This window comes from Neltuma alba, unplaced genomic scaffold (genome assembly GCF_004799145.2).
Source record: "Neltuma alba isolate B1F8T4 unplaced genomic scaffold, ASM479914v2 tig00011778_pilon, whole genome shotgun sequence".
Taxonomy (NCBI): domain Eukaryota; kingdom Viridiplantae; phylum Streptophyta; class Magnoliopsida; order Fabales; family Fabaceae; genus Neltuma; species Neltuma alba.
The window spans coordinates 5307-149485 of record NW_021636401.1 but is presented as its reverse complement, the minus strand read 5'-3'; the positions used below and the strand labels follow the sequence as shown (position 1 = coordinate 149485).

The 144179-nt window shown below is 32.9% G+C and overlaps 6 protein-coding genes, 1 long non-coding RNA gene and 1 pseudogene across 7 annotated transcripts; 3 read left to right on the top strand and 5 right to left on the bottom strand.

Moving 5' to 3' along the window:
• Window positions 1–17771: 17771 nt before the first annotated feature.
• On the top strand, window positions 17772–23881 carry LOC114717859 (TMV resistance protein N-like). Its single transcript, XM_028903085.1, has 2 exons — window positions 17772–18175; window positions 23134–23881. Exons 1-2 carry the CDS (start codon window positions 17772–17774, stop codon window positions 23879–23881), a joined length of 1152 nt encoding a protein of 383 aa, XP_028758918.1.
• Window positions 23882–24951: 1070 nt separating this feature from the next.
• On the top strand, window positions 24952–25848 carry LOC114717852 (uncharacterized). The gene is made up of 3 exons (XR_003737760.1): window positions 24952–25044; window positions 25586–25639; window positions 25834–25848. It is a non-coding gene; the product is annotated as an uncharacterized LOC114717852 (long non-coding RNA).
• Window positions 25849–28331: 2483 nt separating this feature from the next.
• On the top strand, window positions 28332–29000 carry LOC114717858 (TMV resistance protein N-like). Its single transcript, XM_028903084.1, has one exon. The coding sequence runs from the start codon at window positions 28332–28334 to the stop codon at window positions 28998–29000; it is 669 nt and encodes a 222-aa protein (XP_028758917.1).
• Window positions 29001–45057: 16057 nt separating this feature from the next.
• On the bottom strand, window positions 45058–49067 carry LOC114717857 (replication protein A 32 kDa subunit B-like). The gene is made up of 6 exons (XM_028903082.1): window positions 48951–49067; window positions 48006–48103; window positions 47854–47895; window positions 46161–46239; window positions 45755–45831; window positions 45058–45121 (listed from the first exon to the last, which is right to left on the bottom strand). The coding sequence occupies exons 1-6, from the start codon at window positions 49065–49067 to the stop codon at window positions 45058–45060; spliced, it is 477 nt and encodes a 158-aa protein (XP_028758915.1).
• A 9318-nt stretch (window positions 49068–58385) lies between these two features.
• LOC114717855 (TMV resistance protein N-like) lies at window positions 58386–68840 on the bottom strand. Its single transcript, XM_028903081.1, has 7 exons — window positions 68765–68840; window positions 68509–68575; window positions 67735–68373; window positions 60315–61419; window positions 59785–60060; window positions 58465–59118; window positions 58386–58397 (listed from the first exon to the last, which is right to left on the bottom strand). Exons 1-7 carry the CDS (start codon window positions 68838–68840, stop codon window positions 58386–58388), a joined length of 2829 nt encoding a protein of 942 aa, XP_028758914.1.
• Window positions 68841–69397: 557 nt separating this feature from the next.
• Window positions 69398–91799, bottom strand: LOC114717854 (TMV resistance protein N-like). Its single transcript, XM_028903080.1, has 6 exons — window positions 91698–91799; window positions 90939–91612; window positions 78632–79742; window positions 78060–78332; window positions 77100–77455; window positions 69398–69851 (listed from the first exon to the last, which is right to left on the bottom strand). Exons 1-6 carry the CDS (start codon window positions 91797–91799, stop codon window positions 69398–69400), a joined length of 2970 nt encoding a protein of 989 aa, XP_028758913.1.
• Window positions 91800–93320: 1521 nt separating this feature from the next.
• On the bottom strand, window positions 93321–95945 carry LOC114717853 (uncharacterized). The gene is made up of 2 exons (XM_028903079.1): window positions 94229–95945; window positions 93321–94147 (listed from the first exon to the last, which is right to left on the bottom strand). Exons 1-2 carry the CDS (start codon window positions 95943–95945, stop codon window positions 93321–93323), a joined length of 2544 nt encoding a protein of 847 aa, XP_028758912.1.
• A 10097-nt stretch (window positions 95946–106042) lies between these two features.
• On the bottom strand, window positions 106043–130878 carry LOC114717848 (uncharacterized; annotated as a pseudogene).
• Between the last annotated feature and the right edge of the window lie 13301 nt (window positions 130879–144179).

Genomic DNA, 144179 nt, shown 5'->3' with positions numbered 1-144179 from the left:
AACATCCTCCCAAATCAGAGTCTGAGTAACCAGTCACTTCTAGATTCTCTGTCCTCTTATATGTAAGCATGTAGTGTTTAGTCCCTTGTAGGTATCTAAACACTTTCTTTGCAGCTGTCCAATGCGCCTCACCAGGATTACTTTGGTACCTTCCCAGCATGCCCACAGCAAAGGCTATATCAGGTCTAGTGCAAACCTGTGCATACATTAAACTTCCTACTGCTGAGGCATATGGGATCCTTTCCATTTGCTTTTTCTTGAGCTCGGTTTTAGGACACTGATCTAGACTGAATTTGTCTCCTTTCTCTAAAGGAGTCACGTTGGTTGAACAGTTCTTCATCCGGAATCGTTCAAGAACTTTGTTTATATAGGTTTCTTGAGACAGGCCTAAAAGACCTTGAGTCCTATCCCTATGGATCTTAATGCCAATGACATAAGATGCCTCACCCATATCTTTCATATCAAAGTTCTTAAACAGGAACTGTTTCACCTCGTGCAATAGTCCTAGATCATTGGTTGCAAGTAATATGTCATCGACATATAAAATCAAAAATATGATATTGCTCCCACTAACCTTGTGGTATATGCATTCATCCATGATGTTCTCATCGAAACCAAATGATGTGATCACCTCATGGAACTTCAAGTACCACTGTCGTGAGGCTTGCTTTAAACCATATATTGATTTCGTTAGCTTGCATACCAAGTTTTCTTTGCCTTTCGCAATGAATCCCTCAGGCTGCTTCATATAGACCTCTTCGTCAAGATCACCATTGAGAAATGCAGTTTTAACATCCATTTGATGCAATTCCATATCAAAATGTGCAACTAATGCCATGATAATGCGGAATGAATCCTTCTTTGATACAGGAGAAAATGTTTCTCTGTAGTCGATTCCTTCCACTTGCGTAAAACCCTTGGCAACCAACCTTGCTTTGTAACGATCAATGTTACCTCGTGAGTCTCTTTTGGTTTTGTAAACCCACTTACAGCCAATGGCTTTAGACCCACTAGGTAACTCTACAAGCTCCCATACATGGTTGTTTGCCATAGAGTTCATTTCATCGACCATGGCATCATGCCACAACTTGCAATTCTCATTCTTCATGGCTTGAGTAAAGGTCAAAGGATCATTTTCAATATTAACATCACAGTCAATTTCAGTGAAGTACACAACGTAGTCACTAGGCAATGCCGGCTTTCTCTCTCTAGTTGATCTCCTCAATTCAACTTCTTGAGTTGGCTGAGGTTGCTCATCAGGAACATCCTCTATCACATTCTGTGGTGGTTCCACTTCTGTGACAGGTTGGTCAGCTTGCATATGTTCCTGATGTCTAGCATCATCAACTTGAGTTATGGGATCCACATCATGTTGTATGATAGCTCTAAAAGAAGAGTCATTGACAATTGATGTTCCCTCACCATTTGTGCTAGTGGTCTCTTCTATGTGATCAATTCCTATCTGATCACTCCCACTAATCACATCATTCTCAAGAAACTTAGCATTCCTAGATTCCACAAATCGTTTTGAAGGAGGCGGACAGTAAAACTTATAACCCTTGGACTTTTCTGCATAGCCTACAAAGTAGGCCCTAATAGTCTTAGGGTCCAATTTCTTTTCCTGTGGGTTGTACACTCTTACTTCTGCAGGACAGCCCCATACCCTTAAATGATTCAAACTGGGTTTCCAACCTTTCCAGATTTCAAAGGGTGTTTTAGGCACTGCCTTTGTTGGAACCCTGTTTAGAATGTATACAGCTGTCTTGAGTGCTTCTTTCCATAGAGAAATTGGAAGTTTGGAGCCACTCATCATGCTCCTAACCATGTCCAGCAAGGTCCTATTTCTTCTTTCAGCTACACCATTCATGTCTGGTGAGCCAGGCATGGTATATTGAGCAACTATACCTTGCTCTCGAAGAAATTCTGCAAAAGGACCAGGTGCTTGTCCTTCATTGGTGTACCTACCATAGTATTCACCACCTCTATCAGATCTTACAATCTTAATTGGTTTCCCAATTTGTTTTTCTACCTCTGCTTTATATTCCTTAAAGGCATCTAGTGCCTCGCTCTTATTATAAAGCAAATAGATATACGTGTAGCGCGAGTAATCATCGATAAAGGTGATAAAATACTTTTGACCGTGTGCGGTTAAATCAGGGCAGCAAATATCGGTATGTATAATCTCAAGCAATTCAGAACTTCTTTTAGCTCCCTTTTGTGACTTAGTGGTCTGCTTTCCCCTTATGCAGTCCACGCAAGAATCAAATTCTGAATGGTCTAAGGGTGGAAGTATTTCCTCCTTAGTTAACCTTTTGATTCTATCAATGGAGATATGTCCCAATCTCCTATGCCACAAGCTAATAGAATTCTCATTGATGACACTTCGTTTAATACCACGCGAAATATTAAAAGATTGAACAGGATCACGAATAATTTTAAATAAATTATCAATCATTGCAACGTCTGCAATCTTAACATGATGTCTGCTCAAAAACATAGAGCCCTTCTCAAGACATAAACCATAGTCCAACGGAATTAATTTTGAAATGGAAATTAAGTTCCTCATGTATGTCGGAATATAAAAAGTCTCAAAAAGGTCTACATGAGTATTATTCAAAAAAATGCGATAAGTCCCAACCAACTCCACACGGTCTGGGTTCCTGCTGCCTGATAGAACCCATTCCTCACTCGGATGTGGTGGCCTGCTTGTTAAGAAGCCCTGCATGGTTGTGGAAATGTGGATCATTGAACCAGTATCAATCCACCAAGTGTCATCATCAACATTAATAGCATGAGATTCTAAGGTAACATGAGAAGTAAACATACCTTTACGTTCAAGCCATGCCTTCCTCTTGGAGCACTCATTCTTCATGTGCCCTTTCTTCTTGCAGAAGAAGCATTTGGCATCCTTCTTATTTAAGGCGGTGGCAGGAGGGATTCTTCTCTTTCTTTTCTTCTTGTCATCCTTATTTCCCTTCTTACTGCCACCCCTATTGGAGCTTTCTCCCAGATGAGCTTCCTTAGGTGCACCCTTTCCACTCATCAACAGCCTAGTTTCTTCTTGCACACACATGGACAGCAATTCATCAACTGACCATTTCTCCCTATGTGTGTTGTAAGATACTTTAAAGGCATCAAACTGAGGAGGAAGGGAGTTCAGGATTAACTGCACCAGGAATTGCTCAGTAGGCTCCATATCGAAGGATTTCAACTGAGAGGATAGATCTCTCATCTTCATTATATGCTGCCTAGTACCGCCTATACCTGTAAGCCTCATGGCACATAATTCCGACATAATGGTGCCCCCCATTGCTTGTCTGTCGGTTTGAACTGTTTGTCCACAGCTTCCAGGTATTCTTTAGCAGTTTCGCATTTAGGGATTGCTCCCCGAATGCTCCTAGCAATCCTTGTTTTGATCAGCAGGAGAGTAAGGCGATTGTTTTTCTCCCAGGATTCATAATACTCTTTGGCCTCTTTGTCAGTGAGCCATCAGCTGGTTTGGGAGGCCTTTCAGTTTCCAGGACATAGTCCATGTTCAGACAACCGAGATGTAAAGCAATGTCTTCCCTCCAATCAGGGTAGTTAGTACCATCAAGTATAATTTTGTTACTAGCATCAGCAACAATGTTAGGGACAGTAAATGCAGCTGCAATATTAGAGAATCAGTCAAACTTCCAAATAAATAGAGACAATTCACAATAACTGTGCCATGTATGCTTAAAACATTAATAAAGCATACAATTATAAGTACGTATCACTAAGTTCTCCCTGTGGGCAAAGAAATAGCATAGCATGTATTTATCTCATATTGATGGAACTAGAACGCATTTATATTTCCTAATACCTGTGGGCTACTTAGAAAATACAAGGCAATTCTATCCCACCCTAATTAAATATACATTGATAATTATCTACCTGTGGGCAAAGATGAATTATGAATGCATATTTAATTACAATTGATATTTTATAAGTCCATTATGTGATTTATATCGCATGCAATAGATAAAGGATGCTGTGGCTACTCCTTAAAGAAGCATGCTAATCACAAATATCATACAAGTGCATTTAAGTCCAGTATATGCACATCCCAATGGAGAATTTAAGCAATTAATTTAATTAACAAGTAAATAACCAAACTAAATTCTCCCACTATTTTATGCATCCAAACAATTGTTTAAACATAAACCTCAGCATATTTCTACTTAAAATAAACATTGCAAAATTTAAGTAATTAAATAAACTGCCCAAATTTATTATCCAGATATTTAGGCAAATAAATAATACAACAAACAATTTTGCAAATTTACACAAGATGTGAAATAGCTAAGATTAACTTTTATCTTTATTTAAACAATTCAAATATTTGCATAAAATAAATTACATGTGAAAACTATTTTCAAATAAATAAATAACTTGCAATTAATTATTTATTTAACATGAACTTATTCTGGAAAATAAAAATTAAATGGGCTAAATAGAATCTAAACAAAATAGGCCCAAAAGGAACATTCTAAAATAACAAAATAGTTGTTCTGGCCCAAAACAGAAGCCCAGTAACCAAACAGTGACCAAAAACTTATTTCTGTGCAAAAACAGTAAGCCCAGAAAAACATTCGGCCCAAAACAGAATCACACAACTTTTTTTTTTTTTTGGATTAGAACCCAAAAGCACGGCCCACAACGCGTCTGGCCCAGAAGGACTTAAGTGAAACGGTGCGTTTCACGAGGGGAGGGGAAGTGACGCAAAACGACGTCGTACCGGGTTGCTTTCCAACTATTCGGATCCCTATAACCCGACACGCGACCCGTCTTCTTCCCCTTCCCAGCCTTCGGCCAGAGCAGCCTTCACGCCATTTTTTTTTCGGCGGTCCTCGGTCAGTTGCAGTGATTTTATCATCACTGCACTTCAGTTTTAAAGGCAGAATCTTTGATGTTTTAAGAAATCCCAACACGGTTTTCTAATTAACAAATAAAAGGGACAAAAAATTGAAATCAGAAGAGAGTTTCGAACATGTGCTTCGGCCTTCAATTTTTCCGATGAAGGAGGCGACGAGTAGTCATCGGAGAACAAAAATCGTTCTCCTTTCGTCCCAATATTCCGAAACAGTCCCATTATTCAGATCAAGCAGCACGCAGAACAAAATAAATAAAAAAATGATTTCTTTATGGAAGCAAGCATATAGGTGAATATCCGGACATGAACGCCGGTCTTATTTGGGCTTGAAAACATCCAAGATATGCTCACTGGACGAGATGGAGTTAGTTATAATTGATTTAAAAAAAAGGAACAAGATTTATTCGGATCCTCCAATATAACTAAAGAGGATGATGATTCATGGGAGATCAAAATTAATCTCCTCACATCCCTTTAATCCGAAAACATGAAAAATATAAAACATATAGAACTGAATTTAATTTTCAATAAAATAAATTGCAGTATAAAATAATTATCTCTGATCTTGCTAATGGAACCGATGTGAGTCACAATAGTAAATCATTGTATTCCATTTTATGCTCAGATCATCCCAGATAAAGAAAATAAAGAGGCAGAGAATAATCAAACCAGGCTCTGATGCCACGTGTAAGACAGATTCACAATACAAATAAATTAAACAATAAAGAGATGTGAATCTTCTCATAAAATAATACAGCGGAAGAATCTTTGTGTACCTCTTGCCATTTGTCTTATCTTGAATTATCTCGGGATCTGAGATAGGGGAATAGAGCTGCAAAAGAGAACAACAGTTAGAAGAAAAGAGTTGTTCAGGTCTCTTCTGACTGGAATAGGGCACAGTGATGGCAACTGGATTAGCCGTCACCAGTCAGGGAACCTCAAGGGAGCAGATAGGTATTTCACTCGCTCTCAGAATATTCAGCCGTCAACTCAATTGTTGTATATCTCACCATCAGAGAGTTATCAACACATATATAGACTGAAAAGCTTAACCCTACTGGGCTTGGGCCTTGTTTGACTGAAAGGGCCACACTCAGAGTATTTTATTAATTTCCTAATATATATCTAAATAATAATTATAATAAAATATCTAACATGACAGCCTTTAATCATTAAGCTTAGAATAAAGAGTGGATGAGTATTTCCTAGGAAAGATCATTCAATATATGATTTTTTCTTTTTCTAAAGTTAACTAATTTTGAAAAATTAAAAAAATAGTTTACGTTGGCTGTTTTTCATTATTTGGAATTTTGGAGGGAATAGAGGAAAATGAGTGAGTTTTTGTATGGTTGGAAAAATTGGAGGGAAAAGAACGAAGACAAAGTTTTTCTTTCCATCCCCTCCTTTAAGATTGAGAATTTTTGCACAGAAGAGTACAATTTTTTGAATTAAATGGACAAATATTAACCACTTGAGATTGCAAATGAAATTTATAAGTGGAACTAAAGCCGCACCCTTCTACTAATAAGGAAGTATTCATGTCGCTAGCTTCAAGAACTAGACTTTGGCAAGAGGGATATGATTTTGACATAAATGGACCAAAAAAAAACTTTCATTTTCTTCGTTTTTTTCCCTAAATAATATTTCTGAAGTCCAGAACTGCAGCTCACTGAAATTAATCCCTCACGGCCTCACCTCCCCCTATTAACCTAATTACGTTGTGACATTATAATAATGAGTATAAGCATTTATAGAATTGAACGAAAGAATTATAGTAGCCAGCTAAAGTTCCCAGGCAAGGTTTCAAGTTCAAAGTTCAAAAGTAAGTGGCCCTCTTTTTCTTGCCATGGTCCCCTGCAAAAAGACTTGCGCGTTGACGGGGAAGGAGGAAAGAAATTTCACACATAATTTCTACCTCAGACATAAAGTTAGTTTCAATGGAATTCCAAGGAAATTACGCAGATATCAGAAAGTGTGATTTCCTCTACTTAAAATATGACACATTTTTTTTTTTAACTAACCTAATAGCATGAAACCTGCCCAATCATAAATAAGAGGTTGCGAATCAATCTTATTTCAGCATGTTTGGATTACCGTTTCAACATGAAAAAACATGAGTGGAAAGTGCAAAAGGTGAGTTGGTGGTGTGGTTAGAGATTGAGCTTTGTTTGGATCAACTTTTTTCTCAACTGGAAGCTCGGTAAAGCAAAAGTCATTTTTTCTAGCTTTTGCAGTTACCAACGTTTCCAACGTGGAGAGAGAAGATAAAATGAAGATGAAAAGAAAGATATGGGTATTTAAATGGGTCCTATCTTGACACAATAATTTGATTTTTTTTTCTAAGAAAAAAATTAACTAATAAAATTTAATTAATTTACTTTATCATTTTTTTTAAAATTTATCAAATTGTATATGTATGATATATTACTTTTGTTTCTTAACATAAGACTATAATAGTAAATTACTTAATTATATTACATGTTTCATGATCTCTCTAAAATATTTATGTATATTATTAAATTAGATATTAATTTATAAGTCAAGCCAAATAATTTTAAAAAAATAAATATAAATACTTTATAGTAATTTATTTAACTATTTTAATCTTTTCAAATTAGTTAACTAAATCTCATATAAAAACTTATGCCTTTTTCAGTCATTTTACATCTGAACTTACTTTTTCATTATTCATTCTAGGACTGTTCACGGGATGGATCGGGACTAAGACAGGCCTGTCCCCGTTCCGTCCTGATGAACAATAATAGGATAGATTTTCTGTCCTATGTCCTGTCTCGTCCCGGTATTGTCCCAGTCTCGGTCGAGAAGGGATGGGATGGAACTAGGACGGGACCGGAACATCCCGATTTATTTTTAATTTTTTTAATAAAATCTGATTTTTTTTCTAATTGTAGTTTTTTGGACTTAGGCCTTGTAAAAACATCTCTTTGTTTTCTTTTTTATTTCTTTGAACACCCTTAAACAAAAGCCCAAAATATTACATATCATATTCATTAAAAACTCTAAATAAAAGCTTTTAACACAATAAAAACTTGCTAGAAATTCTAATAATCAATAGTCTCAAATCATCAACAAATATAAAAGCTCTAAATAAATATATCCATAGTTCCATACAATAGTCTCAAATCTTAAAAAAATATGAAAAAAATGATATTATATAAATATGATAAAAAAAAAACCGAGATGGGACAATCCCGTCTCGTCCCAGTTCCTTTTTTGGTCCCGTCCCAATAAGACAAGGACTGGAACAGGCCAATCGGGATGGGCCGGCCTTGAACATCTCCAATACATTCAAATAAGTTTCAACTTTTCAAATTGACTTTTTAGAAACGTTAATTCAAACATAAATCATATTACATTAATTGATTTTTGTAAAAATTAGATGAAATAAAAGCCAGTTTTGTAACTGCTAATCCAAACACATTTTTTATAATTTCAAACCTTCAAACTATCTGTGAACATTTAAACAAACGACTGAATTTCAAGGAACCAAATGGTGCAGTTTGCTGTGGTCAGCAACGATCATTGAAAAATTGGACATATATTTAAGTTGGACCGCATCGAGCCATTTGGAATTGGCTTTTGAGTTGGAGTTAGAGCGAGTTTACAACAATTGGGCGAGTTTACAACAACGGGATAGGTCAAACTCATCCTCAAAATAATTTTCATTTTCTTCCCTTTATGGACTCTGCCAATTCATCATTTAGTGAGTTCGATTATCAGTTCAGATATCATGTTTTCGCATGGCGAAGGGAGTAGGCCCTTCTGCCTTGACCGTAGGCTTCAGCCGAAACACATTAGCTGAGGTTTTTAGAGAAATGGATGAACGGATAAAATTGCAATCTCACGGATGGCCAATTAGGTGTGTTTTTTCAAAAAAAATAGTCTCACATAAATGAAGACAACCTATATTACATATTTATTTTATATATCATAAAATTACTTTTAAAATATACTTACATTGTATACCATATAATTATAGTTTAGTTTCATCCAAACACCTTATTAGTTATTAAACGATTTGTAGTCTTCGGTTTGTTGGATCAGTACTTTCAATAATTGCAAATAAACAAACGATACTGTGGCTTTCATAAAAACCGTGTGCGACTACTCAACTCCAATTAATATCTAAAGGTGGATCATTCCAATTTTGGCTGAGTAGCAGCATCACCAAATTCTTCGGTCTCAACTTCCAGGTAAGCACCTCCTTCTTTGCATTAAGTATTTTTTATTGCCTTGTGTTTTCTTTTTGGGTTGATATAATCTTTTCATCGCTCAAATTTGTTCTTATTTTAATGTTAATCCTTCAAATTTTAAAACATAAATTTTGATGCCACAAGGGGTAAAATAATTTAAATTTTGGTTAAATTATAGAAACCGATATTTTAAATGAAAAAAAACTTAAAAGGTCAAAGTCAAAATAAGAGCAAAAAGAACAAAAATTGTATTAATCTTTTCTTTTTTAAAAAAATTGTCTTCCATTTAAGTATTTTTGAAAAGATTGTATTGCTTCAAATAATGTATTGGTGCTAAATGTGTTGCTATAATTTAAATATTGTATTTCTGTTATGAAATTAACCAACAATGAAAGTAGATTGGAGAAGAGAAGTAAATAAGAAAATGAGAGAATGATATTATATTCCTTCACTTGCTTCACTTGCACTACAACACAAATGACATGCCCTATTTATAGGCATAGTCTTATACATAGGTTACAATTGTCCTTAAATGACAAGTAGTGGATAATCAATCCCATGAATGTGAATGGAGGTGAGTTACAAGAGTGAATGGATAGTGGAGGAGTAATGGATAGTGGAGAAGTAATGGATGGTAGAAGTAGTGGAAGTTACTTGGAGAAGATGAAGAGAAAGGGGTAAATGGACATCCACATAATATTCATAACACTCCCCCTTGGATGTCTATTATACAAATATGTGCCTCGTCAAAAAATTTCAACTAGGAAAAACCCTGTGGGACAAAAACCTAACAGAAGGAAAATAGTACACATTTATCAATATACTATCTAATGCTGCCTCATTAAAAACCTTACTAGGAAAAACCCAGTGGGATAAAAACCATAGTCAAGGAAAAAAGAGTACAGCATGTGTTAACTCTCCCTTTTAGTAATATCAGTTGATATATCTGAATCTATGATATCCGATACCATGAACGAGTTTTTCAAATATCATACAAGGAAGTGACTTGGTGAACAAATCTGCCAGATTTTCATTAGAATGGATTTGCTAGATATATATATATTTCACCATCTTTTGAATATTATGAAATACTTCATCTGGAATTACCAACATGTAGATCAAAAAGAAATCTAGAACTCTATTCCAATATCTTTCGTGAAGAACCATATCTTAGTAATAAGTTAACAACAAATGATATGTCAAGTCATGAGTGACTAATGAGATATGATATGGTACTTCTGGACTTATGATTTGGTACTTCTAGACCAAATAGTTCTTCATCAAATCCTCAAAATCTAAAGAGTTCTTTATTCACCTCCATAAATCTCACAACCATCAAAGTATATAATGGATATGATTTATCCATATAAAAACACTTTAAGGCCTTTTTTGTATCAATTATTTGATACACAAAAATCTTCATTTCTCAAGTATTCAATTTGCAATCCGAAGCAAAACTTTGTTCTTCCCAAGTCCTTCATGTCAAATTCTTTCTTTAAGTAATCCATAGCTTTTGTAAGCTCTTCAGGAGTTCCAATAATATTTATGTCATCAACATAAACAATTATAGCAAACTTACTTTCAGATCTTTTCATAAAAATGCATGGGCAAATTGGATCATTTTTATATTATTTCTTCAACCGATATTTACTTAGTCGGTTATACCACTTACGCCTTGATTGCTTCTGGCAACTTATTTAACTTAATCATTGTTATCAAGAACTAAATTGTATGGTTCTGGCAAGTGAAATTCTTTAGGGAATTTCATATATTTTGATTCAAAACTATAAAATGGATCATACATACTAAAATTATTTTAGTCTTCATAATATTTTATATACTGAAAGATTTTCTTATATATGCTCCTGGCATATTTTTGATCCTTCAAAGATTATCATGTAAATTTCACTATTAATGATCCTCATCCATGGGTCATAATAATATCTAACAAGTACATTTCATAACTGTCAAACTATTCTAATATGTAAAATTATATTTGCCACAAAGCAATATGTCTCATCATAATTATATGTGAAAATCTATATTTTCACATAAACGTCTATATATTCTATAGAAACTTTATATGTGTTGGGACTACGGGCTCATTTTCACATATCAAAATAATATTTTCATCACGTCTTTTCCCTTTTCCTTTTCTTTTTGGCCAAATTTATATCTACTTTGTATGATAGATCTATACGTAAGATCATCTTTTTATCATGTGATAGTCTTATGAAAATCATTGTCGACAACTTTATCTTTTCGGTTCCATTTTTTCTTTTGTGACATAACTTGTTGAGATTTCTTTCTTTCTTTTCAGGTACCTGAACCTCTTCTGGGGTTTTATAATTAGTTATGTCTTGACACTCTTCTAGAGTACATGCCTCCTCAATACAACTTCTAAGTTGTATGCTCCTCTTTATTCAAGATATTTATATTGGAACCGATTAACCTCTTATGCTTCTAGCATGTCTTAATATTTAAAATAATTGGAGCATTTTCAGCTGGAATAAGAGATTTAAAAATTTTCATTCAGGTTAGTAAAATATTTTGTAGCATTTCATGAATGCAATTTTGATGAACTTCTGGTCCATACTGATATATATGAGGATCTGTATTTGATAGTAATAATGCGTTCCATGCATTATCTTTTCCAACTACTCAATTTATCCCCCTCATGTTAGGAAACTAATTATGCAGTATAAGTCTCCTAAATCCATTTGCTTCTTTTAGGAACACTGTTTGGTTCCATTTAGAGAAGCAAACAAAAAGAAGGAAGTTCTTACCCAACATATGTCCCAACTTTCTTTTAATATCCATCTATGTGCATTATGATGGATTGGTAGGAATAAATATTGGGCATTTCAATTTTTCAGATGAAAAATATCTAGCTTCTGACCAAAAGCCAATTTTATTGGGAGAATTATGTTGCCTTGATATCTATAAGTGCTGCAATATATTAAATCAAATATGCTAACACTAAAATGAAAGAAATTGGTTCTCATAAATATTGATCAAGCTATTCACGGAGGCATTAACAAATGATTTTGCTAGATCAATTTGTTAAGCAGGCTTTTCAACATTAAAAGCATGATATATAAATTCACTAGCATCTTTAAAATCAAGTTTTGGGAATCACATAGTCTGGAAATATTTATCTAAATAATCTTGCAAACTTCAGGTTGCAAATTAATGTCAATCATACTTCTTACCATTTTATATAGATGCATCTATCAAATACTGAATACTTGTATGGTTTATGTGCTTCTAAATGGGCCCATGTATATTTCCAGAAATGTAGTGATCCATTCGAAAACAAAACATAACTAGTGATATTTTATAATCAATTTTCTTTGAGAACAAACAGCACATATGAATTCTTAAAAATGTTGGCTGTTCGGAAGAATCTTCTGGTTCTTCAATGGATATCAATACATAATCTTCAATAACTTGTCGCATCATATAGTTTAAGATAATCAAACAAGTCATGCCAACAATAAATCTAATTATATTAGTAAACTTCTAGTTTACTGTACTATGTTTCTTTACCAATAATAAACTTTTCAATATAATATATGATTGATGATATCCATTTATGAAATTGATATGAAAAATATATCCAATATCAACTCATACTTGTATTCCAACAAATTTTCCCCTCAAGATTGAGTCATTCAAATATGATTCCTTTATTCATATATTTCATAAACAGTTATGAGCATATGATGGGTCAAGGTCAACAACCTATCTTTTGCTTAGAAGCCCAAGTACTTCATAATTCATATATAGTTTGTCTACTCTTTAAAAAAAACAGCGTTAGTTTTTCTAGAACTATATTAATACTATTGCATCTAGTTCTTCAAGAACTATACAATTTAAGAGGAATATGGAAGATAACTCTATTTCAATATATCATTAACATAATAACAAATAATTATGAGTATCACAGATTTAACTTGCAATACACATAGAGGACACACAAAAATGATGAAGAATATTTAAAATGAACTTTTAAAAATAAAATACAAATAAGACTCAATGTTCAAAAATTCTCAATATTGATCAAGGTACTATAGACATTTAAAATATTCAAAACTAATATTGAATCAGATCATATAAATAAGATATAAATAAACAAAATATAACTAGTAACTTTTGGGTCTATTTGATCTATTTAGTTTTATATCACACCCTTATCAATATCACAATATCAAATTCTTATAACAATTTGTTTCTTACAAATCACAATAAATTTAAAGACCGATAAAAATTAAACATTATACGTATAACTTTCTAGGCATATACTTATATATCTTCTATTTTTATATATGCTTTGGGCATCTATCTTTCTTCACAACTTATTGCCTTCAGGCATTAGAATCACCTTTGATATTTTCATAATATCACATGGTCCTTTTATTTCACAACTAATTTTTTTTAACATTTGCTTTTCAATGAATTGATACTTATTTGTCTATATGACTCTGGTCATATTATAACAGTTGTTCATAATTTTATTATATTGATCATAGGGCTATTACTAATTCTGTTGTTATGATTCAATAGTCAAGCCTCGATCAGTTCCATTGATATAATGTGATCATACTCTTTATCACTCTTATAGATATATTCTTTGCTTTTAATAGCACACCATCAATTTTCTCAAATATTAGTCTTCCAGACTATAACAAAATTTTCAGAACTATGAAGTTCTTTTGTATCGTTTCATTTTTAACTATCAATCTTCAAAACTTTGATATAGATCATCAAATTGTGACAATTTTGTCATGCCATCTGTTACTGCCACAAAATGATCTTTTATCAAATAATCATCAAAACGTGATGTGGCTTCTGGCCATCTAATCACAAAATCAAGAGTACAATGACTATTAGCCATTTGTTTATATATTTAACATTTTACTTTCTAAGACAATAATTAACTAATGTCAGAGATGATAATCATATATAATGATGTTATAGATGAACATAAACTTCATAGCAAATCAAGAAGTATAAGGATAGTAAGATTATAAAAATATAAGAAAAATAAGAAATAAAAATAAAAATTTTCATATCTCAATATGATGAATAAAATATTCGGTTGCCAATGAATCAATATGGTTAATATACAAAACCATCATTTCCTCTAAATAAATTTGAGAAATCTTACCAAACTGTTCGGATCAAACTATCTTTATTCAACGAACAAAATATCAACGTGTATCAATTAGAAGCCATGAACTCAAATAGTAGAGTCTCGTGCTGATAACGTGTTATGAAATTAACCAACAATGAAAGTAGATTGGAGAAGAGAAGTAGACAAGAAAATGAGAGAATGATATTATATTCCTTCACTTGCTTCACTTGCACTACAACACAAATGACATGCCCTATTTATAGGCATAGTCTTATACATAGGTTACAATTGTCCTTAAATGACAAGTAGTGGATAATCAATCCCATGAATGTGAATGGAGGTGAGTTACAAGAGTGAATGGATAGTGGAGGAGTAATGGATAGTGGAGAAGTAATGGATGGTAGAAGTAGTGGAGGAAGTTACTTGGAGAAGATGAAGAGAAAGGGGTAAATGAACATCCACATAATATTCATAACAGTTTCAACAATTTTCAATCTTAAATCAGCATCTTTTATTAGGTTTTAAAATTATATTTTTTTGAATTCTTTAAGTGAAAAATAAAAGTCAAAATGTGCGCTCTGCTGGTTGTTGGGGCCTTTTTCCATCCATTTGTATTGACACCGGCAATCAGGCCAGTTTTCTTGGGCCTAATTAAAAATGAATTCACATTTCCTACTGATTGCGTCGATGAGCATTTGGGAATGAGGTATCACTTTTTCCTCCTTTTTTTCATTAATTTTATTTTTTATTCACTTGGGTTAATTTATATTTAGTACCCTAAAATATTTTTTTAATAATACTCAGTATCTTACATTAATTATTTTTTAATATATCTAGAGTATTTTTCAGTTAGTTAGTATTGCTAAAAAATACTCTAAAATACTGGATGCACTAATTTTGTATTATAGAAAAATAGTTCAAGACACTTAATACAGTAGAAGTTAATTACTTCGTGATACTATATGTTATTAAAAAAATATTTCAGGATACTTAATGCACTAAGAAAATAATTAATTTATGATATTGGATGCAACTAAAAAAATAATTGAAGGTGTTGAATGCATTAAAAATTAATTAATTAGGATACTGAATGTTATTGAAAAATATTTTAGAATGTGCTATATCTACTAAATATTAATATAAATAAAACCAAAAAAATATTTTTTTTTTAATAAAAAAGGGGCCTCGTCTACTAAACGCCATGCCGTGCCAGAGATGTTTGAGCAGGGCATGTGACCCATTTGAAAATAGGGTAACTTGTAAGAATCACATAGAAATTACTTTCCAAGCACTAAATCAATAATTTAGTTGCAATTTTATATTATCTTCGCTCTTAAATATAAGAGCTAGTTTACAGTAAAAATTGTGTTACAAACTAGCTTTTATACTACTTTGTTTCTATTTATAAATCACTTGTATCCTAAATCCACCAACTAAGAAATACATTAAATTTATAATTTTTTTACACATTTGCCCTTATTAAAGAAAACGTATTAAAAATATGTTTTGTAGTTTCTCTCACCTATTTACCTGTCCTCTCTCGGCATTTATTAAGTCAACAGGGGTAAAATTGAAAAAAGGCTCATTAATTTCATCAAACGACTTATATTTAAGAATAAATTTTTTTCTCTACAAGTGACCTATAAATAAGAATAGAGAGATATTTAGGATTAGAGGCAGTAATTTTTATTATATTGGATCTGATTAAAAGAATATAATCTGAATAATTAAAGAATCTTGACTAAAGTGACACTTTTGTAATTTCCTTCTTTTTCTACTCCCATGGCTATCCAGAGAAAACATTTATTAACAGAAAACAAGATTTTGACATGTATTTAAAATTAGTTTGTTGAGCTGTGACGTCAACATGATAAGAAAAATCATCCAACACATTAAGAAGGAATTAGACAAGACCTACTGAGACATCCCGCAAGGTCTACCTGGTATACAACTTCGTGTGTATTTAGTGCTTCATTTGACCAGCTACTATTCAAAAGATATTGTTCCTTTAAAAAACAAAGTGGTCATAGTAGGCATATGGGGAATTGGAGGAATTGATAAAACAAATCTTGCTAGAGCTATTTATGATACAATTGGGGGCAGTTTTGAGAGTAAGAATTTCCTTGAAACTAAACAAAGTGTATACGGGAAAGCTAATGGTTTTTTTTGTTTGCAAGAACAGCTTCTTTCAGATGTTTCTTATACAAAACATGAGAAGGTAGTAGAGTTTCCTACTCACCAGAGGTTCGTTGAGCAGAGCGTGCAGATGGCTTATTTCGTTTCCCGTAAAATCACTTTCAAAAAAACCAAACACTTTTTTAGTTCCCTCAAAACGAGATTTTCTCACAAATATACCCTAAGATATTTTATCAGTTTAGAACATTACCCTTCTAATTATAACTATTAACCATTATCATCTCCCGCCCGCAGGCCCGCGACCTCCCTCTTCAAGCTTCTTTGATCAGAATCGGTGACTCAAGTAACGGCGAAGAAGTGGGCATTGGGCATCTCCAGACCCTTCAAGCTCCTTTGATCTTCCATTTCCTTTCAACTACCGAACCTCGACCTCCGTCAAAGGATGTGATGGTGCTTCAACGGCGACAGTACCCCACAGCCACAATCTGACACTGCTTGGCCTGTGACTAATGTGCTGGACGATGGAGTGCACAATTTCTAAATTACTCTATCGAGTACTACATACAACTAATCGATTCACATTTCCTAAATATCTTTATTTTTAGTCACCACGCATGCAGCAGGCCCTGAGCAGAGCAGATGAGAATGTGTAGAAAACAGATGAGAGAAAATAAATAAAAAAGAATATATAATTGATTGAAAATATGATAAAAATGTACTAAGTTTTAGGGAAAAGAACAATAAAAGGACCTGAAAATTGTGAAATTTCAGCTGAGACACCTAATACTTCAAAATCTCACGAGAGAAAATGGTGTGTAATCTGGTGTTCTGCAAATATAGTTAAATGATTAAAATGTTCTTGTTTCAAAAAGTTTATTAATTAGTTATGAACCGGTAATTACAAGTGTTAAATAAAACAACCAGAAATGCACTTACAATAACAAGTTATTTATTAATAAGTTATGAACTAGTGATGATAAGTGTTGAATAATAAATGATGAAAAATATATTAAAAATGACAAGTTTAAAATAAAAGTATTTTAGTTATTTAACTATATTTGTAAAATACCAGATTACATACTATTTCTTTTCTTAAATTTTGAAGGGTTAGGTAGGTGGCTGAAAAGTGATTTCACAATTTCCACTTTCTTTTTTGTCCTTTTCCCTAAATTTTAATTGAAAAATTATAATTTATAAAAATGATTAAGGACAATGGGGAGGAAAAGCTAAAAGTAGCCAGCGTGTAGGTCCCAAGCAAGAAAGAAACACGACGCGGGGAACTTCTTTTCCTGGCAATTGATAACATCGACTCGGCTCCGCCTTAATTGCTATTATAATAAAAATGGAACTGCGTTGTGGGATCGATAATTTGCTTATGAAGTAATAAGCCATGGCGTCTTGTTTGGCTTCTGCGTCTTCCAAATTCAAATACGACGTCTTCTTAACTCTGAGAGATCCCAAGGGTTGTATGAAAGGCTATGTTGAGAATAAATTGAGAGTTGCTGGAACCAGAGTTTTCGTTGACGATGAAGAAGAAGCGTTTTCTGTACAAGAGGCCGAAGCCGCATTAGGATCACGGATCGTTGTTGTTTTATTCACGCCGGAGTTTCTTGAGTCGGAGAAGTGTCTCAAGAGACTGGTGATCAGAACTATGTGGTGGAATAACAACCTAGTGCCTGCATTCTGCGGAGTGAGCCGGCAGCAAGTACATGAGAAGATGCTGTCTTTGTCTTCCAGATTTGATTTCACCGAAGTTGCTTCCCGACCTGGCTTCAAACTCTCCATTGACTCCAGGTAATAAATTATCCTGTTTTGCTCCTCCATTTTTATACAGTGTCACCCAAAGAGGAAGTTTTGTCTTTTTTTGTTGGGACCTGAAAATAGGAAGTTTTGTTAAAGACCTTTCTTTTTCAAATTTTATGATATATAAAATAGATATGTGAAAGGAGAAATCACAAAAAAAGACCCTCCAATATGTAAAATAACAGATAGGTCACCTAAATAAGTGAAATTACTCACAAGGACCCAGTCTCAAATTGTAATTATGAAATCATGGCCAAATTACCAAAATACCCCTCTTAAATTTTTTTTTTTTAAAAAGAAAGCCACTGCCTCACCGGAATCAGGCCACCGGCGCCGGAGCTCCGGCGGCCGCTTCAGGCCACTGCTGACGGCCGGAAGCCGGGGTCCGACCGCAGGCGGCCGCTTCCGGCGGCCTTCCTTTGTTTTTTTTTTTGCAACTGTTTTTTTTTTAGATAGTGGGAGAAGTGAGGTTGGGGGGATTTGATCCCCCAACCTAATGCTTCCCAAATTAAGGAATGACCATTGAGCCAACAAATTTTTGTTAACATTATGATGCAAAAAAAAAAATAAGTTAATTCATTTATTCTTGTTCCAGGTGATAACAACAATACATTTGTAACTAACAAGTTCTGATTGTAAAATAACACGTCTGGAATAAAAATTTAACAATATGTCTTTTTATAACAATAAATTTTGTTGCAGGTAATAACAACAATACATTTAAAAATAACAAGTTCTGATTATAAAATAACAAGTTTGGGATTAAAATTTAACAACACGTTTTTTTTACAACAATACACTTTGTTTCAAGTGATAATAAAAATACATTTAAAAATAACAAGTTGTGATTATAAGATAACAAGTCTGGGATTAAAATTTAACAACACGTTTTTTTTATAACAACAAACTTTGTTTCAGGTGATAACAACAATACATTTGGAAATAACAAGTTCTGATTGTAAAATAACAAGTCTGGAATTAAAATTTAACAGCACCTTTTTTTTTATAACAATTAATTATTTTATACTTTTGGAAAATAAATTATTTATAACTTATAAAAAGTACTTGTAATCTATTTAATTTGCTAAAAAAATAATTTTTATCTCCAATTTATAATCCGAACTTGAAGTATAATTTTTTATAGATTAAAAATACTTTTTTATTGTTCAAATTTATAAATAAAATTTAGGGAAAATGGCAACACACTTTTTTAATTTTTTTTAAATTTTTTTAATCTATATATCTATACAACTCATTATAAATAAAACTACTTCTTATAAATTATAAATAGTACAATTTATTGTAGATTAAAAATACTTTTTGACTGCTTAAATTTATAAATGAAATTTATCTCTAATTTATAATTAAAAATACTATTTTATTCTTTAAATATAAAAACTATTTTTAATATTTAAAGAATGAAATAATATAAAATTTATACTATGATTAATAGATTAAAAATGCCTAATTATAAATACTTTATAATTTATAAGAAGTAGTTTGATTTATAATGAGTTGTATAGATATACAGATTAAAAAGTATTTTTAGAGAAATAAATATATTAAAAATATTTTTATAAGTTATAAATAATTTATTTTTTAAAAGTATAAAATAATTAATTGTTATAAAAAAATGTGTCGTTAAATTTTAATCCCAGACTTGTTATCTTATAATCAAAACTTGTTATTTTTAAATGTATTGTTATTATCACTTGAAACAAAGTGTGTTGTTATAAAAAAACGTGTTGTTAAATTTTAATCCCAAACTTGGTATTTTATAATCAGAACTTGTTATTTTTAAATGTATTGTTGTTATTACCTGCAACAAAATTTATTATTATAAAAAAAACATATTGTTAAATTTTTATTCCAGACGTGTTATTTTACAATCAAAACTTGTTATTTACAAATGTATTGTTGTTATCACCTGGAACAAGAGTAAATGAGTTAACTTATATTTTTTTTGCATTATAATGTTAACAAAAATTTGTTGGCTCAATGGTCATTCTTTATTTTGGGAAGCATTAGGTTGGGGGATCAAATCCCCCCAACCTCACTTCCCCCACTATTTAAAAAAAACAGTTGCAAAAAAAAAAAAAAAAGGAAGGCCGCGCTCCGGCGCCGGTGGCTGGATTCTGGTGAGGCAGTGGCTTTCTTTTTTTAAAAAAATTTAAAGAGGGATATTTTGGTAATTTGGTCATGATTTCATAATTACAATTTGAGACCGGGTCCTTGTGAGTAATTTCACTTATTCAGGTGACCTATCTGTTATTTTGCATATTGGAGGGTCTTTTTTTGTGATTTTCCCTATGTGAAATGAATTTTATTTTAGAGTTATGTGCTTGTTTATAATAAAAACGAATACCTGTTGGTCTAGTTCTCCCCTCAGAGAAATCATGATTTTCCCTCTGTTTTTGGCTGCTAAAGTGTCTTTCTTCGTTTTTCTGTTGTGAGGTGCAAATTTAATTATGCAGAGCAAATTGTTTTGTCACTTCACGATCCCCCTTACTAATATTTTGTTCAATGGAAAAAGGCTTTCCAAATTTGAATGCTATCAGAAACACTAACCCTATTTTGGCTTAGATAGAAAGAAAACGAGAGGAAAAAACCTAAAAAGAAAAGTAAAAAGAAAAATGAGTTTTCTGAGAAAAAAATGGGAGAAAAGAAGAACTGAAGAGAAAATAAAATGTGGGATCCATCTGAATTTTCGTCCAACTTTTTTCTCCGTCTGTGGAATGAAAATGAGGAGAAAACTCATTTTTTCTTCATGTCCTCCTTATTTTATTTTTATACTATATTTTTAATATTTTTTTAAATATTTTGAATAATGTATAATTTACTTATTTTCTTTAATTACATCTAATTCAAAAAATTATCCACTTTTTATTTTTTACTCTGAAAAATAACATTTTCTTTAAATTATCTTGTTTAAAATATGGTAACATGAAAATATATATATTTATCAAATACTTTAATTTTAAATTATTTTTTTGTAAAATAATTTTAAATTATTTCATAATATGGTTTCTGCATTTTATTATTTAATTTGATTTTGAACATGATATAGTTTTTACATAAAAGCATATTTATTATTTAGATATTTGCTTATTTTCTTTTTTCCTATTTTTTTGGCTTATTTATCCAAATATGGATAATAACATTTTCTCTCCATTTTTTATCCTCTCATTTTCTTTGCTAGTAACTTTTCTTCTCATCCAAACCAAGCATAAAAAGACGTTCTTAGATCTTCCTTTTTTCAGATTATCAAGCCACTTATTTAATCCTAAGATATTTTAATTTTTTCGTATAAAGTTATTCTAAGTAGGATATTTAGATTATTCTTTAAATAAATTATGTCTCGATTAGTTACTAGATTTTTTAATTTTGAATGATTGTACTTACTACTGTATAAATATATGGCGAAGTTATACATAAATTCCTCAACTTTATGTGTTATCTATAGATTGCTCTTTCAGCTTTGAAACTTTAGAATAAATCTCCTAAATTCTTACATATGTGCAGCTGTCTCTCTTTGTTCATTACTTATCTGCACATATATTAAATTTTAGGGGGCTTCTATAATTATAATTCAAAGCTTGGGAGTTATTTACGCACAAAAATATAACTTAAGGGGTGTATAATTAACGGTTAGGTTCATCCATATAGAGTTAGAAGTTTAGGTGGGTTTGTTATTCAATTTTAAAGGCTAAGGGAGTTATTTGTGCATATTCAAAATTCGGGAGATTTATATAATTTAGACTAAATATTATAAATAGAATTGGGATTTCCTTGGTTTTTACCTTTTAGAACTTATGAACTGAATTTAAATTATCTCTTCCGTCAAGCTTTCTCTCTTTTAATTTATTTCTATCCCCCCCACTTGTTTTATACTTTAAATAGAATTGGGATTTCTTTAGTTTGTATTTCAAATTAAACTATAATGTTATATTAAGGACCAGATGTAATATACTAATACGACAGAAGAGTGATCATGTTATGACAGTAGCCTAATTTACCCTCTAGTGTTCTATTGTGCTCCTCCTAGGTTTCAAACGAGAAGAAGAAAGCATTCTTCTCTGCCTCTACTATATCTACACTTTCCTGCCAATCCTAATCCTTCTTTATCAATATTTTCATTGCTCTATTTATGATTCTACCACTCACGATCCTTCTTTCGAACGTGTAGCTCAAATTAGTTATATAAATACTACCAAATAGCCAAGTTGATTTCTTGGTCAGTTCAGTTTGCTAAAAACAATAAGCAATAGATTGATAGAGCAAGGGAGAGAAGTGTGACAAAAAATTTATCCTGATTTGGTCCACTGCCTCTCTGTCCAGTCCCCTCAATAACGTTAAAATGTTTTTTTCTTGCCATAATAGTGACATGTTTGCAACCAAAGTTACAGCTAAAATTTTTCCCGTTCTAATAGCCTGCGACACAATGTTTGATCTCTAGTTAACATCAAAACGTAGGAATCTCATAGGTCGCTTAAAACTAGCTAATTCCAATCTCATAGGCAATCACAGCCTGACAATAACAGCAACAACAAGTTCTCTTGGTCTAGAGGGTTTAAACAAGCTAACCCATAACACAGAACACCATAAGAGTATTTTCAGTAAAGCTTAGATACAACTCTAACTTGGGTTGTGTAACCACGAAAGCTTAAATGCAGAACACTTTTGATCACTCAGTAAAGCCCATAAGAGTCTTCTATATGATTCTTCATATCTTCACCTCTTATATATCTTCATCCCTTAAACACTTAACTCTCACTCATGATTAGATCTCACTAGGGAGATGATCAAGTTGTAGCCCTCACTAGAGGGAGAAACCTTCTCAAAAAAGGAATTCAAATGTAGAAGGCCAACATTTCTCTCACACACGCATAGTTTCATAACACATGCCTCTTTGTCCTTTTAATTGAATGTTGCCCTGCCAACTGTGACAGGAATGAAATCAGTAGCCGCATCTCAAACTTAGGTTTTTCCATCTTGCACGATGAATCATTTCATGATCTTCCATGCCATCAAATAGGGTTACCACTTCGTGTGAGAGAATTGCTTACTTTTTTGGGGTTGAAATTCATTTTATCGGATGATACAACCATAGTTGGAATGTGGGGAGATGGAGGTATTGGTAAAACAACGATTGCCAAAGCTATTTATGATAGAATTGGCAGCAATTTTGAGGGTAAAAGTTTCCTTTCAAATATTAAGGATGTATGGAAGAAAGGAAACGGTGAAATTCTCCTAAAAAATCAACTTATTTCATATATTTCTGAAACTAAACTTCATGAGACAAATGATGCTGTGATGCATGAATTAATGATGCAAGAACTCTGTGGAAGAAGAGTCTTCGTAGTACTTGATGATATAAATTGTGAATCTCAACTCAAGGAATTGTGCGGAAATGTGAAGTGGTGTGGTAAAGGGAGCTTGATATTCATTACAGCAAGAAATAAGGCTGTCTTAGATGCCTCTGTTGACATATCATATGAAATGAAAAGGTTAAACAGAAACGAGTCTCTTGAACTTTTTTGCTTGCATGCATTTAAGCAATTTACTCCAACAAATGATTTTGAGGAGTTTTCAAAGCGAGTCATTCAATACTGTGAAGGACTACCCTTGGCTCTTGAAGTCTTTGGCTCTCTTTTGCATAATAGGACAAAAAAAAGAGTGGGAAAAAGTGATGAATGACTTGGAAGGAATTTCTCATGTTCCAATACAAAAGAAGCTCAAAATCAGCTGTGACTTATTAACTGATGCAGAGAAAGATATATTTTTTAATATAGCTTCTTTTTATGTGGGTTAGAGTAAACACCATGTTACACAATTGCTAAAAAGCTCAAGACTTCCTGTGGAAATGGGAATGTCGGTAATCATTGAGCGTAATCTTGTAAAGGTCATGAATGACAAGCTTTATGTTCATGATTTCCTACAAAGGATAGGATGGGAAATCAGTCCTAGTAAGCCAAAGCTCAGATATAACTATGATGTATTTTTAAGTTTTAGAGGTGACAATACCCATAAATTTTTCACTTCTCATCTTTGCAATGCTTCAAAGCAAGTAGGTATTGAGGTCTACATGGATGAAGGAAGAATTGAAAAGGGAGAAAATATTTCATCTTCATTATTGGAAGCAATTGAAATTTCGAGAATTTCAATTATTATATTCTCAAAGAATTATGCCGGCTCTAGTTGGTGCTTACAAGATTTTGAGAAAATCATAGAGTGTTACAAAACAACTTATCAAGAGGTTTTACCCATATTTTTTAATGTGCGACCATTGAAGTTCATAAATAACAAAATGCCTTTGGAAAAGCATGGGAAAGACCTATTATGTAACAATCTTGCAATTTAGTATACTAAATTATTGGTTAATAGTTTCTTTTTATTGTTGTTGCAGCTGCAACCAAGTAAATCGTGTGGTTTAATGGCTTTGGAAGTGGCTGAAGGCATTTGAGGTTCTGGGTTCGAACTAAGGCATTGGAGTAATTTAATTTTTGTTTCAGCCCTATTGAATTACTTAAATACCCTTAGAGTAAAAATAAAATAAATAAAGAAAAAGCATCAGATTTTTTTTCTCTCTCTCCCGATGCTCTTCATTTTAGCGAGAGAATGGAGGAGTAGAACAAGTTTTTCAAAGCTGAATCCCTAACCCTTCTTTTTCTTCTTCAACGATCGCATCTCCCTCTGTCCTCCACCGTTCACTTTGCAGTCTCCGGCGTGCATTCTTGCAGATTATTTCTGTTTTCGCTGCAGAACATTGCTAGAGTTTGGGGTGTTTCTCTTTCAATTGGAGTCATTTTCTACCCTTTTTCTGGTCTGTCTTGCAATGTAGGAGTATGGTGTAAGTTTAGGTAAGTTTTACCCTTCTTGTTGTGCGTTTGGGGCTGATTTTGGTGGATTTTGGGTGGCTATGCGAATTTTCTTTTCCATATTCGTTTCTGCAGAATTTTGGGTGTGGGTGGTCACGTGTAGGATGTTATCTTCTTGGATCTTGTGATTTTTGGCTTGGGTATTAATTGGTTTGGTTGCTGGAAATTTTGAGATTTCAAGGATTATGGGGGTTGTCTTAAATGAAGCATATTGAGGAGGAAGGATGTTATATTTTGTTAACGGGTGATGCATGGTGCTTGCTTGCAACTATTATTTGAAGCTTGAAATTATTAGGTGCTGTTTATTTTGGTCTATGAGATGAATTTAGTTAAGAAGGAAACCTGAAAAAGTTTTTGGTGCGGATGCTTGTTTCACAAAACAATATTGAGTGCCCGTGGGGTGTTTGAAAAAATGTTTACATGAGCAAAAGAATTTCTTGATAGGTGTTTATATAACATTTTGATGGAAAAGAGCAAGATAGATATTATTTTGGATTAATTATGATTAAACTTTGGGTTTCAGGAGATACATGAAGGAAATAAGAGTTGATTGTTCTTGTGGGTAGAAAACTTGAAGGTTGGAGTTTTACGTTGTTATTGGGAAACAAGTGAATTATAATTTATATGTTATGCTTGCCAACTATTATGCTAATCTTTGAATATTTTTGACATGGATGGGCTTGTTAGAGTTGTAAGAGATTGTTGATAAATGATTTAGATGTATATAAGTTATAAATGGGGTATTAATAATGCTTTGTTTCGGGACACTAGGGGATTGAGGAGTGAGCATAACTCAAGGATGTGCTAATTGGAATGAGTTATATTTTGGGAGCATAACAGGTGAGTGAATAGCGTCCCATTGTCATAAATTCTTATTTTTTAAAAAAAAAACATTTAGCTTCTTTAAATGGTCTGTCAAGGTGATTTAACTTAAATCTTATTATTTTTTTTCCAATCTCACTTATTTAATGTTTTAATGTTTTATTACTTGAAGGAATATTTATCTTGTTATATACTGATTAAAAGTTCTACTTACAATTCGTTAATCTGCATTTTTGTTTCTAATAAATATTTATACTTGGAATTTGGAAAGGAGTTTTGAAAATATTATTTGAAAATATTCATGCTGGGATCATCTGTTATAAAATATTCCTTAAAGGATTTCATTCGTGGAAATAAAATATATAAATATATATTCCTCTGGTTGATAGTAATAAACTCAATCCCATGCATGCTTGTACATTTTTTTTTTAGAGGTCTGGATACAGAACGCTGGTCACTAACAGCAGCACTGTTAGTCCTTGGCGCGCCATGGTAATTTCGAGCTCGCTGGATATTCGTGGGCATCGTTCCCGCACTTGTTTCGTGGCATTGGCCACACTCGATTGGTTACTTACCCTCGTGGACTATGTGTCCATGCTTGTATTCGTGGCTTCAAGCTGCGCTTGCTATTCCGTTCTGTTGAAGTCCTATAAAAGTATTAGTGTTTAAGAAATGTTATTTTATAATATTTTTGTGTAACAAGCTGTCTTATTACAAATTTGGATTTAATTGTTTAATGAGCTTGAGTATACATTTATCTTTCAATTTAAGATTGTGTACTATAGAAACTTTAATTCTTTACCACATAGTCATTCCAAGTAAAAATTTAGTCTTATTGCATTCATTTGTTATTACCTTTTTAACTATTATCAATGGGATGTTATTCACCGGTAGATTCTTTTGTTGACTTCAGACAGCACCACTGACCCTGTACTCCCAGCTGAGCAGTAAAGAGCCTCATTGAAGATCCAGAACTTGTGACTTTATTTCGAGTAACTGTTAGCTAATGTAAACTCAAAAGTACATTTATGTCTTTACTTTTAGAATTTGATGCTCCACGTAATCTATGATTAGGTCCTCATCTTTTGGGTTATTTTGGAATGTAGTTATATATATACTGGTGCTGAGGAACTGAGCCCCAAGTATTGTTTGAAACTTGCAGTCTATTGTAGAATCTTCAAGAAGTCTAGATTACAGTGGAGGCTCTGTTGAAAATTTCTACAAATAGTTTTATATTTTGAATCACAACATGATTAAGTATATGAATGTTTTGTTTAATGGATGCCTCTATTTATGTTTATCCTAAAAATATATATATTAGTTAAACAATCCATATATTTAGGCTTAAGAGTGTGAGGTCTCTCATATTCTGTGCCGGTCACCTCCAAAGTTGGGACGTGACATATTAAGAGAAGTTCAAGTGGCAAAATGAAGAAATTGACAATCCATTTGAAAAGAGCCCTCACAGAAGTTGCCAATTTATCGGGATGGGACATGCATAACTACAGGTATTTTTAATCTTTTTACTCATTACTGTTTAGAATGGTCAAATTCCTTAGGTTCCTTTTTTATTTTTTTGAGTTCCTTTTGGTGATACGAGTTTCATCTAAAATAGTCTCATGTTATGCGTGTGTAGAGGGAGAGTGAAAGAGAACTATATGGTTTTTCAACATGGGAGTTATAAACCACTATAATGATAATACTTTTACTCATCTATCTCTAAATAATCAAAAATCACAAGAGGATCGCATAAAATAGCCTAGGGAAAATTAGCTACCACCACGTCACAAGCTTTTGTACAACTTCCTTTATGTTCAAATCGGTAATTTGTTGAAAACAAATGCCTTTATACCGATTTTGATTTAATACTCATAAATCAGGTGGAATTATAATTAGTATTTATACTCGAGTGATTTGTCAACAACAATACATGAAAGGAGAATTGGAATAAACCAAGAGTAATACAATATTTACTTAACTTGACAAGTTTGTTGTATTACTTCTGGTCCTAATTATAAGACATCGTTTGTAGTTTATAAACAAGATTTTATAATTAGAACCAAAGGTAGTATGTTAATTGGCATAGATAAGTGGCCAACCAAAGGGCCCTGCAAATATACAGGTTTATCTTTTATAATCAAATGCTTCTTTTTTTAGGCTAAATATATTCTATGCAACCAAAATTTTCTTTAATTTGTAAAGGTAAAATCAAATTCATTGACAAAATTTGGTTCATGTCAGACTTGTAATATTTTCTAATTAAAATTATATAGAACATTTCAACACTCTCTTACTTTGGCTTACTCTACAAGCCTATCGTTTTTGTTGATATTATTGTGTGTACCATGCACTTTGAGGACTCTCGAGTAGGATTCATTGTTGTGTAACTTCTTATTGTTTCTAGGACTGAAATTGAATTCATTGGCCATGTTACTGAAATTGTTAGAATGAAGATAGCTAACAACAAATGCCTATTTGTTGCTCACCATCCAGTGGGATTAAAGTCTCGTGTGCAAGATATCATCCAATTGCTAAGTAGTAAATCAAATGAGGTTATCATAGCAGGGATTTGGGGAAAGGGTGGTATTGGCAAGACAACAATTGCTAAAGCCATCTATAATGAAGTTGGCCAAAGTTTTGAGGGAAAGTGCTTCCTTGCAAATGTTAGGGAAGTTTGGAAGCAAGATAATGGTCCAGCTAACTTGCAAGAACAACTTCTTTCAAGCATTTTAAAATCAAGAAGGATGACACTACCTGAAGCAGAAGCGGGAAAAACTCTGCTAAAGGAAATCCTTTGTAAGAAAAAAGTGATTGTTGTACTTGGTGATGTGAACAATGAAGACCAACTAAAAGCTCTATGCAAAAGTCATGAATGGTTTGGCCAAGGTAGTAGAATTATCATCACTACTAGAGATCAACATTTACGTAACATCCTAAGAGTGATTCATGTATATAGTGTGAAAGAATTAGATGACAACAAATCTCTTGAACTTTTTAGTTGGCATGCATTCAAGCAAGCAATACCTAAACAAGTGTTCATTGAACTTTCAAGAAGGGTAGTTTCTTCCTCTGGAGGGTTGCCCCTAGCTCTTGACATCCTTGGCCTGTTTATATGACAGAGAAATATTGATTTGGGGAAGTGTTTTGGATAGATTGCAACGAATTCCAAATGATCAAATCCATGAGAAGCTTAAAATAAGCTATGATGGTTTGAGCGATGATATAGAGAAAGAAATATTTCTTGACATATATTGTTTCTTCATTGGAAAGAACAAAAATGATGTGACACAAATATTGAATGGTTGTGGACTTCATACAGATATTGGAATTAATTGTTTGATTGAGTGTAGCCTTGTAAGAGTTAGCAGCAAAAATAAGCTTGAAATGCATGACTTATCGCGTGACATGGGAAGAGAAATTATTCATGAGCAGTCGCTAGAGGAGCTTGAGAAACATACTAGATTATGGTTTCACGACGATGTGTTCGATGTTTTAAGAAATAAAACTATAAGTATATTTCTGGATGACTTAATTGAATTATTTCCCCATGTTTCTTATTATTCAATATGGTCTTATCCTTTTGTTGCCAATTATAGACCTTTATCTTAATGACTTAATCACCTGAATTTTGTTTTTGTTTTTTGTTTCTTTCTATTTGGTAGGGAACAATATCTATCAAAGGACTAGCTTTAAACTTGTCAATGAACAATTCGTTATACTTGAGTGCCAAAACATTTAAGAATATGAGGAGGCTTTGCTTGCTTCAATTTGATAATATACAACTTACTGGAGATTATAGTTATCTATCAACAAATTTGAGATGGCTTTGTTGCAATGGGTTTCCATTAGAAATCTTGCCAATGAACTTCAATCCAGAAAACATAGTTGCCATTGATTTAAAGTGGAGTAATCTTGTGAAAGTTTGTGAGAAAAGCCAAGTACTTATAGAGAGTATTTGTATTTGTTTCCATCTATTATTTCCCTTTTATTTATTATTTATTTTATTTCAAACTATTCTCTTTTTACAGTTGCTTGAGGGGTTGAAAATTCTCATTCTTAGTCATTCTCATTATTTGATAGAAACACTTGACTTTTCAAAGATACCATATCTTGAAAAGTTAATATTCAAAAATTGTCCTCGTTTGTCTATAATTCACCCTTCCATTGGTGATCTTAAATATATTGTTCTATTAAATTTAAAGGATTGTAAAAGCCTCAGCCATCTCCCAAAAAGTGTATATCAATTGAAATCCTTGAAGACCCTTAATCTCTCTGGTTGTTCAAAGTTTGAAAAGCTAGAAGAAGACATTGAGCAAATGAAATCTTCAACAACTTTGATGGCAAATCAAACTTCTATGGCTCGAATTCCTTTCTCAATGTTGAGATTGAAAAGTATTAAATATGTGTCTTTATGTGGCTATGAAGGATTATCACGTGATGTATTTCCATCTCTTTCTTTGTCTTGGATGTCATCACCAACACATCATTCAAAGTCATTATTGCAAGCGTTTTGGTCCATGCCAGCTTTAATTGGAGGTCTATCACAGCTTTTATTTTCAAGAAGATATGAAACATCAGAAGCAAGACCAAGCACATCTCAGGCTTCATGCAAAAATACTCCCACATTACTTGAATTTCATGATCAAATTCAAAGCGAAAGGTCAAAAACGTTGATGAGTTCTTTAATTATTCTGGTAGGGCAGTTCAACAAAATTACAGATACCCTTCTAAAGAGTATTTCAAAGGTGTTTCTCCTTATCTGAATTAATTTTCTACTATCTCATTTGCATAATCTTTTTAATATGGGGGGGCCTTTCTGCCATACATGTTCACCTATCTATGAGTAACTGTTTGAGAGTTGAAGGTACAACAATGTAAAGTGTGCTTTTATCAATATTATATTTTTATAATAATGCTAGATCATACTTTTAGCAAAAATCTTGTTTTTGTGCGCGTAAATGTACGTAGCACAGTGAACACTATATTTACCATTCATCCCTATGACAAACATGCTTGCCATATGTTAAAAAATGAAGTTTTTCATTTGTTTAGAGTGTCAACTACTCTAGTGAATATTATTTTCCATATTTTCTGGATTCATTGAATCGGATTACTCTTTCCTTGTGTTCTTGGAATAGGGATGGAACGAAGGGCTTCACTATTCTCTTCCTAAAGAAAATTATCCTGATTGGTTAGCTTTTGAACATGAGGGATCTTCAGTGTCATTTGAAGTTCCTCAAGTTTTTGGTCATAGCTTAAAAAGAATGGTCCTCAGTATTATCTATTCATCTCTTCAAGATAGCATGGCATGTGTACACTCTGTTGGTCTCATGATAAAGAATTTCACAAAGGCTACCATGGATTTTTACAGCTGAGAAGTTGCAATAATTACTTCTGCTGATGAAGAATGGCAGAACATAGTATCTAATTTGGAGCTTGGAAATGAGGTGGAAATTGAAGTCAAGTTTGCATACAAACATATTATGATAAAGAAGACTGCAATCTTTCTTTTATATGTTGAAGAAACTGACAAGCTGATCCCTCTAAATGGCATTAAATCATAAAGTTAAGGGACATTTGTTATCTTTTAGTTAACTGGGATTGTTATGATATAAGATTCTTTTACTTATTTTTCAAACGTAGTATGACCTTTTTTGTTTGTTTGAGGGGCAGTGCTTCAAGCCCAAGGCTCCACTTAAATAAAACGTAGTGTTTTCCCAAAAAACAGAAAAGAAAAATGTAAATGAAGAGTGATAGTTTTGAAGGTTTTCTTGTTTAGGTTTTTCATCATTTATGTTATTTGTTGCAGAAAGCAAAGAAACACACATCTTGTCCTCTTCCATCTCTTATATCATACATAATAGTCTCTTTATCACTTTCATCCTGTGTTATGAATATCTATTTATATAGTTTATGATAGCTATAACGGTGCAATTACTGAGTTTGCTTAGTCCTACGTTGCTGACCTGATATTAGAATGGCGGTATTCTAGTGACCAATTTTGCTACCTCAAATGAAGCTCTTTGTTTGAAAATGTTTGAAGATGACCATGTCAGAATTTCACACAGTTTCTACTAAACATATCCAGCCTTGGGCCCCTATGTATCTCCAATGAAATTCGTTGAAGGAGATATTGTATTCCAAGGTGAAAGACTATAGATCAGAAAAGCAATTTGAAATAAGAAAATGACACAATTTTGATAATGGATTGCAAAAAACACCATCATCCAGGTAACGTGGGTAGGATTCCAAATGGACAAAATGTCTGAGGTTTTTGAATATTTGTAATTGAAAAATGTTGTTCAAATTTCTTTTTCCTGTTTTCTTGGTGACTTTTATGGTTGATTTATTGAAGCACCTGTTCAACAGCAGCGAGAGGAGATTATAATCTTTGAGCAAGTTGTGGCAGAAAAGGGAGATGAGACTGGAGATGAAATTCCATTCGACAGCTTGGGAATTTCAAAGCTAGCTAGAGCTATAATATTTCTCTAGGAAATATTTTGCTCTAGGAAGTTCTCAAAGATTTCCATTATTAGCGAATGCTTTAGTAAGGTGGTCTATGACTAATTTTGGTTCTTAAAATTTAAAATTAAATTCAGGTGCTGATATGAACTTGTCCAATAATTGTCTACTCAGATCCTAAAATCTTTGCCTGTTGATTTTCCTCCTTTGTTTTCTTCCAATATTGTTTCTTCTCCTGCACATCGAGGTCCTCGATCGGTTTTATTTGCTTCTAGCCCGTTGCTTAATTAAATACTGCTCTAAAGTACGCAAAAGGCTACGTTGTTCTCTCTCTTCTTCTTTTCTGGGTTACCATAAGATTCTTATATGCTCATCCCTGTTACTGATCACAAAGAAGAGAATTTGTTAAATTTTGGAGTACATCTTCTGTTGGTGAATTATCTTTAGAGGAAAATCACCACCATAAAAAAGAACTTGTTTCCCTGCCATTTAAAGGACCAAGCATTTCAACAATGGAAGTTGAAGGTACAGCCTAAAGTGAAGCATTTCCTCTGGTGTGCCTGTCACAATAGAGAACTTGTGCTCTACTAGAAGGCTTGTATGTCGTCAATTGTGGCTCAGGTATGGAAAATTTTGAAATTATTTTCTTTTATGCTACTGGTTGAACTATACTTGGTGTAATACTCAGCTAGGGATTGTCTTCTCCAATGTGCTGGTATATTTAGAAATTACCTTGTTCTGCGCTTAATGATCTAAAGCAACTGACCGCATGTGGACTTTATGTGCAGCCAGTGATAGTTTGAAAGATTTATTGATTATTTAAGTGATCTGAAAACTATTTTATGATGAATTTGAGAGTTATCTAACTTTTGGGGTTGACTTTGTTGTGAACAGTGATATTCAAAGCATTTTCCTAGGTGTTCATTTTGTATTTGTATGATTTCCGTGACACTGAGCAGAGTGTACGGATGGAACCAGTTGACTTATGGTAGCTCAATTCTGTGTTTCCTTCTAACACAAGTACTGTAGACGCGAAGTGGTCTCTTCTCTGGGCCTGTGAACTCAAACGGAATACTGATGGAGCCTTTGGCATTAGTTATCTTAAATTGTGAAGCGAAGCTTCTTTCTGCCATATATGCTACGGCACTTGCTCTTAGGACTGAACCAAATAATTTAGTCTGTGACAAAGCTTTAGTTGAAAATGACTGTAGTTTTCTAGTTGATTTTGTGAAGGGTCATATTACAGTTTCTTAAAGGGAGGGCCGGGTTTTATCCTAGTTCATTAGGTCCCAATAGAGTAATTCGGCAGCAGATTGATCGGGAGAGAAGGCAAAGTGGATGTGAATTTTTGGATGAATGAATATTATGAAACAGTTAATCATGCGCTATTCTATCAGCTTGCACAATAATGGAGTTTAATTCATAATGCTAGTCTTTGATTAGAAATCACGTTCATGTGAATCTGTTTGGATGGGGAGAAAAGTTGAGAGGGGAAAAAAAAATGTAAGGATAGAAAATGGTGAGAGAAAAAAATTAGAGAAATAATGTTATCACTACTTGGAGTTTGATTGATAGGATAAAAATGTTACAAGGATAATAACATCTTTACAATAGGATATATTATGTTTCGTGTTGTTATCTCTGGCAAAAAAAGTTAAAGGTAAAAATCATATTAAAATTAATACCATAAAATAATTTTAAATCGAGTGCACAAAAAATTTCTAAATTCAATTTATTTGTCAGGAACATATTTTTCTACCGAAAAATCAAAATGGATAATTTTTAAAGTAAAATATAATAACTTAAATAATCAAATTAAATGTCATCTACAGCTGTCAGTAAAACAAGATGGGGATGAAAGGAAATTTGAAAAAGAAACAAAGAAAGTGATAGGTCCTATCTATTATTTTCTCTGCTATTTTTTTTAATTTTCTCTTCTCATCCACAAAAGAGTAATATTGTTTTCTCTTCCTGTTTTTTCTTCCTGCGTTTTCTTCTGATTGCCAGGACTTCTAGGGTAACCTTCCAAAATTTCAGACTTCGTGAATGTGAATGGAGATATTTTTGTCAATTGGTTTTTCTAAACGTAAATAAATGATCAAAACCCTCAGTTATAAAATAGCTCTTATATTTAGAGTAGTAGTTAAAATTGTATGCTCCTTAATCGTCATTATCTTCTTCGGTTCCCAAAGATGCATTCTCCTCCAAAAATTTCTTAGAGCAACACGAGGTACGGAAATGGGCCTCTGAAAAAAAAAAAAGGGAAGTGAATTAAGAAAAAGACATAATGATTCTTATACTTGTTGATCCAATTAATAAGGAGTTGGCTTATAATCTATAAGGTTATAAGTTCGAATCCTGCTGGCGATGTAAAAATCTTGTTGGTAAACGACCTGTAAGTATTTTTGTAAGTGCTCTTTTAGTCTAAAGACATGTCTTAGTTCTAGTGAGCTTTTAGGACCTAACTCACTTAAACTTTTTGTTGGGGAAAAAAATCTTGTGGGCTTGTCAACTTATGTCGCTGCCTATTAAAAAAATGGGCCGATTCATTTTCTTAACATTTTAAGCCCATTTGATTTATACACGTGGTGCTGAAAATAGACCCTCGATCGTCCTTCTCAACAAACATCAGAAAATGGATGAGATAATATAAATATAGACATTTATCAAGAAAATAATGAACAGATAATTAAATAATTTAATACAATGAAGTGGAGAACTTATAAGTCGTAAGGTTCTGTTCATTACATAAAAAAGATATAAATTTGGATTTGATTTTTTTTTTATAGCTAAACTGCTTTCACATGTTTAGGATGCGTGCGCATGGACTAATTGGATAAGAAAAATTAAGAAAAAGAAATCTTCTTCTTGTTCAATCAATGGCGGGCATCAAAGAGAATTAATTCAGAATCGTGCCTGGGTTAAGAATTTGGCTTTCTCGTCAAAAGATTTTCATCTCCTATTTTTGAAAAAGATCTTAACTTTGGTAATGAAGTATTGCTCCTCACAATTGGTCAAGAGGGACCGGGTAAAAGTTATAGGTTACAGAAAATTCCCTTGCTAGTTACTATAACAAGTTCTAGTCAAATATCATTGCACAATGCCTTTCTAACTTGGTTAGTATTAATGTAGATATTTATCCGGTCAAAGTTTATCAAGAGTGACTTGGTGAATACTAGAGCGGGGGTCTCGCCCCCCGGGGGGAGGGATAAATAGGTGTTAGTCCCGTCTTTTTTATCTTGTTTTTTTTTTTTTTTTAATCTGTAGGTCTTAGTCCCATGTGCGCCTTAAGAGGTTGGCATAAAATGAAAAATAAATGGGATTTTTTTTCAAGACCAACTGAGAGTTATATTTTGCATTATTAAGGATCAGATGAAATACCGTTGGCACCAAAAGAAAAAATGAAATAGGAGGTGTACTTTAGGAGATATCAACAACGAGAAATTTTATCTTATAAAGTGTCATCGTCTCACATGTTGTCATTAAATTCTACCAACAACTAAATTTTTAGATAAATTGTTAATTAGAATATTTACTCCACAATTTTATGAAGTATTCTTTTTAATCTTTCTTTTATCTTTTTTAAGGGATTCCATACTTCTTGATCTATTCTTTTTATCCACGCAAATAGCCTTTTTTCATACGTGTTGGAGACACCTTAAGTGATCTTTTGATCATTTTATTTTTAATAGATGACTCCAACTTTTCTTCCCATACGTTTATCGTGAATCTTATTTTTCTTTTTACATGATGACACGTCATCCATCATAATGTCATGACTCAGCTACCCCCACCTCAACACATGGAAGATCATTAAAATAAAGTGTTGAAAAATTAGCGATAAAAAAACAAACAAAATAAGCGGCTCTTAGTGTGTGTGTGTGTGTGTTGGTCTCACATTCAAATTAAGTAGATCAAGTCAAAGTAATCTAGTGGTTGTTTGTGATCCTTCAAAAACATATTTTTCCATCATAATTTATGGATCACAAAGTATGTGAGGAAAATTTAAAATAGACTTACATAAATAAATACTTGTTTAGGATTAAGATTAGGATTCTCAAAATCATTTATTCACACAATTCGAAACAAAACCTCTTTTATATATATACCTCGTATCCCATAAATTATGACTGAAAAGTTACTTTTGAAAGAGTCTACTTTAATTCCAACACAAGTCATAAGTGTTTTTGGGTATGAGAACCTAATCCAAATAAGCACTTGGGCTTCTAACCGTTTCAAATTACTTTCAAAAATTCTATTCAATGAAGATGGAATCTTTGACAACTTTGGATGCAAATCAAACTTCTATAGCACAAGTGCCATTTTTGTTAGTGAGATTGGAAAACATTAAATATTTGTCTTTATGTGATTATGAAGGATCAGCTCGTGATGTATTTCCATTGCTTGTTTTGTCTTGGATGTCAGTAACACACTATTTAAAGTCCTTGTCTCGAGCATTTCAGATATCACCATCTTTAATTAGGGGCCTATCACATCTCTTATTTTCAAGAAGATGTGAAACATCAGAAGCAAGACCAAGTACATCTCGAGCTTCATGTCAAAATACTCCATCGTTACTTGAATCTAATGAGTAAGTTCACATGGAAAGGTCAGAAACATTGATGAATTCTTTGACTATTCAAGTAGGATGATGCAAGAAAATTATGGATACCTTTCTGAAGAGTATTTTAATGGTGTTTCTCTTTATCTTAATTCTCTACTACCACATATGCATAATATTTTCAAAATCGGCAAAAAACCTTTGTATTTTACATGTTTAAATAATTAGAGTAAATATTGTTGAAGGTATAATAGTATAAAACGTGCTTTTATCAACATCATATCTATATTATGTGCTAGATCGTACTTTTTGCAATATCTGGTTTTTCTACAAGGAACACTATTTACCATTCAACTTAGTGACAAACTTGTTGGCCAAATATGAAACATTGAAGTTTTCCATTTGTTTAGAGTATCAACTCTAGTGACTATTATTTTCTACATTTTCTCAATTGAATGGGGTGACTTTTCCCTTTCGTTCTTGGAATAGGAATGGAGGAATGAAGGGCTTCACTATTCTCTACCTAAAGAAAATCATCCTGATTGGCTAGTTTTTGAACGTGACGGATCTTTAGTGTCATTTGAAGTTTCTCAAGTTTTTGGTCATAGCTTAAAAGGAATGTTCATCAACATCATCTATTTATCTCTTCAAGATAGCATGGCATCTATACAATCTGTTGGTATTATGATGAAGAATTTCACAAAGGCTACCATGGATTTCTACAAGCAAGAAGTTGCAACAACTTTTTCTGATGAAGAATGGCAAAGCATAGTATCTAATTTGGAGCCTGAAAATGAGGTGGAAGTTGAAATTAAGTTTGGTCATAAATATATTGTGGTGAAGGAGATTGCATCTATCTTGTATATGCTAAAGAAATAGACAAGCTGTCACCTCTAAATGACAATAAAGCATAAAGATAAGGTACATTTGTTATATTTTAGTTAACTGAGATTGTTATGATATAGTTTTCTCCTTTACTTCTAAGTGTATCATGGTTCTTTTTTTTTTTTTTTTGGGTATGAAGAGTAATACTTCAAGCTCATGGCTTCTTTTTTTGTTATCACCTGTTATGTTTTTTTTTTTTTTTGACCTGGAGCTCATGGCTTCACCTAAATGAGAAGTAAGTGTTCTACCAAAAAAATGAAAGTGAAGAGTGGTAGGTTGAAGGCATTTTGACTTGTGTCTTCCAATTTTTGTGTGTTTTGTTGTGAATAACAAAGAAACACGCATCTTGTATACTTCTATCCCTTATATCATATATAATATATATTTATATAGTTTGTCAGTAACAATTATAATAGTGCAACTACATATTGATTTTTCTTAATCCCATGTTGCTAACCTGATATTACGATAGCGATATTCTGGTGACCAATTTTGCCACCTCAAATCAAACTTTTTGATTTAAAATGTTTGAAGATGATCATATTCTATAGGTGAATTGTCTTTTAAGAAATATAACCTTAGGTACATAATCATAAAATCTTTCACAAATTAACTCAAAATCATTTGATTCTCATTTCTTTCAAGCCCTTAAACATCATTCTAACATTAGTTTCATCATCCTTTAACTCTATAAATTTTGTGCAGCATGTCCCCTTGGGGTTTCTAGCTCCCAAAATAAAACAAAACCACAACCAAACTCAATAAGACAAATAGCAAGATAAACTACATCAAAAACCATAAGCATACCTTCTCTAGGAGCTTAACCTTACGTGGTTTTCCTTACTCTTTCTCTTCTCCTTCTTCCTCTTCAAGTTTTGGTCTCCTCTCCCCCTATTTCTCTCTTGGCCAAAAGGTTATGCAAATAGGAGGGAAGGGGTATTTAGAAAAATTTGCTTAAATCCTAACCCTTGATCTTATGTGTATGTAGCTTGACCTTCGCCATTCATTTAATTTCTTTAGCCATGTGTCCCTTATCTTCCTGTCTTCGATCTTGATCTTCCCACGTGAGTCCATTAGGTGTCCCTTTCATTCAATGAAAATGCCACCTCAAGAAACATATAACATGCCACCTATTAACATGTGAGTTTTAATCACATTATTTTATTCCTCTTCCAACAACAATTCACATAATCCCTTCCATGTCCCCTCATCAATTTGGCAATGAGATGGGGAGGAAAAATAAGAAAAATTCATGCAAAATACAACGTCTACGTATTCCTCTACTAATTTCACAATTATATGTTGTATCAGGGATTTTTTTCAAGTCTTGACTTACTCGGTACGACGGGGACATGTTCTGGTACCTCTTTTTTTTTTTTAATCACAAATAACCTCACATGGTATTATATAATATGCCTAAAGAGGAAGTGATGCCTTTTCCTTTGTTCTTTTATTAAAACATTTAATAATATTTATTTTGATGTAAACTTAATTGAATTCTTTCTATCAGTCTATAACTTCAAAAATATATCCCTAGGTACCAATATTTTCTTTTTATCATGAGAAATTTATCTAATTTTTCTCGAGTCAAAAGTCAACCCATAAACGGTTTATTTTGACTTTTCTCGGATACTATATAAATAGACTTTAAATTCTGTTAAAGCCAACATCTTCACCTTTTGGAGACGAAATCATTTTTAAAACCTGTGATAATTTCTCATGTAATATTTCTCATTTTATTACCCTCATCTAAGGCCTTCTCATATTTCAAATAATTCAATTTGTTCCAAGGGTATTTTCATCATTTTTAACCTTATACGGGCCTCAAAACCTCATTTTCTATTTTTTGGAATTTTTTTTTAAATTTTTCTAAAATTTTTAGGCGTACTTTCAATCATTGTCCTTTGTGACCAAAAACTTTTTAAATTTACAATTAGGTTCTTATTTGGGTTTAGCCTCAGGAATCATCTCATTGAGATTCCTAGCATAACTTTTGGTCCTTAATCATCTCCAATTCCTATACTCGAACCCTCAAGACTTTATTAGAATCTCTAACTTGCTTGTCTTGTGGTTCTAAAAAACTCTTATTTTACGATTTAGTCCCTGGGAATCTTCTCATCCTTTCAGGGGACTTTGGGAACTTCCACCAAAAAGAGTTTGGTAGCTTGTCCATCTCAGGCTAATTTTGGTACTTCTATGTCTAAAATTTGGGATGTCACACACTTTAAATTTTATAGAAGCCTCTTCACCCTTGAAGCATTGCCCATAGGGATATTTGTCACTCAGGATGACACAGTTATCACCATAATCCCTGATGGCCAATCCCTGTTTAATACTACCTCCGATTCTTAATATAAGAACTAGTCTGACATTCAATTTGATCTTAAATATAAGATCTCCATTCACTTTGTATCTCATATTTATCCATTTTTTTAAGGTAGTTCTTGTAGTAGTTGTACATGTTAAATGTTTCATTAAATAATAGTTCCAGCTAATATACACATGATTAGTAAGAATATTTTAAGGAAGACAACACTTATTTATTACAAATAACTAACTGAACTAATTTTCTTAACTTACTCAAATTAATCAAACTAGTTCTTATATTAAAAACTGGAGGTAGTAATGCAATCATTAGCCCTAATAATTCAAAGTCGAATGGTCATTTCCAATTTTATTAAAACAATAACAGTAATGGGTAAGGACAAGTTTTTAAAAAATTATATATATATATATATATATATATATATAGAGAGAGAGAGAGAGAGAGTGGGAGAGGACCTGTAAAACACACTCTGAAAGAGCAACAGTTACTTGGTGGTTGTTTCCAATATGAATTAGTCAATTAGAAGGCGTCTCAAACATTCTTCTGGCCTTGATAACTTCTTAGGAAAATCTTATAAAGTGAGTGTACAATGCTCATCGTTGTGATATGCGCTCAATGAGGACCTAAGTGTAATCTAATTCCAAAAGCAATTTAAGCTAATTAAACATATTACATATAAGATTTTGATAACTTATTTGGAATATATTATAATAAAAAAGTTGAAAAAATAGAATGTTTTTTCCTCAACAAAACCTTCATGATTAACTTTTTTTCTTTTAATTCTAAACAAACTGCCCTAAAATGATTTGGTTTCCTATTAAAAAAAAAATTGAAGCAATCATTTTATTTTTCATTCAAATTCTCAAGTGGAGTGTTATATATATATATATATATATATATATATAAACGGTTGTACTAAAGTCACGCCTCTTGAATAGAGAAAAGCCATATTTTGAAAATTTTTGAACAAACTAAAGGAAAAAAAAGGGAAAAAAGGGTTATATGTTCTATAACTTCGATTCAAGTCAACGACAAGTTGTTCAAGTAGTCCAAGCCATCATGCTGAAATGAGGTCTCAAACATTGCGTTGACCAATTTATATGTATGTGTGCGTCTAATTACTCAAAATTAAAAAAAAAAACATATATAATTCAAAGAGGCAAAGAAATGCTGGACCACAATGCAAGTAAAATATAAAAAAGGTACGCACGCTTGAGTTGAGTTTCCAAGGTAGGGTACCGCCTTGTTGTCTTTAGAGAATATTAGCCTATATGAGATTAACAAACATTCAAGTGAGAACCTAATAAACATTTAAGGTTTATTCATAAAGTTATAACCTATTAATTAAAAATGTCACTTGTAATACATAGAAGGTAACCCTCGACTTAAGGGGACTTACCGTCATGATTTTAGTAACATAGCCTTAATTAACATTGACACGTCAACTAATATATAATGTACCAGCTAAGTGGGAGAATATAATATATTTTAATTATATTATACTATGTTGTTTTTTTTTAATTAAAATATCCTAAGTGTGGCTCATTAGTTAATTAGACCTAGTTTAGGTAGGGTTTTAGATTCAATTTTTTTCAGTTATTTCATGATCTTGATGGGAGGTTATGTTTTTTATGATTGACTGAGTAAGCATTTGAGAAAACCTAATACATAGCTCTTGAGATTTCTTAACTGGTGGCAACTTTGCTAAGTTCTATCATTATACCCACCTCCCAGTTAGAAAAGATTCTGACATTTCTTCTGCTAACAAGTTTTTATAATTTTAGATATTCTAATGATCGAGGGTATTCTGAATTGCTCCTTCAAAGATGTATTTATAAGTCTTAGGCCATTACTCTAATAATTATAGAATTCCAAATGATCGTTTTGGATAAATATATATTTTCATATGGTTTGTTCTAAAAACATTATTATATTTGTGTCTAATATCATTTTTGAGAGGTTTGATGACAGTATTTGCTTAATTAATGCAATCTAACTGGGAGATTGTTAGATGATTTTGTTGATTGTGTATTTGCATTAATTAGTTACAAGGCCAAGCATATTACTTAATCATTTAAGTCCATTAAACACTAATCTTTATGATTTTGTGTGGAATGTGATAGATGGACCACGCAAGTAAACCCATTGAGTGGAGGCCTAACCTATAACTCTTTAGCAGTCAGTTAGTCTGTTACCTTCCTTCTTAGAGGATGATCTTTTGCATGCACTATAGGAGATGGTTGGTTAGACTAGTAACCTATCTAACTTGAGAACTAGCTTTGGTGTCCATTACAGTGAAATGCTCATTGTTAAGTGAGGTCTGTATCATTTAAATACCGTTTTAATGACTTAAATTTAAAATTTTTAACTAATAATTTTTAAATAAAAATTATTTTTTGAAATATTGACATTTTTGTTTTATATTTGTACGCATTAAAATATTTTTTTAGAAATAAAAAAAGAAACTGAACTTCTCTTATTTGGATATCCATCATCTTTGCACAGAAACCACTTCCCTTAACTCGTACATTTTCTCTCCGCTTTTCTTTAAATATCTGTAAAGCGAAAAAAGTCTGTGTTTATTTGGACCTATTTATGTTAAAAACTTATGAGCATGTTCACATAAACCAAAACTATTTATCTCATATTTTATAAATTATGATTGAAAAATTATTTTTAAAGTGTTCTACCCCGATTCTGAAAATAACTGTTTAGATTAAGTTTGTGAATTATGTGCTGTGAGGTGATCAGAGTACCTTTAAGAATATATAGTTTAATTTAACTATTTTCCGTACTACATCACCATCAAGAGTTTTATCATCATATTAAAGAGAGAAGATATGTATTAATTTTCGGTAGCTTCCAACTGTCACCAAATTTAAATTATAAGCAAAATAATTGTCTACAACTTGACCCCAATATATATTCAAATTCCAAACTCCTGCATCTCGTGAAGTTTGATGGCATCCAAAAGCCGCATGTTGCTTCATCTTGCCGACCACCAAATTTACAAAAGCGAATTGATATTTATTTAGTATAGTCCACATCAAAATATCAACTTGACCCACAAAAGTCTCCCTCTCACACACAAATATGTATACATGTTCTTTTTTTTGTTTTTTTAAATTCTCCACTACTCTGGGATTGGAATAAGGATCAGGTTATGTGTGGAATTTCACCACAAAAAAATGTGCCAAGAGATTTTTGGGTAGATTTTGTACTGCCACCACTAGACATTCTATTAACGGAAAATAGTCAAAAAGAATAAGAAGACGACATTCTGCGCACCGTCCGACAACTCGCCTTAACCCCTTGGAATTCCTCATATTGCATACAATCTTATAAACTAGGATCAATTTTTCTTTTTGGGTATAAATTCTTGTCATTTTCTGAACCGTACTCAATTTTGCGGTTGATTAAGATGATTGATTCATAAATCAGGGAAAGACAAATAATCTGACATGACCCAAAAGGGCATCGTAGATTTGACAAATTATTTGACAAGACGTCTGAGTTTATACCGAAGCAAAATGCAAGCGGCGATTGCCCACTAACAATAAAGAATTGAAGGGAGTTATTACTGCTTATTGATCATTTAATTATAGTATTCTACGAAAATGATCCAATTGTATTCAACCCTAAATTTTCTCCGTTTCCCAACGCAATCAAGAATAAACCTAAATACTATAAAAAATTTCAGGTAATTTTAGCTCTCTCTGCTTATTAAAAAGAAACGTAAGATTTAGGGGATCATTTCTTACTCAATGGAAAGTGTTTCAGCTGCAGAAGGGGTCCTTTTTTTTTTTTGCCGGTTGTCGTCTTATTTATTCAGAGCAGAATGTAACGCGGGCTAGAATTCCTATGAGGCCCCAGTAGCAGCGCCCATAAAATGAATCCAACATTGCATTCTAAGCCCACAATTTCAACGTTTTGCTTTCATGGTGGAGACTTCTTGGGGGACTAGGATGCATGGTGCAATGTAGCTGAATTCAAAACAACGTCCAATGTTTTTCCGTTCTAAAAGGCTAATTTAACTGACGTGCAAAGATAATGGGAGTTCTAAAAAGGTTGGAAACAATAATTTATCGCCACATCACAAATCTATTTGTTACTGTCCCCTTGGTTGTCTAAAGGGAACGCTAAATTTCTTCCTATCTGAATCCCTGCAAAACAAACCAGTCAATATTATTAAAGAATCACGCATTTCGTGTCATATTTTTACCAAAAATCTAGTAACACATAGGAACAACCAAAAACTAATCTTATTCACGAGTTGTATGAAATAGCAAGGCATCTGATAGCGCTATGCGTAGGATTCAACTTTAACATAAGCCCAATCGATGCCTGCAAATGGATTTTACCAATAACGTTTTTTCAGAATTCCTCTAGCAATCCATTCAGCTTCTATAGGCTCTCACTGCATAATATACTTGCAAGATAACTACCGGTCCCCCAACAAATGCCCCTCAACAAAGGTTCCATCATTCATGACAAACCCCTTTACAAGACAGGCTAATTAAATATCAGTTAATCTGTACTAACTCATACTATCATTTTGGACCCAAAAAAAAACCACTCATACTATCATTAGTTAGCGAGTAAAAAGAACATTAGAAACAGTAACATCAAGGTCTCGTACTAAGACTAAGGTTTAGCTTATCTCAGTATTTAACGCAACTGCTACGATGCAAACAGGGTTAAGCAGAGTGAACTATGCAATGGATAATCATTACCAGACCGGCTGAGATAAGGATCAAAGTCGTTGACAAGATGTCAACCATTGATAATTGACTTGCAATGATGAGCTATAGCTTCATAAATGGCGCCTTCCTCAATAAGATTTTTTATGGATAACTTGCAAAACCAGAACCTGCGTCAACATAGTCCTGCTAAGCAACATAGAAGGGGAAGGAGGGAGGATAAGTAGACAGACATGAACTTATCCAGAGGAAGTCCAAGATGCTCTGCACATAAGATCCCGAGAGACACCCTCCTCTTTTGCCCTGAAGCAACAGAAAGATAAAGTTAAGTAATGGACCAAATTTTGCAAGTACAAAATTAAAAAAAAAAAAAAAAAAAAAGAGCATATGTGAATAATAGGACAATAACACAGAATATAATCATAAGGAAAATTTGAAGACTATAAGTTGTTACAACCGTATAACACAGAATATAATGATAAGGAAAATTTGAAAACTATAAAAGGTTACAACCATATGCACCTTAGGAAGCACTGGAGGGAACACTTCAATTTTAAGCAAAGCTTATGCATGTCAACCTGGCAATATATGATCAAATGTATTGCCTCACAGCTTAATTCTAATTCTTGCCTAACCCGATGTAATTCTCATGTCTTGATATTGCATGCCCTTGTCAAGTTTCTTTTATTTGCTTCAAAAGGAAGATTTAAATTATTTTCAAGCAGCCATCTGGAAGAGCCTATAATCTAGAGATTAGTCTTGTTCTCTCTTTCCCCGGCCCCCCGGGGTAATTGTCTCAGTTTTCTTTTCCCTCTTTTCCCCATAGGGGGGGGGGGGAATCAAGGATACATCTATCCACCCAGGAGGGCAACAGAGTTGGCCACATGTTCAATAACATTAACTATTAAACATACACAAATCACATTCTAGAATTACCTGTTCGAGGGAAGGTGCAAGATATCCAAGACCCTATCTTCAACACTCTTCTGACCATTGATGTGCTGACCAGAGAACTAGGAAGGACCAAAAAAAAAAAAAAACACAAACAAACAAAACAAAAGGATTACATCAAATAAGATATTAATAAAATGGTCAAAAATAAATTTATCATTTATAAAGTCCTCTCACTTGATTTGAAGGGGCAGCTAGATGTGGGATTAATAGGTAAGGAATTGCTCAGAGATTGCTGATTCGGCACACTATTCTGTAAATTTTATGGTGTAGGATAAGAAAATTAAAAAATAAAATAAAAATAATGGAGAGCACAATCATGCGTGAATTGTATATGCACGTTTATGTCATGTCAAACCCAGATATAATCTGCAATATTCTAAACTGATACCTGCACCCTGGTATTATAGAGATGGACGTATATACAATCAACGAAGGGACTTGCAATCTCGTTAAAGTCGTTCAAAGACCTGGAAACAACACCAGTGTAGAGTTCAAAAGTCCGAAACAAGGACCAAACAAATACTATAGAACTTTGTTAATGTCAAAATAATAGCTATAAAACCATTATAAAAGTGTTCACAGAGAATTAATGATAACCAGAGAAAGTCATTTAAATAAAACCTTCCATATCGAACGATGTTAACAAGTTGAATTTAAAAAAAAAAAAAAAACCAAAAGAACGCATAGAGAAATCCCAGGAAGTGATTCAGATGAAGATTAAACAACTAACAAAATAACAGCTTGGTCTCATCATTTACTCAATGAAGTGATCGTTAACCCATTTACACTTATAATTATAGGATTAGCCATCCAAGTCACATAATTTTGTAGATTTATAGCGGAGGGCAAAGTGACAGAAAGAAGGTGTATTGGTTGGACTATTCATCCTACCCAATTTATTACTGCCGTAGAGATTTGTCTCAAAAAGAAAAAAAGGTAGAAACAGGGAACTAGAGCTGAAACCAACAGACTGGCCAATTGTACAAGGGTTTAGTGCATGAAGGGTTGTTGGCTTAAAAAAAAGAAAATGCATGAAGGGTCAGAGGGTGGTTGAGGAAGCGGATGGAAGAAACTATATAAGAAGGAAACCTGCCACGGTAAAAAGGGGAACAGAACCTTTAAGATAAAAGTCAGGTAGTAAGCTAGACTCTCGAAAGGGAGCACCGGTCTTGTGCCATTATCATCTTGTTCATTTCTTCTCTTGTTCTGCCTGCTCTTATAGTGCCCAGATTGTTCTGCTATCTTACTAATTTCTCATGCTGAATGAAGGAGTCCTAGCCAGCTCGTCTCAGAGCTTCTGGTTTGCATTTGTGATTGGTCTGGAGGTGTGTAACTGAAGTGTTTGCTTGGTCAGTCACATTTGACCGAATCTTGGTGGCACTAGCATGTGTCCGTATTGGACAGTGAATTGGTTGCTGTAAGCTGTCCAAGGACTACTTCTGCTTCAATGTCAAATATAAGTGTCTTGCAGTGTTCTCTGTGTTATTCTAGCAGGATTTAGCAAGGTTCCTATCATATGCATTTCTCAAAACCCAAACACCTTCACTATAGGCCAGCACTCTGACAGTATTACACATAGAAGAACACAAAAAATACTGAACTCCTAAACTTGAATAATTAGACTTGATATTAATGGCACACCTAAAAGAGAATGCGTTTAAGGTCCTTTTCCCCTGAAAACCCTTCAAATGTCCATGTAAACGCGCATACATTCCATCCCTAAAACCAAAAAAAAGAAAAGGAGTTGTTATATTTCATGAAATGAAATAAACGACCCGTTCAAAAAGAGGTGGCAACTAGAAACAATAACTTTACAAAGCATCGCACTGCATAATGGCAAATAATGTTTGGACATGTAATGTTCTGAAATTCTGATTAGCAAGAAAATTACCAACTCATAAATCTATATTCATTGTGTCAAGTTACAATGCTTAAAGGTTTGATCACAATGATCACGTAGCCTAGAAAGTTTGTTTAAAGAGGAGACTAATGAAAGAAATGAAAAAGGTTATGAAACTAAGAAATTATTAAAAAACAAATCGGTAAGCGAATACAGCATTAGACATAAGTAACAAAATTACCTGAGACCCTCCGCTTCATTGGTGTCTACATCTTCCTGAAGCCTGCACATGCAAAATTACTTGTCACTGTGAAAATTTAAAAGACCAGAAAAAGTAAACTGAAGGAAAAAAAAAAAAAGAAGAAGCAAAACATCAACAAATAAAAAAATCACCATTTACTGCACCCAATCTTTCCAGCCCCATCATCTAGTACAAAAGTAACATCAGTAATCCTTCCAGCTTTGTTGCACACCCTTCCTACAAGAGTGGCCTAAATACGATTTTAACTCAAACTATCAGAACAAGAGAAAAGAAGACCACGGCCAACGGTCGATTTGCAATTCAAAACATTCACATTATTAACATACACGCCGTCAATAATCATATTAGACTTATCATCACTTGACTGAAATGCATCTTTTATCTACTTGACCGTCAGAGGAAGCAATGACTGAGCATCACGATTCTGCAAAAAGAGAAGTATTGAGTCGGTTCATTAGTTGACTTCAACAGTAACGAAGATATCTCAAACTATAATTTTCAACAATATTCCAAAATGTAATCAAGCCAAAACGCAGAAAAACCATGTGATTGCTAATTGCTCATAGGAATTTAAAATAAATAGAATTAAACAGATTAGATTGAATCAACTGTCGCAGTTCGGTTATTAGCAAACCAAAGCACTAATCGCTCTTGCCAGAACATAAAAACAGTAGGCGAAGAACATAGTTTCGCTGCTACGTCAAATTGCGGGACTATGAAGACGACGAAAAACTAAAAAGGAAAAATGAGAAAGAAAGAGCGAGACAGATAAAAGAAGTACGAGAAAATATGGATCTTGGAGTAGGAGAAGGAAGGCTCATGGCCTTGAGGTCCCGTTTGGTAGGAAGCGTTGAAAATGAGAGATTGGGATTGAAATTATAATTGAAAAAAATCATTAAAATAATACTTAGTATGAGTAATTATTTGTTATATGGGATTAGGCAAACCCATAAAGGTGGGATTGGGGAATACCACTTCCCCCCATGGTATTCTCCAATCCCACATATATAGCTTTGGCTAATCCCATATATCAAACAATCTTTTATACTAAATACTCTCTTGATAGATTTTCTCACTTGTAATCCCAATCCCTCATTTTCAATGCTTCCTACCAAACGTAACCTGAGTGGCTGAGACGGCATAAAACCACCGCCGGAGAAGGCTGCGGCGCCGTCGAACTCGCTCGAATGCATGCTTGTCTGGCTCTGCGTGCAGTTCGGCAATCGAAGAACTAATAGCAGAGAGTAGCAAGACAGAAAGCACTGTTCCAGAGGTTTGAAACTGAAATTTCTATGGAGCATCTGAAACTGGCGTGGTTTTAAACTTTTTTTATACGAAAACGGATGAGTTTCGTGCCATCCTCCTTACGCTGAAGTCTGCCCTGAACTTGCTCGCGCGGTCTTGTGTGTTAGGGAGAACTGCTAGAAGCATAAATGAGTCAATGCCGAGTTTTTGGGTAGTGACTGAGAACGGTTCATTATTTATTAATAATTATCTTTTTTAGATCTCATTATAATTCTCTTTATATTTTTACCTCTTTTCTTTGGATAAAATTAAAATATTCCCTATTTAAAAAAATGACTAAAAAAATTAAAATTAGTTTTTTGGTCTTTTTATTATAATGCTATTCCTCCGGTCTTAAATATAAGACTCATTTTGTAATATAAATTACATTATAAAATGGATCTTATATTTAAAAATTTTGTAATGTAAATTACATTATAAAATGGATCTTATATTTAAGACCGAAAGAATACTATCTTATTCCACTTGTATATTTTTTTTATGACTTAAGTAGTATACATTGCCTCTTACTTTTTAAAAAATCACGTAGAAGTAATATGCATTTTGATATTTTGCGCATTCCCTATTCTAATCTCAAATTCTTTAGATTAATTTTTTCATTAATAATATTTTATTTTAACCATAATTTTGAATCAATTAAACTCGATCTCTAGTATAATGTGTATATATATTGTTATCATATTTTACTTTTTTTCTCTTTTTACTTCAAATTTATAACTTTCACCTTTTTCTTTGTGCCAGATCACCTTATTATTTTGTAACTTACCTCTCATATCATTATTATTGTTTCTAGGGAAAATTAATCTTTTGGTCCCTATAGTTTTCGCTCATTTGTAACTCAGTCCCTATACTTTGACTCGGTGCAACTCAGTCCCTCTAGTTTTGACTCAATTGTAACTTAGTCCTTGAAATTTGACTCGCTGCAACTTGATCCCTATAGTTTTAACCATTTTATAATTTAATCCCTCCTTTTATTATATATATAATTTTATTTTTCAAAAACACAAGAACTAAATTATAAAATAGATAAAACTATAGGGACCGAGTTGCAGCGAGTCAAACTTCAAGGACTGAGTTACAAATGAGTTAAAACTAGAGGGATTGAGTTACACCGAATCAAAGTATAGGGACTGAGTTACAAATGAGTAAAAACTATAGGGACCAAAAGATAAATTTTCCCTTGTTTCTATTATATTTATTTCCTTGTTATCATAACTTCCAACTTGGTTAAAATTGTATGTTATTTTAGGATATGAAGATGTTTTGAAGACGAAAATGCTCATATTGGATAGTTGATACCCATGTCAGTGATTTATTAGGTGGAAATAAAATTGGCAAGCCCGGCCTTCAATTAAATCTTGACTTTTGAAAAGCCAACACTTTAAACTAGCTCTTATGACCACTTCTAGGGAATTTCATTTTTTTTTTTTTTGACCAGACTAGGGAATTTCATTTGAAGTTTTGTTTTGTGACTTATTTAATCATAAACAGCATCTTAGTGTAGTGAAAATGACCAATGGCCAGTTAGGAGCTGTCTATATTTGATTATCTTCGCACAAGTGTCAATAAAAATCCCGAATTTCAGTACAATAAGGTGTGAAAAGACCTTGGTCATGGGATGGGCAATTTGGCATGATGATTCGCATATTGTTTTTTTTTTTTTTTTTTGAGCAAATGATGATTCACATATTGACGATGTCAGAACTCATCTTTTAAATATATAGTAAGCCCCCATGCAAATTGCAAGAAATAAATTCAAAGGGAGAAAGAAATGAAATTAAAATAACGTGGTTAAAACATATATTTCAACCTTTAACTTTATATAAAATTTCAATTTGATCTTTTAACACTAAGAAATATATATTTAGTTCTTTGATTTTAAAATTATTGAGCTTAAATAATTATTTTTTAATAATAATCATGATTGTTTTAAAAATTAAAATTAATTTATTAGCATTTAAAAATATTTTATTAATATTTAAGATCTCAATGTCATCATTTTTTGTTAATAACTTTAGAGCTAAAGAACTAAAATATATATTTTTAAATTAAAAAAACTAAATTGGAACACTCTATAAAATTAAATGATTAAATATATATTTTAACTAAACAATGGAGTGCACATAATATGGACAGCTTGAATTTTATAATTTTATTATTATATGTGATCCATGTTCATAAAACAACAAAGTTTTACATTGGCGATAAAGAGCTTAACATAACTCTTCTTATTTATCTGGCTTGAGAGAAGTTGAATAAGATCTTTTAGCTAATAACTTATCTCAAAATATAGTTGTTGATATAACACAATAACATCCACGTAGCTAATCTCATATAATGAGATCATACTTATTGTTGTATTATTATTGAGTTATATAAACAATCTTGTTTGAAAAATCCTAATTATTGAAAAGTATTAAATTTATCAAAATCAAATGCAAATATAGTGTGGATTTTTTTTTTCAAGACCAGGTAATCCGAGAAACATTACAGGGAGAATCTCACCAAAAATTATTTTTAAATTTTAAAATTTCAAATCAAAGTTGTTTACTATACTTTAATACTCTTCCGGTCCTTAATATAAGACCCATTTAACTAATTTGATTAGATTAAGGAAGTTAGGTGAGTTAGTTAATTATAAGAAAAGTGACACATTTTTCTTAAAACACCATAATCATCTTTTTTAATACCCCATCTCCCTCTTCTATTTGATTATGGTTGAGGGAGTATCTATAGGGGTAATTTAGAGAAAATAGATAAATATGATAAATGAGTCTTATATTTAGGACCAAAACCAACTCAAGAATTGGGTCCTATATTAAGATCGGAGGAGCAATAATTAACAATATTTAAAAAAACAAATGACATTTGCGTAGTTATTCCTGACTTGAAATTTTAAATTTTAAAGTATTTTTTTGAAATTCTTCTAGCATTATAAACCGCAAAAGATAAAAAAGAATACTGATTAAGAAAAAAAGATAAGCATTTAATCATTGTCCTGCCTGGTCCCGCGGCACCATTTCTGGATTCTGAAGCCAAGTCTCCGAGGGAGTACGTGTTTTTTTGGTCTTTTCTCTGCATCTCTGGCAGGGGCTCAAACTGTCATCACTTGAGTGATATGGTGGCTAATCTATTTACAGACTGAAATTACATTAAAATAAAATCCGGAAATAATTCTTAAAATCTGGTGACTGACTCCAACAGCCAAATATTAACACATTTTGGGATCCTCTTAACAACAATGTAGATACTTATTTGACTCTTAAAATCTCTCAAACAACAATTCAAATTATTCAATAATAAGAGAAGGAATTAAGGAAAAAAGGGACTGTGGTACAGGCCGATAGAGCAGAAAGAGAGAGAGAGAGAGAAAGACGGAACTGGATTTTAGTTATTCAATAATACCTCCTGTACAATAGTAACTGTACTTACATGGTAAAAGTAAGAACTGAATCTGTTACAATCTGTTTCGTCTAACAGAATGACAGCTAAGAGGCATATGCTAGTAAATCCTGATAATACCACGTATCAATTACTCCCCCCCTAAAGAATATCCTTGTCCACAAGGATCGCGTTGGCAGGAGACGCAGAAGTGTCAAAGTCAGGGAATTGCAAACGAATAAAGGAGAGGTCCTCCCACGTAGCGTCTTCTGGTCGAGCATGGCGCCATTGAACCAAGATTTGAGTGACTGGCAAAATACCCTTTTTTGTGATCTTAAATCCCAAAATAGCAATAGGCTCCACAGTAATCTGCCCGTCGTCGTCCACCAGTGGTAAAACAGGGGAGACTGAGTGGCCAGTAGGAGATGAACGCTTCAATAAGGAAACGTGAAACACGGGGTGGATATGAGACCCGGTTGGCAATTCAATCTCATAAGCAACCTTACCCACTCGTTTAAGCACCTTAAACGGACCGAAGTATCGAGCCGCTAGTTTATGTAAGGACGAATTGTTCAGCAGATTCCTTCGAAAGGGATGCACCTTTAAGAACACCATATCCCCAACAGAGAATTCTCGATTAGTTCGATGCTTGTTAGCCTGGTGTACCATTCGATTCTGAGCTTTCAACAAGTGCTGCTTCAGGAGTTGAATTGTCGTTTCGCGGGAGAGACAAACGCGATCAACCATATCGTTATTGGAATCACCAGGTAAGTAAGGCAAATGGGTGGGTGGCGCGACACCGTATACCGCCTGAAAGGGGGTCATACCTATAGCTGAATGATAAGTGGTATTGTACCATAGCTCCGCCGGTGATAGCCACTTAACCCATTGCTACGGGAAATCACCGGTCATATAGCGCAAATAGCATTCAAGGCAACAGTTTAAGACCTCCGTCTGACCGTCAGACTGGGGGTGATAGGCTGAAGAAAACTGAAGCTTGACTCCTTGAAGGCGAAATAATTCCTTCCAAAATTTTCCGCAGAAAATGGGGTCCCTATCCGTGACAATAGATTTCGGGAATCCATGTAACTTCACAATATTGTCCATAAAGACTTGCGCAACATCTACAGCAGTGTATGGGTGTTTCAAGGCAATAAAGTGAGCTGCTTTACTGAGTCGATCCACAACCACTAAAATGGTGGTTCGAGAGTATGATTTTGGAAGACCCCCAATGAAGTCTATTGATAGCTCTATCCAAATATGATCCGGGACAGGTAGGGGTTGAAGCAACCCCAGAGAAGTGACCGTCTCATACTTGAACTGCTAGCAGATTGTACAATTCCTGACAAATTCATAAACATCACGTTCAAGGCCCCTCCAATGAAAAACAGAGGAAATTCGTTTATATGTAGCCGTCGCTCCTGAGTGTCCCCCAGTTGCATCACTATGGAAGTAAGATAGAAGTTCGGTCCGAAGTCGCGATCAACACCGACAACCAAATGACCCTTCTGTTTGAGTAATCCATTGGACCAAGAAAAAACAGGGTGCGACGTAGGGGCACATTCCAACTCAGCAATAAGGCGTTGAACCTGATCATCTGTAGCCCAAGACTTCTGTACCTTATCATATAAGTCAGTCATAGGTGCTGTGATTGCTACGATAAAACCATCATGTTGTCGGGAGAGAGCGTCAGCTGCTAAATTCTCTTTGCCCCGACGGTATTCGATGTCATACGTCAATCCCCATAACTTGTTTACCCACTTGAGCTGATCAGATGAGACCGATTTTTGCTCCAGTAAGTGTTTGAGAGGAAGGTGGTCAGTGCAAATCGTAAAGGGGTGACCCACAAGATAAGAATGCCATTGTTTAACTGCAAATACAATGCCATAAGTTCTCGTTCATAAGCGGACATGGTGCAACCACGAGGATTGAATCCCCTGCTTGCAAAAGCGATAGGGTGGCCTTGCTGACTTAACATAGCTCCCATTCCTGATCCTGAGGCGTCAGTCTCAATGATAAATCGTTCGACGAAGTTAGGAAGTGCTAAAACTAGAGGGGAGGTCATAGCGCGTTTTAGAGCCTCAAAGGCATTGGCTGCCGCGGCATTCCACTGAAACTTAGAATCATGCCGTAACAAGGCAGTCAGTGGTTGGCATATTACACCAAAATTCTTAACAAAACGTTGGTAATATCTAGCAAGGCCGAGAAACACCCGTAATGCACGTATTGTATTTGGAGTAGGCCAAGACGTAATTGCCGCAATTTTCTGAGGGTCAGCTTCAACACCTTTAGCAGAAATGATATGCCCAAGATAATCGACTTTTGTTGAGCCAAAATTACACTTACTGGCTTTCACATAAAGCTTGTTTTCACGGAGGACAGTCAACGTAGTGGATAAATGTTGCAAATGAATCTCCCAGTTAGAGCTGTAGACCAGAATATTGTCAAAAAAAACTAGAATAAATTTCCGTATGTAAGCCTTAAAGACAGAGTTCATCAAGCTCTGGAAGGTAGCTGGCTCGTTTGTCAGACCAAAGGGCATCACCACAAATTCGTACAAGCCCTCATGAGTTTGAAATGCCGTCTTATGAATATCGGGTGGGTATATTCGAATCTGATGATACCCTACTCGCAGATCCAGTTTCGAAAAGTAACAAGCTCCCTGTAATTCGTTGAGAAGTTCTTCAATGAGGGGAATGGGGAACTTGTGCTTAATCGTTTGGTCGTTCAATCGTCGATAGTCGACACAAAATCGCCAAGTCCTATCTTTTTTATGAACTAAAACTACTGGAGCTGCAAATGGACTCTGACTGTTGCGAATAATTCCCGTGTGAAGCATTTGTTGCACCTGACGCTCAATCTCATCTTTTTGGACAGGACCATAACAGTACAGACAACAGCTGATAGGTTGTGGCTGTTTAAGATGGATTTGATGATCCAAAGCTCGTGGTGGAGGCAAGGATTTGGGTTCCTCAAAAATGTCCTGGAAAGAACAAAGGATTGCCTCCAGCTGCATCGTCTGCGAATTTGTCAGAGAAAGCGCACTATTAACGGCTAGAAAAGCTAAGGAATCCATAGAGTATGAATAAACAAGAAACAGATGTGGCGCCTTGCGTAATAATCCGTCATCAATGGGCTGCTCGGTTAAAGTGGGCTTCAAGGAACCCATGCCAACGATCTCAAAATAGCGGCCCTGGTAATTAAAAGCAATTAAGTGCTTGTCCATATCCAATATAATACGGCCCAACTTTTTAAGCCATTGGACTCCTAAAATTAGATCAAAGACACCTAGATCCATAACCAAGAAATCATCAACAAAGGACAAGTTAGCCATGGACCATGTTAAGGAACGACAGTACTTATCGACCAAAATCTGACGCCCTCCACCCACGTTGACACGCAATGCCTGGTCAGTTTGAACAGGTAGCTTTGACCGTTTGGCTAGTGACGAATGCACCACGTTATGCGTGCTGCCCGTATCAATTAGGATGATCACTTTCTGTTTCTTAATATAACCTTCAATCCGCAAAGTCGAATACCCCTCATTACCTTCTACGGCGTTAACGGTGGCAGTTGGTAGGGAATTCGAGTCCAAGGTATCCACAGCATCTGCGAATTCATCATCTTCTTTGTTAGGTATCACAAGCATCATTAACTGAGATTCTTTGCACTTGTGAGAAGAAGAATATTTGTCATTACACCAATAACAGAGGCCTTTTCGACGCCTCTCTTCTATTTCCTTCTTGGACAATGTCAATGAAGGTTTCTTATCCGACGAAACCGTAAAGGAGTGAGAGGAAGGGGAAGAAGATACTGAAGCCTTAGAAGGCATCGCTCGACCACTTGAAAAATAAGACATAGGAAGAAGTGTATTAGCGCACGATGTCCCTGGAGATGGGCAAGAAACAGAGGCAGCATCATACATCGCGCGGAGTGAACGTTCCTGCATTCTTGCCATTTGCATCATACTAGCCAAACTAGAGGGTCGAAAAGCAATCACACAGGATTGAATATCAATACGTAATCCTCCTAAGAAGTAGTTCCTCGCAACCTCATCAGGAACATCAACATCGGTCAGCAAATCATCAAAAGCTTCTATGTATTCATCGACGGAGGAGTCTAGTTGCTGTAACTGTTTGAGTTGGACCATTGGGTTGATGTGTTTAATCTTAGTGAAACGGACTTCCATTTGAGCGAAACAATCATCCCAAGCAACGTCACTCTCAGTACGCCTCCTCATAAAGTTGAGGTGCCATTTAAGAGCTTTCCCTTCTAAATGAATGCTTAACAGCCTGATACGTTGATCTATCGATTTACTATCCACAGTAAAGAACTGACGGCATCTATACGACCAACCTCGGAAGTCCGAACCATCAAAGTGGAGAAATTCAACTTGACTCTGTTTCGTCGGTGGAAAATAGGACTGAGATGCTTGGTGAAAGGTCCCAAACTGCACATGCTTACTTCGATTAAAGCTGCTCAATGATCCGCCATTCTGGTCTCCTTGACCTTGATGAACCAGTGTTGCAATTGTGCCGCTTAGATCTTGTAGACATGCCTCAATTCGGCTCATGGAGCTCTTCAAATCAGCTATATCAATTGCGTGTTGTTCCAGACGAGCTCGGCCATTTTCGACCATCGCTGCATTCAGCTCAAGGCGTTGTTCTAAATCATGGAAGCGATCGCCCGATCGAGTCTCCTGAGCCATTGCTAGAGACACGGCTCTGATACCAAGTTGGTACCGGCCAATAGAGCAGAAAGAGAGAGAGAGAGAAAGAGAGAGAGAGAGAAATGGATTTTACTTATTCAATAATGCCTCCTATACAATAGTAATTGTACTTATATGGTAAAAGTAAGATCTGAATCTGTTACAATCTGTTTCGTCTAACAGAATGACAGCTAAGAGGCACGTGCTAGTAAATCCTAATAATATCACGTATCAGACTGCTAAAGAAATAATACTACTAATCAATCTATCTTCCGTTGCTTCCTCCTCCCAACATAAGTCTGCCTGGGCTTCTTATTGATTTCTTTACCTACAAAAACACAGAAGTAAAACTGTTAACCATAAAGTCTTCCTAAAGAACAAGGTAATTAAAATAAACAATAATCTAGTAACTCTTTTTCCCCCTTAAAACTAAAACATTAATCAAATTTAACTCTTAAAATTGGTGCAAATTGAGATAGTTTCAAGAAGCTAACAATACTTGGTGGTGGTGGATGCTCCATTTGTTCATCAAATGACTCATAATACTTCAAGTACACAGCTATCCTTTTCATAGTGTACCCGTTACCAAAAGCTACAATCACCTCAACTTGGTCATCTGAGTCAAGATTTGATATTGTTTCCTTCAACTCTGCTTCTTTAAATGAAGTCAGTGAATCTTGCCTGTAGTGTAGAGCAGTTGTCTTTGTATAATTTATGATTGTTAGGCTAATACAAGATTCACAAGCTTTGTTACCCAAATCAAATGAAGGGAAATATGCACAACAGATAATCATCCCATTCAAATCACAGCTGCTAACTTGAGGCACTCTGAATTTCACAGAAGCTCTTTCACTTTTGAAACTTTGCCAATAGGGATAATTGTCACCGGGAAGGACACAGTCATCACCATAATTCTTGGTAGTCAATCCCTGCTTAATAACACAAGCAGCAGCTTAATTCAACTATATAATTGGGCAAGCATATATTAGAATTGACATTCTCTTCTTTTCAACCAAAAGGCCAAAAAGAAAACGAATTGAAAAGAGAACCTGTGAGATATTCTCTAGAAGAGTAGCAGTGACTTGGTCCATATTTCCAATCTGAATTAAAAGATGTCTCAAGCAATTTTCTGATCTTGAGGTGTGACCAGATAACAGAGAAGATTCAATCTCTGAGATTTTTGAAGTATTTGGTACTGTTGCCTTGTCCATGCAAATTCTGGCACGGGAGGACTTCAGAATTTTTGCGGCACCTCGAGTAAGTTCAGGGTCATTCTCTGATGTGATTTTCAAAAAAAGGCCTTGCAGCTTTGATTGGTTGTCACAAATAGATTTCCTTTTCAATATGTCTGAGGAAATTATCATGCCCCCATATGTTGAGATAAGAGATAACGGATTATTTGCTGGGGACATCCATGACCAAATGAGAGAAGGAAACACATCCCTTGACAATCCATTGTAGCCACAGAGAGATATAAATCCAAGATTTTTTAACCTGACTAAAGAATAGGGAACTTGTCTTATTGCAGTCTCATAAGCAACCAGAGTTGTCAAGGAATCCATTTGCTCTATATCTTCTTCTAACCTTTCAATCATTGCACAACCAGCTAGAATAAGAGTTTTTAGTGATTTTAAATTATAAATACTTCTTGGGAGAGTGCGAAGGCTGGTGCAATTCTTCAGGTTTATAAGGAGGAGTTTGTGGGCACGTCCGATGGTAGTATGAACCATGCGCAAATTTTGACAATTTTTAAGGACTAGCTTTTCAAGATTTGGAAGTTTTGTGAAGTCAGGAGTCTGCATCAAGTAAGGGGAGTGACTACAATTGAGGATTTTTAGCTTGTCCAAAATCTGCAAGAAAAAAACATTCAAGGGAAAAATTAGTGAAAAACCCATAAAATAAAGTAACTGAACAACCATGAATGTTTGAAAGTGTCTCCCACGAATTTTGGTATTACCATTAAAGGCAAATTCTAAAGCATATCTATTGGAGTAAAAATAAGCGTGCAGGCATTTAAAGGCTTGAAAACTAGTTCAATATTTGGTAGGTCTCATAAAACAGTGTTTTACATCTTATAAAAGAACAAACTAATCAGATAATGCTAAGTAAAACATCGAGTGCTTTATTTTATGGGTTTATATAACCCAGTTTGGAAGAAAGTATGCATGATTTTGACATTCCACCAACAGTTTTGATCAACTTCTATAAACATTGATTAACCTCTATAAAATCTCCCATCTCAGAAAAAGTATCTGTTCCAAAACACTTCAACTGAAATGACTGCTTTAATTAGCTAGATGTGGAATGGCGAGTATCTATAACACCGAACATAAAAAAGAAAGTAAATTGAAGAAAAATTAAGCACCTATGTTCAAGAATAGTGATGAACTAAGCTTCATCCAGAAGCTGTTATTAGAAAAGTCTGAAATAACGACCCATCTGGAAGTTTTGCAGTAAAACAAAATCTAATAATGAATAAACTTTATTCCTGATGCCAACAAACGGAGCATACATACCTCGGGTTCCCTCCAAACTTGTCTGAGGCTACTGTGCTTTAACTCGATAGCAACTAAATTTTTCTGATAAAAATTGGCAGGGATGCATTCCAAAGGAAAGCCATGCCATCTAAGCCATCTGAGATCTCTACTAATGTGTCCATAGTCTCCATCAATATCCACATTACTAAGATGGAGCAATCTGAGTGACTTCATCTCCTCAAATGCTTTGGCAGAGAAACAGTCTTTATCTGTTTGCGACAAGTTCAAAGCTAGCCCCTCGACAAATGCTGTACCCTGCAAATAAATTGCATATAAAATTTAAAGTTTGTACCTCTATTACTGATTTACTGAAAGGCAAAATGTAAACCCATTTGACAAGCAAGTTTTTAGAGCAAATAAACAATGAATTTTAAAATGCGTGATTTCTGCCCAGGAGTAAAATTAACTACAAATATACCTACTTATCCAATTGATTCACATTCAATTGCCTTCCCATGCCATTTTACGTTTTGGAAAGAATGATAAATATAAGATAGGAAAGTCCATACAGTATGTTTTGATAAGACATCATGCACATCTTTATGAAACCATAATCTACTACGCTTTCCGAGCTCTTTTGGCGATCGTTCTCGGATTATCTCCCTCCCCATATCACGCAGCAAACCATGCATGCCAAGCTTGTTCTTCTCATCAACAGTTACAAGGCTCCGCTCCACAAGGTCACTTATTCCTATGTCTGGAAAAAGTCCACAATAATCCAATATCTGTGTGACATCACTCCTATCCATCCCAATAAAGAAGCAAGATATATCAAGGAAGATTTCTTTCACCAGATCATTACTTAAACCATCAAAGCTTATTCTTAGCTTCTTTTGTATCTCATCTTTGGGGATTCTTTTTAATTTGTGCAGTACACTTTTCCACTCTCTCATTTCCCTGTCAAATAAATGAGAACCTAAGACTTCAAGGACTAGGGGTACTCCTCCAGAATAAGCAACTATATTTCTAGAAAGTTCAATGAAACCTGTTTTAGGACATGGTTGCTTAAATGCATGCCAACTAAAAAGCTCAATGGATTCACTTTGGTCCATATTCTTCATTGTATATAAATGATCCACGTTAAGGAGTTTGAGCAACTGCTTATCTCTAGAAGTGATAATTATTCTGCTTCCTGGACCAAAGCATTCACGACTTCCAAATAAAGCATTTAGTTGCTCAACCTCATTCACATCATCAAGTACAAGAAGTGCTCTCTTATGGCAAAGGTGTTCCTTCAATATGATTTTTCTTGAATCAATGCTACGCATTGCGCTCATTTTTGTTTTACAGATTTCTGAAAGAAGTTGATGCTGTAACTGTACTGGACCATTGTCTTGCCCCCAAACTTCCCCAATGTTTGACAGAAAACATCTGCTCTCAAATGTTCGACCAATTTCATTATAGAAGGCTTTGGCAATAGTTGATTTACCGATGCCCCCAATCCCCCCTATCCCTAGCAGGAGAACATCATTCATTGAATCGCTTTCTGATATTTTAATCAAATCTTGCAAAGAAGAGTCCACTCTAACAAGATGTTCAGCAATAGACAAGTCTTTCTTGTCCAATATTTTACGAACATGCTCAACAATTTTCTTGATATCCTCACTTTCATTCCTGAATCATAAACAAATAAAACAGAAAATGAGCATCAATAACATAAGCATGAGTAGAGAAAAAAAAATTGTCAAGCTATTAAAGGTAACATGTCATAATTAGAGCAGACATTATGAACAAACTAAATAGAAACCATACTGGAAACTATAAGACTACAATACCCAGTCAAACAAAAGATATGTCGATTCGACCAAATTCAAAGCAATAATTTAAAACAAAACATAACATCATTTATGCTTATGAAATCGCTATACTTAAAAAATGAAAAAAAAAAAAGATTGTTGGCTAGCTAATAATAGACTCAATATCTGACTTCAAATTAAAACTTCCAGTCACTTGTCAGAACTGCACCCTAGTATGCTGATTGCATATAGGTATCAATATAACAATTTTGTGTTTGCTTTATCAAAAAGAAAACTTATCTTTATAACGTATTGCTGTTGTTATCTGTTAGAAATACATAAAATCTTCTCATTTTCAACATTACAAATGATTTGCTGGCAAAAAAGAAGGTAATTTATAGAGAACTCCTTTTTATTCTCAAAACTTATATAAACTCCTTTCAAATCAAAAGTTGTATGCTAGAGTTTATTTCTATTTCCCTAACTATGATATGCTAGTTAAATAGCATTCATTGGACTAAAATATCATTTATTAACATGAATGCTACTAAAAAATCATTCATGTTGCATAAAACGATTTAAATATATGTATTTTTAAACTTTTTTAATCACGTTCTAATATTTTCAGTTTCGTAAACTTATTTCAGTAATTTTTAAAATTTGAAAACAAAAGTTGTCTATATTAATATTTTAAATATATGTACAAAAAATTAATGAATTAGAAGTTTAATATATTCTGGTTAAAAAAAAAAGAAGTTTAATATAATGAGAATGAATTAGTCAACATAATTAGAAAGGAAGAAACCGCTTACAAAGGTCTATCATGATAGAAAGATTTGGCCAAAACACTTAAATAATAACAATGGTAGAAAAATATCAACCTTATAATTAAGTTTATTATGGTTATAAAAGATTCTACTAATCATTCTAAAAAAAATTAATCATAATAGAAAAGGATAAAATTAATCGAATAAAAGTTTACCACCTCATTAGGATTTATCATCCATAATAAAAAGAATTAAAGCTCTACTATGATTGAAAAGACTTTACCATAACCAACAAGGGTTGGTCTGGTGGTGGAAGGGACTAATTTTTTACAACATGGCAAACTAAGATTTGAATACTTATTGGAAGATGTGATTACATTTAGTGCCTAATAGTGTCTTGAATAAAATTACTTTCAATAGGAAAATATCTATGTATAGCAAAAGAAAAGATTCTACCATGGTAATAAAATATTTAGCCTCCTCATTAAGACAATATAATTTCAATACTTAAAATTGGGATTCCAAAGTCACAATTATGATTTCAGTACTTAAAACTGGGATTCCAAAGTCACAATTAAATCAATATGCAATGGGTTAGGGCGCTTGAACCCCACAATACAATCATTATCACCACAACCCATTGTAATCAACAATATAACATAATGGTCCAAAAACAAAACAATATAACATAACATGAATATTTCCATTCATTTCATTAGCTGAACTACTAGGGCTCAACACACGCTATCAGCGCTATCCAATAATCAAGATAATCACGGGCTCAGGTTCAGCCCACATCAAACCATCAACAAACAGTAAACAGCGAAATAAAGGGCTCTCCCCACAGCACATTCCCAGTATTATTATTAGTAACTAAACAATGAAATATCTCAATTCTTGACCAGGATTTTGTGACTATTATGGAAACACCTGAGTTCGGTGTAGAACAACTTAGGATAGACAGTGGCACGATGCCACCAGTAGCCAGCTTTATAGCGTAGTTTGTTATTTTGGAGTAGGATCTTCAAGCATCTTGTTTGCCTTATGCCAGTATTTAGTTTCCTCCCATCATCATAAATTATATATTTTTAATCAAATCTTTATTTTAGTTAATTTTGTTTTCCTCAAATCAACCATTTAGACAAATCTACTCTTATCAAATTTTAAATTTAACATAATTAGTTCCATAAATATTAGAATAGTCACCTGGAAGCCTCATAATTTTAAAATCTATCAAAAAATTTCATATTTTATAAAATATTTTTTTATTATTGTTTTAAATTATCATGGTTAAAATAACATTTTATTCATAATTTTATAAAATATAAAATCTTGGACGGTTTCAATTTCAACCTTATAGTTGAATAAGAAGTAGAAAAATATATGAAGATTTAATTTGGGGGGCTCCGAGCTCAACACCAAAAAAGGAGAAGTGGATGGTAACATAGTGAAGGACAATAAAAGTAGAGAGACCTTTTGGGAATTAAAAAAAACCCAAAGGCATCTAAGTAGGTGTGTGAACCATGAATAGGTGGGTTTTTTTTTTTTTTAACCCATCGTTCGTGAGTTTAGTAGTAAGAACCACATCCTCTCACCTATGAAGAAAAGAGTTCCATTCCCAGTTGTGGGGCTTGGGAAGGCAACTTGGATCCATTCCTCATAAATACATGAAGATTTAATTTGGAGGTTTTGAGCTTGACACCAAGAAATGAGAATAGAAGTGGAGAGACCCCTTTGTGAATTTAAAAAAAAAAAACAAAAAAAGCCCAAAGGCATCTAAGTAGGTGCGTGAGACATGAATAGGCTGGGTTTTTTTTTTTTTTAACCCATTGTTCATGAGTTCAGTAGCAAGAACCACATCTTCTCACCTGTAAAAGGAGAGAGTTCCATTCCTAGTTGTGGGGCTTGCGAAGGCATCTTAGATCCGTTTCTGGTAAATACATGAAGATTTAATTTGGAGGTTCTGAGCTCGACACCAAAAACTGAGAAGTGGATGGTAAAATAGTGAAGGAGAATAGAAGTGGAGAGACCCCTTTGCGAATAACAAAAAGGCCCAAAGGCATCTAAGTAGGTGTGTGAGACATGAATAGGTGGGTTTTTTTTTTTAACCCATTGTTCGTGAGTTCAGTAGCAAGAACCACATCGTCTTACCTACAAAGGAGAGAGCTCCATTCCCAGTTGTGGGGCTTGGGAAGGCATCTTGGATCCATTCCTGGTAAATACATGAAGATTTAATTTGGGGGTTTTGAGCTGGACAACAAGGAATGAGAAGGGGATGGTAACATAGTGAAGGAGAATAGAAGTGGAGAGAGACCCCTTTGCGAATAAGAAAGAGGCCCAAAGGCATCTAAGTAGGTGTGTGAGAGATGATAGGTAGGTTTTTTTTTAACCCATTGTTCACGAGTTCAGTAGCAAGAACCACATCTATGTAGGTGTGTGAGACATAAATAAGGAGGTTTTTTTTTTTTTTTTTACCCATCATTCGTGAGTTCAGTGGTAAGAACCACATCCTCTCACCGATAAAGGAGAGAGTTCCATTCCTAGTTGTGGGGCTTGGGAGGCATCTTAGATCCAGTGTTTTGGTTAACACCTGGGGATATGTTGTAAGTTCATTCTGCCCAATATTAATATCATTTAGGAGGAGAGGATCAAGCGTCTTGCCCTTCAATTTGATAATTATTTTTTACTTCACCTTTGCCTTTCTTTGGCACTTATCAAATTTGTTTATATGCTCTTGCCTCTTTTCTAAAAACTTTATTTTATTAATTTTTCATTTATTCACCCCTTCATTTCTTAGCTTTAAAGGTATCTAAATCATTTTTTGTAAATCTTTTAAATAGTACATTAATTTACGTATCCTTATTTACCCCTGCTTAACCATATTATTACCCCCCCCCTAAAAATCATGGGTTGAAGGTTAGGTCCTAAAAATTAAATCCCATTCTAAGTAATTTTTCCTTACTCAAATAAATAAATGATAAAATTCCAATTTCTATGAAATAATTTCATCCTAATATTACCTTAATTCCAAAAATCAAAATTGGGATATTATAATTCGTGTCTATTTTACTTTGAATCTTGTAAATTTTAATATAATACTTTTAAATAATGCACGAATCACAAGAGCCGATTAGTCATTTTAAATATCCTAGCATAATTTTAATTAAAAAACCAAACATTTTAAGGAAATATTCTTACTTGTTTTAAAAATTGAACTAAACTAGGTCTTTATAACTTTGGCAAACTAAAAGGAGGTCAATTGTATTCTACCCACACAAAAAAAAAACAAGAAATTACTAGTAACTAATGGTGCCCATTGCAACAAGAATCTGTTTATGTTTATTTGATTAGGCTTAGCAAAATTAAAAGAAATAAAAAGATGAAATATATTAAAAATTACTTGGAATTGAGCACAACAAACCCTGCAATGCCACCAGCTTCACGGAGATCTGTCTTCCACCTCGACTCATCATCTTTTGTGGGTGAGCTTCTTTGAATGAGCAATAGAAATGAAGCTCCAAAATTAGATAGTTGATTACGAACTTCAGACGGATCAACGCCATAAAACACAGGCAAGACTATTTGATCCTCTACTCTGTGAAGCTCCATGATTTTGGAGAGCTCGTCGAGGCACCATCTAGAACCAGCATAATCTTTGGAGAAGATAATGATTGAAATCATAGAACGTTCAATTTCAGGTGGCAATTGGATTGAGACATTATTCCCTCTAGGAAGGTCGGCATCATTTTTGAAAAGAACAATTCCAGCATTGCTTAGAGAGGCATAAAGATGAGAAGTGAAAGATGCCCAAGTGTCTTCGCTTCTGGAGCTCAAGAACACATCATACTCGCTATCAGACTCGCCTGTCCCCGGTTTTCCTAGCAGCAGAGCATCATTTAGTGGATGGCTTTTTGAGATGCTCATCAAATCTTGCATACAAGAGTTCACTCCAACGGGATGGTTAGTAATAAACAGGTCTTTCTTGTCCAATATTTCACAAACACGCTCAACAATATTCTTGATATCCTCACTTTCATCCCTGCGTTACAAAAACAAATATAACAGAAAACGACGTGAATATAATGACATATATACTTCAAAGACTGTCCATTGAGGAGTTTAGAGATGAAAAATTGGACCACAGCAGAAAATTCAATCACGTTCATAGGCTCATTTGTGAACATTTAAACATAAACGATTGAACTGAAGGAACCAGATGGTGCAATTTGCTTTGTTAAGCAAACTAAGATGAAAATATCAAATGATAGTTCATCATATAAAAACATGACAGCTTTGAGATGAATAAGAAGAAGATATGTATTTCGAAGACCATGCGTTCAAGAGAATAAAGATGAAAATTTGGACCCCCGAGAGAACATGCAATGAGGTCCCCATGAAAATGCACTTGGGATTTGGGGAACAGTTAAACAAACGACTGGACTCAAGGGAACATGGGCTATTTAAAAAAGGAACTCGGGAACTCTATGCTGCCATTTCCTCTTACAAGCAGAAAATTTTCATTCTGGACAAGGCAACAATGTGAGAGGATCACCACAAATCACTGGTAGGGAAAGTGAGAATAGACAAAGAGAGATGATGAACCCACACTAAATTGTGAGCCCAGCCAGCGTCTCTATTTTTCCTCACTTTCAACTCTTGTCAGCAAAAGGAATCTGAGGCCATCAGCAATTGACACTGAATTTTCATCCGGTTTAAGATTGGACTCCTTTCGGATGTAACTGAAACAAAGGGTCCCTTTGGTACAAAATAGGACATCGAAAGGGAAAAATCTCTCCCTTGAACTTTTAGAGCTTTATTTACAACAAAGTCATTTGCCATCTACCAAGGTAAACATACTTTCTCTCACCTTCATTTTTTTCAACTGTCTTTTCTACGTGCCAAGTACCAAATGCACCTTAAATTTTATAGGGTACCAATTGAAGGGAGTGATCTTTCCTGAACACAAAATATATTTTATCTCTTGCGCTATTACAGATTATGGCATTTGCAATGCCTTAACAATTTCTTTTTTTTGGCATGGCAATACCTTAACGTTTAAGTCCTTAATTCAAGGTGCAACTTTTAACTCCAGAAAAAGAAATTTGCAGTGGCTGTAAAAATATCATAATTTGAATAATTTACAGCATCATAAGCATAAAAGACGTAAATTTGACCCCAAATTCAAAGCAATAATCTAAAAGAAAACATAACATCATTTGTGCTTGTGAAATCGCTAGCCCATTGATCATATGCTGTTATTTGTTAGACATGGAATTTTCTCATATCCAATATTCCAAGTAATTTGCTTGCAAAAAGAATTACATGGCTAATGGTGCAACTTGCAGCAAGAATTTGTTATTGTGTGTGTCTATTCAGGCTTAGCAAAATTGAAAAGAAATTTTAAAAACAGAATATTTAAAAATTACTTGGAATTGAGCACGACAAATCCTGTAATGCCCCCAGCTTCACGGAGATCTGTCCTCCACCTCGACACTTCATCCTCTATGGGTGAAATTTTATGTATAAGATCTCGAAATGCTTTTCCAAAACTAGAGTGTTGTTTGTGAACTTCGGACGGATCCACGCCATAGAACACAGGCAAAATAATCCGACCCTCTACTCTGTGGAGCTCCATGATGTTGGAGAGCTCGTTGAGGCACCATCTAGAGCCAGCATAATCTTTGGAGAAGATAATGATTGAAATCGTAGAACATTTAATTCCAAGTGACATATCGATCGAGATACTATTCCCCCTAGGAAGGTCCGCATCATCTTTGAAAACAACAATTCCAGCATTGCTTAAAGAGGAGTAGAGATGAGAAGTGAAAGATGCCCGAGTTTCTTCGCCTCTGAAGCTCAAGAACACATCGTACTTGCTACGGTACTTACCTGTCCCTGATTTTCCTAGCAGCAGAACATCATTTGGCGGATGGCTTTTTGACATTCTCTCCAAATGTTGCATATCAGAGTTCTCTCCAACAGGATAGTTAGCAATAAACAAGTCCTTCTTGTCCAGTATTTCACAAACACGCTCAACAATATTCTTGATATCCTCACTTTCGTTCCTGCGTTACAAACACAAATATAATAGAAAACGAGCTCAATAATATGACATATATACCTCAACGACCGTGCATTGAGGAGTTTAGAGATGAAAAATTGGACCACAACAGAGCACTCAATCAGGTCCGCAGAAGCACTTGTGAACATTTAAGCAAACGATTGAACTTAAGGAACCAGATGGTGCAATTTGCTCTATTAAGCAAACTAAAATGAAAATATCAAATGATAGTTCATCATAAAAAACCATGACAGCTTTGAGATGAATAAGAAGAAGACATATATTTTGAAGACCATGCGTTCGAGAGAATAAAGATGAAAATTTGGATGCCGAGAGAACATTCAACGAGGTCCACATGAAAATGAACTTGAGATTTAGGAAACACTTAAACAAACCACTAGACTCAAGGGAACATGGGCCATTGAATTTCCATGTGTCAATGGTAAGAATACTTTCTCTCACCTTCTCCATTTTTTTTTAACTATCTTTTCTGTGGGCCAATCACGAAATGCACCTTAAATTTTATAGGGCACAAATTGGAGGGAGTGGTCTTTCCTGAGCTAAAGACATATTTTATCTCTTGCTCTTACAGATGATGGCATTTGCAGTGCCTTAACAATTTTTTTGGCCTGACAATACCTTAACAACCAAGTCTTGCTTCAAGGTGCAACTTTTAACTCCAGAAAAAAAAAATTGCAGTGGCTATGAAAATATCATAATTTGAATAATTTACAGCATCATAAGCATAAAAGACGTAAATTTGACCGAAAATTCAAAGCAATAATCTAAAAGGAAACATAACATCATTTGTGCTAGTGAAATCGCTAGCCCATTAGTAATATTAAACGTGTTAATATTGCTGTTATTTATTAGACATGGAACTTTCTCATATCCAATATTACAAGTGATTTGCTTGCAAAAAAATTACGTGACTAATGGTACAAATTGCAGCAAGAATATATTATTGTGTGTGTCTATTCAGGCTTAGCAAAATTGAAAAGAAATTTTAAAAACAAAATATTTAAAAATTACTTGGAATTGAGCACGACAAATCCTGTAATGCCCCCAGCTTCACGGAGATCTGTCCTCCACCTCGACACTTCATCCTCTATGGGTGAAATTTTATGTATAAGATCTCGAAATGCTTTTCCAAAACTAGAGACTTGATTTTGAACTTCAGATGGATCCACGCCATAGAACACAGGCAACACTACTCGACCTTGTGCTCTGTGAAGCTCCATGATTTCGGAGAGCTCGATGAGGCACCATCTAGACCCAGCATAATCTTTGGAGAAGATAATGATAAAAATTGTAGAACGTTCAATTCCAAATAGCAATTCAGTTGAGATACGCTTCCCCCTAAGAACGTCGGTATCATCTTTGAAGGCAACAATTCCAGCATTGGTTAAAGCGGAGAAGAGATGAGAAGTGAAAGATGCCCGGGTATCATCACCTCTGAAGCTCACGAACGCATCATGCCGGGTCCTATGAAATGATTACTTGCCAAAATGGAGTGAGTATTACTGTTAAATATAATAAATTATCATCCGACACCCATATTTTATTTTGACGCATTCAGCATTGTGATGTTAATATTTAATTGTTTTAATTACTTCTAGCATCATAATTCTATTTACGTATGGTTTAGAGTGCTAGATATACTATAAATAAAATTAATGTGTTAGACACATAAAAAATGACATTCTAGATGCACAGTAAATAAAATCAAGGTACTGATGCTACTTTGCCCGTCATAAATATAAAAACTATAGATTAGTGATTGCATATTTAATTTGAAGAAAAATACAACAAAACAAAATATTGTAAATAGTAATTAGTTTGTTTTTCCCCTAATATATCATAAATATTACCAAAATTCTAAATGATAAATGGACTAATTTTTGTTTGCTGGAGGGGCTAGTCCTCCACTCTCATATTGTTAGTGAAATTTGAACTCACAACTTCATAAATTATGAGCTAACTTTTAACTAACTGGACTAATTTTTATTTGCTAATGAGTTTAAATTTTAAAACTATATATTCATTTATATGCTTGTATATATTCATTTTTAATCATTAATTGATTGATATTAATGCATTCTTTTATAAAAATATAATAAAAAAGGAAAATTGCTTCCTAAATCAAATTCAAAAGTTATTTATTTTCAATAATCCTAAGTTCTTGGTTTATGAATAAATCTATTGTTGAATTACGAGTGTATACACACACACACACACACACTAAAATAATATAAATTTACAAATCAAACAATACTTACCACCATTTATCATTTAAAGGGGATAAATTTATAGGTGAAGGTCGGTAAAGGTTTTCAGGAATAACAAACTTAAATTTAGTTATTGGAATAATTTTTCCTTAAAAAATTATTTGTTCCAAATTAAAATTAAAACTAAAAGGGGGGTGACAAATTTGTAGGTTTAGATATTTATTATTTATTGGAGAAAACTTAATTTCTTAGCGCTCAAGTTTTCACTTGTTTCTAATTTGGCTGCAATTTAGTCTGTAAACTTTGATTCAATATAACTCAATTCTTTATTTTAATCATTTAAAATACTATGTTTTAGAAGACAAAATGATATATTTTATGAAATTTAGAGACTAAAATTTTAAATGATTAAAATTATATATTGAGTTGTAGTAGGTTAACATTTAGGTCGAGAGTCAAAATTATGGGGATTAAATTTCCATCAAATAAAAAATCTCAGGGATGAGACATAAATGAGTGGAAATGGCATAATCAAATAATTAATTTTCGTCTATTATTTCTTTTCGTGTGTGTTGTGTGTGTTTTTTTTTTTTTTTTGTGTTTTTTTTGGGGGGGGGGGGGGGGGGAGGAGTTCCAAGAAACACACCTTGGCAAAGCCTGATGCCTCGCTGTGAATTTCCCAGCTGCTTTGTTAACAGCGTAGTGCTCATCAGATACCCCCGCGGTTGAGGCAAAGATGCTGGCCGATCCATACAGTCCTTTTTTTGTCACCATCCACCCCCACTGCTTGGTACTAGTATGGAATGCTGGTGAAACAGATTTTCAACTGTCGTTTAAACAGCAAGCATGCGAAAGGAATTGTTTCAAATATGTTTATAAGTGCTTATATTAAGCAAACCAAACCAATCTTTGTGCCTCCAAATAATTAGACGCATCAGTTATACAATCATCAATTAATTGTTCAATTATTTTTAGAAATGATATTTCAATCATTTCTTACAGTTTCCCCTGTTAAAAGAAAAAAATAATATGCCATATAGAAATCAGTGATTCCTATACATTCAGTAGAATTCGTTATGACCGCGGCTTCTTCCCTTATTCTGAAGGAATACAAGAAGGCAAAAAAAAAAAAAAAAAAATCCATGCATTGAAATTACAACAGCTTCTTAAGACTCAACAAATGATGCGTCAAAGACTGGATTAGGAGCAAATCATAGAGATTAGAGCGGAAGTTACCTGTGTGTGAAGCTGGGGTGGATGAGAGAGATTAATCTTATTTATCAGAGTGATCAGAAGAACAAATAGGGGCCTTTGCTACTGCTAAATCTCACACCAATAAGAATTTTCACCAGAAATGACGTCCCGATGAAGGGTTTAGTCAAAGCGGAAGCAGATCCTCTCAGCGGCTTTTCCTCTCAGCGTCCCTCAGCGTCGCTGATCCTGTCCGTCCAATTGATCTTGGGATGTCAGAAAGAGACACATCATCAAGCTTTTAAAATTGCATCTCCACCGTCCATTGTATCATAATCTTGACCGTCCATTCAATTTCCCAACCAAACTCCCAGAGATCGGAGAAGGAAGTCGGAAATGCACAGCCCTCATCGTCATCCACCGGTCGTCACCGCCGTAACTGTTCAATCTTGGACAGATACCAAGTATTCTGTAAATCAGTCAGTCTTGGACACCGCTGGACACTGTCGTAGAGTGCCCATCGTTTCCATTCCCATGGCCTTGAATCAGTTACCAAGCATGAAATTTCCACACTAGTTGTTACATCTCATATGCCGCTTAAACTTGTCAAGCTCAAATATTTCATTTCTCAGAAGCTCAGCCATTCCCAAACTGTTCTGTGAAGAACGCATTAAAGGGAAGCTTGAAGACGGAGGACTAGGGAAAGAAATTTTCTCGACAAAAGCAAACGGAAGCTCCACTCTTAGATGGACAGGGATTTGGCAGAAATGAAGAATTGAAGGGGCGGTCAGGATTAGAACAATACCGACGATGGAGAAGCAATTTTAAAAGTTGGATGACGTGTCTTTTTTCTGATCGTTCAGATCGAATGGACGGACACGATTTAAAGCTTCTGAGGGATACTGAGAAAAATGATACTGAGAGAAACCGGACCCCCTCTGTTTCATTTCTGCTATTTTGCTCGTCGATTCTTCTCCAATCGCTGTCTAAACATGCCTTTCTTCTTTCATTTCTTTTTTTTTTTTTTTTACGGAAAAATCTAAGACCGTCCGGTTTACTAAAACCCCGTCCCGGGTTCCGGCTCAAGCGTCGCTTCTCACCGGTCTAATCCGGCTCAACCCAGAAACGATTCCTAGGAGCAGAACAAATCGCTGTTACGTCCGGCTGACGGTCCAACCAGCCGGATCGGATCACTTTTAAGATATATAAAAATCTGAAACCCCGATTCCTTCATCAGATTTTCAGAATAAGTTGTTATATATCTTGCCTTTTGCCCGAAAGAATAAAAGGACGAACAAAGATGCATCCATTGAAATTTAAACAGCGTCATGTCTAAGACTGAAAAAATGATGCATCAACGAGTGGATTAGGAGCAAATAAAACATAAAGCAAATTAAGCGTTCCGGGTTGGAGATTAGAGCGGAAGTTACCTGTGTGCGAAGCGGGGGTGGACGAGAGATTAATCTTATTTATCACAGTGATCAGAAGAGGAGGAAGAAGAAAGAGATATAAGAGGCTTTTGTTGCTTCTTAATCTCCCCTCTTAAGAATGTTCTCGAGTAATGACGGTGTGGTGAAGGCTTCGTGAAGGTAGCTACCCGGCCAGGCAAGGGAAGCTTCTTTTTAAAAGTTCTGGCAAGTTTGGAACAGGAGACAATGGAGAAGAACAAGGGGAAATGACAATTTGAGACAGAAAGCCAGAGATCGAGGCGAATCAGTGGCACGCGATGATTAAAAATATTCTAAAGTATCATCTGCACAACATTAAAGTCTGATTTTCTTAGAAAATTTAAATTTAGCAGAGAGGAAGTTGACAGACTGACAGTCTCGAGTTTTGTAAAATAATTAAAAAATTATGGCTTGGTGACATGAATATTTCCTTTTGAGCAGGAGGCCACAAGTTCTATCATGTTTGAAATCTCAGTTGTTATTACTTACTTCTTTAATTAATCCTGATCCCCTTTTTGCTTTCGAACAAGCAGGTAAACTTCTTACAGAGTTCTGAGAGACCAATGGTTAGCTTAACTTGGTTGCCTTTGTCTTTCTGGTGAGAAATTCGAATAGCTTTCTATTTGATGGAAGAACTTGTGTTACTGCTACTGATTTAATGCTGAAGGGGTTGCATTCAGTGATGCTCTTGAGTATGCTGTTAAAAATAATCTTTAGGATGTTCAATTTGAGTCTGATAATCGGATGCTCATTAATAATCAAAGAGAGCTACCTGATTGGAGATGTGTTGGTGTCCTTGATAGTAATATCCAAGAATCAAGGAAATCGGTTAGGAACCACGCCTGCGCTTGGATTCCAAGAGAGGCTAATGCGGCTGCTGATCTTGCAAAAGCTACATTGAAAGGGTCATGTCCATTTGATTGGGTTTGGGGACTGCCCCCTTTACTGAGAAAATTGCTTGACCGGGATGCTTGAAATGTGACTGCAGATACAGGATAGTTTGCTCTGCTTATGTTTGTTCTTTTGATTGTTTCCTATGGTTTGTTTGATTTTGTTACCTGCCCTTTTGGACTTTAGTTTGTTATCAATAAATTACTTTCCTGGGGGTAAAAAGATTTAAAGCAAATATAGTTAAAGAGGGAGGCATATGTCTTTGTTTCTTATTTAGAAAATGATGCTTTTTCTGATTCTAAGTATAAGGACATCTGACATGTTTTATAATATAACATGTTTTATCTATAATAATAATTTTTTTAATATAACATCCCTATCAACTATGAAAAATAAATAAATAATTTTAATTGATTTTCTTAATGGGCTGTCTTATAATTAAATACTAATTTTTACCGGAAATTACTATTTTACCCATTCCTGAATTTTTATTTTTTTGGCACCTGGGGACCTAGAAGCTACTTGCTTTTTAGGTTTTAGTTACCTAACCATAACGGCAGCCTCATTTTCCTGTAAAAAATGATTAATTATCCCAAGTAAATTAATTTTTTTTAATAAAAAACATCAGTATTTTGATATTTTCTTTGGCCTGAAAAAAAAAAGTCAGTATTGGATGTTAAATATCTGAATAAAAATTAAACAAGGAACAGCTTGAAATAATTAAAAAATTCTATTAAATGCGCACCAATGAAATAGATTCAAGAAAAATAGACTGAGAATAAAGACAAATGGCACACAAAATGGACAGCTTGAATTTTATAGTTTTCCGATTATACAAGTCATATAACTAACTTTGATTAAAAATACTAGTTATTTATAAAAAAAATAAAGATAATTTATCAAAATCAAATACAAAGATAGCATGAGCTTGTTCAAGAATAGATAATCTAAGAAACGCTATAAAACAAAAGATAAAAAAAGAGACAAAAATAAGAAAAGATAAACATATCAATGCTAGTTCTATCCAGCTACCCTGCACTCCTTATTATACTTCCTGAAGCTTAGGCTCTTCAAAATCATGGTTTTTGTCTTTTGTACGCTTTTCTCAAACTACTAAAACAGAAGTGTCAACCAAAAAAAAAAAAAAAAAGGGATAACCTTGAAACTGCCTAAAGAACAAGGTAATTTAAAAAACTAACAGTACATAACTCTTTTTCCCCCTTGAGACTAAAATTTTAATCAAATATGACTCTTAAAACTGGCGCAGAATAAAATAGTTTTAGGAAAGCTCCATCACTCTGAAACATTGCCCACAGGGATGTTTGTTCAATCTTGGAGTGGCTCCCTGCTTAATACCAATATATTATTCATATGTCCCCTGTGAATACGGATTGCCCAAGATAATCAGCAATCAAGATTATCATGGTAATCCTCTTCACCAAGAAAAACAGAGAAAGGAAAGCCAAATACATACACTAGTAATAGGATCTGAATAACCATTTCCATAGGGCATAGAAAATGAACCAGGCGAGCTTTTATTCATATAATCAGATGATGATGTGAATTTGGAGAATGTTAGAACTCTAGTTAGGAATCCTTTGTTTAATGAAAGGAAAGCAAGCCATCCTGTCACGTACCACTTCACCGTGCTTTAGAGCTGCCCCACTCATTCTATTCTCTCACGCTTAGGCTCCGACGGCTTGAAATCATGGTTTTTATCATCCCCATGCAATTCTCTACCTACAAAAACAGAGAAAAATTACGTGAAAAACTAAACAGCATGAATTATGAAATAAGTAAAAATGTTAACCTTGCTCAAATCCACCAAAAGAATAAGGTAGTTACAATTAACCATAATCTACTAGATTCTTTTTCCTAAAACTAAATTACAATCCAAACACTCAAAGCTGGTGCATAGTTTTAGAGAGCTAATTATACTTGATAATGGTGGATCCTCCATCAGTTCATCAAGTGACTCACCATATTTCAAGTAGGCTGTTGTTCTTTTCACAATAAACCCATTACCAAAAACTACAGTGATCTCCACTTGGTCATTAGAGTTTAGATTTGATATTATTTCCTTCCATTCTGCTTCTCCAAAGGAAGTCACTGTGTCTCGCCTATAGTGCAGTGTGGTCGTCTTTGTATAGTTTATGATCAACATGCTAATGAAAGAGTCAAACTCCACATTTCTCAAATCACCTGAGGGGTGATATTCACAGCAAAGAGTCATCCCTTTTAACTCACAGCTACCAACTAAAGGCACTTTAAATTTTACAGAAGCTCCTTCACCCTTGAAGCATTGCCAATACGGATATTTGTCACCCGAGAGGACACAATCATCACCACCATCTCTGACAGTCGACCCCTGCTTAATAACACAAGCAGAAGCTCTAATTCAAGCTATATAATTGTACAAGCTGGATGGTCATTTCCAATTTTATTAAGAAAATTACATAAAAAACGAATTGTAGATAGAGAAGGAGGAAACCTGTAAAATGCCTTCTGAAAGAGTATTAGTGACTTGGTCATTGTTTCCAATGTGAATTAGAAGATGTCTCAAACATTCGTTTGACCTTGAGATGTCAACTTGACTATGATGATCAGCCAACACAGAAGATTCAATCTCCAAGAATTTTGAAGTATTTGCTGTCTTTGCCGTGTCCCTGCTGCTTGTGGCATATAAGGAATTCAAGATTTTTACAGCAACTCGATTTAACTCAGCATCATTCTTTGATGTGCATTCCAATAAAAGGCTTTGGGGCTTTGGAAGGTTGTCATGAATCGATGAAGGACACGAGATACTACAATTCTTTTTACATGAGGAAATTGAAGATGGCATGCTAGCATATGCTGGAATAAGAGAAAGAGGATTGTTCATTGGAGACATCCTTGACCAAATGAGGGATGGAAACACATGACGTGCAAGCCCTTGGTAACCACAAACAGATATATAGCCAATGCTTTTTTATCTCGCCAAAGAAATGGGCACTTTAGTTATTGCTATGTCATCTGCGATTACAGTTGACAAAGAATCCATCTGCTCTATGTCCTCCTCTAACTTTTCGATCATCAAACAACCAGAAAGAATGAGAGTTTTTAAGCACTTCAATTTATAAATGCTTCTTGGCACACTACGAAGGCCAGTACAATCCTTCAAATTTATTAGATGAATTTTATCAAGATGGCCTATTGTATTATGTATCGTGGCCAAACTTGGACAATCTTTGAGGATCAACTTTTCAAGATTTGGTAGTTTTGAAAAATCAGGAGTAGACACCAGGTAAGGAGAGTGGCTAAGATTGAGGATTTTTAGATTCTCCAACAACTACAAGAAAACAACATTCAAAAGGCTATTAGAGAAACATCTTGGAAAAAGTAAAATAAATGAAAACAATATGTAAAATCATTCTTTTAGAACAATTATCTATCTTCCAAACAATTCAATTGAAATTTATGCGCACACATAATTTATCATGATGGTGGAATGTCTAGCAAGGAGAATAGAAGAAAATAAATGTTGAAGAAAACCCAGGAGCTCTATCGAAGAATAGTGTCAAAGCAAGACTCATCTAGAAGCTACTAGAAAAAGTCAGAAATGAAAAATATATATACTCCTCCGGTCCTTAATATAGGACCCAATTCTCAAGTTGATTTTGGTCCTAAATATAAGACCCCTTTTTTATATTTATCAATTTTCTCTAAATTACCCCTATGAATACTCCTTCAACCATAATCAAGTAAAAGAGGGAGAGGGGTATTAAGAAAGATGATTATGGTGTTTTAGGAAAAATGTGTCACTTTTCTTATAATTAACTAACTTACCTAACTTCCTTAATCTAATCAAATTAGTTAAATGGGTCTTATATTAAGGACCGGAGGAGTAGAAGTTATGAAGTGGAACAAAATCTAATAATAAATTTGGTACATACCTGGGGTTCCCTCCAGAGTCTCAGACTGCTATATTTTAATTCAATAGCGACTAAATTATTTTGAAGGAAGTTGGCAGGGATGTATTTCAAAGGAAATTTGTGCCAACAGAGCCATTTGAGATCTCTACTAATGTATTTATAGTCTCCATCAAGTTCCACATTAGCAAGACGCAGCAGTCTGAGTGCCTTCATCTTCTTAAATGCTTTGGTTAAAAAATAAACTTTACCATCTTGTGACAGATTCAAAGCTAGCCCCTCCACAGATTCTGTACCCTACAAATAAAGAGCATACAAAAATTTAAGTGCCTGCTTCTAATTTGTTCGCTGAAAAGCAAAATGTAAACCTATGTCACAAGCAAGTCTCTAGAACAAGTAACTAAAACAATTGGGTTTAAAAATGAGTAACTAGTGCCTTGGAGAAAATAAACGACAAATGCGCCTACTAACAAATTTCTTATGAGAAGTTTCAAAACTACAAGGTTAATATGCCCAATACATTATCTTCATCTGACTTCATGTTTCATTCTACGTTTTCTTACATGATGATACATATAGCCTGGAAAAGTTCTTACTATATGTTTTGATAACACATCGATCACATCCTTATGAAACCACAACCTGCTATGCTTTCCAAATTCTTTTGGTGACTTTTCACGGATTATTTCTCTTCCCATATCTCGTAACAAATCATGCATACCAAGCTTGTTCTTCTCATCAATGGTCACGAGGCTTCTCTCCACAAGGACACTAATTCCAATGTCCGCAAAAAATCCACTGGCATTCAATATCTGTGTGACATCATTCCTATCCATTCCAATAAAGAAGCAAGATATATCAAGGAATATTTCCCTCTCTGTATCATCATTTAAACCATCAAAGCTTATTTTTAGCTTCTTTTGTATATGACCATTTGGGATTTTTTTTAGTTTGTCCAGTACACTCTTCCACTCTGTCAATTCCCTATCAAACAAATAGCAGCCAAGAATTTCAAGAGCCAGTGGTAGTCCTCCAGAATAAGCAACTATATTTCTAGAAAGTTCAACAAATCCTTCTCCAGGACTCGGCTGCCTAAACGCATGCCAACTAAAAAGCTCAATAGATTCATTTTCGTCCATGTTCTTTACTCTATATACATGGTCCACATCCACATTAAGACATCTTAGTAAATGTTCATCTCTAGTTATGATAATTATTCTACTTCCTGGACCAAACCATTTAACACTTCCAGATAAAGCATTTAGTTGTTCCACCTTATCCACATCATCAAGCACTACAAGTGCTTGCTTTTGGCGAAGTCTTTCTTTTAGCATGTTTTTTCCTGATTCAATGCAAGGTATTATCATCTTTGTTGTTTTACAGATTTGTGAAAGAAGTTGCTGTTGTAAGTAAACTGGACCATGATCTTGCTCCCAGACCTCCCTAATATTTGAAAGAAAACTTCTGCTCTCAAAATTTCCACCAATTTCATTGTAAATGGCCTTGGCAATTACTGTTTTGCCTATACCACCCATCCCCCAGATCCCAAGGAGGAGAACATCATTTGGTGGATGACTTTTTGACATTTTGATCGAATCTTGCACGCGAGAGTTTACTCCTACAGGATGGTTAGCAACGAACAAGTCTTTCTTGTCCAATATTTCACAAACGTGCTCAACAATATTCTTGATATCCTCACTTTCATTCCTGCATTACAAACAAATACAACGGAAAATGAGCACTGATGGTTCATATAAATCCTTGATTACGTTGAGGTGAATAACGTAATGTATATTTCATAAACCACGCATTTAGGAGAATAGAGATGACAAAATTGGACCGCAACAGAACGGGCAATCAGATCCACAGAAGCTCTTCTGAACATTTAAACAAATGATTGAACTTAGGGAACTAGATAGCGCAATTTGCTCCATTCAGCAATAATCATAACTCACAGAAAATTTTCATTTTGCACAAGTCAACAATATTAAAGGATTCCCTCCAATCACTAGAGATAAAAATGAGAAGAGAGATGATGAGCCCCATACTAACATCCCCCCTATGAGGGCCAAAAAAAAAAAAACACATCTCTATTTGTTGTCACTTTCACCTCTTGTCATTGAAAGGGGTCCGAACCTTCGAACAATTGGCATGAAGTTTTTATTTGGCATATAATTGGATTCCTTCTATTTTCTATGGATGCAGTTGAAACAACAGATTAAATAGAATAAATAAAAAGCGAATGATCTTACAAGTATTAAAAACATAGAGTTTATCTCTATCATATATAGACGATATATGACTTCAAAAGTTTCAGTTACTCGTCAGAACTTCACCCGAACATATTGATTATACATATGTGAAAACCTAAACCCTAATCTTTGATAACGTATTGCTGTTATTTGTTAGATAAAATCTTCTCATGCACAATAATAAAAGTGATTTGCTGGCCCAAAAAAAAAAGAGTGATTAAACCAACTCAATTATCATAGCATCATCCTTCTGCATAGTTTTTTTCAGACTTGGAGGCGCTCGCGATTTAGCCCTTCGATTTTATTATGTATCAGCATTACAGCAATATATGCTTGGACATCTAAGGATCACCTTAGCTTCTAGGATTTAAGATATATTGGCCTAGGTTTAGATATATGCTTGGGCGTCTAAGGACCACTTACTTAGTTTCATGTTCTATGTAGAGACATATAAATATATATATCTATAGACACACACACACATATACACGTATACATAATATTATATATTGACAAAAAATATTATATATATTTATAAATTTTAGTTTTTCAGTTTGAAACTGTAATTTTTTTCATTAACGGAATCAATAACGGAACATCGAAATAATCGAAATGAAAAACTGAAAATGTCTTCGGTTTGGCTTCGTGATCAGATATGTTTCGGTTTTGCTTTCCCTTGCCCAAGACGTAAGCGCTAGTTCTTTAATTTTATATAAAATTTTAATTTAGTTCAAGAACTAAGTTACGATCGAGTATTGTTTTTTCAATTTAGTACATCGCTATTAAACAAGCTTAAATTTAAATTCTTAAACTACATATTCATTTTAATTTATATGTTTATTACATTCATTTGAAATCATTAATTGATATTAAGAGAAGAAAAGGAAAAATATTTCCTAAATTAAATTGAAAAATTAATTATTTTCACTAATTCCCACATCACTGTTTGCATAAATTTATTTATCAAATTCATGTTAAGACTTAAGATAACGTAAATTTATGGGTCGTTGGCAAACCAAAAAGAAGCGTAAATTAATAACTTGATCAATATTTATCATTTAAATAGAATGAATTAAATAAATGTAAGTATTTATCATTAAGGTTTTTAAAAATAATGTACAACTAAATTTGCATCTTGGAATAGTTTTTCTTTAAAAAAGTATCGTTTTTGCAAATAAAAATTAAAAGAATAATGACAACATCTTAGGTGTAAATGTTTATTAGTAGACTAAAATATAAATTTGATCATCTATCTTTAAAAAAATATATTTTTAGTCTTTTAATCATAAAACTATTAATTTTAAATGATGAGTTTTTTGTAACTCAAGATTACTTTGAAAATTAAACTTAATATGTTAGTATTTGAAAATGTTTTATCAATCTTCAATATATCAATATCATTACTTTTTGTCAATGGTGTTAGGTTTAAAAAACTAAATATATACTTTTAAAATTAAAAAATCAAATTGAAATCTTATTTGAAATTAAAAAAACTAAAAAAATACTTTAATCTTATTAATTTATTTATCGGAGGGAAGATAAAAGCACTACCTCCGCAGGTGCCGCATGATGTACCCCTGCACGAAGCGATCGCGGGGCGTGAGCGGCACGGGCTGCAAGTGCGGCCCCTGCCCCGGCAGTCCCTATTCGAACTCAGGATTGCGGAGGATGTGGCCTTTCCTCCTCACGGCTAGTCGATCCTTACGGTCCATTTTTTATCTTTAGCCCTGCAAACATCAATTATTTTGAAAATAGATATTTCAATAATTTCTTATTTTTTTATGTTCTTTTACTTAATTTTAAAAAATGAAAAGAGCACATCACTATTTTGCCTTGTTAAAAAAAAAAAGTTAAAGAGTAAATTTGTCCCCAATATTTTGGCTCAAGGCTGAAAATTTATTAGTATAAATTTGTTCTAAAAATTTAAAATCATAACAGTATTAACCTCTATAAAAAAAATAGTAATAATTAATATCAATATTTTAACATGAACACTAGTCTTGTAATAACAGAGACAAAATTAATACGATTTTAAACTTCATAAGTAAATTTATATAAAATATAAGACTTTTGAATGCTTAGCGCTCTAAAATAAAAACCACGGCGCTCAAATTTACATCTTACCCCCAAAAATAAAAATAATGTCATAGAGAAATCAGTAATTCCTCGATCAATTCTCAGAATAATTGGTTATATGTGTCTTCTCCTTTTTCCAGAAAGAAATGCATGCGTTGAAATTAAAATAGCACAATCTTAAAAAGACTAAAGAAGAGACGACGCAAATCAAACATAAAGATGAAAGCAAGAGATTAGAGCGGAAGTTACCTCTGTATGAAGCTGGGAAGGATAAGAGATTAACTTATTTACCAGAGTGATCGGAGGAAGAAGAAAGAGATATGAGAGGCTTTGGCTTCTTCTAAATCTCACCCCTTCAGAATTTTCTCCAGATATGTTTGAAATGATGAAGGCTTAGAGAAAGCAGCTGCGTGGCCAGGAAAGTAAAGCTTTTTCTTTTTAATAAAAGTCTCGCGAGGTTGAAAAAGGAGACAAAGGCGCTGGTCAAAAGGGAAGGAAATTTTAAAAAGATAATAATAATAATAGAGGAGGCAACGGAAGAACGAGGGGAAATGGCGTTTTGGGACGAAAAGGGGCGCGTGGCGAATCAGTGATGCTTAATGATACAAATAGTTTTAAAAATACTGTTCACACTAATCTAGTATTATCTCATATCCTTAATATGAGAACTGATTAATTAGTTTGAGTAGATTAAAAAATTTGTTAAGTTAATTATTTGTTATAATTTGGTATTGTCTTTCCTAAAACAATCTTTCTAATCCTGTATTAGCTAAAACTATAATTTAATTAAACATTTAACATATGTAACTACTAAGGATTATTTTGAAAAAAAATAAATACATATAAGACACAAAGTAAACTAGGACTAAATATTTGAACTAGTTGGTTAATTTAAAAATATTAAAAAATTGGAAAATATTAAAAAATTAGTTAAATTAGTTATTTATAATTTGTTACTTTTGTATATTAGTTAGAACTAAAATTTGATAAAACCTTTAATATTTACAACTGATACAAAGACAATCTTAAAAAAATAGATAAATATAAGAGATAAAATAGATTGGAATCTTATATTTAAAATAAAATAAAATTTTAAACTAGTTTTTATATTAAAGATTGGAGGTGTTTTTTATTTTAACAAAGGTATCAAACGTGGGAGATAAAGCAGAAAACATTATGAAATTAAGGAGAATAATTTTAACAAAAATATTAGATGAGGGAAATAATAAGGAATATATTGAAATTATCATACATTTATTGAAAAGAGTAAGGTCTGCTTCTTATGTGAAGGAGAGTATGTGCTTTAATGGAATTGAAGATGAGATGGTTGCAGCCAGCTACCGCCTGACAGGTGCTGATAAAATAGGCCCCATCTCTTTTTTCTTCTCATTCACGCGGAGAGAGGAAAGAAATTTGACGCATCATTTTGGCCTCTCAAGTCTTTAGATGAAATCTCAAGGAAATTGCCTAGATAGCCGAAACGGTACGCCGTTTATTCCGCTTTTATGCTATCCATCAATGCACATATAATAAATGTTTCTCATGGCTCCAATTGACCATAATGTCGTTTCCTACTTCTTCATTCTCTGATTTGGAATTCAATAATTCTGAGTATTATCACGTCTTCTTAACTAGCAGCAATCCCAAAGACTGTGAGAAAACCTTCAAAAAGCTAGACACAGTCTGAAGCTATTTTAATGGTGTGCTTAAAATACAGGTTTTTGAATATGATTAAAAGCTTATCTCTCCAAATTCATATATAATCTTTTAAGCTTATTTAAAAGCTTACTTTATGTTTTAAAAACCTAAAATTCATTCTCACCTACAACATAAAAGATAAGGGGGAAGGAATATCTAGTAACAACAATTGCTTGAGTAAGTAGGAGTAAGAAAAATCAATTGCCTGTTGACTCAAAATTTTCTGCAATCAATTTAGTATAACAAAAAGCATTAAAACTGGATTTTACCTTTTAATTTTTGCCCCTCATAAACTAAGACAAGCTCCTCTTACTGATGTTATAATATTTCATTTTGGTATTATTAAAATAAATATACGGCAATTATTACGTTTTAGCAAGAGATTTGAACATGTTTATGTGAAGTATGAATTACATATTTGTTTTCTTCCCGTTTAGTAAAGTTGGCATTTTTACGTAGCTCCATAGAATAGAGAAGATATCTCATTTTAGAATACTCCTTCTAGTTCTAAATATAAAACCCATTTTATAGTGCAATTTACACTACAAAATGAGTTTTATATTTAGGACCGGATGAGTATAAATTATCCCACCTTCAAATCTATAACATGTTCAAATAAATAACTAATTATAAAACAAAATATATGATGATAATGTTTTATTTTTCTTCATCTTTATTTAAACTGGATATTGATATTAATAAGGTATTCTCCTTATTCTTATTTAAATACACAAATACATACTGACGATTATTATTATAAATAAATTAATACATATAATATTTATTTAATTAACTACCGCATTAAATTTTTATTAAAAAATATAATGTATGATTATAATTAATTATTTACAAAATAATTATTTTGATTTAACTCTATAAGTCTATAAGCATATAAGGTAACAGTTTTTAGATTGAATACACACACACATATATAAAATCAATAACGCGCACATACGAACTGGAAAAGCCAAAGAAAGAAGGCGGCGGGCCTGCGTGAAGTTGACTAGAGTGGAGGGGGTAGCGTGAGGAGGGGAGCAAAGTTAAAAAAATATCTTCAGTTAACTTTCAATATTAACTTTCAATAAATTATTAACTTTCAATAAATTTTAAAAAAATTAATTAAATGAATTATTTATAATAAAAATGAGTTAATTTTTGTAAAATATCTTTTTAATTATGACTATCTTGGAATGAAAATTCTCTTGATATATGTTATTAATAATATTATAGATAATAAATTACAAATTTGATAGACAAAGTAGATTAGAGCCTTATAGTTATTATTACTACTTTGATAAAAATTTTCATAGTATAATATTTTGGTTTTTTTTACTGTTTATAAGTTTTTGCTCAAAAAGCGGATCTTCACTAGCTTGTTTCTTCTAAGACGCTAATGGCTCTCCCTAAAAATGTTATTAATGAGTAGGATTGAAGTTTTTTTATCGTTTTCTTTCTTAGTTTTTTCATATAAGAATTAGTTTTTTCATAACAAAGTATACATTTAGTCCTTTAACTTTATATAAAGTTTCAGTTTAGTCCTTTAACTTTAAAAAATATGCTTTTAGTCCTTTAATTCTAAAATTATTAGTCTTAAATGATAATTTTTTATAACAATCATGATTACTTTGGAAATTAAACTTAATATATTAGCATTTGGTAATATTTTATCAGCATTAAAAAGCTCAATATCGTTATTTTTTGTTAATGATTACAGGATTAAAAGACTAAAAATTTATTTTTTTAAAATTAAAGGACTAAAACCTTGTGTAAAAAATAAAGTACTAAAAGTATGGTTTAGCCTTTTTTTTTTATTAAGCGAACTCATTTGATTGGATAAAATACAAAAAGAAGCTTACTTTTCCTAGAATGAAAAATAGTGAGATTAAAAGCTTGTTTAGTTTCTTGTTTTGAAAACAATTTTTTGTTTTTAAAAGACGAAAAACAAAAAAACTTATTTACAATTTGTTTTTAGTTGATTGTTTTAAAAAACAAAAAGACAATAATTATGTTTTTAAAACTAAAAAACCAAAACAACTTTTATATGTTTTCTTGTTTTTGTTTTTGTGTTTTTTATTTTTTTTGTTTTGAAAAATTGGAAAAATCTTCTTCTCTTCTCTTTTATTACTTACTACTTATTATTACCGGTGATAACTATCATTTGTCAAAGTGTAATTTTTATATTTTTTTCAAATGTGATTTTTTAAAAATTATTTTCCAAACTTATTTTTTTGTTTCTAAAACTTGTTCTTAAAAACAATTTTATAAAATTATTTTGAGAATAAGAAAACAAAGAACAAAAACAAACAACACTCCTAAGATACTCTAGCCATTGGGCTTTTTTTCTGTGAAAAAGTTCTAGTCACTTTGAATGGTACAAACGTAAAAACATTTTATTTTATTTTATTTTATTTGAAAATAAACAACAGTAGAATTTCCCCTTGCGTACTATTAATAATGAATTTCTCTGCAATGCCAAGCATTGGTTACTTCATAAAATATATGAGTGCATTTGAAGTATTGTTGCCTTTAATTGAGGAAGTATTGATAAGAGCAGTTTGAGAAGAAAATTAATAAATATAAAAAATATTAAATCATGTAGTAGCAGTGGCAGAAGCAGCAAGAAGATAAACTTTTCCAAAAAAAAAAAGAACTTAAATGTGTACGGAGGGCCAATATTTCTTTTACGCACATTATACCTTTTCGTGTTATTTTGTTTTTTGGGACTGAACAACTCTTCGTCGTTTTAATCTAACATTACATCGCAAACTGACAGGAGCAAAATCAGTAGCCGCCTGGCAAACATGGATCTTTCCATGCTGCATAATAAGTCGTTTCATGATCTGCCATGCCATAATCTAGTAGGGTTATCACTTCCTGTGGGGGAATTGCTTGAAATTGTGAGTTGGAGATACATTTGGTGGGATGATACGATCATATTCGAAATGTGGGGAGATGAAGGTATTGGCAAAACTACGATTGCCAAAGCTATTTATAATAAAATTGTTCTTTAAAAGATGAACAAATTTTTGAAGTACTCCGCGGAAGAAAAGTCTTAGTGGTACTTGATGATGCATATAATGGGCGTAAACTTGAGAAATTATTGGGACATGTGAAATGGTGTGGTAAAAGGAGCTTGATATCCCTTACAAGAGGGGCAAAGTATGTCAGTGGCATTATCTACAATTTTTCTGTTGACATAATAGCATATGAAATGAAAAGGTTAAAAAATGAGGAGTCTCTTAAGTATTTTTGCTTGCGCGCATTTGAGAAATCTACTCCAATAAATGAGTTTTGGGATTTTTCAGAGCGAGTCATCAAATACTATGAAGGACTACCATTGACTTGGCTCTCTTTTGCATAATAGGACAAAAAATGATTAGAAAAATATGATAAATGACATGGCAGCAATTCCCCGTCGTCTAATACGCAAGAAACTCAAAATCAATTGTCTCGATTTTTTAGTTTTTAAACATAAATTTCTATTTTTGTATGTTTAAAAACACTTAACTAAATGTAAATCGTCAAACAATTGTTTTTTGTTTTTAAAAAAACCATTTTCAAAAAAAAAAAAACAAGCCCTTGGTTTTTCTTCTCATCCCCTCCTCCCTCTCTCCTCTAAAATTGAGAACTTTTGCTTTTGGAGGCTATGGACATGCATTGAATGTCTGAAATTATAAATAAGATTGACTCTGTAGCTTCCCACTTACATGAAAGTATCCATGTCATTGTCATTAAACTACGAGATTTTTTTGCAAAAAAAAGTATAGTTTTTTTGTTGTTGCAAGGGGCGAGATCGAACCCGCACGCACACACCCCTCACAGGCACGCATACCACTAGGCCAAACGGCCGGTGGTAAAAAAAAAGTATAATTTCAATAAAAATTGACAAAAAAGTCTTATCTTTTTTTTTAAAAAAAAATATTTCTGGAATTCAAAAATGTAGCTTACTGAAATTAACACCTCCGAGGCCTCACCTCCCCTTATTGACTTGACTACATTATATAAGTTGTTTAGAACAGTTTATAAATAGCTTATAAGTAGTTTTTTAATAGTGATTTATAAAATACGAGATAAGTATGTCTCTCGTTTTATGTAAAACTTGCTTATAGAGAATTTTTATCATGATCCCAAAGAGGCACTATAACATTATAATAATGAGTAAGTGCTTTTATGGAATTGAAGGAAAGAATTATTGTAACGAGCCACGCTGAAGTCAAGTGCCTAGGCAGGATTCAACGTTCATAAGCAAGTGGCCAAAAATGAACTATCATAGCGATCTCATGATTCCCTAATAAGAGAGATAAATGTCTAATGGGTCTTTTTCACCAAAATTTGTCTTTTTTAATTTTTCTTGTCATTGTCCCCTCCAGAATGACTTGCGCATTGACGCGAAAAGAGGGAAGAAATTTCGCACATCATTTTGGTCTGTAAGTCAGAAATGGAGCTTCAAGGAAATTGCATATTTGCTAGTGACCTTTTAGCCTACACAGTAAATACTATATTTAATCTTTAATATAAGAACTCGTTTGATTTTTATTTTAATATTAAATATAAGATCTCAATCCACTTTGTTTTTTTATGTAAAAAAAATTCACTTTATTTTTCATATTTATCTATTTTTTAAGATGATCTTTGTAATAATGATAATTCTAGTCAATATACTTAATTAACAAGGATATTCTAGAAAAGACAACACCTATTTATTACAAATAACTAACTTAACTAATTTTCTTAATCTACTCAAATTGATTAACTAACTTTTATATTAAAGACCGGAAATAAAATGAAGCTGTGAGTTCTACCTGCCTATAATCAAGCTGTTAGAGAACAGAGATGAAAATTCAGATCACAACGGAACATTCAACCACGTCCACATAATACTTGTGACCATTTAAACAAACAGCTGAACTTAAAGGAACTAGATGGCACAATTTGCTTCATGATTATAACCGGCAGAAAATTTTCATTTTGCACAAATTCAACAAAGTGAAAGGATGATGCCCCTAAATTTTGAGCCAGCTGCATAACCCCCTCCTTGAACTTTAGGAGATCAAATTTAAATTTTAAAATGTTAAAGGAGTTATATGAAAATAGTTTTAAGTTTGGGTGTTTTAGAAAATTATTAAATTATATAGGATGCTGTATAAGATGTCATCTATCTTCCATTAATTTGGTGTGGCAATTTTTTTTCAAAAAAATAATGGTAACTTAATAGTAAAGGATTCGTAATAAAATTCAAGAAGAGTTAAATTTAAACTTTAAAATGTTAAAGAGATTATGTACCACCTAACTCAGTTTAAAAAGATTTTGTATAATTTAGTCTTTAAGATATGAATATATGGGTTTTTTTTTGGTCAAAATGAATATACGGGTTTATTTTAGTCATTTTTGAGCAGGAAAATAATTAAGGACGTAGTAAGGGACAATGTTGCCAACCCCAAAAAGAGGAAAACTTCAGTTAAGTCCCACGATATGAACTTAATTAATGGAAAGTTTCAAAACATTCTGAACTTCAAATCAATCTTTCTGGGCTCTTTTACCGAAATACGATAAACAGTAAAACTTTTTACCGAAATGCTACACTTTTCAAACTATTTACCAATATGCTATACTTAAAATCGTTCTTGGCAAGAACGATTTTCAAATTACACACAAGTCGTTCTTGGCGTGAACGATTTCAGAAATCGTTCTTGCCAAGAACGATTTCACTTTTAGATTTAAAATTTCAGAAATCGTTCTTCGTGTGAACGATTTCACTTTTAAATTTTTTTTTAAATCTAAAAGTGAAATCGTTCTTGGCGTGAACGATTTCAGAAATCGTTCACGCCAAGAACGATTTCACCCTTGCATGCAAAAATAAAAATCCCTGATGATACTCCCGCAAGGCTACAACATACTCCTCTGGTCCTATTTATAGGACAGAGAGAGAAGGTATTTTTTGGTCCTATTCATAGGGCACTAAGAGAAATTTTTTATATGGATGTACAATTTTACCCCTCATTTATTATTGTGTTGACTTTATTTATATGAGGTATAATGTATATTAAATAGGGATAAAGTTGAAAATTCATTAAATTTTAAATGAGAGTTAATGAAGTTTAAGGTTTTTCTTGGTCTGTGTGAAACATGTTGGAAGTGCCTTATAAATAGGACCAGAGGAGTATATAGTAAATTTTACTTCATCTAACTTATATTTTATTAAAATTTGAAAACCCCAGTTTTTTTTTAATTTTTTTTTCAAATAGAGCTTGATGAAATTTTCTATCATTTCCTCTTCTTTTTATCTATCTCATACCAAACAGTACGTAACAAAAAAGGTTATGTTTTGATTGTAAATTTTTAATTGTAGCAATTAAGTTGTAAGACTAAATTATTATTATTATTATTTTGGTCATAGACATAAAAGGGCCATGCTCAATACTTGATTTCTTGTCAAACCGAACAAATACCACACGACAGGATTTTTTACCAAAATACTACAAACTGTAAAATTATACATTAATATGCTGCACTTTTAAAAGTATTTACTAATATATTACACTTAAAATAGGTCTTCAGGTGAATAATTTTTAAAGTCATTTATCTGGTGAACGACTTCTTCATAATCTGTCCTTGATGTGCATGAGGTGAATGAAAATCGTTCTTCTGGTGAACAACTTCAAAACTTCATCTGCTGTTGAATGACTTCTCCCCTTCTCTCCTGATTAAAATGATTAGTATAATGATTTATCAATCATTTGAATGACAAAATCATGACTATATAATGAGAGAAAAATGTTAAAATGATGTTAAAACTAATTGTGAAATAAGTATAAGATTAAAAATAAAAAGTAATAAATAAAGTTTAAGTTTATAAAGAAAAAATTATCCACCTCACTGATAGTGACTTCCAGTACCACATCTTGGCCTTCTTCTCATACGTTGTGGGCGTTGTTGTTGTATGTCAATTTCTTGAGCTTCAAATGTCTCATTTGTTTGTGTAGTTGGCGTGTTCAAATCAAACCAGGGTGATTCATTTAAATGTATAGATTGTCGAGGAGTGACAAATGCTTCATTTGATGGTCCACCATGTTCAAAAGTAGAAGCATTGTATTCAGCTGAAAATAATGCAGGATTATCTAATAAAGTCATGAATGGTTGAAATTGAGAAGGATTGGCTGAGTTGGAAGGGGATGATGATGAGGGTGCCATGTAATGAGACTCAAGTTGTGTAGGATCGATAGAGATGAAGGGGGATGATGGTGACAGTGATATGTCAGAAGCCTGAGTAAAAATTGGAGGTTCCTGTTCCCTTGCATTTTCGTTTTCAATTATAGGTTGGGTAGACAAGTAACCACCTCGTCGCTTGCTTGGTCTATCACGAGGAATTTGTGGCCGAGGCAACTCAATTGTTGGTGGAGCAGGCTGAGGGTTTACATTAAAACGTTGTTCTCTAAGTGCAAGTAAAATGTTACGCTGGTCGTGAGCAACCCTATCTCGATAATCAACACAACTAGGGCATGTTGAACGAGAATTAATTGAAAGCCTGTATAGCTCCTCTGCTATGTCAGACTGAAAAAAAATAATAAGATATAAGATAATAAAACTTTTTGTGTAAAATAAAATAATATTAATGGTGAAAAAATAAAAAACTTACCGCACGACCTGTATCACTACTGATACGTTGAATCCATCGTCTTGTATGTCTCCAATACCATTGCATGTACTGAGATATTCGATCAAGTTCATCAAATGCCATAGGAGCATTAACAATTACATGTGGCCATCTATCCCATGCTTGAATGAATCTGCGTATTTGTCAATCCAATTTGTAGTTGTTCTACCTCGTAATTGGATCGTGTGGTAATTTCTCAAATGAACAGGCATGGAAGGAATTGGTTGCTGACGACCAAATTGCCGTAGTACACGGTCAGGATGATGCCATTCTATAATATTAAAACATATTAAAGGAACTGAAGCACGCCAAATTTCGGGTGTTGTCAAGCAATACTCAGGAATCAATTGGCGCACATAAGGAGATTCATATGGCTGCCATATTATCTCATCATCGGTCATTTTATCCAAAAAGCTCCTATATCGGATTAAAGACGCAGCAAGTGGACGTGGGTTTTGTCTAACATTTTTCCATCTGTTATTACAAAAAAGTAATGTTAAAAATTATATAATTTTAATAATATAAGAGCATAACAAATAGTTAGTTAATAAATTTAACATACCTAAAACCCAAAGGAGGTAAGAGAGGGTAGATATCAGATTGTGGATCTGGATACCTAGGTTGTTGTGGTGCTAGCATAGGAAAACGATCCCATGCCCATAAATGAAGTAATGATAAGCATCCTCCAATCCCATCCTCAGTTGGGTTAGTAGCATTACACAATTCTCTGTATAGGTGAGCTAAAACTGCTGATCCCCAACTGTATTTTCCAGCTTCTTGAAGATCATAAAGTAGTGGAAGGTACATTAGATACACCTTGCTACCCGATCTATCTGGCATGAGATATCCACCAATCAACCGGAGGATATATGCACGAGTGAATTGTTGAACTTGTACATCATCCGCATTATCAGGTAGGTGATTAAAGTTCTCTTCCAACCAACTTATAAGTAGTCGCTGCCCACTTAGTCTATCTGCAGATGGTCTAATACCTAGAAAACATTCACATATGTCTTGCCAATTAAAGTCAGTTCGGCCAATAACTGCCATTCCTTCACATGGAAGGCCCAATTGTTTAGCTACATCCTCTAATGTTATGGTGCATTCTCCACGTGTAGTGTGAAATGTATGAGTCTCAGGACGCCACCTCTCAACCAGTGCTGAGACCAAACCTCGATCATAATCAAACTGTCCTACTCGAGCAGCACCATAAAATCCAGCTAATATAAGATATTCAATTATTTGATTAGGTGGGTTAATCATTTGATTAGCGTGCATGACTCGTCTAGTGTGTAGGACCCTGTTAACCTATAGTGGAAAAGGGAAAAAATATTATTATAGAAACATCAATGAAATAATATATAAGAAATAGATTTTACTTACATTATCATTCCACACATGTTCGGAAATATGTTGGGTTTGCAAGTACAAAAGAGAGTTATCCTCTGGGCCAGGATTTATCACCTCTTCTGGAAGTTGTGCCATTTTAAAATGTCTCTGCATAAGGTAAAGGACAAATTCCAAATAATATAAAAAAATCAAACTAATTATAATATAATCTTCATAAAACATAATGTTTTTATTACACAAAGTGAAATACATAATTTATTGTCGAGATGCTACACTTTGTGGACAAGTAGAACGGTTATGACCAACTTGTCGACATAATCCACACTTGTTAGGTTCATTGGGTGTGGTCCAATCCATCTCATTTCTTATGCGACTTGAGCGAGGACGTCCTTTATCTCTAATCATTGATGGGTTAGGTATTAGAAGAGGACAATCAATCTGCGGCCAGTACATCTCATCTCCCACTGGTTGGAACTCATTATTATAAACCATTTGCATAGTTTCCAACCGAAAAACAGGATCCACATATTGTAAATGGTCTATGCCTACTCGTGCACAAGCAGCAATGGCATGCATACATGGAAACTTTTCTGCTTGAAACTCTCCACAATCACATTTTCTGTCAATCAAATTCACCTTGCAACACCGACGAAATTGACGACATCGAACATTATATGGCTCCATAACCTCAAATGATGTTGCTATTCTGTTAAAATCTTGAACTATACAAGCAGATGCACTTTGTGTTGCTATATCTAACTTCTTTGTCATTGTCTCGGAAAATACCTTACCAACCATAATTTGAGCATGAACTTGTTGGGCACGTTTGACAAAATAATTATTGACTCTATACATGGTTGCCTTAACTAAACCTGTTATTGGTAGACTTCGAACACCTTTAAATACATTATTCATGCACTCTGCAAGATTGGTTGTCATATGTCCAAAACGAAGACCTTCAAGGTCATATGCACGTGACCATTTCTCTTTTGGGATGGCTTCGATCCATCTAGCTGCAGGAGTATGGTGCAATGCTATTTCTGCTAATTCTCTGTCAACAACATGACGTTCATAAGCATACCCTACATATTATTATTAGCACTTGTTAGAATGATTATAAAATCAAATAGTTATAATATCATAAAAAGCACAAGGAATCTCACCGATATTTATAAACTTCTCTTTTAACCAATTTGTTCCATGTGCTTTGTGAAGATTTGAAGCCACGTGTCGTAGACAAAAAACATGATGTCCATGTGGTGGTTGCCATCCAACTTGGGGTTGAGCAACAGCAGCCAAAATTGAACGATGTCTATCTGAAATTAAGCAAATTCCTGTTCTATCTTTTACAACACATTGGCGTACAAGGTGTAAGAACCATGCCCAAGCAGATCTTGTTTCCCCTTCAACTATAGCAAATGCAAGTGGCACAACATTTCGATCGCCATCTTGTGATATTGCCATAAGCAATGTGCCCTTGTATTTTCCATATAAGAATGTTCCATCAACTTGTATAATGGGCTTTAAATACGGAAATGCATCTATGCATGGCTTGAATGTCCAAAAAACACGATGAAACATTTCAATCGGTTGACCGTTTGTATTGACTTGAGAGCATTGTTTGTTTGAAAAATATATGCATGACCCAGGCATGAAGTGTTGAACTGCAGCTAACCATCTTGGGAGCAAGGAATATGAGGTCTCCCAATTTCCAAAGGCAATCGCAATTGCTAATTGTTTTGCCTTCCATGCTTTCCTATATGACACAGTATAACCAAACATTGATTGCATCCTCTCAATAATTTGTGACACTTTCACATCTGGTTTGTCAGTTACCATTGCCACAATGCAGGATGATATAACATCTGCGTCCAATTTTGGATGGTCTTGAGTTAATGACGTGCTCAAGCATACGTGAGGCCCCCCATATTTTGTAATTTGCCAATAGTTCTTGCTTTCCTTTTTGCAAGCCCTCACTCTCCAATTGCAATTATCTCCATAGTTAACACAACGATATTCTTCATACTTTTTACAAGAATAATAGACCTTAAATGTATGATGAACACGAACAGAATATAGCTTGACTGCACGTCTTAAAACTTGGACATTGCTAAATATTTTCCCAACATTTAACTCTTCATTATCACTAACATGCAGAATATCTTCTAATTCACCAAATTCAGGAGTTGTAACTGACTCAACATGAATTTGTGACAAGGAAGCATTTGTAACCTGATTTTGCTCATTCATCTCGTCATATTCATTGTCATTGTCACCATTATCATCCCCATTACCAGCATTTAAATAAGAATCATATTCTTCCTCATCCTCTGATTCATCCATGATATCTTCTACGTGAGGAAGAGAACATGATGATATAATGTTCCCACCATCTATGGGGAGTTCAAATGGTTGGAAACTTTCCATGTCATCACTAAACATAGATTCTTGTTCCATCATGTTCACCCTATTGCTACTTGATGGGGGCATATTTTCGACATAATCACCTATGGGTTGTGACTCAATATGGTGATTATCTGGTAAATCACATATGTTAGCATACAACTCTGCACATGTTAATTGAGTTGAAAATCTTCTAGTCACTTGCCACATTTGTTTTATATCTGTATCATCTTCCAAATTGCATGCTTGGTATTGTGGTGGATTTATGCATGTAGGATACCTATATACTAAATTTGTCACGTTTTGATAGGGAGGAAGTCGCAACTTTCGTCCAATAACTTGCTTCAATTTGCCCAAGGTAATGTTTTCATCAACTTTGATAATTTTCACATTATCAGATTCAAATGTTACACCAGCTGGGCCATTAAAAATTCGTCCATTTGCGAATACACACACGAACTCCTTTCTATGATCCATTCTACTTCCTAATCATTTCATTATAATCATTAGTCAAGTAAGATTAAATTATACAAATAAATTAACTCCACTATACCATTGCTTTTTTGTAAAATCAATATTTATTATTAGCTCAAATATCCTATATAACCAAACACATAATGAAATCCATATCTAAGGGGAAAAAATATATAATGAAAACTGCATAAATCCAAATTAAAAACTACTATAAAAGATGTGTTATTGCTATTATTGTCAAAATCTGTTAAAGTATAGTAAACAAACTTGATTACAAATTTAGTAATTTTCAGAACTTTTTAATCATTTTTTGTAAATTATTTATTTGCAATTAAAATAAATAAATAAGTTTAAGAAATAGATTTTTTTTCCTTTTGTTTCTTTTTGTATTTCTATAATTTTATTTACATCAAGTATTAATTAATATATTATTGCACTATATAAAATACATTAAACATATATTTTTTTAATATTAGAAATTCTTTCTTGTAATATTATTTTAATAATAACATATCATGAAGATTTTTTTTTCATTTTACACATATATATTATTTATACCTTATAATACCTATTTATTATTTCATTATTTTTGTAAAATTTAATTTAATAAATATTAATTTATTGCATGAAATTAAACATTTAATTGGACTAAAATCTTTTAGACCATTGGGTTGAAATGAAGGGTTCAAAAATAAAGATTTTTTCTCTAGTTTATCACATTCATTAAAAATTATTTACTTTAATTTCTTTTAAATTGTAAAAATATATTTCAAATTCCTAGTTTTTATTTATCATAGAATTTAAATGATATAAGTTTAAAAGATTTTATAAGTTATTTCAATTTATAATTCAAAACTTTTAAACACTTCTTTATTACAAAGATTTATAAACATACTTAGTTAAATATATATATTTATTATAAAAAATTAGTTAAAATTTTAATCAAATCTTTTATGTTTGCCTTAACTGATTGAAATTAATGTAACTATAAAAATATAATTTAAGACTTTATTAGAATCAGAAGTAAAATAGTAAATAAATTTTATTTTAATATAAATTTCAGTTAAAAATAATATTTTTAGAATCTTTTTAGAATACTTCTATTAATAGTGTTAACTAATTGGACTAGATGTATGCTTTTAAAATAGAGGAAAGATCTATGTAATTGATGCAAACTAGAAGAATAGTCAGAGTATTTTATTCTTGATTCAAAACACTCATATCATGATATGTCATCATCAATTAAAAAATACAACATAACAAATAGCATGGAAAAGGCAAAATGAAAAAAAGAAATTATGAGTGCTCTTCATTCATTTCAATTTTACTTACACCTTATTTTTACCTACAAAATATATGAAAGCAATGGTTCATTAGAAGTGGGTAGAAGACTTTTTTTTTTTAATTTACCAACTAAATATATACCACATATTTGATATTTAGGGCGTATATATAATTATTTTTCAATTTTATCTTACCAAATTTAAACTTCTCGAGAAGTATGCTTTCATAACAAAAAATAATAATCATATACCAAGAAAAAATGAAGCTTATATCAAAATCTTAACATCTTAAAACAATATAACAGATGATAGTTTTACCGTTAAAATAAGAGGCACCTAGCTTAGAAAGAGTACAAATATTCCAGATTGTTGAACCCACCACTCACTTCCTGAAAATTAGAACAATGAAATATTAACTCATCAAGGATAGTATGGATGAAAAATCAAATTGTATATCACAACTGTAAATTTTTTAAAAGAAAAAATAGAAGAGAAACAACATACCTACAGCAGCAGTAAAAGAGCTTGTCTTGTTTGGAAACAAGAGTGAAAAATTAATAGTACAGGAGAATAATGAAAATGAAACAACAAGTGAGAAGAAGAAGAAAAGAGAACTTGGCGAAGAAGAAGAAGAAGAAGTGAAGAGGTGTGAAGGAAGGAATTCACGTATCATATATATAAAGCCATAGCTGTAGCCTCACGGGATTCTCGCACGCTATGTCAAAATGTTTACAGAGCACATATAATTGGTTGGTCTTGCACGCATTATTGGTTCGTCTTGCACGCATTATTGGTGGAGATTCAGGCGCATAATTGGTAGAAGTTTTGCATGCATAATTGGTGGAAATTCAGACGCATAATTAGCAAAAATTCAGACGCATGATTTCATATGGGGAAAGGAGAAAGTGAAAAAGTGAAATCGTTCTTGGGGTGAACGATTTCAGAAATCGTTCACCCCAAGAACGATTTCACTTTTTCATTTAAAAAAAAAATTAAAAAGTGAAATCGTTCACGCCAAGAACGATTTGTGTGTAATTTGAAAATCGTTCTTGCCAAGAACGATTTTAAGTATAGCATATTAGTAAATAGTTTGAAAAGTGTAGCATTTCGGTAAAATGTTTTACTGTTTATCGTATTTCGGTAAAAAAGCCATCTTTCTGCCCTATAATGAAATTAAATTGAGAAGATTTTTTTAACAGAAATATCCTGAATAGTTATAAATTGAGTTGTAAATTTTCATATTTAAAATTATTATTTTCATTTTTTGTTTTTAAAATTTGTAACCCTACTTATAGTTTAACTTAGCTTAGCACTTGTAAATTAATTTGTAAATTTTTACATGTAGAGTTACTATTTTTATTATTTTTTATTGTAGATTTTCATATGTTGAGTTGCTATTTTTCTATTATTATTTGTCGTAAATTTTCGTATGTAGCTTTTTTATTTGTAAATTTTCATAGGTGGTCTTTATTATTAAAATTTGCATTCCCACCTATAATTTACTTGAGCACTTTTAAATTGAGTTATGAATTTTCATACGTTGAATTATTATTTTTTTATTATTCATCGTTAAAATTTGTATTTCTAACTTGAGGGTCAGATTTAGTCGGTGGCCAAACAGCTTGTTGCCTGTACACTGTGAAGTGAGCCGGGAGGAAGTTTGTGAGAACATGGCGGCTTTGTTTCCGACGTCTGACTTCGCCGGCGGGGCTTCCCTTCCTAGTGGCTTCAAACTAATAAGTGATCCTGTTTTTGCTTTTTATTTACTGTTTTTTTCAGTGTTTCCAATGGGTAGTTTTGTCAAATAGTTTTTTTTTCCCTTCCTTTGTTTTTTTTCCCCCACATAATCCTGAACCAAGATATTTTACTTAGTGGTCATAATTTAGTTTTTGCATTTCCCTTTACAAGATCATGAACTTCAAGATATATGTTATTACTTCCAGTCCTAATTATAAAATCTCGTTTGTAACAAAGACATTCAAGAGATACAAATTATATTAATAAAAATATTTACTAAAATTGATTAAAGATAAAATCTGCAATTTTTCTCTCTCAGAAATAACTTAATTTATTAGGAGAGAGTATAAATAAGAAAGAGGATATCATTTATTTTTTATAAATAGCAACAAGCCATTTCTTAAAAAAAAAAAAACAGGGGAGGGAATATATTAATATTTCTTTTATATTTATATATGGATAATGTGTTTAAATCCCCAAAAGTATCTACTAAATATATTATAAAGGTTGGTTTAGTTTGTGAGAGATTGATTTGTAATTCACAAAGTCATGAGTTCAAATCTTGCAGTTTCACATTAAAAAAAAATCTTGCTATTAATGTTAGAACCTTGTTAATAACAACTTATAAGTATTTAAAATGTTGAGTGTTAGTGATTATTTGAATCAAACCCAACTAAACTTTTAATATATAAAACAATATAGCCGGTGAATTTGGGGGAAACCAAGGAAATAGCGAAATTGCCATGAACAATAACACTATATTTGGTACGGTCTCGAAGGGGAGGGAAGGAAAGTTGCTCTCCTCCCCTTGTCTGGATGGTACAATTTTTTAGAAGGGAAGGAGAGCAACTCCCCTCCCTTATTTGGTTAAGATATTTTTTAAAGAGGGAATGGGCTTTTCTACCCTCTTCTTCCCTTCTAGTCTATCCTCCAAAAGTAGGGTTTTTTGGAGGGGAGATGGGAGATAATATTTTAATTTTTCATATACTTTTTTGATTTATTAATCCTTAATCAGTCGTAAACATTACTACATTAGAGAGTTTTTTAAACATCTAATAAGAGATTGTTGAGATAATTGTCTCCAAAATTAGTAAGCATTTGTAAACTTTTTTTTCTCTTATTCTAATTCTAAGAATCTGTTGGTATTTTCTTTCACCTTCAAGGTCTTTTCTTTGATTGAAATCCATCACTCATGACTTTTTATTTTGATATCTTATAAGTGTGTGACTGTGTCTTGTAAATCAAAATTGGTAAATTACATTATATATATATAGTTATATATGAACAAAACAAAAAAGTGAGAAAATTCATTTAAATTTTATGAGGTTAAAATAGTCAATTTTTTATTAGAACAAAATAATGTGTTATTAAAATTGCTCCCTCTCTTCCCCTCCAATCAATCCAAACAGGATATTACTAAAATCCTTCTCCTCCCTCCCCTCCCATTTGTAGATACCCTCCCCTTCCCTCTCCTTGATTAAAATCCCTCCCCTCCCCTTCCTTCCGTCGAGCCAAACATAGCGTAAGGGTCTATTTCTGGTACTCATCAAGTGATGAGCATTCAATGCTCATCACTTGATAAGTAATATGGACTGTTCAGATCTAATATTTTTAAAGAATTAATTTAAAATAGGAAAAAATTATTTTTAAAGAATGATAAATTAAAAGATTATCTTTATTTTTAATTTTATACCTATTAAAATAATTATTTTAAAAAAAATAAAAATAAAAATGGAACTAAATCTGTAGCGTCCAGATCCGATTTGGACACTTCAGATCTGATAAGCATCCAATCTCATTCCTAATAATGAAGGCTTTAGGCCTTCATTGAACAACAAAATTTTCAGGCGTTCATTAAACAACAAAAACAACAGAATGAGATTGGGTGTTCATCAAAACTGATGAGCACCCGGTACTCATCACATCTGGACCGTCTAAATCCAATCTGGACTGTCCAGATTTAGTTCCATTTTTATTTTTTATTTTTTATTTTTATTTTTTAAAATAATTATTTTAATATATATAAAATAAAAAATAAAAATAATCTTTTAATTATCATTATTTAAATAAATAATTTTTATATTTTAAAATAATTATTTAAAAATATTAAGTCTGGACCATTCAGGTCTAATTTGAACTGTCCAGATTTAGATTGCTCATCAAGTGATAACCAGTGGGTGCTCATTACACCTAACAAAAACAACCGTGTGGGATATCCGTAAACTTAAAACTGCATTGGAGTTTTTTTTTTTTTAAATAAGGGTTTACCTAGAATAATGGTAAAGTTCTTTAAAAACAATTACTCCATCCGTCTATTTTTATTAGTAACCTTAAATTTCATTATGTTAATCAAAAAGTTACTTAAGACAATAAATAAATAGAAATTAGAAGTTTTTTCTCTAAAATAGCCTTATTTATAAGGGCGAGAGGGTATAAGAAAGATAGTAAGCAAATTATTATAATCAGGAAAATTATGAAAAAGAGAGTATGTGGATCAAGAGAGAAGATGGTCTGGAAAATGAAGTAATAAATATATTAAGGTATTAAAATAAATAATTAATGAAGCAAAATAGAAAATTTGTTATAAAAATTTAAGACAATTTCCAAATATTACTTATATTTGAGAACAAAAAGAAAATAATACTATCTCTGGTCCTAATTATAAGAGCTAGTTGACTAATTTGAGGAGATTAAAAAAATAAGTTAAGTTAGCTATTTGTAATAAATAGATATTTTTTTCTTAAAATATCTTAGCTAATCAAGTACATTAGCTAGAATTACTATTGTTAAAAGGATTATATTAAAAAAAAGTGTAAATATAAGAGACAAAGTAGATTGTGGGTCTTATATTTAGGAGCAAAATAAAAATTAAATAAGATCTTATATTAAGAACCGGAGGTAGTAGTTGTTAAGTTGGTAGTATTTAATTATGATTTTTGAAATGCGAGATGAACAATTAAATTTTTTTTTGCAAATTTACTCTTTCAATTCTGGAAACAAAAACTAAAAAGGAGGAGAATTAATGGAAGAAAATAAAGTGAAAGGAGAAAAGAAAACCTTAATAGTATAATATTCAGATGATTAACTTGAAAAGAATAAATCCGGCCAAAAAAAGTTGAAAAGAATAAAAAAATTATTAGATTACTTAATCATAGTATATGATTTTTTTTAAAATATTTATCCGTACTATTAAACTATATATATAAATGGTCTAAAATAATTTAATAATTTTTTATTTTTTTATTTATATTAAAGAGGCAATACTATCTACTATGCATAAAAGAGTGGGAAAAGAGGACAAGATCAGAAGGCTAAAAAATTGAGAAAATTCGAAAATTTGAAAACAACATCAACGCAGTCTCCGACATCATAATAAAGTTTCAAGCTCTGAGGTAGACAAGTCATTCACATTTCCCCCCTTTTTGAAGGACTGTAATGCTTTTTATTTGAATAGTATTATCTTTGTAATTAAATGTAAATAATTTTATACATTTTAATTATTTAATATTATTTTAAAATTTTAATTACCAATTACCACTAATCTTGATTCAATTCTAATTTAAACTACGGACCCTTGAATTATTATTTCAACCCATTCAGTTTAATGAGTTCATTCCAAACAAACCTTAAATCATTAAAGGGATTTGCTTATTCTATAGACTATGCTTTGAATTTGTCTAATTACTTAATATATATTTTTTTGCTCTTAATTATGTCCTGTATATCTTTTTTTCGATTATACTCTTGTCTCTTTTATTAGTTATTCTCTCTTTCACTTTCTCCTTCCGTACATAAACGTGTTTTAATGAAATAAGTTACATTTTTTTTTACATCTTTTATAGTCTTTAACAAATTTTTTATATATTTATAGTCTTTAACTAATTTTAACCAATTTTTTGACATTCATAAAATAGGTTTGGAATCTAAAAAATCTAAAAATTAAAATTACTTTTCTCAAACAACTGGATGAGAAACTTTAATCTTTAAGCTTAGAATCAGGAGTGGAAGGGTCTTTTTTAGGAAATATTATTTAATATATGATTTTCTCCTATTCTAAATATAAGAACTAGTTAACTAATTTAAAAAAATTAAAAAAATTATTTAAATTAGTTATTTTTCATTATTTGGATCTTTGGAGGGCATAGAGAAAATTGAGTGAGTTTTTGTATGCTTGGAAAAAATTGGAGGGAAAAGAAGCCAGGATCTTCGCTTCCCCTCCTCCAAAATTGAGAATTTTTGCATTGAAGGGTAAATTTTTTTTCTGAATTAAATAGGTCTATTAACTGCATGAAATTACATTACAATTACAATCAGAATCATACTATAAGTGGAATTGAACTCCCGCCGTTCTATTGTAGGAAAGTATTCATGCCAGTAGACTTTAAGAACAAGACTTTTTGCAAAAGGAGTATGATTTTTATATAAATTGGCAGTTGAACTGGCCCTTTCTTTTCTTTTCTTTTCTTAAATTGACAGGCAACTGCAGCCCACTGAAATTAACCCCTCACGACCTCACCTCCCCTTATTGACTTGACCACATAATGACATTATAATAGTGAGTAAATGCTTGTATGGAATTGAAGGGAAGAATTATTGTAACCAGCTACACTGAAGTGAAGTGCCTGGGCAACGGTTCAACGTTCAAAAGCAAGTGGCCAAAAATGAACCATCATAGCCACCTCATGATCCACTGAATAAAGAGACAAATGTCTAATGGGTCTCTTCCACCAAAATTTGTCTGTTGATCTTTCTTGTTGTGGCCCCTCCCAAAAAGACTTGCGCATTGACGTAGACAGTGAAAAGCAACTCCAAGGAAATTGCATGGATAGCGAAGAAGTGTGTTTCCATACATTTGCTAATGGCCTTTTAACCTACCCTGTAATGTAATTATGAGGTGGGGTATTCTATCCCGTTTGTGATATTAAGTTGTTAGTGCCTGTTTTCAAATTTAAAAAGGAAAAAAATAACAATAATTATGACATATATTTCAAAGACCCTGCATTCGGGAGAACAGAAGTGAAATCACAATGGAACATTCGGCCAAAAGTTCCTGTTTGAATTGGTGGTAAATAACCATAATTTTAAATAATCGTGATTTTTAAAATGATATTAGTTAAAAGTGACATTGGTTAATCATGATTTTTATTTGGATTTTTTTTCCTTATGAGTGATTTTGTGAATGTTGATTATGTTTGGATTTTATTTATTAAAATCACTCATGGGTATATAAATACCAAAAAAAAAAAAACAAAGGTATGTAAGAGAATTACAATTTAATATAATTCTTATAAGTATTTATTATTATTTAAATACAATTTTAATTTAATAATCATTATTAACATGGCTAGATTAGAGAAATTTTCGTTGCTGAACTTCTATCAGAATTTTCCAATAACAAAAGCTGCTTCTTGTAACTTATACTCAAACGTACAATTTGGACTAAAATCAGGACGGATTAAGATTTCAAAAAATTTAGGCAAACGGAATAAATAAACTACATAATCACTTAATTATTTGAATTCAAACAGATTTATTTAAACTATCACCGTTTAACACCATAGCTATCACGGTTCAACCAAACAAGCGCCTAGTCTAGAGAAGTGCTTGTGAATATTTGAATAACCAATTGAACTCAAAGGAGCCAGATGGCGCAATTTGCCCTATTCAGCAACAATCATGGCTGGCAGAAAATTTTCATTTTTGCACAATTCAACAGAGTGAAAGAATGATGCCCCCAGATTTTAACCCAGCTGCATAACTCCCTCTAACTTTTGGATATCAAATTTAAATTTTAAAATGTTAAGGGAGCTATATGAAAATAGTTTTAGGTTTGGGGGTTTTAGAAAATTAAGTTAAACAGGATGCCATATAAAGTATTGGTGCTTGGATAGAAACCAAACTATAGTTTTAAAAGTAATTTCATAGTATAAAAATATGAGAAGGATTTGGTCTTAATTTATGTGAAAATACTTTCTTTAAATGCTTTTACCTGATACCAAACAGTATCTCTTTTATTAATTTGACATGGCAATTTTTGTTTTAAAAAAAAGCCAGTAAGGGATCCATAATAAAATTTAGGGGGAGTTAAATTTAATTTTAAAATGTTAGAGATTACGTGCCAACTGACTCAAAATTTAAGGTTTTATGTAATTTAGGAGAGGACTTAGTGATAGTGAGCTCTGTCAGATTTGCGGTAAGGCACCAGAAGATATAATACATGTACTGTGTGAATGCCCCTATACGAAAGCTCTTTGGCGCAAGCTCATTTCTCCACTGTAATGGAGACACTTTTGTTCGCTGAATCTTCAAGAGTGGGTATGGTGGAATACGAGACGGAGAGACAACAGTGGGGAAGATTGGGCGGGCATGTTTGCTATAATATGCTGGTGGATATGGAAGAGGAGAAATACGCTTTTATTTGAAGGCCATTGGAAATAACTTCGACATTAACTGGTTCTCATGACCAAGTACGGACTCAAAACTTTATGAGTGCTCTTACTATTTAAGTTGAAGGATTGAGTAGCAAAATCTCCATACCGTCCTGAACATTTCTACTGCCATTGCATAATCCATATTCATATTCCATGAACGCTATTCTAGTATATATTTCAAGTAAAATAATATTCTATGACGCATTTTACGGAACTAAGTGCTATAGTGTCTCGTGTGCTGTTAACTACCCGTTGTTGTCATTAATGGCTGGTCACCAATACTAGCTTCTCAAGGTGCTAGTAACAGCTGCTAGTAACTAAATATTACTTCTTCAATTCTTAATGTAAAACTTATTTAACTAATCTGATTAAAATAAGAAAGTTAGGTAAGTTAGTTAATTATAAAAAATATAACATGTTTTTCTAAAGTACTATGACCATCTTCCTTAATGTCCTACCTCCCTTTTCTATTTAATCATGATTGAGAGAGTATCAATAAGAATAATTTAGAAAACACTGATAAATATGAGTTCTATATCATATATTTAAAATCAAAATCAACTCAACAAATATGTCTTACATAAAATACCTGAAGAGTACTACTATTATAACAAGATAGTTAACAGTAAATTAGCGTGATGTTGCAAGCTCATTCGAACTTGACGATCTGAAACAAGTATCACAAGATGGAATTACTGAATTGTGCTAATACACTGATTCCCTTGGTGTGCACATGATAATTCACCTTATATCGAGTGACTTAATGGATGTTTTGGAATTTTAGATGTGCAATAATAAACATTATGTTTTGAATGACTCTAATATCCTGCCTAGTTTATATGGAGAATATTAGAACCCTAGTTACCGACTTTATATGAAAAAAGCCCGAGTCTATAGTCTATAGAATAGAAAGGAAGCAACAATGTCCCAAGCTTTGAGAAATATTCAATTGCATTCTTATTTCAAAGTCTGATTAATATTTGGAATTAGCTCATGATTTAACTAAATTCATGAAAACAAACTGAGAATTTAAGATAAAGTGCAGATGTTATTGAAAGTTTGAGGGGCTACAGTTTATCTACCACGTAAGTTATATGAACGAATAATTAAGATTTAGATGTATACACAAACCATACGATAAAAGGCATTGAAGGCAATTTATCAAAATGAACTACCAAGACAATACGAGTTTTCTTTGTCTAGATAATATAATAATAATTGCTAAAACGAAAATTTAAATTTAATCATTGCTTGTCCCACACGCACCACTTCACTGACTTTTAGAGCTGCACCACTCATTCTCTTTTCTGACACTTGGGCTTTTGAGAGCTCGAAATCACAGTTTTTGTCATCTCTATGCATTTCTTTACCTACAAAAACAGAGAAAAATTATGCAAAAAACTAAACATCATGAATCATGAAATAAGTAAAAATGTTAACCTTAAACCCCCCCTAAAGAATAAGGTAATTATTATTAACAATAATCTACTAGATTCTTTTTTCTTGAAACTAAACTATAATCCAAACTTTTAGAGCTAGTACAAAATAACAGTGTTAGAGAGACAATAATACTTTATGATGGTGGATCCTCCATCTGTTCATCAAATGACTTGTGATATTTCAAGTACACTATTGTTCTTTTCACAGTGACTTCATGACCAAAACCAGCAATGATCTCTACTTGGTCATCAGAGTCTAGATTTGATATTATTTCCTTCCATTTTTCTTCTTCAAAGGAAGCCACTTTGTCTTACCTATAGTGCAGAGTGGTCATCTTTGTATAATTCATGATCAATATGCTAATGAAAGAGTCAACCTCCACGTTGCCCAAATCAGTTGAGGGGTGATATTCACACCAAAGAGTCATCCCTTTTAACTCACAGCTACTAACTAGAGGCACTTTAAATTTTACAGAAGCTCCTTCATCCTTGAAGCATTGCCAATAGAGATATTTGTCACCCGGAAGGACACATTCATCACCACAATCTCTGATAGTCAGTCCCTACTTAATAACACAAGCAGAAGCTCTAATTCAACTATATAATTGTACAAGCTGAATGGTCATTTTCAATTTTTTTAAAACAATTACACAATGAGTAAGGACTTGTTTAAAAATTAAAAAGAAGAATTATATATAGACAAGGAGAGAACCTGTAAAATACACTCTGAAAGAGCATTAGTGACTTGGTCATTGTTTCCAATGTAAATTAGAAGGTGTCTCAAATATTCGTGTGGCCTTAAAATGCCAACTTGACTATGATGATCAGCCAACATGGAAGATTCAATCTCCAAGATTTTTGTATTTTGGTGTCTTTGCCATGTCACTACTACTTGTGGCATACAAGGAATCCAACATTTTTGCAGCACCTTGATTTACCTCATCGCCATTCTCTAATGCACATTCCAATAAAAGGCTTTGTGGCTTTGGTAGCTTTTCATAAATCGATGATGGACTAGGGGTACTGCAACTTTCTATAGACGAGGAAATTGAAGATGGCAAGCTAGAATATGTTGGAATAAGAGAAAGGGGATTATTTGTTGGAGATATCCTTGACCAAATCAAAGAAGGAAACACATGACGTGCAAGTCCTTAGTAACCACAAATAGATATATATCCAATGCTTTTTGATCTCACTAAAGAAATGGGCACTTGAGTTATTGCTGTGTTATCTGCAATTAAAGGTGACAAAGAATCCATCTGCTCTATGTCTTCCTCTACCTTTTCAATCATCAAACAACCAGAAAGAATTAGAGTTTTTAAGCTCTTCAATTTATAAATGCTTCTTGGGAGACTACAAAGGCCAGTACAATCCTTCAGATTTCGCAGATGAATTCTATCCAGATGCCCTATTGTATGATGTATCATGGACAAACTTGGACAATCTTTGAGGTCAACTTTTCAGGACTTGGTAATTTTGAAAAATTAGGAGTACACACCAAGTAAGGAGAGTGGCTGAGATTGAGGATTTTCAGATTCTCCAATAACTACAAGAAAACAGCATTCAATAGGGTATTAGAGAAACATCCTGGGGGGAAAAAAAAAAAGTAAAGTAGATGAAAACAATATGTAAAATCATTAACACAGTTACATATCTTCCAAACAATTCAATTGAAATTTATGCCCGCACATAATTTATCATGATGGTGGAATGTTCAGATCTATAGCAAGGAAAATAGAAGAGAGTAAATGTTGAAGAAAACTAAGCAACTCTATCCAAGAATAGTGTCAAAGCAAGACTCATCTAGAAGCTGCTAGAAAAAATCAGAAATGAAGAGCATCTAGAAGTTATGAAGTAAAACAAAAACTAACAATAACTTCGGTAGATACCTGGGGTTCCCTCCAAAATCTCAAGCTACTAAATGTTAATTCAACGGCGACCAAATTATTCTGAAAGAAGTTGGCAGGGATGCATTTCAAAGGAAACTTGTGCCAAGAGAGCCATTTCAGATCTCTACTGATGTATCTATAGTCCCCATCAAGTTCCACATTACCAAGACGGAGCAGTCTAAGTGTCCTCATCTTCTTAAATGCTTTGGTTAAAAAATAAACTTTATCACCTCGAGATAGATTCAAAGCTAGCCCCTCAACTGATTTTGTACCCTACGAGCAAAGAGCATGTAAAAATTTAATTGTGTGCTTCTCTCTCTTTTTTTTTTTGGCTGAAAAGAAAAATGTAAACCTATGTCACAAGCATGTCTCTAGAATAAGTAACTAAAACAACTGGATTTTAAAATGAGTAATTAGTGCCCGGGAGAAAACAGACTACAAATATGCCTAATAATAAATTTCTCCTGATAAGTCTAGAACCTATGAGGTTTATATGCCCAATACATTATCTGCATTTGACTTCCTGTTTCATTCTACTTTTTCTTACAGGATGACACATATAGCATTGAAAAATTCTTACCGTATGTTTTGATAATACATTGATCACATCTTCTTGAAACCATAACCTACTGCACTTTCCAAATTCTTTTGGTGACCTTTCAGGCTTTCACGGATTATTTCTCTTCCCATGTCTCGCAACAAATCATGCATACCGAGCTTGTTCTTCTCATCAAAAGTCACGAGGCTTCTCTCCACAAGGACACTGATTCCAATGTCCACAAAAAATCCACTGGCATTCAATATCTGTGTGACATCATTCCTATCCATTCCAATAAAGAAGCAAGATATATCAAGGAAGATTTCCCTCTCTATATCATCATTTAAACCATCAAAGCTTATTTTTAGCTTCTTTTGTATCTGACCATTGGGGATTTTTTTTCAGTTTTTCCAGTACACTCTTCCACTCTGTCACTTCCCTGTCAAACAAATAGCAGCCAAGAATTTCAAGAGCAAGTGGCAGTCCTCCAGAATAAGCAACTATATTTCTAGAAAGTTCAACAAACCCTTCTTTAGGGCTTGGTTGCCTAAATGCATGCCAGCTGAAAAGCTCAATAGATTCACTTCTGTCCATGTTCTTTACTCTATATACACAGTTCATATCCACGTTAAGGAATCTTAGTATATGCTCATCTCTAGTCGTGATAATTACTCTACTTCCTGGACCAAACCATTTAACAATTCCAGATAAAGCATTTAGTTGCTCCACCTTATCCACATCATCTAGCACAACAACAGCCCCCTTATGGCAAAGTCTTTCTCTTAATATGTGTTTTCCTGATTCAATGCAAGGTATTATCATCTTTGTTGTTTTACAGATTTGTGATAGAAGTTGCTGTTGTAAGTAAACTGGACCACGATCTTGCTCCCAAGCTTCCCTAATATTTGAAAAAAAACTTCTGCTCTCAAAATTTCGACCAATTTCATTGTAAATGGCTTTGGCAATTACTGTTTTTCCTATACCACCCATCCCCCATATCCCTAGCAGGAGAGCATCATTTGGTGGATGGCCTTGTGACATTTTAATCAAATTTTGCATTCGAGAATTCGATCCTACGAGATGGTTGGCAATAAATAAGTCTTTCTTGTCCAATATTTCACAAACATGCTCAACAATATTCTTGATATCCTCACTTTCATTCCTGCATTACAAACAAATATAACAGAAAATGAGCACTGATTCATATAAATCCTTAATAGCTTTAGGGTGAATAATATGACATACCACCTCCGGTCCTTTTAATAGGATCCAATTAACCGAATTGCATGATTTAATAAATCTGTTACCATTAGTTAAAAATAATAAATATGTGAGAAACATGCTTTTCTTTTCTCCAAATATGACCTTATTTATAAGAGGTTAAGTGAGGGCGAGAAATGCTGAGAAAGAAGATGAAAGAGAATGTATGGGAAAAAAATAATGCAATTAATAAGGAATAAAACTGGTCAAAAACTGAAAAATACATTTAATGTCCAGGCAACCCCAAATTGGATCTTATAAAAAGGATCAGGCCAATTCAAAAATTTTGATATTATAAAAACGACTGAAGGGAGCATATTTGAAAGACCGAGCATTTAGCAGAACATAGATGAAAAATTAGGCCACAACAGAACATTCAATCAGGTCTGCGGAAGCACTTGTGAACATTCAAACAAAACTTAAGGAACCAGATGGTGCAATTTGCTTTATTCAGCAACAATCATAACTAGGAGAAAGTTTTCATTTTCCAATCACTGGAGACAAAGGTGAGAAGAGAGAGAGGATGACGAACCATACACTAACATGTGAGCCCCAACCACCTCTCCTATTTTGTCACTTTCACCTCTCGTCACTCAAAGGTGTCCGAATCTTTGTTGACATGAAGTTTTTATCTGGTATAAAATTGGATTCCTTGTATCTTTGACGGATGCAATAGTCACATAACATTACAGAGAACAAATCAAAAGCGAATGATCATACAAGTATTAAAAACATAATGAATTTATCACTTGCTTTTATAGACGAAGGGATTTGCAATACCTTAATCGCTGCTTAAATATTAGTCCTTACTCCAAGGTGCAAGTTTTAACCCAAAAGAGAAAAAAGTGGCCGCAAAACTGTATTGACTCTGTTTGATGTAAGAAGATCAAACTTACTCATTCGTAGCGTATTATTGTTATTTGTCAGACTTTTCTTCGAAAGGTGCACATGGCAGCAAGAACGGGTAGCGTATGCTTGTTTAGGCTTTTGCCAAATCGAAAAGAAATAAAAAAAAAAAATGTACTTAAAAGTATTACCTGGACTTGAGCACAACAAACCCCGCAGTGCCCCCAGCTTCACAGAGATCTGTCCTCCACCTCAACACTTCATCTTCTGTGGGTGAACTTCTTTGTATAAGATCTCGAAACGCTTCTCCAAAACTAGAGATTTGCTTACGAACTTGGGAAGGATCCACGCCATAAAACACAGGCAGAACTCCCGATCCTGTGCTCGGTGAAGCTCCATGATTTTTGAGAGCTCACTGAGGCACCATCTAGAACCAGCATAATCTTTAGAGAAAATAATGAAAATCGTAGAAAGTTCAATTCCAAGGGACAATTCCGGTGAGATACTATTCCCCTTAGGAAGGTCTAGCGTTGCTTGAAGAGGAGTGGAGGTGAGAAGTGAAAGACGCCCGAGCGTCTTCCCCTGAGGCCAAAGAACACATCATACCGGCCCCTATCAATTGTTTTTTGGAGGGCCAAAATCGGATGAAGATTAGATAACAAGAAGTAAAGATTTGAATTTCAAGAAAAATACAACAACAAAAAATATTGTAAATGGTAGTTAGTATGGTGAAAGTCAAAATTATAAAATGTCAATAGTATTGTTTTTTAATTTATCCTATTGTTATTAAATAATTATAAATTTTAAAACTCTATATTCATTGATCTGTTTATTACATTCATTTTAAATCATTAGTTGATATTAATAAATACTTTAATGCAAAATATAATGGACATGAGAATACCTATATCAAGTTCTTTACATCTATTTTATCATGTTCTCCAATCATACATGTCATGTGTATTATTTTTGAAATATTATTATTTAATTATAAATCTATAAAAAAAATAATAGGACACATAATCATGTATGATTAAAAAATATGATATAGCGGATAAAAAAAATAAGCCTCGGTATTTTCCTAACTAATGGAAAAAGGTAATAAAATTACCTAGATCAAATTTAAGAATTATTTACTTTTAATAATCCTAATTTCACTACTTACCGAATAAATTTATTTGCAGAAGTACGAATTTTTATATTAAAATAAATGCAGATTTAAAAATCAAACAATATTTCGCTATTTATCAATTAAACACCACAATTTATAGATAAAAGTATTTATTAAAGGTTCTTAGCAAGAATAAACTTCAAAATTTGGATCTTGAAATAATTTTTTCCTTAAAAAGATATTTTCTTCAAATAAAAATTAAAGGAAGAGGGACAACTTTAGATATTTATTTATCTTCGGGGGAAAAAAAAAAATGACAGCAGGCACTACCCTCGCGGAGGCATAGAAGAAGCCGCACCACAGGGTTTCTGAACCTCTGGCCCTGAAGAAAGTCTGTGCACAATGCCCCTACCAATCTTCACTGGTGAATGAGCTAGTGGGCCTAATTCAGGCTCAAGTTTCGTCACTGCCTCGCTAACATTTTCATGAAGTTCTGTATACTTTTCAGTCCCTTGTAACATTCTTTGGCACAAGGAAACACAATGGCAAAGCACGTCGACGCGCCTAGTACCCTTTGCAATAATCAGCTGCTTTCTCCAGCACCTAAATGCATTTTATGAACAAAACCAAGCTTAGATTGATCTTATACTAGACATTTAGGAATATTTCATCCAAAAAAACCATAACAGATATCCCATATGTTTTAAGAACAGTCTTACCATCAAGTGGACAATCACGATATATTTTAAAAACAAGCTCATATTGTTTGGGATGGCTTTTAAAACTGACTTGTTGAATCCAAAAAGCTAACTGATACCCAAAATGATGTTTGGCATAAAACAGCTTTTGAGCCTAAAGTTAAATTACATTACACTAATTTGGAAAAAGTTAGATTAAATCATAGCTAACTGAGGCGCAATCTGGTTTTTCTTGCTTCTGGCTTCTTTTTAATAACTTTTACTTTTTTATAAAAGCGTATTCAGATATAAATCACATTATTAATTAATTGATTTTTAGCTTAACTTCAGTTTGCCAAATAGATATGCCCCAAACCCTCCACAACCGCCCCCCCCCCCGGGGCGGGGGCCTCCAGAAGTTTCCATGGATTTAGACACCCTCAACTAATGCACGACAAATTTCACTGATCTGAGTAAAAAATTTAATGAGGATACCAAACCAGATTATCGAAGTTTATCTTAGATCACATCTGTATATATATACAATCAGTAAGCGCGAGCAGGTTGGGAAATGAAAGCTTATCCATAATGTTGCATAGAAAGAGCATGGTATCTACCACATCACTCAATTAATGTGCTATTGATCAGACAGAGATCAGGCAAACATATAAAAGATGACAACCGGCAGAGATGAATTCAGTAGGGAGCAAAAACAATGTCCTGGAAAACATATACTACCTTATGTTCTTAATATAAGAGCTAGTTTGAAATTTAATTTGATTCTAAATATAAGATCCCGATATATTTATCTTTTTTTCGAAGTAGTTCTTATAGTAGTTGCACAGATTAAAGGTTCTATTAAATGATAGTACTAATTAATATATATGATTAGCAAAGATATTCTAAGAAAGATAACAGATATTTATTACAAGTAACTAATTTAACAAACTTTCTTAATTTACTCAAATTGATTAACTAGCTTTTATAGTAAGATCTAAAGATAGTACCATCTAATCCCATCTGCTCAAAAATTAAGCATGGCTAGGAACATCCTGTGATGGCTTTCTCACGCAGAATGAAGTAATAGGAAAGCGTATTGTGAACCAAATAATACCATAACTCTACCTGCAGTCATGCTTAAGAATTTTTGAACTGAAGAAATAAAAAAAACAAATAGATGGAAAATAGGAATCCAGTGCTCAAGAATTGTTTGTTGCTGAAGTATAATAGTATTACGTGATTTGTATAGCCGACTCCACCTAATGAAATAAGACTTTGTTGCAACATGTGTTTATTTACGTATATAGGTGCATATTGTATAATTTATGTACGCATAATCTATCAAGTCCATAAAATCATAACAGTCTCGGGGCAGATCCTGAAAACATATTGCCAAAAAAAAAAAAAAATCATCATACATATCAATTGAGTTGCTCAGGAACATTTAGTGAAGAAGTGTTGCCCACAAGGATTGAAAGAGAAACAGGAGAAGCAGCCGAATTTTCAAATGGTGACCAGATGGAATCTAAGAAACTGAAAAACATAAATGTAAAACATAAACTATTACCCGAGCAAATCATTCACTTTCCCACATGAGATGCAGTAGAAGCTTCCATCAAGCTTGGGACGTCTCCCATCTTCGGCAATGCCAGAATTATCATGCTCTAAAGCACACTCAAGATGACATGACGAGCCACAAGAAACACCAACAAATGGAGGCTCAGAGCTACAGTTTAACCAAAGGCTAGGATCTCTGTTTTCATCATAGTTATGACAAATGCAGCATGAGCATCTTTTACAGAACACATCTGCTTCACTTAGGGCAGCTTTGCAAGCTGGGTTTTCGCGGTAGGAAATACTACTTTCATCTCCAACTCCATTGTTGGCAGAAACATCATTTACCGGAAGAGGTAATCCAGACGGATTCTCATCTTCTCTCAGCCTCCTAGCAGGTCTCTGTCCATGTGAAGTACAAGAATGTGGTTCAAGGTCCGTCACATCCTGACATCCAGATTTCTTTTCAGAAACAAATAATCAATATTGTAATGTAACAACTATTTTATGAATATAAGATAATAGATATTTGTAAAACTTGTATCTATCTACTTTGTACTATTTTATAATTTTTAACCGATAATTATGTTATACTCCTCCGGTCCTTAATATAAGACCCATTTAACTAATTTGATTAGATTAAGAAAGTTAGGTAAGTTAGTTAATTATAAAAAAATATGACACATTTTTCCTAAAACACCATAATCATTTTTCTTAATACATCATCTCCTTTTTTTACTTGATTATAGGTGAGGGAGTATCTATAAGGGTAATTGAGAAAAAATTGATAAACAAGAGAAATGAGTCTTATATTTAATACCAAACTAACTCAATAATTAGGTCCTATATTAAGGACAGGAGGAGTATCATATTAAATTTATAATATAATGTGCGTGTATTTTTTATTAATCCTACCTCAGTGCATAATATTCCCTCCGGCCCTTTTTATAAGATCCCATCAAATGGATTTGATCCTTTTAATAAGATCCTACTTATGAGTGTCTGAATATTAAATGTATTTTTACCAATTTTATCTCTAATCAATTTTTTATTTTCTCTCCTCATCTTTTTCTTATACCACATTCTTTTTTATCTTTGATCTCATTATTAGTATTTGTCTTTCTTATTTGCTGTCTTATTAAATAAGGAAATAATTAGAAAGAAAATATTCAATTTTTACATATTTATTGTTTTTAACTATTTTTTTAAACCTCGTAATTTAGTTAAAAAAGTCTTATAAAAAAAATCAGAAGGAATATTCTTCTAAGTCACTAATATTAAATCTCCTTAGCTTTGTCTTAAAAATTAATTACTTCTCAACTTTATCCTTATTTAACATATACCATACTCAAAGAGAACAAAGTTTATTACCTAACAATAAGTTAAAAGGAAAAATATATATTTATATTATAAATAAGATTCAAAAAAATTTTATCCTCATCTTATAAACACCAAGAGAGTACTGAGATAATTAAAGTTATAAAAGGTAAATATCAAATACTCACGTAGAAAATTTGTCCTACCATTGAAAAATGAAACCACCTCTTCCCAATGTTAAGGTCTTCAGGCTTCTGAATGTCTGCTAAACTGCTGCTTCTTGATTTGCTTTTCTTCCATAATTTCAAAGCAGCGGCTCTTTCGAACCAATACCCTTTCCTAGGCTCTCCTCTATACGCAAGGGTCTTCCTCTAAACAGATGCAGTGCAATCCCTCTTCTTCTAACCAACAGTTTTCGAATTCCAGCTTCAAGAAGTCCTAAAAGATCAAAGCAAAGCATTAAATCGTGTGGAGCCACAGGTCAGATGGTTTTTCTCTTTATGTCAGATGATTTTTCCTTTTGTTTAGCATTTTATCTCTGTTTCATTTCTGCTATTTTGCTCGTCGATTCTTCTCCAATCGCTGTCTAAACATGCCTTTCTTCTTTCATTTCTTTTTTTTTTTTTTACGGAAAAATCTAAGACCGTCCGGTTTACTAAAACCCCGTCCCGGGTTCCGCCTGAAGCGTCGCTTCTCACCGGTCTAATCCGGCTCAACCCAGAAACGATTCCTAGGAGCAGAACAAATCGCTGTTACGTCCGGCTGACGGTCCAACCAGCCGGATCGGATCACTTTTAAGATATATAAAAATCTGAAACCCCGATTCCTTCATCAGATTTTCAGAATAAGTTGTTATATATCTTGCCTTTTGCCCGAAAGAATAAAAGGAGGAACAAAGATGCATCCATTGAAATTTAAACAGCGTCATGTCTAAGAATGAAAAAATGATGCATCAACGAGTGGATTAGGAGCAAATAAAACATAAAGCAAATTAAGCGTTCCGGGTTGGAGATTAGAGCGGAAGTTACCTGTGTGCGAAGCGGGGGTGGACGAGAGATTAATCTAAGACCGTCCGGTTTACTAAAACCCCGTCCCGGGTTCCGGCTCAAGCGTAGCTTCTCACCGGTCTAATCCGGCTCAACCCAGAAACGATTCCTAGGAGCAGAACAAATCGCTGTTAAGTCCGGCTGACGGTCCAACCAGCCGGATCGGATCACTTTTAAGATATATAAAAATCTGAAACCCCGATTCCTTCATCAGATTTTCAGAATAAGTTGTTATATATCTTGCCTTTTGCCCGAAAGAATAAAAGGAGGAACAAAGATGCATCCATTGAAATTTAAACAGCGTCATGTCTAAGAATGAAAAAATGATGCATCAACGAGTGGATTAGGAGCAAATAAAACATAAAGCAAATTAAGCGTTCCGGGTTGGAGATTAGAGCGGAAGTTACCTGTGTGCGAAGCGGGGGTGGACGAGAGATTAATCTTATTTATCACAGTGATTAGAAGAGGAGGAAGAAGAAAGAGATATAAGAGGCTTTTGTTGCTTCTTAATCTCCCCTCTGAAGAATGTTCTCGAGTAATGACGGTGTGATGAAGGCTTCGTGAAGGTAGCTACCCGGGCAGGCAAGGGAAGCTTCTTCTTTTTAAAAGTTCCGGCAAGTTTCGAACAGGAGACAATGGAGAAGAACAAGGGGAAATGACAATTTGAGACAGAAAGCCAGAAAGCGCGGCGAATCAATGGCACGCGATGATTAAAAATATTCTAAAGTATCATCTGCACAACATTAAAGTCTGATTTTCAGTCTCGAGTTTTGTAAAATAAATAAAGACATTATGGCTTAGTGACATGAATATTTCCTTTTGAGCAGGATGTCACAAGTTCTATCATGTTTGTGATCTCAGTTGTTATTACTTGCTTCTTTAATTAAAAATAGTTTGAAAAATTATCTCAAGCCCATATATAGCTTCAATGCATACAAAAATTAATCATAAATTAAGGATTATGAATAAACTAAGTTCACATATTTTAATATTTAAAGTCTCAATAAATAATAACTTTAGTATGATTTCTCTTACTAAAACAGTACTCCTTGATTGTCTCGTTTTTATAGTATCCTTGTCTTGCGATGTAGATATCCAATATACCGTCGCGCTCATTATAAAATTATCATGTTGAAGACTACGTTTAAGTTAACTTTTTTTATAAAAGAAAAAGAAAAAAGGAAAAATGATATATTAAAATGAAGAAGGTTTATAAAGTGCTAAAACAAGAAGGGAAAAAAAACACTATCTCTTAAAAATTTAGAAAGTACATACAAAGGAATTAAATTAAATTAACTTTTAAATTGCCGTTGATTGAAAGAGATGTTAGACGATGGCCCAAAAACAAAAAAGTTGCCAATCAACTTTAACTCTTAGTTTGGGTAAAAAGAAGGTTCTATGGTCGGTCGCGACCCCTGGATGCCGAAGGCGTCCTTGGGGTGATCTCGTAATTCTTACGGGGTGGAGACGATAAGCAACATCTTTATGCAATTGTATAATGGGGCTTGTTAATGGGGATTACAAAACAAAAAGTCCGATTTTCTTAGAAAATTGACTTTTGTAAAATACCTAAAGACATTATGATCTAGTAACATGGATATTTCTCTTTAAGTAGGAGATTACAAGTTTGATTATGTTTGTAACCTCAGCCATTAGAATTTTCTTCTTTAATTAAAAATAGTTTGAAAAATTATCTCAAGATCATGTATAGCTTCAATGCATGCAAAAATTAATCATAAATTAAGGATCACGAGTTAATTAAGTTCATATATTTTAATATTTAAACTTTCAATAAATAATAATTTTAGTATAACTTCTTTTACTAAAATAGTACTCCTTGATTGTCTCGTTTTTATAGTATCCTTGTCCTGCGATGTCGACATCCAATACGACGTCGCGCTCATTAAAAAATTATGTTGTTGAAGACTATGTTTAAATTAACTTCTCAACTGCCCTTGACTGAAAAAGTTGTCAGAAAACTTCAACTTTTTTGGCGTGAAAAAAAAAAAGCATCATCTTTATACAATTATATAAATGGGACGCGCTAATGGGCATTAAAAACACAAAGCAAGTCTTATATGAGTCAGAACAAGGAGTAATCACTAATGAAGAAAAAAATGCAATTCTTAATACGGTTGTTGCTGATAATCATCGTAATGATAAATGGATCGGGACTAGTGGTTCTATAAGTTGCTATGCAGTAAAAGATGGGTTCTAATTAGCAAAACAGAATGTTGTCCATAGATATGATTCATTTCCTTCTGCATCTAATCACAACCATAGGAAATTTTGGCAAGAGGTCTGGCGAATTAAGGTTTCCTATAAAATTAAAAATTTATTGTGGAGATTAATCTCCAAGGCTTTGCCTACTTTTGAAAATCTTGCTAAAAGGAACTGTAGTCCCATTGATGTTTGTCTAATTTGCAAAAGCAGTGTAGAAAACTAGAAACTTTGGGTCATCTTTTTCTTAAATGCCACTGGGTTAAGAAGACTTCTTTTGGAAGCTCTTTTACTTTCCATACCCCTGAATGTGGCTCTACTGAAGTGGCCGGCTATTGTTTCTGTGAGATGGATTTATCCCCAATGCAGAAGGCTTTACTAGTTGCTATCTCATGGCAGATTTGGAAAGGAAGGAATGCTTTCATTTATAACGATATTAATCCTGATCCCCTTTTTCGCTTTCGAACAAGCAGGTAAACTTCTTAGAGAGTTCTGAGAGACCAATGGTTGGATTCATTCAGAGGAAAATTCCCATAATCTCGACAGGCCCATTCTTAAGACAAATAATCTTCAGGGTGTTCAATTTGAGTCTCTGATAATTAGATCCTCATTAATTGCATTAATAATCAAAGAGAGCTACCTGATTGGAGATGTGTTGGTGTCCTTGATAATATCCAAGGATCAAGGAAATTGGTTAGGAACCATGCCTGCACTTGGATTCCTAGAGAGGCTAATGCGGCTGCTGATCTTGCAAAAGCTACATTGAAAGGGTCATGTCCATTTGATTGTGTTTGGAGACTGCCCCCTTTACTGAGAAAATTGCTTGACCGAGATGCTTGCTACGTGACTGCAGATCCGGAATAGTTTGCCCTGCTTATGTTTGTTCTTTTGATTGTTTCCTATGGTTTGTTTGATTTTGTTACCTGGCCTTTTGGACTTTAGTTTTTTTATCAATAAATTACTTTCCTGGAAAAAAAAAGATTCAAAGCAAATATAGTTAAAGAGGGAGGCATGTGTGTCTGTTTCTTATTTAGAAAATGAGACTTTTTCCGATTCTAATTATAAGCACATTTGATATGTTTTATAATATAACATGTTTTATTTATAACATTAATTTTTTTAATACAATATCCCTATCAACTATTAAAAAAAACTAATTTGAATTGATTTTCTTAATAGTCTGTCTTATAATTAAATACTAATTTTTACCCGAAATTAGTATTTTACCAATTCCTGAATTTTTCTTTTTTGGTCCTTGGAGACCTAGAAGCCACTTGCTTTTTAGTTTTTAGTTACCTAACCATAACCGCAGCCTCATTTTCCTGTAAAAAACGATTATTAATCCCCAGTAAATTAGATTTTTTTTAATAAAAAAAGATCACTATTTTCTTTGGCCTGAAAAAAAAGATCAGTATTGCATGTCAAATATCTGAATAAATATTAAACAAGGAACGGCTTGAAATAATAAAAAAATTCTAGTAAATGCGCACGAATGAAATAGATTCAAGAAAAATAGACTAAGAACAAAAACAAATGGCACACAAAATGGACGGCTTGAATTTTATAGTTTTTCCATTATATAAGTCATATAACTAACTTTGATTAAAAATACCAGTTACTCCCTCCGTTCCTTATTATAAGAGACGAATAACCGAATTACGTTGATCAAAAAAACAGTTAAAATTAGTTAAGAACAATTAATATGTAAAAAGTATAATTTTTTTTCCAAAAATGCCCTCATTAATAAGGAGAGAGAACATGAGAGAGAACAATGGTAATTTATTAAAAGAAAGAGAAGTGGGAAGGAGAGAGAGTGTGAGTGTGAGACAATAAATATGGGTAAAATAGGAAATCAACACAAAAAGTAGAGACAACTTTTAAGTGTCTCTTATATATAGGAACATGCTATAAGCACCAAATGTCTCTTATAATAAGGAACGGAGGGAGTATTTATTAAAAAAATAATAAAGATAATTTATCAAAATCGAATACAAAGATAACACGAGCTTGTTCAAGAATAGATAATCTAAGAAACGTTATAAAACAAAAGACTAAAAAAGAGACAAAAATAAGAAAAGATAAACATATCAATACTAGTCCTATCCAGCTATCCTGCACTCCTTATTACACTTTCTGAAGCTTAGGCTCTTCAAAATCATGGTTTTTGTCTTTTGCACGCTTTTCTCAAAATACTAAAACAGAAGTTTCAACCGAGAAAAAAGGGATAACCTTGGAACTGCCTAAAGGACAAGGTAATTCTCTAGAGCTGCCCCACTTACCTCTGACGCTTAGCCTCCGACAGCTTGAAATCATGGTTTTTATCATCCCTATGCAATTCTCTACCTACAAAAACAGAGAAAAGTAACATGAAAAACTAAACATCATGAATTAGAAAATTGGTAAGAATGTTAACCTGGCTTAAATCCACCTAAAGAATCAGGTAATTACAATTAACAATAATGTACTATATTCTTTTTTCCTGAAACTAAATTATAATCCAGACATTTAAAGCTGGTGCAAAACAATAGTTTTAGAGAGCCAATCATACTTGATGATGGTGGATCCTCTATCAGTTCATCAAATGACTCGTCATATTTCAAGTAAATTGTTGTTCTTTTCACAATGAACCCATTACCAAAAAGTACAATGATATGCACTTGTTCATTAGAGTCCAGATTTGATATTATTTCCTTCCAATTTGCTTCTTCAAAGGAAGTCACTACGCCTCGCCCATAGAGTAGTGTCGTTGTCTTTGTATAGTTTGTGATCACCATGGTAATGAAAGAGTCAATATCCACATTTCCCAAATCACCTGAGGGCTGATATTCACAGCAAACAGTCATCCCTTTTAACTCATGGCTACTAACTAGAGGCACTTTAAATTTTACAGAAGCTCCTTCACCCTTGAAGCATTGCCAATAGGGATATTTGTCACCCGGGAGGACACAATCATCACCATCATCTCTGACAGTTAGTCCCTGCTTAATAACACAAGCAGAAGCTCTAATTCAACTATATAATTGTACAAGCTGGATGGTCATTTCCAATTTTACTAAAAAAATTACATAAAAAGCGAATTGTATATAGAGAAGGAGAGAACCTGTAAAATACTTTCTGAAAGAGCATTAGTGACTTGGTCATTGTTTCCAATATGAATTAGAAGATGTCTCAAACATTCGTTTGGCCTTGAGATGTCAACTTGACTATGATGATCAGCCAACACAGAAGATTCAATCTCCAAGATTTTTGAAGTATTTGGTGTCTTTGCCATGTCCCTGCTACTTATGGCACACAAGGAATCCAAGATTTTTGTAGCATCTCGATTTACCTTAGCTTCATTCTCTGATGTGCATTCCAATGAAAGGCTTTGGGGCTTTAGAAGGTTGTCATGAATCGATGAAGGACATGAGATACTGCAATTGTTTTCACATAAGAAAATTGAAGATGGCGTGCTAGCATATCTCGGAATAAGAGAAAGAGGATTGTTCGTTGGAGACATCCTTGACCAAATGAGGGACGGAAACACATGACGTGCAAGCCCTTGGTAACCACAAACAGATATATAGCCAATGCTTTTTGATCTCACCAAGGAAATGGGTACTTCAGTTATTGCTGTGTTATCCGCAATTAGAGTTGACAAAGAATCCATCTGCTCTATATCTTCCTCTAACTTTTTGATCATCAAACAACCAGAAAGAATGAGAGTTTTTAAGCACTTCAATTCATAAATGCTTCTTGGGAGACTACAAAGGCCAGTACAATCCTTCAAATTTATTAGATGAATTTTACCAAGATGCCCTATTGTATTATGTATCGTGGCCAAACTTGGACAATCTTTGAGGATCAACTTTTCAAGATTTGGTAGCTTTGAAAAATCAGGAGTAAACGCCAGGTAAGGAGAGTGGCTAAGATTGAGGATTTTTAGATTCTCCAATAACTACAAGAAAACAACATTCAAAAGGCTATTAGAGAAACATCTTCGAAAAAGTAAAATAGATGAAAACAACATGTAAAATCATTCTTTTAGAACAATTATCTATCTTCCAAACAATTCAATAGAAATTTACGCGCATACATAATTCATCATGATAGTGGAATGTATAGCAAGGAGAATAGAAGAAAGTAAATGTTGAAGAAAACTCAACAGCTCTATCCAAGAATAGTCAAAGCAAGACTCATCTAGAAGCCACTAGAAAAATTCAGAAATGAAAAATATATATAGAAGTTATTAAGTAGAACAAAATCTAGTAATAAATTTGGTACATACTTGGGGCTCCCTCCAGAGTCTCAGACTGCTGTATTTTAATTCAATAGCGACTAAATTATTTTGAAGGAAGTTGGCAGGGATGTATTTGAAAGGAAATTTGTGCCAACAGAGCCATTTGAGATCTCTACTAATGTGTCTATAGTCTCCATCAAGTTCCACATTAGCAAGACGAAGCAGTCTGAGTGTCTTCATCTTCTTAAATGCTTTGGTTAAAAAATAAACTTTACCATCTTGTGACAGATTCAAAGCTAGCCCCTCCACAGATTCTGTACCCTACAAATAAAGAGCATACAAAAATTCAAGTGTCTGCTTCTAATTTGTTTGCTGAAAAGCAAAATGTAAACCTATGTCACAAGCAAGTCTCTAGAACAAGTAACTAAAACAATTGGGTTTAAAGATGAGTAACTAGTGCCTTGGACAAAATAAACAATAAATGCGCCTACTAACAAATTTCTTATGAGAAGTTTCAAAACTAAAAGGTTAATATGCCCAATCCATTATCTTCATCTGACTTCATGTTTCATTCTACGTTTTCTTACATGATGGTACATATAGCATGGAAAAGTTCTTACTATATGTTTTGATAACACATCGATCACATCCTCATGAGACCATAACCTACTACGCTTTCCAAATTCTTTCGGTGACTTTTCACGGATTATTTCTCTTCCCATATCTCGTAACAAATCATGCATACCAAGCTTGTTCTTCTCATCAATGGTCACGAGGCTTTTCTCCACAAGGACACTAATTCCAATGTCTGCAAACAATCCACTGGCATTCAATATCTGTGTGACATCATTCCTATCCATTCCAATAAAGAAGCAAGATATATCAAGGAAGATTTCCTTCTCTCTCTCATCATTTAAACCATCAAAGCTTATTTGTAGCTTCTTTTGTATTTGACGATTTGGGATTTTTTTTAGTTTGTCCAGTACACTCTTCCACTCTGTCACTTCCCTATCAAGCAAATAGCAGCCAAGAATTTCAAGAGCTAGTGGTAGTCCTCCAGAATAAGCAACTACATTTCTAGAAAGTTCAACAAATCCTTCTCTAGGACTCGGCTGCCTAAACGCATGCCAACTGAAAAGCTCAATAGATTCATTTTTGTCCATATTCTTTACTCTATATACATGGTCCACATCCACGTTAAGAAATCTTAGTAAATGTTCATCTCTGGTTGTGATAATTATTCTACTTCCTGGACCAAACCATTTACCATTTCCAGATAAAGCATTCAGTTGTTCCACCTCATCCACATCATCGAGCACTACAAGTGCTTGCTTTTGGCGAAGTCTTTCTCTTAGTATGTGTTTTCCTGATTCAATGCAAGGTATTATCATCTTTGTTGTTTTACAGATTTGTGAAAGAAGTTGCTGTTGTAAGTAAACTGGACCATGATCTTGCTCCCAGACCTCCCTAATATTTGAAAGAAAACTTCTGCTCTCAAAATTTCCACCAATTTCATTGTAAATGGCCTTGGCAATTACTGTTTTGCCTATACCACCCATCCCCCAGATCCCAAGGAGGAGAACATCATTTGGTGGATGGCTTTCTGACATTTTGATCAAATCTTGCACGCGAGAGTTTACTCCTACAGGATGGTTAGCAACGAACAAGTCTTTCTTGTCCAATATTTGACAAACATGCTCAACAATATTCTTGATATCCTCACTTTCATTCCTGCGTTACAAACAAATACAACGGAAAATGAGCACTGATGGTTCATATAAATCCTTGATTACGTTGAGGTGAATAACGTAATTTATATTTCATAAACCACGCATTTAGGAGAATAGAGATGACAAAATTGGACCGCAACAGTACATGCAATCAGATCCACAGAAGCACTTCTGAACATTTAAACAAATGATTGAACTTAAGGAACTAGATAGCGCAATTTGCTCCATTCAGCAATAATCATAACTGACAGAAAATTTTCATTTTGCACAAGTCAACAATATTAAAGGATTCCCTCCAATCACTAGAGATAAAAATGAGAAGAGAGATGATGAGCCCCATACTAACATCCCCCCCTCTGGGGGGGGGGGACACATCTCTATTTTTTGTCACTTTGACCTCTTGTCATTGAAAGGGGTCCGAACCTTCGAACAATTGGCATGAAGTTTTTATTTGGCATATAATTGGATTCCTTATATTTTCTATGGATGCAGTTGAAACAACAGATTACATAGAATAAACAAAAAGCGAATGATCTTACAAGTATTAAAAACATAAAGTTTATCTCTAGCTTTTATAGACGATAGGATTTGCAATACCTTAGTAATAAATCGCTACTTAAATATTAGTGCTTACTTCAAGGTGCAACTTTCAACACCAGAAAAAAGTAGCAGCGGCTATAAAAATACTCCTCCGATCCTTAATATAAGACCCATTTAACTAATTTGATTAGATTAAGGAAGTTAGGTAAGTTAGTTAATTATAAGAAATATGACAAGTTTTTCCTAAAATACCATAATCATATTTCTTAATACCTCATCTTTCTCTTCTACTTGATTATGGTTGAAAGGGTATCCATAGGGGTAATTTAAAGATAATTGATAAATATGAGAAATGGGTCTTATATTTAGGACCAAAACCAACTCACCAATTGGGTCCTATATTAAGAACCGGAGGAGTATCATAATCGGAGAAATTTATAGTGTCATAAGAATAAAAGACATCTCAATTTGACCAAATTCAAAATAACAATTTAAAACAAAACGTAACAACATTTGTGCTTGTGAAATTGCTATACTTTTAAAAAAAAATTAAAACATATTTTTGGCTAACGAATAATAATAATACACTTAATATTTGAATTCAAAAGTTTCAGTTACTCGTCAGAGCTTCACCCGAGCATATTGATTATACATATGTGAAAATGTAACACCTAATCTTTGATAACGTATTGCTGTTATTTGTTAGATAAAATCTTCTCATGCACAATAATACAAGTGATTTGCTGGCCAAAAAAACAAAGAGCGATTAATGGTGCACCTTTGCGGCAAGAATGTCGTGTGTCTGTTTAGGGTTAGAAAAACTGGAAAGAAAAAAAAGGAAATATTTAAAAATTACCTGGAATTGAGCATGACAAACCCTGAAATGCTCCCAGCCTCACGGAGATCTGTCCTCCACCTCGACACTTGATCTTCTGTGGGTGAACTTCCTTGTATAAGAACTTCAAGTGCTTCTCCAAAACTAGATCTTTGATTACGAACTTCGGATGGATCCACGCCATAAAACACAGGTAGAACTACCTGACCCTGTGCTCTGTGAAGCTCCATGATTTTGGAGAGCTCGTTGAGGCACCATCTAGAACCAGCATAATCTTTGGAGAAGATAATGATTGAAATTGTAGATTGTCCAATTGCCAGAGGCAATTCCATTGAGATATTTTTTCCCCTAGGAAGGTCCGAATCATCTTTGAAGACAAGAATTCCCGCATTGCTCAAAGAAGAGTAGAGATGAGAAGTGAAAGATGGCCGAGTTTCTTCCCCTCTAAAACTTAAGAATACATCGTATCGGGCCCTATCAAATGATTTTTTAGGCCTAAAACAAATGAATATTAATATCAAAAAGTACAGATTGTAATAGCAATTTAATTTCAAGAAAAATACAACAAAATAAAATATGCACTATCGGATGATTTAGTTTAAAAAATATATACTGATTCAAAAATACACACACACTAAGATCCCTACTGTTTAATGTTTTGATTAAAAAATTAATTTTCCAAACATTTTATAATTTCAACTAACAGCAGGGAGGCAAGGGTACAATCCTTATCTATCTAGTGCTTTAACTAATCATCCAGAGGCCGTATAATGACAGGGAATCCATGCACGACATTCAGTCCCATGTAGTCAGCAGGTTTGTTGTTACTCCAGGGATGTAATCTAGTTAAACGTCTGTATATCATAAATAATATTTCATATCCAAAAAAATACTTCAGGGTGCTAGTTACATCATAACCTTAATAATTCTCAATGATTCTTTTTGTATTTGAAAGTAGACACTTAATCTTCCAATGAATCCTAATTTATAAATTTGAAAATATATAAAATTAATTGCGAATTTTTAAAGTTAAATTACTTTGCTACCTATAAACTTTGGAACAATTTTAGCAAGTCACTTTGCTACCTAGATGTTCATGGCACGGAACCTCTCCTATTCTTTCCAATCCTGTTCCCCAATCGTGACCGTTAATTTTATCTAAGGGCTTAAACCAACTCACTTATCACAGCATCATCCTTCTGCATAGTTTTTTTTCAGACTTGGAGGCGCTCGCGATTTAGCCCCTCGATTCTATAATGTATCAGCATTACAGCAATATATGCTTGGACATCTAAGGATCACCTTAGCTTCTAGGATTTAAGATATATTGGGCTAGGTTTAGATATATGCTTGGGCGTCTAAGGACCACTTACTTAGTTTCATGTTCTATGTAGAGACATATAAATATATATATCTATAGACACACACATATACACGTATACATAATATTATATATTGACAAAAAATATTATATATATTTTTATAAATTTTAGTTTTTCAGTTTGAAACTGTAATTTTTTTCATTAACGGAATCAATAACGGAACATTGAAATAATCGAAATGAAAAACTGAAAATGCCTTCGGTTTGGTTTCGTGATCAGATATGTTTCGGTTTTGCTTTCCCTTGCCCAAGACGTAAGCGCTAGTTCTTTAATTTTATATAAAATTTTAATTTAGTTTAACGATCGAGTATTGTTTTTTCAATTTAGTATATTGCTATTAAACAAGCTTAAATTTAAATTCTTAAACTACATATTCATTTTAATTTATATGTTTATTACATTCATTTGAAATCATTAATTGGTATTAAGAGAAGAAAAGGAAAATTATTTTCTTGTTATGAAATGGATCCAAAATGAAACCACAAAAGTAGAATAGAGAAAGATGAAGACAAGAGAATAAGAGAACTTTTGTATTTCTTCACACTACAAAAAAACAGCGGATTAGTGACAGAATTTGCGACGGAAACGAATTCCGTCGCTAATTTTTTTGACGGATTAGCGACGAAATTTCTGTCCATCGCTAATCCGTATTTAGCGACGGAATTTTTTTCTATCAGACAATTCCGTCGCTAATCCATCAAAAAAATTAACGATGGGAATTCCGTCGCAATTCCATCAAAAATTAGCGACAGAATTTGTTTCCGTTGCAAATTTTAAGAAAATAAATTACATATGATATATATACAAGTAGGAAAATACTGTTTATCATAATCTATTTAAATCATTTAATTTTTTATATAGAATAATTTATTAGATTTTATTATAGTAGTTATTTTTTGAATAACAAGATTTTTTGACTAATTGTAAATGATTTTCTTCAAATATATAAACCACATATACATAATATAATATAATGTAATATAATATATATATAATTAAATTGTATATCTTATCAATGTTAATTAAAAGATAAATTTAAAAATTATTTATGAAAAATTATTTATGATGTAAAATTCAAAATTAGTGTCGTTAGAAATTAAAATTATATTAAAAATATTTTTTTAAAAATAAAACATTATAAAAATAGTAAAACAAATATTTAAAAATTATTTTTTCATTAAAATAGTTATGATTAAAATTATCATATAGTGTATTTTTAGTTTTTAATAATATATATAATTGTATGTGTAAAATAATATAATATATATTTAATTTTACATAATAAGTCAACAGGTTCATTGCAGGTCAACTGGTAAAGCCGCACGTGCGCACGGAGGAGGTCCTGGGTTCAAGCCATGGAGAAGTCACTTTGAGAAAGGAATTATGTGGTGACACGTGGTGCACACGTGGCAGTAGATGTGAGGTGGCAGCAACACGTGGAGGTGGTCCCAGTGATGACATGGTAATTAGTAGAGGTGCCACGTGGTATTTTATTTTATTTTTAAAAAAATCGAGAGTATAGTGGAAAGGTAATGGAGTAGTGGAAGATTAATGTCTAGTGGAAGTAGTGGGAGTTGATGATGAAGTAGAGAGAAAGAGGAAGAGGAAGAAGAGAAGATGGACATCCACATGTTATAATATTCATAACATTCCTAAATTAAATTCAAAAATTAATTATTTTCACTAATTCCCACATCACTGTTTGCATAAATTTATTTATCAAATTCATGTTAAGACTTAAGATAACGTAAATTTATAGGTCGTTGGCAAACCAAAAAGAAGCGTAAATTAATAACTTGATCAATATTTATCATTTAAATAGAATGAATTAAATAAGTGTAATTATTTATCATTAAGGTTTTTAAAAATAATAAACTACTAAAGTTGAATCTTGGAATAGTTTTTTCTTTAAAAAAGTATCGTTTTTGCAAATAAAAATTAAAAGAATAATGACAACATTTTAGGTGTAAATGTTTATTAATAAACTAAAGTATACATTTCATCATCCATCTTTAAAAAATATATTTTTAGTTTTTTTAATCATAAAACTGTTAATTTTAAATGATGAGTTTTTGTAACTCATGATTACTTTAAAAATTAAATTTAATATGTTAGTGCCTGTTTGTATTAGTGGTGAATAACTATGATTTTAGATAATTGTAAATTTTATAAGTGATATTGGTTAATCGTGATTTCTGCTTGGATTCTTTTTTATAAGTGATTCTAAGAATTGTGATTATATTTAGTTTTTATTTACTAAAATTGTTTATAGATGTATAATTACTGAAAAGGGTATGAAGTTAAGATTTCAGGAGAGATTTTTGGATGAGTGTGGGAAGATAAATTGGAGAAAATTTAGTTGCTGAAGATTGATCAGAATTTTTCAAATGCATAAGTTACTCCTTGTTGCTTATCCTAAAAATACGGTAGAAGGATAAAATTACGATTTATTGAGATTTTAAATCGTGATTTTATAAAAATTACTCAATCAAGACAAACATGTTTCATAATCACTTATTTGAATTTAAACAGACTTATTTAAGATCCTACCACTTAACTAGACATGCTCTTAGTGTTTAAGAATGTTTTACCAATCTTCAAAATATCAATATCATCACTTTTTGTTAATAATTTTAAGTTTAAAAAATTAAAAATATACTTTTTAAAATTAAATAATCAAATTGAAATCTTATTTAAAATTAAAAAAACTAAAAATAGACTCTAATCTTATTAATTTATTTATTGGAGGGAAAATAAAAACATTACCTTTGCTGCTGCTGCCGCGGCCACTGCCACTGCTGTAGGTACTGTCGCTGCCACTGCTGCAGGTTGAGCAACTGCGGCAGCTGCTCAAGCCGCTTCGCCAGCTGCTCAAGCGGCATGGAGGTTATGGCGTTTACCCTTCATAGCTAGTCGATCCGTACGGTCCATTTTTTATCTTTACGCCTGCAAGAATCAATTATTTTCAATTTTATTTTATGTTCTTTTACTTAATTTAAAAAATGAAAAAGAGGACGTCACTCTTTTGTCTTGTTAAAAAAAATAGTTAAAATGTAAATTTGTCTCCAACACTTTGGCTTAGGGCTGAAAATTTTTTATTATAAATTTATTCTAAAAATTTAAAATCTTAACAATATTAATTTTTATAATAAAAATATTAATAATCAATGCTGCTATTTTAATAATAAATATTAATTTTTTAATAATAAAAACAAAATTGATACTCCTCCTATCCTTATTATAAGACCCTATTTGACTTTTTATTTGGTCCTAATTATAAGACCTCAATCCATTTTGTCTTTTATATTTATGCATTTTTTTTCCAAGATAATCCTTCTAATAATGATAGTTTTAGCCAATATACTTAATTAGCAAGGATATTTTAAGAATGACAACATTTATTTATTATAAATAACCAACTTAACTTACTTCCTTAATCTCCTTAAATAAATCAACTGGGTCTTATAATTAGGACCGGAGGAGTACTATCTTAAATTTTATAAGTAAATTTATAATAAAAAAACTTTTGAATCTTGGCTTTAAAATAAAAACTAGGGCACTTAAATTCACATCTTACCAGAAAAGAAAAAACTAATGTCATAGAGAAATCAGCAATTCCTCGATCAATTCTCAGAATAATTGGTTATATGCATCTTTTCTCTTTTTCCCGAAAGAAATGCGTGCGTTGAAATTAAAACAGCATAACCTAAAAAAGACAGAAGAACAAATGATGCAAATCAAACATAAAGACGAAAGCAAGAGATTAGAGCGAAGAGGTGGGAAGGACGAGGGATTAACTTATTTACCAGAGTGATTGGAGGAAGAAGAAAGAGATATGAGAGGCTTTGGCTGCTTCTAAATCTCACCCCTTCAGAATTTTCTCCAGATATGTCTGAAATGATGAAGGCTTAGAGAAAGTAGCTACGCGGCCTGGAAAGTAAAGCCTCTTCTTTTTAATAAAGTCTTGCGAGGTTGAAAAAGGAGACAAGTGCGCTGGCAATGAAGGGAAGGAAATAGCAAAAGGCCAGTAGGCGATGGAAGGACGAGGGGAAATGACGTTTTGGGACGAAAGGTCGCGCGTGGCGCATCAGAGACGCGTAATGATAAGAGTAGTTTTTAAAATGCCTATCACACTAATAAAACAATAACGATTTTTAATCCAGAAAGCCAATTTGCTTAAATATTTTTACTGAAATTTTTCAAATTTTTCTTAAAATTCATTTATATTTTAGGAGCTTAGTTTCAAACCCTTCTATAATCTATTATAAATTTAAAATTTTGCCAAAAAGGTTATAAATTAAGGAAAAAGTTAATATAATATTTGGTTTATTTTTATTTTTATTTTAGTCCTTCAAATTTTAAATCATACTTTTTTGTCCCTAAAAAGAAAAAATGATTTAGCTTTTTATTAAATTATAGAGGCTAATATTTTAAATGGAAAGAAACTTAATAAACCAAAACTTATACTTTAAAACTTAAAGGATTAAAACCTATATAAAAACAAATTTAAAGGATTAAAAATTATATTTACACAAAAGTAAACATCAAGTTTGCGCAGCTTCGTCGATGAATTAGTAATGCTGTGTTTGGTACATGGGAGTGGCAACTAGAAAAATGAAAAATGAATTAGAATCCATCTTTTGGGGCCTATTTGCCTTTGGTGTCCCTGGATCTATTCCTTCATATAATCTAATTCTTTCATATCCCCTTGAAATCAATTCCACCATTTCCCATGGAACTGGCCAGAGCGTATTATAAACGGATGTGCCAAGTTCATGCCTCTTCAGTAGGGAATACAGACATGAATATATACATGTGTGGTAAAAGTCTCTTAAGCCATATTTTAAAATTTTTTAAACAAACTAAAAAAAAAGGGAAAAAAGGGTTGGGTGCTTCAATAACTCAGGTTTAAGTCAACAAGAAGTTGTATCTACTGTGTTTGGATGAATTCTCAAACATAATGTTAACCTGTGCATGTATTAATTTAATTGTATAAAATAAAAAACATATATAGTTCAAAGAGGGAAAGAAATGCTTGACCACAATGGAAGTAAAATATAAATGACTACGCCTGAGTTTCCAAGACACGGTGCCTTGTTTTCAATATTAAAGTCTAATTAATTTTCTTGAAAAATTAAATTTAACAGAGCATAACTTTACAACCTGAAGTTCACATATTTTAAAATAATACTTTAATTTAATAATTTCTCTTAATAAAGTCGTACTCCTTGGTTGTCTCGTCTTTATGCCTATTGTCCTTGTGGTGCAATGCGGACACCCAATCCACTATTCTGGTAAAAAAGGAAAAAGAAAAAGAAAAAAAAGGGACATCCAATACACTGTAGTGCCCATTAAAAAAAATATTAAGTTGAAGACTATGAATGCATTTAACACTATGAATTAATTAATTTTTTAATTAAATTTCATAACCAGGGTTCAAAAGACCAAACTGATCATTAAATTGGTTAAGATAATAAATTAAGGGTTAATAGATTAGATCGAGATCAACTCAAGATTAAATCAGTCATGATTTATAAAATATAATTTAAATAAAAGTTTCAATAATATGCATATTTAAATATAAAAATAACTCAATATAAGTAATATTTAAAATATCTTATATTAAAAAATAAAAATAAGATATCTATATACGGTGTATTGTAATAAACCAGTATGTTTTTGCGAAATTGGATTCTCTCAACTACCTTCCCATCCTCTTCCCCTCTACTACCCTCCTTTTCTCTTCACAACCATTGGATCAAAACTCCAATGGTCCAGATTTAATGTTTTATAACATTTTATAAAAATAAATATTATGATAAAAATAGATAAATAAATTTAAACTGTTATTTTATCCCTTATATTTATCTGTTTTTAAGACAGTTTTTCTAATAATGATAGTTATAGCCAATATATTTTATTAGTAAAAATATTTTAGAAAATACAATATTATTTATTACAAATAATTAACTTACCTATTTTTTTTAATCTACTCAAATTAGTGGACTTTTTTTATATTAAAGATCGAAGGTAGTAATTTTTAAAATACCGTTCACGCTGATAAATTAATATGGATTTTTAATCCATAAAGTTAATTTGCTAAAGTATTTTTACTGAAAAATTTTTCAAAATTGTCTTGAAACTCATTTGCATCTGAGGAGCTTTGTTCAAACCATAATCTATTATGAATTTAGAATTTTGCCAAAAAGGTTATAAATTAAGAAAATGATTAATATAATTTTTGGTTTGTTCTCATTTTAGTTTTGGTCCCTCAAATTTTAAATCATAATTTTTTGCCCCTAAAAAGAAAAAATGATTTAGATTTTTATTAAATTGTAGGGACTAATGTTCTAAATGGAAAGAAACTTGAGAGACTAAAATCTATACTTTGAAACTTAAGGAATTAAAACATAAATAAATATAAATTTTAAAGATTAAAAATTATATCTACAGAAAAGTAAATATCAAGTTTGTGCAGCTTGATCGATGAATTAGTAATGCTATGTTTGGTACATGGAAGTGGAAACTAGAAAAATGAAAATGAATGAGAATCTAGTCTTGTATAATTTGATTCTTTCATGTCGCCTTGAAATCAATTCCACCATTCCCCATGGAACTGGCTAGGGCGTATTATAAACGGATGTGCTAAGTTCATGCCTCTTGACTAGGAAATACAGACATGTGTGGTGGAAGTCTCTTAGGCCATATTTAAAATTTTTAAACAAACTAAACAACAAGAACAGGGAAAAAAAAGGTTGAGTGCTTCAATAACTCAGATTTAAGTCAACAATAAGTTGTCTTAGCGGCAGCGCTATACACTAAGTTTGTGTGAATTGTCAAACATAATATTAACATGTGCATGTATTTAATTTAATTGTATAAAATAAAAAACATATATAGTTCAAAGAGAGAAATAAATGCTTGACCACAATGTAAATAAAATATAAATGACTACGCCTGAGTTTCCAAGATACGCATATTTTAATATTTAAAGCCTAAATGTATAAATAAAGTCTTTTACTAAAGTAGTACACTAGTACTCGTTGGTTACCTCGTCCTTATGCCTGTAATCCTTGTGGTGGAATGATGACATCCAACACACTATCGTGCTCATTAAAAAAATATTAAGTTGAAGACTATGAATGAATTCATTTCTTAAATAAATCTCGTAACTTCTGAAAAAGTTGTTAGAAAAATTTAACAACTTTTTTGGGTTAAAAAATAAAAAGCAATATCTTTATGCAATTATATATGGGATGCGCTATTGGGGATTTAAAAGGAAAAAAGCAATTGCTTATCTAACTCAGCAGGTATTTGGGTAGAAACTAAATCATAATTTTAAAAATATTTTTACGGTATACGAAATAAATATTTGGAGGAGATTGTCTCGTTTTGAGAAAAAATGCTTCTAAGAAACATTTTTGGGTGCTTCCAAACGTCTCCTTAGATTCAAAGCACATACAGCTAAGTTCACAGAGGCAAATTTTTTCTTAATGCAAATTTCATAGAGGCAAATTAAATTGACAAAATGGCAAAAAAAAGACTGTCAAAATAGAAAAATTACAAACTGGTACTTGTGATAACATTAGTGTATATTTTGACAATAATAATATGAGTTTTGTTAATAATTTTTGTGAACGGGTCCTATGTGTAATTTTTTCAATTCAACAGTCTTTTTTTTTATGATTTTTCCAATTACATTTAACAGTAATATATAAAATACAACGGTTAGTATGGGTTGAAAGTAGTGTTATTCAACTTGTTTCGTTCTGATCATTTCGTCCCAGACCGTGATGGAATAGAAATAAAATTTCAAGACGGGACAAAATAGTTTCCGAGACCAGGACACATATTTTAATTTTTTTAAAAAAATTATTTATTGATAATTATTATTAGATTACTCAATTCACTTATTAATAATTATTATTCTTTTTATGATATTTTTTGGTCTTAAACTGTAATGTCATTTCAACAAAATCTTCTTCTTTAATAAAATAAAATTTTTTATGGTATTGCTTTTGCACCGTTTTTTTATTATATAATTGGGTTTTCAACATAATATCTTTCGATACTTTTATCTTTAGAAATTCAATAAAAAAATATTATAACATAAAAAAAATAAAACCCAAAATTGCAATAGTTTATTTTTAAAAAAAATAGGATGAGATATAGGACGAAAATTCTATCCCGTGCCTATTCGCCAGATGCGCTTGTCCCAGGATCACCTCGTGAACGGCACCAGTTGAAAGATTTTGTCTTTCGGACTTCAAATTTTTGCAGAGGATCAACACTGAATCTGAAAGATTATGCTATTTTAAGCCAACATTTGATTTGTTAAATTAAATGAAGTTACGTTATACTTGCTATAGGATACCGGGAGTTCACAATTGCTTGAGGTACTTGAAATTGGATTTGTTTTTTCAAAAAATCTACAAGTATATAAATTATTCATGCATAAGCCATATATAATCTAACAAAATATATTTATTAAAGTATAAATATGACGGACCACCATTTTTTTTGACATTCAAAATGATGTCATTTCAGACTTAACAAAGAAACAAAAAATATAAAATACAGCCCCATCAGTTTATTAGTCTAAACAACCAACCTAAATTGAATTTTAATGCCATGCAATTATTCTCGATTCTTCAATACTTTCATAGGTTTTTTCTCTTGTTGGCTTCGCGAAACCTCCAAAGTCACTACTGCGACTGATCAGAGCAAGAGATTGAAGCTACGTTATGCATTGAAGTTACGGTAGTCAAAATACCTCTTCCAATCTTCATTGCTGAGCCAGTCAGAGGGCCTAATATTCAAGTGCCTGCTTAGTGCTCATGCCAGGATTTTATACTTCAACTTATGAAAAACAGTGTCTTTGAAAGTTCTCTTAAGTCCAATTTTTTCAACTTTTTTTTCTTCCCAAAACAACAATTTTAAGGCTGGCAATGTGTATTCTAGCCAAACTTCAATTCAAATACTCCAGGCAAAGACGTGCCTCCGTTTTTTTTGTTTTCTTTTTTTTTTGTTTGGTTTTTTTCCCTTCAGAAGATGATAGTTCCCCTTGTTCTTATCATAAAAATCTTTTACAAATGTTTCATAATGTAACACGTTTTATTTATAAAATTAATTACTTTGGCCTAACATTTCTATTAATTATAAAGCTTCTTAAATGATTAATTAATTTACATTAACTAATAATTTTTATTGAGAGTAATTCTGGAGTTTTATAAAAAAAATAACTAATTTTCTTAACTGAGATAAAGTTTACTTTAGGTAAATTAATTAAAGTTTATTATTAATGCCGTGTTCGCTTCTGAATATGAAATGTTAGGATTGGTTTTTCAGTTTTGGTGCGTATAAGGCCATGCCATTATTGCTGCAGAATTAAGAGCAGATCGATGTGTAACTAAACCAAACCTACTCATATTTCAATTTGAATATGGTTGAGTTACAAAGTTAGTTTTGATTTTCCCGAAAAACCATTCTTGAGATACACATTCTTTCAATTTTAAATTTGGTATGCTTTTTTTCCTCCTTATTAAATCTTTTAATTGTATTCTTTTAATACCATTAATCTCTATAGCTTTTAGCATTGTTAGATCATGTACAAAATCTCACTGTGCTAACGAAGTAAAATTAAATGATTAACTATGGATAAAAAAAAATCGTAGGTATCAAATTAAAAATTGAAAAAAAAAAATTATAGATACCTCAAGAATAGTTATTCCTTCCCATGAATTAACCAGCGGATATCGGCCAAGGAAATCAATTTTCAAACTGTGATTTAAAAACCTATAATTACTTCGGCAGTTATGCCATTAGCATTTATGCTATTTGCCTCAGAAAAGAACTTACTAATATTAAATCTTCAAATCCCTCACTTATTGCATGGAATGTGCAGACAAGAACTAGGCCTTTTGCAAGAGGGGTATGATTTTGATATAAATGGACCAAAAAAACTTCCATTTTCTTTGTTCTTTCCTTAAATATTTCTGAAGTCCAGAACTGCAGCTCACTGAAATTAATTCCTCACGGCATCACCTCCCCCTATTGACCTGATTACGATCTGACATTATAATAATGAGTATATGCATTTATAGCATTGAATAAAAGAATTATAGTAGCCAGCTAAAGTTCCTAGGCAAGGGTTCAAGTTCAGCGTTCCAAAGTAAGTGTCCCTCTTTTTCTTGCCATGGGCCCCTGCAAAAAGACTTGCGCATTGACGCGGAAAGAGGAAAGAAATTTCACACATAATTTCTACCTCAGACATAAAGTTAGTTTCAATGGAATTCCAAGGAAATTACGCAGATATCAGAAAGTGTGATTTCCTTTACTTAAAATATGACACATTTTTTTACTAACCTAATAGCATGAAACCTCCCCTATAAATAAGGGGTTGCAGGTTCAATCGCATGTTTGGATCACCATTTCAACATGAAAAAGTGGATTGGAAAGTGCAAAACGTGAGTTGGTGATGTGGTTAGAGGTAAGAGTCTTGTTTGGATCATTTTTTCCCAACTGGCTTCTTTTTTTGGGGGGGGGGGGGGCTTTCGGTACAGCAAAAGTCAATTTTTCTGGCTTTTGCAGTTGCCAATGTTACTAATGTGGAGAGAGAAGATAAAATGAAGAGGAGGAGAAAAATATGGGTATTTAAATGGGTCCAATCTTGAATTAATAATTTGATTTTTTCCCCAAAAAATTAACTAATAAAATTTAATTAATTTACTTTATTATTTTTTTAAATTTATCAAATTGTATACGTATGATATATTAAATTCTCTCCTTAATATAAGATCATAATAAATTAATTTGAATAGATTACAAAAGCTAAATAAATTACTTAATTATATTACAAGTTTCAGGATCTTTCTAAAATACTTATGCATATTATTGGATTGCATAATTTATAAGTCAAACCAAATAATTTGAGAAAAAAGTAACAAATATAAATACTTTACAATAATTTATTTAACTCTTTTAATCTTTTCAATTGAATCTTATATAAAAACTCATATCTTTTTCAGTCATTTTTCATTTGAACTTACTTTTTTATTATCCATCTAAACAAGTTTTGACTTTTCAAACAATAGTTATTCCAAGGATCATTCAGGAGATCAATTCTCAACTAAATTTCATAGAAATGGCCTTCTGTTGCCTAGGCAGTTCTCCCCGGCCACAGAACATTAGGGCTGAAATTGGAGAAATCTCCACCTCTAGTTTCCAACAACGGAACATCATTCTACTTAAATTAAAAAAGAAGTGTGCAGGCGCTCACTGTTCGGGCATTCTCTCATATAACCAACAGGTGTGTTCCATAATACGATGGAGGGGAAAAAAGTACGAGACGATCACTCATTCTATCCAAAGTGCCTGCGGGAAATGATACTACGATTATTAGCTTGGTCCAAACAGCTTAATGGGCAACTTTCAGAGCTCAGAATCTGGTGCGCTGGAAAGCAATTCATCAATAGTCAGAACTTGTGCCCTTTGATCGCTGGAGTAGGGGTGCAAGACATTTTAAAGTTTGTCTCTCTTTTTAAATTGGTTAATTTAGAATGCATTTCTTTAGGGAGAATCTTAATTAAATCCGCTTGAAATATCCAAATCCAAATTAAGGCTTACACTTTAAACAAATTTCTAATCAGGCCAAAAAGCCTTATTAGGAATTTAAGAATTTTTGAATGTTATTAAAAGACTAAAATATCCTTTTTATAATTTAAAATAATATTATTTTAAAAACGAAAAAAATTAAACCATCAAAACTTGACATTATATAATATTTATTTATAAGAATTGTTTTGCATAAGAAAATTTGAAAAAACTAAGAGCAAAAAATTGACAATGCATAATACACTATTCTTTGCTAACTCTAATATATTGACAAGAAATTTTTGAAAATAGGGACCTTTTAATTACTTGATTCCAACATCATTAAATTAATAATTTTTTGAAGGAGAATTTTTTTTCCCTTATAATTAAAAAAATCAGAATCTTAATGTGTCGGTAGATTTTGGCATCAATTCTATCATTTCTTTCTAAATAGTTTGCTATATCTGATATATAGACATTCTCATTACCTTCTAATCTTGTTACTATGTATTAGTATTCTAAATAAAATTTTCAACATATGATGGAATTGATGGAGTAATATAAACTACTCAATATAAATTTATATGAAGAAATTCATACTAGCAATCAATAGAACTTGTATTACGTAAACAAAAATATTCAGTCATTTGTCAAACTGATCTCAACAAGGATTTGGATTTTTACAAGTCTTTATTGTGTGGCTTGCTTGATGACATTTTGAACAATGGTATGTTTTTGTATTTTGAAAATGTGATTCACGTGTTTTAGTTCTTAGCCTTTCAGGAGGTCGGTTGGTTTGAGGTGGTTGGAGGAAGACTTTTCCCAATGTATTTGCCATCCTCAAGCTATTTGGGTTTGGCATGTCAATTGTTACAACAGGTATCATGCTTATGTTATAAATCTTCTCTTGCGATGTAATCTTATAGCAGTTTTCAACATAATCATACACATTACCATGTACAAATTTAAAGGCTGTACAAGCATGTGGATATGGAATTCCAGACATCTGCCATACTACACAACTGCACTGATGTATGCGAAGATCAACCCGCAAGTCTCCATAAACTGTATGAACACAAATCATATCTTGATAATGTTCAGCTAACATTTGTTCAGCTTTGGCCACACTTTCTCTCACTTTCAACTCTATATTTGGACCAACAACATTTTTTCACTTTCTCATTGTCATACTTGATGCAAATATTTTCTTTGCTACCTTCTCTCGATGCTCATGGATCAATTGGGCAACATTAAGCCTCCTCTCCTTTACCATCCATGCATTGAATGACTCCGCAAGATTGGTTGTTATATTATCCCATTGTTTAAATGGAAACTTGCTTAAAGCCCACCTATCAACATCCTCATGATTCTCAAGCCATTGAAATAACTCTGAAGAGAAATTTCTCATATTTTCCATAGCATCATTGAACTCATTCTCAAGCCTTACATATGCAATGTCATCAAGCAACTTTAATGCATTGTCTTTACTTTGGGCACTTGTCCTTTTCTTACCTCTATTTAATTTTATCAATTCCGTACTAAAGTTCTCCTTCACATGCTGATAGCAAAATACATGACGCTCACCACCGAATATTGCCTGCACAGCTCCTATTATAGCATTATGACAGTCTGAGACTCAATTTACCATATTATCTATTTAATCATAACCAAAAACCATGTCCAATCCTTATATGTCTCCCCCTTCACAATACTAATTACAAAGGGTAACAATTCATTATTTGCATCGTATGCAGAGGCTGATAGCAAGTTACCTTTATATGGGCCACTTAAATAAGTTTCGTCAATATACAATGTATGTCTTGACCCAATTAAGAATCTATTTATACAACACCCATATGCTATGAAGACACACTGAAAAATGTTATTATGAGAAGCTACCTATTCAGCTACTGTTTTTGGATCAGTTTCCTTCAGTCATTGACATATCCATAGTATAAGCATGTAAGACTGCTCTGGTCTACCCTGAATATCCTCAATTGCTTTTTTCTTAGCAACATATGCTTGTTTATATATGAGATTCACACCATAATCTTTTTTCAGTGTCTTCATAATTTTATTAGGACATTTGTCTATGTGAGACCTTACTTCCTCAATTATAATAGATGATGTTAGACTAGTACTTTGAGCATGTATCATTTGAAGACTGTCTTGGGCATGATGAATGTGTTCATCTTAAACTTGTGTCACACGTAAGAAAGGAGTTTTCTTTCCCACTGCATTTGTTGTTATCTTTCAAGGATATCCTTCAATTTTACATTTCACAGACATCCTATCCTTTGCTATTCTTCAAAAAATTGTACTCAAAGTTGTGAGCAAGACTGTACTTGTAGAGTTTCTGCTTAAAATCATTGGCATTTGCAAAGTTTTGCAATTCTCTTGACAACAATCCTTTTCATTTCTGAGAGTTCAATTCCGGCATAGGTGTGGCCGCACTTTGTACTCCACAATGTAGGCTACTCAGTCGTCCACAAGCTTCATTAGTTGGACATGCAACATTGCCAGTTTGATAAGACATGGATCCAAATTGATTATTCCAACAATTTCGAGAGAGACAGAGAGAGCTTTGTTCTGGGTGCCCCAACAATTCCTCAATGTTGCGTAACCCAATCATAACTCATGTTATTAAATTAACAACAATACTATTAAATAATTACCATAAAAAAAAACAAGTTGCTTACACTTGTGGCTCATCAATTGTTTCTTGTAAATTGTCATTTCCTTTGCATGCTATGTATACATGCCCACTTTTCTCATTATATTGAAATAGGTTTGCAACTTCCACATCATCAACAAGATCTATTAAGGTCCTCTCATCACAAGCCATAGTGTATTTCATCTCGCTATGATTACTAGCAATGCCAATCCATGATGATATCATTACTCTCATTTCTTCAAGTGTCATCTCTTCTCTTATGGTTTTCAATCTTACACTCCCCCCATGATATTGAATTTGACCTTCACTATTCTTCACAAATTGCCCACCTACATGAAAAAAACAAAATAGTTGTTTTTGCAGATGTTGATCCTGAAGTAGATGCCATTTTTATGCCAACCTACAACAAACAAATTAATGTAATTAGTATTTTAGGTGTATTTAATTGGAATGTTTTAAATATAAAATTTATATATAATTATATTGTTCATAACTCTTAAATAGTACAATTCATAATAAATGGTGCCTAGTTGAAAGAATAAAAAATTACAAAAAATTATTAAAATATGCGAATCAAAATTAAAAGAATAAAAAAAAATCATATAAAGTCCAACAGAATCCCATTCTAAGCAAGATGTGTGCAAGTCCTCAGTTTCGACTACCCTAAATAACTTGTGAATAGGACAAATTAGCAACTAAAGATAATGGCTTTTGGTAAACATAACCAACGGCATAGGGCAAAGGAAGTGTCACTTGTTTCCTCTTCCACGCAGAATAGATGCTACTATATTAGAGAAGCACACATTTAGACAAACAAAGCAAGAGATAATTTCAATAATAGCTCTAGAAGATAAGAAGCGACATTCATCCGGATCACAATAGGCATTGAAAAATTGGAAAATTTGGGGTTTCAAATAATGAAAAATTGTCATGAATATATGGAAAATTTGGGGTTTCAAATAATGAAAAATTGTCGTGAATATATGGAAAATTTGGGGTTTCAAATAATGAAAAATTGTCGTGAATATATGGAAAATTTGGGGTTTCAAATAATGAAAAATTATCAGTACATACCTCTTGATTTATTGGAAGTCCACCGGAAAATTGAGAACCCGCAGATGATTCAACACCCAAGCAAGGAAACTTGGAACTGATGGATCAATATTTGGCGGCAATGCATCTCAAGAAAAAAAGCTAGGTCATAAATTGATTGGAGTAGTCACCAATTCGCTAACTTAAAGGGTATTTTAGTCTTTTAATAATATTCAAAAATTCCTAATAAGGCCTCTTGGAGTAATTAGGAATTTATTAAAAGTGCAGATCTTAATTTAGATTTTGCTATTTCAAGCGGATTTATTTGAGATTCTCCCTTTCTTTTACTTCTTTTCGAAAGTTAGATCTTAATTTATTTTCTTCTTTTTCTACCGGTTGTAATTAACAACGTAATTATTCATAATGGCGTTTCGTCCTTCTTCCTTCAAAAAAGGGGAAATTGAGGATGGCATGCTAGCGTATGTTGGAATAATTAAGAGAGAGGGGATTATTTGATAAATATCCGATTTTGATCTCACCAGAGACATGGGCACTTTGATTATTAAAAATTATAGCATCTCTCTAAAATAGTTCGATTATAGTCTTAGATTCTATTTATAAGTCACTTCTAATATATTTCATATGAATTGATAAAAATCTTAAATTTTATTAACCCTCATGTAAATTCTAAAAACTTTTCAATTTTATTCCTATTTAATGTACAATACACCACATGACAGCAACAAAGTTAACACAATAATAAATAAAGAGTAAAATTGTGTATTCATATAAAAAAAATTTTCTCTACCCTATAAATGAGACCAAAATTTTATTTTCTCTTTGACATATAAACAGGACCAGAGGAATATATAAATAAGACAAATT

Bases quoted from the DNA above. Each gene is read 5' to 3' on its own strand.
- LOC114717859 (XM_028903085.1), top strand. From the start codon at position 17,772: ATGGCGTCTTGTTTGGCTTCTGCGTCTTCCAAATTCAAATACGACGTC. The intron at 18,176-23,133 runs GTAATAAATTAT...CAACTGTGACAG, and splicing joins AAACTCTCCATTGACTCCAG to GAATGAAATCAGTAGCCGCA.
- LOC114717857 (XM_028903082.1), bottom strand. From the start codon at position 49,067: ATGCATTCGAGCGAGTTCGACGGCGCCGCAGCCTTCTCCGGCGGTGGT. The intron at 46,240-47,853 runs GTAATTTTGTTA...TGTTGTTTCCAG, and splicing joins AATGAAGCGGAGGGTCTCAG to GTCTTTGAACGACTTTAACG. The intron at 45,122-45,754 runs GTAATTCTAGAA...CTGTTGCTTCAG, and splicing joins TTGCACCTTCCCTCGAACAG to GGCAAAAGAGGAGGGTGTCT.
- LOC114717853 (XM_028903079.1), bottom strand. From the start codon at position 95,945: ATGGATCATAGAAAGGAGTTCGTGTGTGTATTCGCAAATGGACGAATT. The intron at 94,148-94,228 runs GTGAGATTCCTT...AATAATATGTAG, and splicing joins AGAGAAGTTTATAAATATCG to GGTATGCTTATGAACGTCAT.
- LOC114717855 (XM_028903081.1), bottom strand. From the start codon at position 68,840: ATGGAGAAGGTGAGAGAAAGTATTCTTACCATTGACACATGGAAATTC. The intron at 60,061-60,314 runs GTATGGACTTTC...ATTTATTTGCAG, and splicing joins ATGTCTTATCAAAACATACT to GGTACAGCATTTGTCGAGGG. The intron at 59,119-59,784 runs GTATGTATGCTC...TTTTTCTTGCAG, and splicing joins AAGTTTGGAGGGAACCCGAG to ATTTTGGACAAGCTAAAAAT.
- LOC114717854 (XM_028903080.1), bottom strand. From the start codon at position 91,799: ATGGCATTTGATGAACTTGATCGAATATCTCAGTACATGCAATGGTAT. The intron at 79,743-90,938 runs GTGAGGTGGATA...TTTGTAATGCAG, and splicing joins GGTACTGGAAGTCACTATCA to GAATGAAAGTGAGGATATCA. The intron at 69,852-77,099 runs ATAAAAAAGCAT...ATTTCATAGGAC, and splicing joins GTGCCCATTTCTTTGGCGAG to CCGGCATGATGCGTTCGTGA.
- LOC114717858 (XM_028903084.1), top strand. From the start codon at position 28,332: ATGAAGATAGCTAACAACAAATGCCTATTTGTTGCTCACCATCCAGTG.